At 35.7% G+C, this 144,179-nt stretch overlaps 2 protein-coding genes across 5 annotated transcripts in view; both read left to right on the top strand.

Moving 5' to 3' along the window:
- Window positions 1-24,701: 24,701 nt before the first annotated feature.
- Window positions 24,702-87,574, top strand: nrv3 (sodium/potassium-transporting ATPase subunit nervana 3). Of its 2 annotated transcripts, none has more exons than XM_089093156.1 (7): window positions 24,702-24,898; window positions 40,203-40,343; window positions 49,130-49,249; window positions 59,660-59,835; window positions 70,883-70,993; window positions 76,199-76,367; window positions 86,681-87,574. In XM_089093156.1, the coding sequence occupies exons 1-7, from the start codon at window positions 24,769-24,771 to the stop codon at window positions 86,782-86,784; spliced, it is 951 nt and encodes a 316-aa protein (XP_088949282.1). In that variant the 5' UTR covers window positions 24,702-24,768; the 3' UTR covers window positions 86,785-87,574. The 2 variants fall into 2 exon arrangements, with proteins under 2 accessions (XP_088949282.1, XP_088949281.1); XM_089093155.1 differs by lacking the exon at window positions 24,702-24,898 and adding an exon at window positions 30,227-30,461.
- An 18,631-nt stretch (window positions 87,575-106,205) lies between these two features.
- The window catches only part of LOC148949084 (uncharacterized), a 121,231-nt gene continuing 83,257 nt past the window's right edge, over window positions 106,206-144,179 (top strand). The window contains exons 1-5 of one of the 3 annotated variants that reach the window (XM_089093157.1): window positions 106,214-106,268; window positions 114,049-114,127; window positions 120,957-121,026; window positions 127,708-127,845; window positions 138,211-143,709. In XM_089093157.1, coding sequence (XP_088949283.1) covers window positions 120,985-121,026; window positions 127,708-127,845; window positions 138,211-143,709 — 5,679 coding nt within the window. In that variant the 5' untranslated portion in view covers window positions 106,214-106,268; window positions 114,049-114,127; window positions 120,957-120,984. Of the gene's footprint in view, window positions 106,269-114,048; window positions 114,132-120,956; window positions 121,027-127,707; window positions 127,846-138,210; window positions 143,710-144,179 lie in introns of all 3 variants that reach the window. The other 2 variants (XM_089093159.1, XM_089093158.1) reach the window with 2 other exon arrangements.

A 144,179-nucleotide genomic window follows, 5' to 3' on the forward strand; every position in this document is an offset into this window, starting at 1 on the left:
TATGAAAACAAATGGCCATCGCAAACTTTCTATCAGATACATTTGGGTAAAATACGAGATTTGGGGGGGGGGTATCCACCCTCCGATCACCGAATCTTAAAGAGGGCACTAGAACTTTTGATTGCCAATCGAATAAGCCCTTTTAGAAGTTTCTACGACAACTCCTTCGATACGAAGTGCCCTGGTCTAAATAAAAAAAATAAATATAAACTTATATTAACATACCTTATATGCCCCCAGGGCATAACTTACAACCCTTTCCCTGAGGGCTGTAGGGCGGTGGGGGGGGGGTGTCATCCTCAAAGACATAATTTCTGGACCTTTCAATTACGTTGAACAAAATGGCTATCTAAAAATTTGTATTGGATGTGTTTGGGGAAATGGTGGGCGTGGGAGGGGGTTAGTTGCCCTCCAATCCCTTTCGACTATTAAAAACGGCACTGTTTCTATTAATTTCCAATCGAATGAGCTGTTTTCGAAGTTTCTTTGACAACAAATGACCATCTCAAAATTTCTTTCAGATACATTTCAGGAAAATACGAGGTGTGGGGGTGTATACACCCTCTGATCAATTTGAATCTCCAATCCAATGATTATGCAATATCCAATCCAATCCAATCTGATTACCAATCCAATGAGCCCCCTCTGAAGTTTATATGATCACCCTTTCCATATATATATACCTTAAATGCCCCCAGGGTATAACTTACAACCCTTCCTCTGAGGGCTGTAGGGGGGTTGTTATCCTCCACGACATAATTTATGGGCCTTTCAACTAAGTCCTAGTCAAGTAGATTGGTGCGCTGGATTTGGGATCTTTTGTCCAAGAGGACGAGGGTTCGAATCCTAGTGTACTCAATTATTTGGTTTAGGGGTCAGTGGCGTGACTCTATGCTCAGCCAGAGTTGACCCAGCTTTAAATGGGTACCTGGAGAAATCTGGGGAAGGTAAACAGGAAGGATGTGCGAAAGTATAGGATGGTTGCCCCCCCCCCCCTTGCGCTTCCTGGCTGAAGGGCCAAGAAACGGAAATCAGCACCGCCGGTAGGGACTGTAAAGTCCAATACCGTATTCTTTACTTTTATCTTTTTTCAACTACGTTGAACAAAATGTCTATCTCAAAATTTTGATTGGATGTGTTTGGGGAAATGGTAGGCATGGGAGGGGGGTTAGATTCCCTCCATTCAGTTTAGACTATGAAAAGGAGTACTAGCCATTTCAATGTCTTATTGAATGAGCTCTTTTTAATGTCTTTAGACAATAAAAGGCCATCTCAAAATTTCTATCAGATGCATTTTGAGAAACATGATGTGTGGGGGGGAGGTATCCACCCTCCGATCACTCTGAATCTTAAAAAGGGCTCTAGAATTTCCGATTACTAATCCAAAGAGTCCCCTCCGAAATTTATACGAAGACCCTTTCTACATATACCTTATATGCCCCCATGGCATAACCTACGACCTACAAGGGCTGTAGGGGGGTTGTCATCCTCAAAGACATAATTTACGGACCTTTCGACTACGTTAAACAAAATAGCTATCTCAAAATTTTGATTGGATGTGTTTGGGGAAATTTTGGGCGTGGGTTATTTGCCCTCCAATCCCTTTCGATGATTGAAAAGAGTACTAGCCCTTCAATTTCCAATCGAATAAGCTCTTTTCGAAGTTTTTACGACAACAAATGACCATCTCAAAATTTCTATCAGATGCATTTCGGGAAACCACGCGGTGTATGTGTGTGTGGGGGGGGGGGTTATCCACCCTCCCATCACTCTGAATCTTAAAATGGGCATTAGAACATCTGTTTTCCATTCAAATGAGCCTATTTTGGAGTATTATCGATCACCCTTTCTATATATACCTTATTTGCCCCAGGGTATAACTTATAACTTTTGCCCTTAGGGATGTGGGGGGGGGGTGTCATCCTCAAAGACATAGTTTCTGACCTATGTCCAATTACGTTGAACAAAGTAGCTATCTCAGAATTTTGATTGGATGTGTTTGGAGAAATAGTGGGCTTGGGATGGGGTTTATTTGCCCTCCAATAACTTTTGACGTAAAAAGGGCACTAGCCCTTTCAATTTTCAATCGAATGAGCCTTTTTCGAAGTTTCTTTGACGGCAAATGACCATCTCAAAATTTCTATCAGATGCATTTTGGTAAAATACGAGGTGGGTGGAGGGGGGTATCCACCCTCTGATCACTCTGAATGTCAAAAAGGACACTTAAATTTCTTATTAGTATTTTAACAAGTTCCCTCTACGCTGGTGACCCTGCTGAGCAAGAGCGTTAATTAAGTCAAAGTAAGTCATTTTAACGAGATCCCTCCGAAGTTTATACGATCAGCCTTTCTATATAAATATTAAATGCCCCAGGGTATCTACGATAACTCCTTCGATACGAAATGCCCTGGTCTAAACCGAAAAAAAAAATAATACATTGTGTCCACATCGCTTTTTTTTTTTGGAAAAATTCAGCAAGAAAAACGGGTTTTAATTTTTATAAAGCAGTGAATACAATAAAATAAACACTTAATTAAACAAACATACTCCGTTTTTCTTTGCTTAATTTTTCGTAAATGGAAAAATTTGCAGTGTGGTCTAAGAAATTATTTGCTTTTTATTTAGGCAGCGCTATCGCATTGTCTATGATGTGAGCTCATTGTTACTGATTTATGTTATGGTCTTCTTAGATTTTAGGGTTGTCAAGAAGATGTAGATAACCTTATGTTATATAGACCCTTTTGACAACCTCGATACATAGATCCTCTTTGCATTCAATTCGACATCCTCCTCAACATATCCTCCAATATCCATATCTGTCCCCGGGATATTGTAGATGCGCTCTTTTGATAATCCGCATGCAGACAATTTCGTTTTATTTAGTTCTGCGTCGCCCTTGAAAGTTTCAGTTTAATATCTTTGGCCATCCCTAAGATATTGCACCCCTGAAAGTTTCAATTTAGTACCCATAGCCGTTCCTGAAATATTGCAGATATGATATTTTCACAACCTTGACGCAAGTAGTGCATTTTGATTTCATTCAACATGTCTCTCAACATTCCCACCAAGTTTCAAATTTGTACCCTAAACCACTCCTGGGATATTGCAGATTCATCAATTTGAAAACCTGGATGCAAGATACCCTTCGATACCGTTCCTGAGATATTGCAGATATGCCTTTTAACCTGCATGCATATAGTGTCTTTCGATTCAATTCAATTTGAAAGTTTCAACTTGATTATATTTCAGCATTCCTAAAATATTGGAGATACACTATTTTGAAAACCTTTTAGTTCAACACACCCCTCAACATACCTTTAAGGTTTCGAATAAATAAGGATTTATTCCTGAGATATTGGAGATATGCCCTCTTGAAAGTCTGGACGTACATAGTGCCTTTTGATTCAGTTCAACATCCTCTCAACGTCTCCTGAAATGGTCACCTGAATACCCTTAGCCACTCCTGCGATAATGGTATACCCTTTTCACATCCTGGATGCTTATTTTTTCTTTAGATTTATTTCTATGTGCCCTGAAAATTTCAACTTAAATACCCTTAGCCGTTCCTGAGATATTACAGATACGTCCTTTTGACAACCTCGATGAATATAGTTTTTTTTTTATTTATTCATGTCAGCGCATCTTGAACATTTTCTGAAAGTTTCAACTTAATACTTTGTCTGTTCCTGAGATATTGCACATATATTCCTTTGACAACCTGGATACACCCTGAGACACTGCTGATACGCCCTATTGACAGCTTGGAGGGACATAGTAAAGTAAAGAACGATGTTGCCACAATGTATTATTTATTTATATATTTTTTTTTCCTTAGACCAGGGCACTTCGTATCAAAGGAGTTGTCGTGGAAACTTCGAAAAGGGCTCATTCGGTTGGAAATTTGAGTGGCTTATGCCCTTTCTAATAGAGGAAAGTGATTGGAAGGTAACTAACACCCCTTCCACGCCTACCATTTCCCCAAACACTTCCAATCAAAATTTTGAGATAGCCATTTTTTTCAAAGTAGTTGAAAATTCTAGAAATTAGGTCTTTGAGGATGACAACCCCCCACAGCCCTCAGGGCAAAGGTTGTAAGTTATGCCCTAGGGGCAAATGAGGTTTTTATAGAAGGAGTTATCGTAGAAACTTCAAAAAAGACTCATTTGATTGTAAATTTAAAGGGCTAGTGCCCTTTTTAATAGTCAAAAGTGATTGGAGGGCAAATGACCCCCCTCTCATGTCCACATTTTCCCCAAACACATCCAATCAAAATTTTGAGATAGCTATTTTATTGAACGTAGTTAAAAATTCTGGAAATTAGGTCTTTGAGGGTGACAACCCCCCAGAGCCCTCAGGGCAATGATTGTAATGTATGTCCTGGGGTTTTATAAGGTTTTTATAGAAAGTGTTTTCACAAAAACTTCAAAAAGGACTCATTCGATTGGAAATTGAAAGGGTTAGTGTCCTTTTTAATAGTCAAAAGTGATTATAAGACAGCTAACACCCCTTCCACGCCCACCATTTATCCAAACACATCCAATCAAAATTTAGAAAAAGCCATTTTGTTCAAAGTAGTTGAAAGGTCCGGAAATTATATCTTTGAGGATGACATTCCCCCACAGCCCTCTGGGCAAGCGTTGTAAGTTATGCCCAGGGGGCATATGAAGTTTCTATAGAAGGAGTTGTCGTAGAAACTTCAATAAACATTCATTCGATTGGAAATTCAAAGTGCTGGTGCCCTTTTTAATAGTCGAAAGTAATTGGAGGGCAACTAACCCCCCTCTCACGCCCACCTTTTCCCAAAACACATCCAATCAAAATTTTGAGATAGCCATTTTTTTCAACGTAGTTGAAAGCTCTGGAAACTAGGTCATTGGGGATGACAACCCCCCAAAGCCCTCAGGGCAAGGGTTGTAAGTTATGCCTTGGGGGCATATAAGGTTTTAATAGAAAGTGTTGTCGTAGAAACTTCAAACAGAGTTCATTTGATTGAAAATTGAAATAGCTAGTGCCCTTTTTAATATTCGAAAGTGATTGGAAGGCAACTAACACCCCTTCCACGCCCACCATTTAACCAAACACATCCAATCAAAATTTTGAGATAGCCATTTTGTTCAAAGTCGTTGAAAGGTCCGGAAATTATATCTTTGACGATGACAATCCCCCCAAAGCCCTCAGGATAAGGGTTGTAAGTTATGTCCTGGAGGCATATAAGGCTTTTATCGAAAGCTTTATCGTAGAAACTTGAAAAAGGACTCATTCGATTGGAAATTCAAATGACTAGTGTCCTTTTTAATAGTCGAAAGTGATTCGAGGGCAACCTAACCCCCTCTCACGCCCACCTTTTCCCCAAACACATCCAATAAAAATTTTTAGATAGCCATTTTGTTCAGCGTAGTTAAAAGTTTTAGAAATTAGGTCTTTGATGATGATAACCCTCTCAGACCCCCTGGGGCAAGGATTGTAAGTTATGCCCCGGGGACATGTAAGGTTTTTAAAGATAGTGATGTTGTAGACATTGAAAAAGGGCTCATTCGATTGGAAATTAGAAGGGATTGTGCTCTTTTTAATAGACGAAAGTGATTGGAGGATAACTAACACCCCTCGCACACCTACCATTTCCCCAAACACATCCAATCAAAATTTTGAGATAGCCATTTTGTTTGATTTAGTTAACAAGTCCGTAAATTATGTTTTTGAGGATGACACTTCCCCCACAGCCCTCAAGGCAAGGGTTGTAAGTCATGTCCTGGGGGCATATAAGGTTTTTCTTATAGAAAGCGTTGTCGTAGAAACTTCAAAAAGGAATCATTCTATTGGAAATTGAAATGGCTAGTGCCCTTTTTAATAGCCGAAATTGATTGGATGGCAAGCAGCCCCACTCTCACGCCCACCATTTCTCCAAACATATCCAATCAAATTTTGAGATAACCATTTTGTTCAACGTAGTTGAAAGGTCCAGAAATTATGTCTTTGAGGATGACAACTCCCTCAAAAATATAAAAATATAAATTTTCTTACTTTTATAACTTTAATAAATCAAATAATATTAACATTTTGATTGCTAAATATCAGTATATGTATATTAAACTTACAATGCACATTCATTTGTATTTTTTTCAGTAAAGAGTAAATTATGTGCTTGCCTTGGGAAGGCATAGGGGTTTTGAGCCCAACTTATGTTAATTTCTGCTCGTTTTGAGTTTGACTCGGTTATTTATTGTAATGTCTGTTCGTTTTGGGTTTCATTTATTTATCATTGCTGATTTGCGGTAGTTTCACGGTTCGTAGATTATTTTATTTTATTTTTGCAAATTTTTTGTTTAATGGAGTTCTTTACTTTTCCTTGAAAAACTTATTTTGTGGAAAAAGTTTTTTTAATTAATTTCTGTTCGTTTTATATTGACATGGTCTTTTCAGGGAAGAAGAAAATAACACTTTAAATCTTTTTGTTTTTTTTAGAATTTATAGTTTGGTCTGCTATTTGTATGCTGGAGAAAAAATTTCAGCAATTTTTAACAACATACACCCTTTTAAAAATCTGGACACAAATAGTAGTGTTTAATTTCGTTTCCTACCTCCTCTAGTTGACCTGAAATGGAAAACTTGATACCATTCTCAAAAAAATTTGCTTACTTCCTTTGATAGGTTGGATACACTTACGCTATTTTGACTTGGTTAAATTTTAAGAGCAGAAGTAGCCCCGAAAGTTTGCACATAATACTTTCAGTCGTTCTTGGGATACTCCTGAGATGCCTTATTGGGATTTAGCATTAACACAGTGCATTTTGATTTAATCTTAAGGCAACATTTAGTTTCTAAACATAAAGGCAAATGGGAGGGTGGACGTGGGAGGGGGATTAGTTGCCTTCCATTCACTTTCGACTACTAAAAAGGGAATCAGCCCTTTCTATTTTCAATCAAACGAGCCCTTTTCGAAGTTCCTATACGACAACTCCTTCGATACGAAGAGCCCTGGTCTAAACAACAACAACAACAAACAAAATCATACATTATTCCCACATCGATCTGTACTATAAGAATTTCATGCCTTCCAATCACTTTCGACTATTAAAACGGGCACTAGGCCTTTCGATTTCCCATCAAATGAGCCCTTTTTGAGTTTCTACGACAACACTTTCTATAAGCACCTTATATGCTCCATGGGCATAAATTAAAACCCTTACCCTAAGGGCTGTGAGGGTGGTTGTCATCCTCTAAGACATAATTTCCAGAACTTTCAACTACGTTAAACAAAATGGCTATCTCAAAATTTTGATTTGATGTGCTTGGGAAAATTGTTAGTCGCTCTCCCATCACTTTCAACTATTAGCCATTTCAATTTCCAATCGATTGAGCCCTTTTTGAACTTTCTACGACAACGCTTTCTATAAAAACCTTATATGCCCCCAGGGCATAACTTACAACCCTTTCCCTGAGGGCTGGGGGGGGGGGGGGTTTGTCACCCTCAAAGACCTAATTTCCAGAAATTTTTACTACGTTGAACACAATGGCTATCTGAAAATTTTCACTGGATGTGTCTAGGGGAATGGTGCGCGTGAGAGGGTGGTTAGTTACCCTCCAATCACTTTCGACTTTTAAAAAGGGCACTTTCCCTTGCAATTCCCAATTGAATGAGCCTCCTTTCAAGTTTTTCAGACAACTCTAACTATAAAAACCTTATATGCCCCAGGGCATAACTCACAATCTTTGCCCTGGGGGCTCTGGGGGGTTTGTCATCCTTAAATACATAATTTCCAGAACTTTGAACTACATTGAACAAAATGGCTATCTCTAAACTTTGTTTGAATGTGTTTGGGGAAATGGTGGGCTTGGGAGGGGGGTCAATTACTCTCCACTCACTTTCGACTATTAAAAAGGGCAATTTCAATTTCCAACCAAATGAGACCTTTTTGAAATTTCTACAATAACTCTCTATATAAACTTTATAAGCCCCAGGGCATAACTTACAACCCTTGAACTGAGGGCTCTGGGGGGGGGGGTTATCATCCTAAAAGAACTAATTTCCAGAACTTTTGACTATGTTGAACAAAATGGATATCTGAAAATTTTGATTGGTTGTGTTTGGGAAAATAGTAGGAGGGAGAGGGGGGTTAGTTGCCCTTTAATCACTTTCGACTATTAAAAGGGCACTAGCCCCTTCAATCTCCAATTGAATGAGCCCTTTTTGATGTTTTTACAGCATCGCTTTCTATAACAACCTTACATTTCCCCAGGGCATAACTTACAACCCTTGCTCTGAGGGTTGTGGGGGTAGGGATTGTCATCCTTAAAGACCTAATTTCCAAAACTTTCAACTATGTTGACTAAAATGGCTATCTAAAAACTTTGATTCGATGGGTTTGGAGAAAAGGTGGGCGTGAGAGGGGGGTTAGTTGCCCTCGAATCACTTTCGACTATTAAAAAGGGCACTAGCCCTTTTTGAAGTTTTTACGACAATGCTTTCCATAAAAACCTTATATCCCCCCAGGGCATAACTTACAACCCTTGTCCTGAGGGCTGTAGGGAGAGTTCCCTCCTCAAAAACATAATTTCTATCCGGAAATCAACTACGCTGAACAAAATGGTTATCTAAAAATTTTCATTGGATGTGTTTGGGGAAAAGGTTGGCGTGAGATGAAGGTTAGTTACCCTCTAATCACTTTTGACTATTAAAAAGGGCACTAAACCTTTGAATTTCCAATCGAATGAGCCCTTTTTGAAGTTTCTACAACAAAGATTTCAATAAAAACTTATTTGCCCCCAGGGTATAACTTATAACCCTTGCCCTGAAGACTGTGGGGGGAATGTCCTGCTCAAATGTATAATTTCCTGAACTTTAAACTGCGTGAAACAAAATGGTTATCTCAAAATTTTGATTGGATGTGTTTAGGGAAATGGTGGGCGTGGAAGGGGTGTTTGTTGCCTTCCAATTACTTTCGACTATTAAAAAGGGCACTAGCCATTTCAATTCCCAATCGAATGATCCCTTTTTGAAGTTTCTATGACAACGCGTTCTGTAAAAACCTTATATCCCTCCAGGGCGTAACTTACAACCCTTGCCCTGAGGGCTGTTGAGGGGTTGTCATCCTCAAAGACCTAACTTCCAGAACTTGAAACTACGTTGAATAAAATGGCTATCTCAAAATTATGTTTGGACGTTTTTGGGGAAATGATGGGCTTGTAAGGGGTGTTAGTCGCCTTCAAATCACATTCGACTATTAAAAATGGAACAAGCAACTCCCATTTACAACTGAATGAGCCATTTTCGTAATTTTTACGATAACTTCTTCGATACTAATAATATTCGATACTAATATTTTCTTCGAAAATAATAAATAATACATTGTGCCAATATTGTTCTTATATGCCCTCAGGGCATAACTTAAAACCCTCGCCCTAAGGGTTGTGGGGGAGTGTCCTCAAAAACATATTTTCTATCTGGAAATCAATTAAACTGAACAAAATGGCTATCTCAAAATTTTGATTGGATGTATTTGGGGGAATTATGGGCGTGGGGGGGCTAGTTGCTTTCCAATCAGTTTCGACTATTAAAAAGGGCACTAGCCACTCGAATTTCCAATCGAATGAGTCCTTTTCGAAGTTTCTACGACAACTCCTTCGATACGAAGTGCCCGGGTATGGCAGCAAAAGAAATAAATAATACATTGTGCCAACATCGTTCTTTACTTAGGCAGTGCTATTGCGCTGCCTATGATTTCTGTCAGTTTTGGGTTTCTTTTATTTATCGATGCTGATTTGTGGTATTTTCATGTTTGGTAGATTATTTGGTTTTAGTTTTGCTCATTTTTGTTTAATGGACTTCTTTACTTTTCTTTGAAAAAATTATTTTGTGGAAAAAGTTTTTTTTAATTAATATGTAAACAACGGGAGTAGAGAGGGGGGTCCGACTCCCACGGGGCACCCCTGCTAACACCTACAACTTTTTTACATAATTTATGCATGTTTTTATGTCTGTTCGTTGTCAGTGAGAATGAAAATACAGAATTTTTCTCACTTGAAAAAACATGATTTTTCTCACTTTGATGGATGTTTCTTGGACGGTTATGAGTGTTAGTCAATTTATTTGTTGTTTTTCATGGATGTCAACATCAATCAACATCAATATGTCTGTTTTATGGTTTTTGTCAGTGAGAATGAAAAAACAGCGACGAGTACAGCAATTTATGGATGTTTTATGGTTTTTGTCAGTGAGAATGAAAAAACAGGATTTTTCTCACTTTGATGGATGTTTCATGGATGGTTAGGTGTTTTGGTCAATTTATGGATGTTTTTATGGTTTTTGTCACTGAGAATGAAAAAACAGGATTTTTTTCACTTTGATGGATGTTTCATGGTTTCGATGAAATTGATTTACATAATCGAGGGGAATTATTGATTCACGAAAGGGGAGAGACTTTCTGAGAACTTGATTTACATAATCAATAGGGGAATTATTGATTTACGAAAAGGGGAATAAAGAAACAAGTATGGCTTCTTTGATCAAGAGTTGGAATATTTCAGTAGTGTTTTGTCATGGTTTACCTTGTCACAGTTACATTCTCTTGATTTTCAAAGTTGATTGTGGATTTCTTTCATTGAAATGCAAGAGTTGGAATATTTCAGTAGTGTTTTGTTGTAGTTTACCTTGTCACAGTTACATTTTCTAGATTTTTCAAAGTTCATTTTGAATTTCATTCTTTGAAATGCAAGAGTTGGAATATTTCAGTAGTGTTTTGTTGTAGTTTACCTTGTCACAGTTACATTCTCTTGATTTTTCAAAGTTCATTTTGAATTTGTTTTATTGAAATGCATGAGTTGAAACATTTCAGTAGTGTTTTGTAGTGGTCTACCTTGTCACAGTTACATTCTCATGATTTTTCAAAGTTCATTTTGAATTTCTTTCGTTGAAATGCAAGAGTTGGAATATATCAGTAGTGTTTTGTTGTGGATTATTGTGTCACAATTACATTCTCTTGATTTTCCAAAGTTCATTTTGATGGTTTACCTTGTCACAGTTACATTCTCGTGATTTATCAAAGTTCATTTTGAATTTCTTTCGTTGAAATGCAAGAGTTGGAATATTTCAGTAGGGTTTTGTTGTAGTTTACATTGTCTCAGTTACATTATCTTGATTTTCAAAGTTCATTGTGAATTTCTTTCATTGAAATGCAAGAGTTGGATTATTTCAGTAGTGTTTTGTTGTGGTTTACCTTGTCGCAATTACATTCTCTTGATTTTCAAAGTTCATTTCGGATTTCTTTCATTGAAATGCAAGAGTTGGAATATTTCAGTAGTGTTTTCTTATAGTTTACCTTGTCACAGTTACATTTTCTAGATTTTTCAAAGTTCATTTTGAATTTCATTCGTTGAAATGCAAGAGTTGGAATATTTCAGTAGTGTTTTGTTGTAGTTTACCTTGTCGCAGTTACATTCTCTTGATTTTTCAAAGTTCATTTTGAATTTCTTTCATTGAAATGCAAGAGTTGGATTATTTCAGTTGTGTTTTGTCGTGGTTTACCTTGTCAAGAGTACATTCTCTTGATTTTTCAAAGTTCAGTGTCGATTTCTTTCGTTGAAATGCAAGAGTTGGAATATATCAGTAGTGTTTTGTTGTGGTTTAAGGTGTCACAGTTACATTCTCTTGATTTTCCAAAGTTCATTTTGATGGTTTACCTTGTCACAGTTACATTCTCGTGATTTTTCAAAGCTCATTTTGAATTTCTTTCGTTGAAATGCAAGAGTTGGAATATTTCAGTAGGGTTTTGTTGTAGTTTACATTGTCGCAGTTACATTCTCTTGATTTTCAAAGTTCATTGTGAATTTCTTTCATTGAAATGCAAGAGTTGGATTATTTCAGTAGTGTTTTGTTGTGGTTTACCTTGTCGCAATTACATTCTCTTGATTTTCAAAGTTCATTTCGGATTTCTTTCATTGAAATGCAAGAGTTGGAATATTTCAGTAGTGTTTTGTTGTAGTTTACCTTGTCACAGTTACATTTTCTAGATTTTTCAAAGTTCATTTTGAATTTCATTTGTTGAAATGCAAGAGTTGGAATATTTCAGTAGTGTTTTGTTGTAGTTTACCTTCTCGCAGTTACATTCTCTTGATTTTTCAAAGTTCATTTTGAATTTCATTCATTGAAATGCAAGAGTTGGATTATTTCAGTTGTGTTTTGTCGTGGTTTACCTTGTCACAAGTACATTCTCTTGATTTTTCAAAGTTCAGTGTCGATCTCTTTCATTGAAATGCAAGTGTTGGAGTATTTCAGAAGTGTTTTGACATGATTTACCTTGTCACAGTTACATTTTCATAATTTTTCAAAGTCCATTTTGAATTTCTTTCATTGAAATGCAAGAGTTGAAAAATTTCAGTAGTGTTTTGATATGGTTTACCTTGTCACAGTTACATTCTCTTGATTTTTCAATGTTCATTTTGAATTTCTTTCATTGAAATGCAAGAGTTGGAACATTTCATTAGTATTTTGTCGTGGTTTACCTTGTCACGGGTACATTCTCTTGATTTTTCAAAGTTCATTTTGAATTTCTTTCATTGAAATGCATGAGCTGAAACATTTCAGTAGTGTTTTGTCATGGTTTACCTTGTCATAGTTACATTCTCGTGATTTTTCGAAGTTCATTTTGAATTTATTTCGTTTAAAAGCGAAAGTCGGATCACTTCAGCAGCCATTTGTCGTAGTTTATCGTGTCACAGTTAAAGTCTCTTGATTTTTCGAAGTTCATTTTGTATTTTTTTATTTGAAAATAAAGAGTTGGATTATTTAAGTAGTGTTTTGTCTGGGTTAACATTGTTACAGCTACATTCTTTTGATCTTTAAAAGTTCATTTGAATTTTTTTAATGAAATGTAAGAGTTGGATTATTTCACTAGTGTTTTGTCATGGTTTACCTTGTCACAGTTACATTCTCTTGATTTTTCAAAGTTCAGTGTCGATTTCTTTCATTGAAATGCAAGGGTTGGAATATTTCAGTAGTGTTTTGACATGATTTACCCTGTCACAGCTAAATTCTCTTAATTTTCCAAAGTTCATTTTGAATTTCTATCGTTGAAATGCAAGAGCTGGAATATTTCAGTAGTATTTTGTTGTGGTTTACCTTGTCACAGTTACATTTTCTTGATTTTTCAAAGTTCATTTTGAATTTCTTTCATTGAAATGCAAGAGTTGGAAAATTTCAGTAGTGTTTTGATATGGTTTACCTTGTCACAGTTACATTCTCTTGATTTTTCAAAGTTCATTTTGAATTTCTTTCATTGAAATGCAAGAGTTGGAATATTTCACTAGTGTTTTGTCATGGTTTACCATGTCACAGTTACATTCTCTTCATTTTTTAAAAATCATTTTTAATTTCTTTCGTTGAAATGCAAGAGTTGGAATATTTCAGTAGTGTTTTGTTGTGGTTTACCTTGTCACAGTTACATTCTCTTAATTTTTCAAAGTTCATTTTTAATTTCCATCATTGAAATGCAAGAGTTAGAATATTTCAGTAGTGTTTTGCCATGGTTTACCTTGTCACAGTTATATTCTTTTAATTTCTCAAAGTTCATTTTGAATTTCTTTAGATGAAATAAAAGAGTTGGAATATTTCAATAGTGTTTTATCATGGTTTACTTTGTCAGACTTACATTCTCTTAATTTTTCAACGTTCATTTTGGTTTTATTTCGGTGAAATGCAAGAGTTGGAATATTTCAGTAGTGTTTTGATGTGGTTTACCTTTTCACAGTTACATTCTCGTGATTTTTCAAAGTTCATTTTGGTTTTATTTCGGTGAAATGCAAGAGTTGGAATATTTCAGTAGTGTTTTGTTGGGGTTTATCTTGTCACAGTTACATTCTCTTGATTTTTCAAAGTTCATTTTGGATTTCTTTCGTTGAAAAACAAGAGTTGGATTATTTCAGTAGTGTTTTATCGTGGTTTACCTTGTCACAGCTACATTCTCTTGATTTTTCAAAGTTCATTTGAATTTCTTTCATGAAATGCAAGAGTTGGATTATTTCACTAGTGTTTTGTCATGGTTTACCTTGTCACAGTTACATTCTCTTGATTTTTCAAAGTTCAGTGTCGATTTCTTTCATTAAAATGCAAGGGTTGGAATATTTCAGTAGTGTTTTAACATGATTTACCCTGTCACTGTTACATTCTCTTAATTTTTCAAAGTTCATTTTGAATTTCTATCGTTGAAATGCAAGAGCTGGAATATTTCAGTAGTGTTTTGTTTTGGTTTACCTTGTCACAGTTACATTTTCTAGATTTTTATAAGTTTATTTTTAACTTCTTTCATTGAAATGCAAGATTTAAAAAATTTCAGTAGTGTTTTGACATGGTTTACCTTGTCACAGTTACATTCTCTTGATTTTTCAAAGTTCATTTTGAATTTCTTTCATTGAAATGCAAGAGTTGGAATATTTCACTAGTGTTTTGTCATGGTTCACCATGTCACAGTTACATTCTCTTGATTTTTCAAAGTTCATTTTGAAATTTCTTTCATTAAAATACAAGAGTTGGAATATTTCAGTAGTGTTTTGTTGTGCTTTACCTTGTCACAGTTACATTCTCTTTATTTTTCAAAGTTCATTTTGAATTTCTATCATTGAAATGTAAGAGTTGGAATATTTCAGTAGTGTTTTGTCCTGGTATTCCTTGTCACAGTTACATTCTCGTGATTTTTCAAAAGATCATTTTGAATTTCTTTCGATGAAATGGAAGAGTTGGAATATTTCAGTAGTGTTTTGTCATGGTTTACCTTGTCACATTTACATTCTCGTAACTTTTCAAAGTTCATTTTGGTTTTATTTCGGTGAAATGCAAGAGTTGGAATATTTCAGTAGTGTTTTGTTGTGGTTTACCATGTCACACTTACATTCTCTTAATTTTTAAAAGTTCATTTTGGATTTCTTTCGATGAAATGCAAGAGTTGGAATATTTCAATAGTGTTTTGTCATGGTTTACCTAGTCACAGTTACATTCTCTTAATTTTTCAAAGTTTATTTTGAATTTCTTTCGTTGAAATGCAAGAGTTGGAATATTTCAGTAGTGTTCTGTTGTGGTTCACCTTATCACAGTTACATTTTCATGATTTTTCAAAGTTCATTTTGAATTTCTTTTGTTGAAATGCAAGAGTTGGAATATTTCAGTAGTGTCTTGTCATGGCTTACCTTGTCACAGTTACATTTTCTTGATTTTTCAAAGTTCATTTTGAATTTCCTTCATTGAAATGCAAGAGTTGGAATATTTCAGTAGTTTTTTGTTGTGGTTTACCTTGTCACAGTTACATTTTCTTGATTTTTGAAAGTTCATTTTTGATTTTTTTCATTGAACTGCAAGAGTTGGAATATTTCAGTAGTGTTATGTCGTGGTTTACCTTGTCACAGTTACATTTTCGTAATTTTTCAAATTTAATTTGAATTTCTTTTCGTTGAAATGCAAGAGTTGGAATATTTCAGTAGTGTTATGTCATGGTTTACCTTGTCACAAGATACATTCTCTTGATTTTCCAAAGTTCATTTGAATTTCATTCGTTGAAATGCAAGAGTTGGAATATTTCAGTAGTGTTTTGTCGTGGTTTACCTCGTCACAGTTACATTCTCTTGATTGTTCAAATTCATTTTGGATTTCTTTCGTTGAAATGCAAGAGTTGGAATATTTCAGTAGTGTTTTGTCGTGGTTTACCTTGTCACAGTTACATTCGCTTGATTTTTCAAAGATCATTTTGGATTTCTTTCTTGAAATGCAAGAGTTGGATTATTTCAATAGTGTTTTATCGTGGTTCACTTTGTCACAGCTACATTCTCTTGATTTTTCAAAGTTCATTTGGGATTTCTTTCATTGAAATGCAAGAGTTTGAATAATTCAGTAGTGTTTTGTCTTGGTTTACCCTGTCACACTTTTATTTTTGTTAGGTTAGGTTAGGTTAGGCTAGATCAAGTTATGTTAGGTTAGGTTAAGTTAGGTTAGCTAATTTAGGTTAGGTTAACTAAGTTAGGTTAGGTTAGGTTAGCTAGTATACATTTCTCTATGTTTAAGTTAGGTTAGGTTAGGTTAGGCTAGATTAAGTTATGTTAGGTTAGGTTTAGTTAGGTTAGGTTAGGTTAGACTAGATTAAGTTATGTTAGGTTAAGTTAGGTTAGGTTAGGTTAGCCTACGTACGCGCGCGTACGTAGGCTAACCTAACTTAACCTAACATAACTTAATCTAGTCTAACCTAACCTAACCTAACTAAACCTAACCTAACATAACTTAATCTAGCCTAACCTAACCTAACTTAAACATGGAGAAATGTATACTAGCTAACCTAATCTAATTTAGTTAACCTGACCTAACTCAGCTAACCTAACCTAACCTAACATAACTTGATCTAGCCTAGCCTAACCTAACCTAACAAAAATGAAAGTGTGACAGGGTAAACCACGACAAAACACTACTGAATTATTCCAACTCTTGCATTTCAACGAATGAAATCCAAAATAAACTTTGAAAAATCAAGAGAATGTAGCTGTGACAAGGTGAACCATGATAAAACACTATTGAAATAATCCAACTCTTGCATTTCACGAAAGAAATACAAAATGATCTTTGGAAAATCAAGAGAATGTAACTGTGACATGGTAAACCACGACAAAACACTACTGAAATATTCCAACTCTTGCATTTCAACGAAAGAAATCCAAAATGAATTTGAAAAATCAAGAGAATGTAACTGTGACAAGGTAAACCATGACATAACACTACTGAAATATTCCAATTCTTGCATTTCAACGAAAAGAAATTCAAAATGAACTTTGAAAAATTACGAGAATTTAACTGTGACAAGGTAAACCATGACAAAACACTACTGAAATATTCCAACTCTTGCATTTCAATGAAAGAAATCAAAAATAACCTTTGAAAAATTAAGAAAATGTAACTGTGACAAGGTAAACTCCAACAAAACACTACTGAAATATTCCAACTCTTGCATTTCAACGAAAGAAATTCAAAATGAACTTTGAAAAATCATGAAAATGTAACTTTGATAAGGTGAACCACAACAGAACAATACTGAAATAATCCAACTCTTGCATTACAACGAAAGAAATTCAAAATGAACTTTGAAAAATTAAGAGAATGTAACTGTGACTAGGTAAACCATGACAAAACACTATTGAAATATTCCAACTCTTGTATTTCCTCGAAAGAAATCCAAAATGAACTTTGAAAAATTAAGAGAATGTAGGTGTGACATGGTAAACCACAACAAAACACTACTGAAATATTCTAACTCTTGCATTTTACCGAAATAAAACCAAAATGAACTTTGAAAAATCAAGAGAATGTAACTGTGACAAGGTAAACCACATCAAAACACTACTGAAATATTCAAACTCTTGCATTTTATCGAAATAAAACCAAAATGAACTTTGAAAAATTAAGAGAATGTAAGTCTGACAAGGTAAACCAGGACAAAACACTATTGAAATATTCCAACTCTTTCACTTCATCGAAAGAAATTCAAAATGAACTTTGAAAAATTAAGAGAATGTAACTGTGACAAGGTAAACCACAACAAAACACTACTGAAATATTCCAACTCTTGCATTTCAATGATAGAAATTCAAAATAAACTTTGAAAAATTAAGATGATGTAACTTTGACTAGGTAAACCACAACAAAACACTACTGAAATATTCCAACTCTTACATTTCAACGAAAGAAATTCAAAATGAACTTTGAAAAATCAAGAGAATGTAACTGTGACATGGTAAACCATGACGAAACACTACTGAAATATCCAAATTCTTGCATTTAATTAAAAGAAACTCAAAATAAACTTTGAAAAATCAAGAGAATGTAACTGTGACAAGGTAAACCATATCAAAAACACTACTAAAATATTCCAACCCTTGCATTTTAATGAAAGAAATTCAAAATGAACTTTGAAAAATCAAGAAAATGTAACTTTGCCAAGGTAAACCACAACAAAACACTACTGAAATATTCCAGCTCTTGCATTTCAACGATAGAAATTCAAAATGAACTTTGAAAAATTAAGAGAATGTAGCAGTGACAGGGTAAATCATGTTAAAACACTACTGAAATATTCCAACCCTTGCATTTTAATGAAAGAAATCGACACTGAACTTTGAAAAATCAAGAGAATGTAACTGTGACAAGGTAAACCATGACAAAACACTAGTGAAATAATCCAACTCTTGCATTTCATGAAAGAAATTCAAATGAACTTTGAAAAATCAAGAGAATGTAGCTGTGACAAGGTAAACCACGATAAAACACTACAGAAATAATCCAACTCTTGTTTTTCAACGAAAGAAATTCAAAAAGAACTTTGAAAAATCAAGAGAATGTAACCGTGACAAGGTAAACCACGACAAAACACTACTGAAATGTTCCAACTCTTGCATTTCAATGAAAGAAATTCAAAATGAACTTTGAAAAATCAAGAGAATATAACTGTGACAAGGTAAACCACATCAAAACACTACTGAAATATTCCAACTCTTGCATTTTACCGAAATAAAACCAAAATGAACTTTGAAAAATTAAGAGAATGTAAGTCTGACAAGGTAAACCATGACAAAACTCTATTGAAATTTTCCAACTCTTTCATTTCATCTAACGAAATTCAAAACGATCTTTTTAAACTCTAGAGAATATAACTGTGACAAGGTAAACTATGACGAAACACAACTGAAATATTCCAACTCTTGCATGTTAACGAAAAAAAATAAAAATGACCTTTGAAAAATAAATAGAACGTACCTGCGACAAGGTTAACCGTGACAAGAAACTACTTAAATATTCCAACTCTTGCATTTCAATGAAATAAATTAAAAATGAACATTGAAAAATCAAGAGAATGTAACTGTGACATGGTAAACCATTACAAAACACTAGTGAAATATTCCAACTCTTGCATTTCAATGAAAGAAATTCAAAATGGACTTTGAAAAATTAAGAGAATGTAACTGTGACAGGGTAAATTCATGTCAAAACACTTCTGAAATATTCCAACCCTTGCATTTCAACTAAAGAAATCGACACTGAACTTTGAAAAATCAAGAGAATGTAACTGTGACAAGGTAAACCACGACAAAACACAACTGAAATAATCCAACTCTTGCATTTCAATGAACGAAATTTCAATGAACTTTGAAAAATCAAGGGAATGTAACTGCGACAAGGTAAACTACAACAAAACACTACTTAAATATTCCAACTCTTGCATTTCAATGAAAGAAATTCACAATTAACTTTGAAAATCAAGAGAATGTAACTGCGACAAGGTAAACTACAACAAAACACTACTGAAATATTCCAACTCTTGCATTTCAATGAAATAAATTAAAAATGAACATTGAAAAATCAAGAGAATGTAACTGTGACATGGTAAACCATGACAAAACACTACTGAAATAATCCAACTCTTGAATTTCAACGAAAAAAATCCACAAAGAACTTTGAAAATTAATAGAATGTAACTGTGACAAGGTAAACCATCAAAATGAACTTTGAAAAATCAAGAGAATGCAACTGTGACACCTTAAACAACAACAAAACACTACCTATATAACCCGACTATCTTATTTAAACGAATTAAATCAAATATGAACTTGAAAAAATTAAAAGAATGTAAGTTTGATAAAGTAGATCACTACGAAGCACTACTGAAGAGTTCCAGGAAAGTAATATAATTAAAGTAAATAAACAATTAAGTTTCAAAAAACAAGAGAATTTAACCTAGACAAGGTAAACTACAACAAAACACTACTGAAATATTCCAACTCTTGGATTTCAACGAATGAAATTCAAAATGAACTTTGAAAAATCTAGAAAATGTAACTGCGACAAGGTAAACTACAACAAAAAACTACTGAAATATTCCAACTCTTGCATTTCAATGAAAGAAATCCACAATCAACTTTGAAAAATCAAGAGAATGTAACTGTGACAAGGTAAACCATGACAAAACACTACTGAAATAATCCAACTCTTGCAATTCAATGAAAAAAATCAAAATGAACTTTGAAAAATCAAGAGAATGTAACTGTGACAAGGTAAAGCATGACAAAACACTACTAAAATATTCCAACTCTTGCATTTCAACGAATAAAATTCAAAATGAACTTTGAAAAATCAAGAAAATGTAACTGTGACAGGGTAAACCACGATAAAACACTACTGAATTATTCCAACTCTTGCATTTCAACGAAAAAAATCCAAAATGAACTTTGAAAAATCAAGAGAATGTAGCTGTGATAAGGTAAACCACGATAAAAACACTACTGAAATATTCCAACTCTTGCATTTCAATGAAAAAATCAGAATGAACTTTGAAAATCAAGAGAATGTAACTGTGACACGATAAACCAAAACAAAACACTACTGAAATATTCCAACTCTTGCATTTCAGCGAAAGAAATTCAAAATGAACTTTGAAAAATCAAGAAAATGTAACTGTGACAAGGTAAACCACGACAAAACACTACTGAAATATTTCAACTCATGCATTTCAATGAAAGAAATTCAAAATGAACTTTGAAAAATCAAGAGAATGTAACTGTGACAAGGTAAACCACGACAAAACACAACTGAAATATTCCAACTCTTGCATTTCAACGAATAAAATTCAAAATGAACTTTGAAAAATCAAGAAAATGTAACTGCGACAGGGTAAACTACAACAAAACACTACTGAAATATTCCAACTCTTGCATTTCAATGAAAGAAATCCGCAATGAACGTTGAAAATCAAGAGAATGTAACTGCGACAAGGTAAACCATGACAAAACACTACTGAAATAATCCAACTCTTGCATTTCAATGAAAGAAATCCACAATGAACTTTGAAAATCAAGAGAATGTAACTGTGACAAGGTAAACCATGACAAAACACTAAAGTTGTGAGGGGGAGTCAAAAGTTGAGGGGTGGGCACCCTTTTGTGTCCCAAAATGCACAAATTAAAAAATATTAAAAAATGGGGACCGTGTGGTCCTTTGGGGTGCCAGGGGACCTTTGGTGGCCGGGGGGGGCCTTTGGGGGTCCGGGTGGTCCTTTGGGAGCCCGGTGAACCTTTAGGGGCCGGGGGCTTCCTTCGGGGTTGGGGTAGGGGGATCGGAGCCCTTTGGGGTTGGGTTAGAGGACCTCACGACACTGTTTAAATAGAACTTGTGTATTATAACGACCACTGAGTTTCATCCTCAAATCCTCTTCTAAAACATCTTCTAAAATCATCTTTTAAAATGTCTCTAACTGTTTCGCCGAAATAATTCCCTAAAATGTTTAAAACGGTTTCGCCCAAATAATCCCCTAAAAGTAATTTCTGCGTGTTCCTTTTGTTTTGGCATCCCTGCACTGTCAAATTTGAAATTTCTAGGAAACCCTTTCCTGCGTTAATCTCTTCATCTCATAAATGTTCCTAGCTACACTATTAAGGTTTCGTTAGAATATCAATTTATCTCTCTGACTTATAGATCAGTGAAGCCGTATTTAAAAATAGAATTTCTATCTCTTTAGACTCCCGCATAATTCCAAGATAACAAGTGATGTCATTTCCAATTCCTGACACTAAAGATCAATGAAGCCCTATTTAAAAATAGAATATTAATTTTTTTCTCTGACCTAAAGAAGGTTTATCCCTCAGACCTAAGATCAAAGAAGCCATACTTGTTTCTTTATTCCCCTTTTCGTAAATCAATAATTCCCCTAGCGATTATGTAAATCAAGTTCTCAGAAATTCTCTCCCCTTTCGTGAATCAATAATTTCCCTCTATTATGTAAATCAATTTCATCGAAACCATGAAACATCCATCAAAGTGAGAAAAATTCTATTTTTTCATTCTCACTGACAAAAACCATAAAAACATCCATAAATTCACCAACACTCATAACCATCCATGAAACATCCATCAAAGTGAGAAAAATCCTGTTTTTTCATTCTCACTGACAAAAACCATAAAACAGACATAAATTACTGTTGACATCCGTGAAAAACATCAAATAAATTAACCAACACTCATAACCGCCCATGAAACATCCATAAATGTGAGAAAAATCCTGTTTTTTCAAGTGAGAAAAATTCTGTTTTTTCATTCTCACTGACAACGAACAGAAATAAAAACATGCATAAATTATTTTAAAAAGTTGTAGGTGGCAGCTGGGGTGCCCCGTGGGAGTGGGACCCCCCCCCCCCCCTCTCTACTAACGGGCAACTTACATAACCTACAGCCTCGAACAGGGTCTTTTTGACGTCCTGTCATCCATGGAGGAATACTTTTGGACCCTTTGACTATTTTTAACAATATGGATATCTGTAAATTTTAACCGGATGTCTTTGGGGTTGAGGGGGAGAGAAGCTACAAGGGTGTAGGAGGGGACTGGTTGCGCTACAATCTCTTTTGACTCTTAAAACGGCAACTAGAAGTTTCAATTTCTGTTCAAATCAGCCCCCCCTCCTACTGAAGTTTCTTCGAGGACTCCTTCCATACGAATTGGCCTGGGGGGAATAAATAAATTATACATTGAAGCTATATCGGTCTTTACTTAGGCAGTGCTATTGTCCTGCCTATAATACTATCCAGATAGATGAGGCACTTGATTGATGTTCTTATATTTTCAGATTCTGAAGAATTATGAATTAGGATTCTCCGAAGAATTTTGAGGACTCTGAAAATGTCTAGATTACTTTAAACTGCATTTTTGGTTTATTAAAAGTAAAAAAAATTCTTAATCTGACTTTTGACAAATGTGATAGCATATAAAATGGGTGACGATGTTGCCATTTTAAAAATCAAAGTTTAGTTTTAATTTCAAAGATTCGTTTCCCTACGCGTGGATAAATAATCAAAACTTGCAGATCACGCAAGTGTTTTTTCCGAAACTCTCCCAAATTCTCCAAATTACTAACTCCCAAATTCATCTGGGATTATGCAAACTCTATCTGCTTACCACGTGCCTTTATGTATGGGGTACCCCCCTAACTAAATACTCCGATTAGGATGGATGAAATCCACCCGACGATGGACTTCAATTTACCAAGCTACTTTAGCTTTAACAGATTCTAATTTTCACATGGGCTTAAAGCGCAAAAATTTCAAGGCTGAGCTAAAATAGATTTTTTTTTTTTTACTACTTATCTCCTCCTTCAACTACAGAACTTGAACTCGTGCTGCCCCTCTCCACTTTCAAAACACCCATTCAAAGCTCCAGCAAGATCGCACAAGCTGTTCCCGAGTGAAGGTACTGTCTTTCGAGTTACCTTGCTGCTTCACCATAAAAAAAAAAAAGTTTCAAAGGAGTTCATAGCGCAATTTTTGTATTTAAGTTCTAGAAGAAAATCTTTTGAATAAACATCATCCTCTCCCCCAATCATAAATATTTTGAGTCATCTTAAACCCACCCCAAAATTCCCTGAAAGCTTTAACTAAATCCCCCAAACCATCTCTAAGATATTGTAGATACGCTGTTTCGGTAAACTGGGAATTTCTTTCGATTTATTTCGCTCCTTCACACTATTTAGATTCGAAGCCCACCAAGAGTTCATAATGGAAAAGTCTTAGACAGATTGGAGATCAAAAATTCAGCCCCCCCTCCTATCCCTCTTATCCCTTCCGCCAAGTCATAGCTTTAGGTCAATTTGACCTGCCTAATACTCCTGAAAGTTTAAACTCAATCCCCCAGATTGTTCACAATGTATTGCAAATGCGATATTTTGATATTAACTTTTCCTCGATAATTTCACTTGGGCTTATAGTACAAACACTTTTAGGCAGGCAGAAGACAAAGTTTTTTAGGCTAGCTCAGCTCCTCCTTCCAATATAAGATTTGAATCCCTTGCCCCCTTTTGACGCGCCCTGTAAGTTTCAAGTCGGTCCCGCAAGCTGTTTCTGAAATACGGTAGAAACACTATTTTGAAATTATGGGTACACTCAGTCTCAAACAATTTATTCCCTCGCCACTAAACCTTAAAAATATAATTACTAGTGGATCATTTAGGTCATCCTCCTTCTCTCCCCACAATAAAATGTTTAGGTTGTCGTACTATTCTCCATTAAGTTTCAACTCAATCCCCCAAGCAAGTAACGAGACATTGCAGATACTGTGTTTTGAAAACTCATGTGCATATAACGTATATTAATCTACTCAGCTGTGTGGATTATTTTAAGAATAAAGTTTTGAAAATTTTACAAAATCTTGGCCTTGGTAGTGGCCCCTGAGAGTTCCAAGCTGATAGGAGATCCAAAATCAAATATGCTCACCATTTCTACTAAAACCAATTTGGGTATAGAGGCTAATTTACATAATTTGGGGCCATTGGCCTGGGACTCCAGGGGTAGCGTCGATGTCGGAGCATACATATTAGATCTTTCAACTATTTCGAACAAAGTGGCTATCTCAAAATTTATCTCATACCATGGAGATTACAAGGGTGCCCGAAGGCAAAAAGGAGGGCTGTTTGTCTTTTCACTTTTAGCCCTAGAAAAAGGACGCTAGAAATTTTAATTTCCAATCAAATTAGTCCCCTCCTTATTTTCTACGACCACTCTTTCCATACAAAGTGGCCAAGAAATAAATTATTAAACATACATGGGATGAATAATAATAGAATAATACATAAAATATTCTGGCAGTAATGTCCGTAAAAATCTTTAGCAAGTCCAGCCGAATCTTACAGTCTTTCACTTGTCTTTCAGCTGTTGAAAGACCCTTGTCTTAAGGATTATTTTCATTTAAGACTTTAGTCTTACCCAGTACAATGGCAAATAAAAAAACAGAGGAATTTTTTGGTGGATCAGGTCCTAAGCCAACAAAATGGCAATCAGTTAAGACTTTTATTTGGAATTCAGAAGCAAGCGAATTTATGGGAAGGACAGCTGCTAACTGGGGTAAGATTATATCGGTTTCAAAAACACCTTATTTTTATTTCTTTGTCAAAGTTTGTTCTCCATCCCTGAAAAAATAAGACTGTGAAATTGATAGTTTTAGAATACCGTAGGATGTTATTGTCGCAAGAGTTTAAAGTGAGCCGAATCATAAATTAGGACAAAATTGGCCTACAGGTTGGCTAATTGGAAAAAGGCCCGCGTTTAAAAAGCATTACAATTTATTTCTTTTATTTTTTGCACTGAAAAGGCAATCATAATTATTGAATTGCGTTCAAAAGCACTTATTGAAAACTATCGCAGTGAATATTGCCTTATTTTGCTTCAGAGCTCAATAAGCTACAATTTGTTCTTTTACAAAAAGAAAATTCTTTAAAAAAATCATTTTGATGTTCAAACCGCGTTCAATAAATCGCAAAAATTACTCTTATTTAATAAAATATCTAACAGTTCGTGGTAACGAACTGTAAGTAAGGAGCGACCCGGCTCAATAGTAGCCAAAGCTCTAAAAAACTAAATTTGATACCAATAGATATATCAAAAGAATCAGCTTATTATGCTGATTTTAAATAGATAAGTTTCATTAAATTTAGTTTTACGGATTAAAGGCTGCGAGCCTGAGAAAATTTGTCTGATTTCTGATAAAACGAGAAATAGCCCCTAAAAGTATTACAATCTTAATGAAAATCACACCATCAGATTCAACGTATCATGAAACTCTACTGTGGTGGTTTCAAGCTCCTATATGCAAAATGTAGAATTTTGCATTTTTTGCCAGAAGTATGATCACAAATGCGTGTTTATTTGTTTTTCTTTTTTGTTTTTCCCCCAGGGGTGATCGTATCGACCCATTGGTCCAAGAATATAGAAAGAGGGCTCATTCAAACGGAAATTAAAAGTTCTAGTGCCCTTTTTAAGTGACCAAACAGATTGGAGGGCAACCTGGTCCCTTCCCCCGCCCTTTTCCAAAGTCGTCTGATCAAAATTTTGATGTAGCCATTTTGCTGATCATAGTTGAAAGGCCTAATAACTATGCCTTTGGATATACAATGGCCCCCACAGTCCCAGAGGAAAGGTCTTTAAGTCATACAATTTGCCAATTTTTTACACATAATTAATTTTAAAAAAAACTTTTTTCACAAAACAATTTTTTCAAAGAATAGTAAAGAACTTCATTAAACAAAAAATGAGCAAAAATAAAATCAAATAATCTACCAAGCGTGAAACTACCACAAATCAGCATCGATAAATAAATGAAACGATTTTTTTAAATGAATGATAAATAAACATTTGTTCTTGTGAAGTATGAATACATTTCCGGGTGGGGATGAATTTTTGCTGGGGGTTTTTCCAAGGGGGAATTTTCAACGGGGAGGGAAGTTTCCAGGGGATGAACTTGTCAGGGGAAATTATATACTGGGAGAATGTTCCGAATTCCTATATAAAATTGTTTTTAAATGTCTTGCTTTCTCTTTTGCGTCTCAATCTTAAGCGTGGAGTTGTTAAGGGTACTTGTCCGGATAAAATTTTCACCGGGATTGAATTGTCTAGAGTATATTTCTTTGGGGATGGGGATTTCTCCATGGAGGTAGGGCTAGATTTTCTGGCATTACTTACAAACGATCAGAAATTAAAATAAAATAAAAAGTTCTTTCCAAGCAAAAGTGTGGAGCAGTCCTAAAAATACGGATAAACAGAAACTATGACATGTATAAAGAGAATTACCCTCTTCTCAACACTTCAGTAGTCACGCAACACTTTGAATAATGTCCCAAATCTTTAATAACGACTTCTGAGAAACAAAAGTTTCTTAACTGGAATAATAAGGAGTTTTTATTAAAAGTACTAAACAAAATTGGCGTGAAGAGCGTGGTGTTGAGGAGGGGGCAATCCTATGCATGTAATAATTTCTGTTCGTCCTAAGTTTTAATGTTGCTCCCTACTTTCAGTTGAAAAAACTTGTTTTTTTTTTTGTTTTTTTTTATTTCATTGCAATCAAGTGTTTTCAAGTGGTTTCGAGCAATATTTTGAAGTTCGAATGGAACCTTCCATAAATAAATGACATATACATTCTTTTAACTAGTTTCATTATTTTAGTTGGACATGCACTGTAAAATTTTGAATGGATTTTGCACTACTAGACAAAATTATAATATTTTTATTCGCTGCGAAATGTCTCCTTTGGCACGGTTCTGAGCCTCCGGTGCTTTCTTGGATACCTTATGCGCTCATACATTTTAAAAATACACAAAATATATGTTAAATGTTTTAACTTTTTCAACTTTAAATAAATCAGACTTTAAGGAATATCCATCCACATTTTTCTCAGTAAAGTGCACAGTAAGTCACATTTATGTTCTTGTCTTGAAAAGGCATGGGGGTCGTCATCCCTAATCATCTTAATATCTTCTCGATTTGAGTTTGACTCGGTTATTTATTGTAATTTCTGTTCATTTTGGGTTTCATTTGTTTATTATTGGTGATTTGTGGTGGTTTTAAGCTTGGTAGATTAATTGATTTTATTTCTGCTCATTTGGGTTTAATAGAGCTCTTTACTTTTTTTTTAAACTGAAATTGTGGAAAAAGTTTTTAAACTTAATTCCAAAATAAAGACACGTGGTATTTGACAATATAATCAATAGGCCTTTTTCTAGATTTATAAGTTGAAGCTAAAAACATTAGACCACCGTAACACCAAGTAATCAGGGTGTTCAAATTCAAAAAAATGCGAAAGGGAGGGGCAAGAGTTTCTTGGTGTTTTTAGAAATGTAAAAAAAATGTATATTTGTCGAAATCCAGGGGAGGGGGTAATTTGGTTTTTTCCTTTTTTTATGAAAATGCCACAAAAACATATTTTACAAAACCAAGGGGGGCAATTACTCCCCCCCCCCTCAATTGGCCTCCCCGACATTTAACGGTATTTTTGGCGATTTTCAATTGTATTTGTGGTTTAAACTGGCTCAGCAAACTCGACTCATCATAGTTATTTACAATGTGTTATTGAGTAGTTAAACTTGATGGTGATTGATGGAATTTACCTACCAAACATATACCATTTTACATACTTGAGCTCTGTAAAATATATTAGTATGTAGTAATATGAAAGAACCCATATGCAGATAAAGAAACTCTGTCTGAAAAAATACCCTACAGCCAATCACATTCCTTGGAATGTGAGCCTTGGAGAATCTAACTATGGTAGGTCTCTCGAAGTAATTTTGCCGGCATTGTGGGCTTACTAATGTAACGTCTTCGGCCCAAATCATTGAAATTTGGTTGGTTTACAAGTTCATTGCTCATTGGAAAATATATTAAAACTTAATGCCAAAATAAGTCCATGAGAAAAGTCCTTGAGAGCACATTGGCCCCTTAATATGGAACACAAGAAAATTTACAAATTCAATATTATCTTTCATAAATAATTGTTCAACCAAGAATCAATAAGAAATCTACACACCATCTACTCAAACGAATACAACCCATCTCCCTTCAACAATCAGTAAAATGTAATTCACCATCATTATCCGTTTATTAACATCAAGAAGTGGTGAAAATTAATTAAAAAGATAAATAAAATTAATATTCCATTATAAAAAAAAAACTAGTAAATAATTATCATTTATTTTTCGTACAATATCAATTTCATCCAGTATTCATAATCAAAAATCTCTTAAGGTGCTTCTTAAAGAAACCAAAAGTAAGGGACCCCCTATTCCCAAAAGGAATTGGGGTCCCAGCTACTACCCACAAAAATGCTTAGACTAAACTCTCAGTGCACTGCTAAGATGGATGCTTTTAGGATTGTGAACTCTAAATGAGTTCAAATCACTTAGTCAGTGCAACATCCCAAAAAAAGAAAAATTAGTATGTAAATGAGGACATCGAAAGCCTATGCATATTATTTAGCTTCAAGAGAAGAACAAAAGTGTGTGCTGAGCGGAAAGACTTTTATTATTTTCAGCTGGATACTATGGATGGGGTTAGGTTAAAATGGAGAAATAAGAATCCATGCAGAAGAACTTTAGACCAGCATAGACAAATAGGAAAGACATACAAATTTATGCGAAATAGAAAAAAAAACAAAAAACTTTGTGTTTGATTATATTAATTCTTCACTTCAAATAAAAATTTTGTCTATAAGAATCGCTGGGAATCATACATAAGTGTCAAGTGTGCAGCACATACGACCTCGCTAAGTAGGACGCTCCGTCACTGTAAGACACCTCTCACAAATACTGGAAAAAATAAGAGGGAATGACTTTTGCATATTTAAAGTAAGTAGATCACTGTTAAACAAGCAGTAATTTTTTTCAGTCATTACTCGTAAGTTACAATGAAGGAAAGGTACCCTATCAAAGCCTTTGTAGTGGATACACGAATTCAATCACTTTGTACATTTCACGATTTTGATTGTTGTGTTTTGAAAAGGTGTGGCTGACACAATCCACAACTAAAATTGGCTTGTCGTATTAGAAATTCCATAGATGTCATTTGCACAGACAAAGAATAATGTAAGGACCGAAGATTGAGTCTTTGGGCACTCCATAGCTAACTCAAATTCTATCATCCGCAACTTCAGCTCATTAGCGATATGTAGGCTTGTAAAGTAGGGAATAAGCCATGCCGGCTGCTCCTGATGCAATCCAGAATGACCCATGTTACTAATAAAGGTCGTATAGGTAAGACTGTCGAGAGTTTTCTTTTATATTGAGGAAAATAAATGCAGATGTGAGACCGAAAATCAAAGGCCGCCGAACAAAATTAAAAAAGTCTATCGTAAACACACTCATTGAATTTCTTAAAACCTATTTTGATCCTGATGAAAAGAAATCCTTAGCATAAAGATAAAATTTTAAATGATTTACAATTAGATTTACAAATATTTTGGACAATACAAATAGAAGAGGGACCGGATTATAGTTCCATGGATCGTCAATGTACCCTTCTTTAAATAGAGCTATTACCCTTATTTTTTGTGATCCTGAAGCAATGCTACTAGTTCTAGTTGGTATGACTTATTAACCAAATTGCACAGTGTAATTACAATCAATGGAAGAATAAAACAAGAAATCTTGTCGTCAGTCTTAGACGAGGAGAAAGAAAAAGGAAAAGAGGCTAGATTTTCACTATTTGCCTTAAATAATCGTTCCTCAATCATGGTGACTCCAGGTTAGCAGCAAAATCTGACCGTGAACTTCGCAGAATCTGGCTTTCACTTTTGTTCTGTTTCTATGGTTTTAGACTACAGTTTTCGGGCTTCATCAAATGCTTATATCTTGGTTTGGCAGTGACAATTGTTTCTTTGCAACAGTGTCTGTAAAAATCTTTAGACAGTCCAGCCCAGTCTTACAATCCGTCACTTGTCTTTCATCTCTTGAAAGAATCTTGTATTAAGGATTAGTTTTTATTTAAGACTTTTGATTCTTACCCATTAAAATGGCAGATAAAAAGCCAGATGAACAGTTTGGTGGATCAGGCCCTAAGGAAACAAAATGGCAATCATTTAAGAGTTATCTCTGGAATTCAGAAACTAGCCAATTTATGGGAAGGACATTTGGTAGCTGGGGTAAGATTTTTGCATATTTTGTAAGGTATGCAGCCTTATAAGAGGTAAATTTGTGGATGGGTTGCTTTTTTCTATTCTGGAAAATAGTTGTCAGCCTGTAAGGAGAATGAACCTTTCATATAATTCAGAGTCTATTAAGTCTATAATTCATATAGAGTCTATAATTCAGAGGCTAAGAATTCAGAGTCTGAATTATGTCCTGAAAAAATTTTTCAAGCTCCTACATCTTCCCTATTTTTAAGGTGTAGAATTTGATAAAATTTTACTGTAGCTACTTAGTAAATATTTACCCAATCATATAATTGAGTTACAACTAAAGTGAATAGGCCTATACCACTCAATGCCTTTTTTATGCTCTTTACAAATATAATAATAATTTTTTTCAGAAACGAATTTTAGCCCCCACCCCTATATGTACCAATTCAGGGCATATATTTGTGCATTAGGGGGGTGGGGGTAATTTTTTTTCTGATGTAGGCTAAATGAGAGGTAAGTTTAAACTTCCCCCCACCCCCTTAGTGTGCAAATATATACCCTGAATTGCTAGTCTATATATAGGGTGGGGGCTAAAATTCATTTCTGACAAAAATAGGCCTAATCATTATATTTGTAAAGAGCATAAAAAAGGCATTGAGTGGTATAGGCCTATTCACTTTAGTTGTAACTCAATAATATGATTTGGTAAATATTTACTAGCTACTTTTGGCTAGGCCTATCTTGGAAAGGGGTTAGGTTAGGAAAATATTTTGAAGTACTAATCTCCACTCCTCCCTCTAGAGGGTGCTGACCTTTGATACCTTTTAAAATATGCTCCTTCTCCCTCTAGAGGATCCTGAAATGTGCCTACATGACACCTATTAAAATTTGGTAAATTTCTAGGTGGTGCTATAATTTAGCTAGGATGAAAGGGAAAACATCATTTGATGCCTTTTTTATGCTCTTTCATAATTCAATAATTGATTTTGATGCAAATTCCATATGAGTCCTCAAAGGGGCTACAAGGGCAGGGGCATCCTGAGGCTTATTTTAGTGGGGGGGGGGGGATCTTTGTAAATTTTACCAAATTGCTACCTGATTTATGTCAAATTTTCTGCTGAAATCAAGAATTTAGCAAACTTTCTGCCAAATGCCAAAAACATTGGGGAGGGGGGGGGGCGCCATCCCTGTCCCCTTGGGATGCCCCTGTCAAAAGATATTTCATTTTTGTACCCACACAAAGAAGTTATAACTTAACCTACAAAATACTTGATTTTCAATTCAACTGTTTTTCTACTGTTTGAAGTTTTTCAAATGCCATTGACAAAAATAGTACTGAATTTTTGAAACTTTGCTATCAACAATTCAGGGTATATTCTGATTCAGAGTATAGCTACTTTTTGCTATCCTGAAAGGAGCTAGGTTAAAAAAAATATAAAATTTCAGGGATGGGTTTACAGTCTAAAGCATGTCATGGGAATTTATTTTGAAGTGCCTACACCCACTTCTTCTCCCTCTAGAGGGCAATGACCTTTCACAACTTAAACATATTTGGGTACAAATTGAGCAGTTCATATTAATACCCTAAAAGTAATGTGAACATACCAATAGATGCCATTTTTTATGCTCTTGCTGAATATAATAATTATTTTTCTTGCAAATTCAATTTTAAGCCCTTTTAGAATCCTTGAAAATAATAATGTCATTCTATATTTTTTAGAAAGAAAAGTGTTTTATAATATTTGTCTCAAATTTACTATTTCATTATAGATCCATTTTGTAAAAGTTGTATAATTCACAAACATTAATTTGTCAAAATTGAGATGAATAAAAAAAAAATTCAAAATAAAACTGCCATGTTATCTTCTTATTCTGTTATGCCACTTGAAACTGCCATTTCACCTATATGTCAGAAAATACCAAAGCCAACAGAAGAAACACAGTGGACGAAAAAATGGAAAAATTGTTTTGAATTTTTTTATCCAACTTAATTGTGACAAATCAATGCTTCTGGATTATATAACTTTAACCAAATGGAGTTGAAAATGAAATAGTGAGTTTGAAGCCAGTGTTTTAAGCCTTTTTATACCAAAAAACATTGAAATTATAGTTTTGTTGGTCCTAAACAGGCTTAAAATTGAATTTGCAAGAAAAACAATTATTATGTGGTATTCAGAAAGAGCATACAAAATTACATCTAGTGGTATGTTCACTTTATTTGTAGGTCAATAATATGAACTGCTCAATATTTACCAATTTTTGTCTTATGAAAATGAAACCTTGCGAAACAGATCTCCTGTGGTTTTCAGCTTCACACCTTTACTCAATCCCAATTTATAAGGTTTCAAAGATCTGCAAAAACATTAATTTAGTAAAAAAAAACCATTGATATGGGTTAAAACTCTTTTCAAATGACAGGGCTATTAAAAAGGGCACTAGCATAGCCCCTTCAATTTCCATCAAATGAGCCTTTTTTGGAGTTCCTACAACAACTAACCATCTCAAAATTTCTATTGGATGCATTTTGGGAAAGTACAAGATATTGGGGGGAAGTATCCATCCTCCCATCACTCTGAATCTTAAAAAGGGAACTAAAACTTCTGATTTGTAATCCAATAAGTCCCCTCCAAAGTTTATATGATCAACTTACAGCTCTTGCCCTGAGAGATGTAGGGGGAGGGTGTCATCCTCAAATACATAATTTCTGAACCTTTCAAGTATGTTGAACAAAATGACTATCTCAAGATTTTGATTGGATGTGTTTGGGAAAATGGTGGGCATGGGAGGAATTGCATTTTCAGAACTAAAACCAGAGAAAAAGAAACTGAAAATTAAGGTAAAATCTTATTTTGTCAAAATTTCAATAGGTATAGTCCTGTCAAGTAGGTACATTTCTAAGAGTTAAAAATCAGAAGAGAGTTAACATGGAAGCTTGGCAATACCTTCCCAGAGTATGTTTTTGGCACTGGGCTCATTACTGAAAGTTTCATTTCTCTAACCTAACCCCTTTCCAAGATAGCAAAAAGTAGCTGAACTAGAATTTTAGCCGAAATAATATGCTATAATAACAAAAGAATGACCTAGTACCATTAAATTCCTCATTCAAATTGTAATCTTGCTAAAATGATGATCTACACTACACCCCCCCTGGCTCCTACTAGCATTAGACATAGGCTATGTACAAAAAAGTAAGAGATACTAGTTTAGTGTCTGCCCCTCCAGCAAAAGACATTAAAATTCTGAAAACTACTTAAAAAAGGTGGTTTGACCATTAGAGGTGGGGCAAAGTAAATGACATGGTTTTAAGATTTAAAGAAAGCTTAAAATCATCTTAGAATTTTTTAAAAGTAGTTTTCAGAGTTTTATGCAGAGGGGCTAGCCTGGCAACCACTTAGGCTAGATTGCCTTAGGCTATATATAAATTTCTCAGGTTTGCCATTTTCCATTATAGGAAAATGGCTTGCCATTATAAAAATATATAAACAGAAACGTGGCTAAAAATAGAGACACCAGAGACATTTCTTTAAGCCTTATATATAACAATTTAATACTAAAAGACTCAATTGATATTTGCACTAAGTCAAATTTAAGAGAACCTATTTGCATACCTAATGAAAACCAAATTTGCAGACAAGCAAAAAGTATTGCAAGGCAAAACATTCTTGCTCAATATCTTTGGTAAATATTGTCTTTTATTGGTTTTGTCTTGGTCTTTCATTCAGTGTCTGTTCGTATCTTGTATAGTAAACTTCAAAGGGTTAGATTTCTGTTGTGTTTTTTGCTTTTCTTCTTTTTTGTTAAGCACTGAGGACGACTTGGCGGAGGTCCTTGTCAAAATATTTGCTTGTTTTTCGTTTTCATGTTTTTGCCACTGGCTGACAAAATCCTCGTTTTCTCACCCTTTTTTGGTTTTATTTTTCATCTATTATTTCCTTTCCTCTCTTAGCTTTATTTGTCATTTTCTGTGCCGTCTTTCATTAGTAGCTGGTTTGTAATACTGATTAAAAAAAGATCACCAGTCTTTGTATTTATTGTAACCTAGTGCTATTTCTGGCCCTCCTGAGGAGCTTAGTAAAGGCTCTGTGAAACCATAGAATCCAATGGGAAGGTAAAATAATCCTAGACTTAGATTTTGCAGATGCTTTGAATGTCCTAAATATAAATTTTAACAAAATAAATGATTTTTGGGAAATTCTGAGGGTTCAGGGTGCAAGAATAGGCTTGAAAATTTGTATTAAAATGACTAAGTGACTAGGTTGCTTGACTAAGTTGCTTGGACTAGGAATAAGTAAAGGTGATGTGAAGAAAAAAAGATCATAAAATGGATAGCACCGCTTATGTGGGTAGTAACTAGTAAAGATAGTGGATGCAGTTAAGGTGTTAACAGTAGAACAGCTCACAGTAAAAAAAAAAATTAGAATTACAGGAAGATAATTCTGGGAAACAAGATTAGGATATTGGAAGCTGCAGTGGTCAAGTATGGTTCTGAAAGATGGATTTTTTTATTATTAATTGGAAAAACTTTTTCCACCAAATGAGTTTTTCAAAGAAAAGTAAAGAACTCCATTAAACCAAAAATGAGAAAAAATAAAATCAAATAATTTACCAAGCATGAAACTACCGCAAATCAGCATCGATAAATAAATGAAACCGAAAATGAACAGAAATTACAATACATAACCGAATTATACTCAAAACGAACAGAAATTAACATAAGTTGGGCTCAAAACCCCTTGCCTTCCCAAGGCCAGAACAGAATTTGCACTTTACTGAAAAAAATACAAATGAATGTGTATTGTATTGTAAGTTTAATATACATGTACTGATATTTATTAATCAAAATGTTAATATTATTTGATTTACTATAATTATAAAAGTAAAAACATTTATATTGTTTGGGTTCCATTTCATTTTCTGTAACTAAAATAAGAGAAAAATTTTAAAAGACTAGGATACAATTTGCACATGAAGGATGACCGATTGCCAAAGGTCATCCTTTTTTCCTTATCCATCTAGGATCAAACAAAATTCAGGCTGTCCTCAAGTGGGGTGTGAAAAGGTTGTAAGGACTGATTTAAAGGAAGTCTGAACTTCTCGGGATATTTCTAAAGAGGGAAGCTTTAAATAGACTTTGATGGAGGAGGAGCATGAGCAGCTGTGTTGGCCTCAGGTGCTGCCTGAGTGAGCTACAGTGAGCAACTGAGGTGCTTCAGTGAGCTGTAACTATTGATGAGAAATCCTTACAACTTCCTCGAGGCTAATACAGCCACGCCCCTCCTCCTTCATAAGCCATTCAAAGCTTCTCTCCTCACACCCTACCAAGAAGTTCCCGTTTCTCTTAAATCCTTCTTTACAGCATCCTCCCATTCCAACCAAGGACAACCTGCTTTTCATTTAGCCCTGGACAGTTTGCTAAAAGGACGATTTTGGGCAATCTGTCATGCTTCATTCACAGAACATGCCCTAGCCATCTCTACCTTTCTCTCATTATAGCCTCAGAAAGTGGGATTGAACTACACATTTCATACAGCCTACTGTTTGAAATATGGTCAGTCAGTTGGCGATTTCTCTGGAAAACACCTAGCAAATCCTCCTCCGTTTATTTTTCTTTTTGAGCGCCCATGCTCCAGAACCATATTTGACCTCTGTCATTACTGTAGCTTCCAATATTCTAATGTTGGTTTGCAGCTTTGTTTCCTATGCTTCCAAACTTGTTTTTAACTGTGAAGAAACGCGGTGGGCTTTGACTATTCTACTTTTACCATCTTCACTGTACCCACCATTTTTACTAATAATGCTACTTAGTTAAGTGAAGCTGTCCACTTGATTGATCACCCAATGCCACCTTTTCATCTTCACTTATTCCTAGCCTTAGCAACTTAGTCTTCTTAGCATTAATCTTCAAACACCCTGAACTCGGTGTTTGATTCAGGCACCCTGAACTCGCAAAACTTCTAAAAGTTCATTCATTCATTTTGCTAACACTTTCACATAGGATGCTTCAATCATCATCAAACAGTTCGTGGTAACGAACTGTAAGTAAGGAGCGACCCGGCTCAATGGTAACCGAAACTCTAGAAAACGGGTTTTTGATACCAATAGATACATCAAAAGAATCAGATTTTAATGCTGATTTCAAATATATAACTTTCATTAATTTTAGTGCTACCTATCAAAAGTTACGAGCCTGAGAAAAATTTGGCTGATTTTCAAAAAAAGGGGGAAAGACCCTGTAAAAGTTATAGAATCTTAATGAAAATCACACCATCATATTCAGCGTATTAGATAACCCTACTGTAGGGGTTTCAAGCTCCTATCTACAAAAATGTGGAATTTTGCATTTTTGCCAGAAGAAAGATCACGGATGCGTGTTTATTTGTTTGTTTGTTTGTTTGTTTGTTTGTTTTTTTTTTTTTTTTTCCAGGGGTGATCGTTTAGACCCCGTGGTCCTAGAATATAGTAGGAGGGCTCATTGGAACGGAAATTAAAAGTTCTAGTGCCCTTTTTAAGTGACCAAAAAAAATGGTGGGCAACTAGGCCCCCTCCCACGCTCATTTTTTTCCCAAAGTCACCCGATCAAAATTTTGAGATAGCCATTTTGTTCAGCATGGTCGAAAATATTATAAATATGCCTTTTAGGATGACTTAATCCCTCAAAGCCCCCAGGGGGAGGGCTGAAAGTTAGGAACTTTACTCAATGTTAACATATAGTATTGGTTATTGGGAAGTATACAGACTTTTTCAGAGGAGATTTTTTCTGGTAGGTGGGGGAAGGAGCGGGTCGGGGGCTATATGGAAGGATCTTTCCATGAAGGAAGTTTTCATGGGGGAAGGGACATTACTATGACGGGGGCGCCGGATTTCCCAGCATTATTAAAGAAAAAGATCAGGAATTAAATAAAAAAAAAAATTTTCAACTGATCAACTGATTGTGATTAAGAGGTCATTTTTAAAGAACTGGAAAAAAAATTCGAACTATAGTTTAAAGAGCAGGGTATTGACTAGGGGGCGAACCCCCTAATATACGTGTTAAAAATTTATGAATATAGAAGTTCGTTACGTAAGTTAATTCTAAGTTACGTATATTTATTACTAATAAAAACGTTCGTAAATAAAAATAAACAAGTTTCGAGAAAGCCATTTAACCAAATATAATATACAAATTTTGTTTTAATTGTTCATGTACGGTAAGCCAAAATCAAAACCTGTATTAGTACAAAAACGTTCAAAAAATAAATAAAAAAAACAAGTTATTTTAACTGAAAGTAAGGAACGACGTTAAAACTTACAACGAACAGAAATTATTCCTTATATGAAAGGGGCTGTCCCCTCCTCAACGCCTCGCTCTTTACGCTAAAGTTTGACTTTCTCACAACTCTATTTTTTTAAACAATAAAAAAACTTTAGCGTAAAGAGCGAGGCGTTGAGGAGGGGACAGCCCCCTTCATATACGGAATAATTTCTGTTCGTTTTAAGTTTTAATGTCGCTCCTTACTTTCAGTTTAAAAAACTTGTTTTTTTTATTTAATCATAACCTAGGTCTAGGAGAGTTTTACTTCCCCAATTTGTTATGCTTTCTCCTATTGCCTTTACTGTGCTGCTTATTACAAAGTCCATTTAAATGGGGAATACAACAAAAACCTTCTTCCTTAACTGCAGGAGTGTTATTCCTGTACATTCTACTAATCATTTTAATGTATAACAAGGTTGCATTAAATATGTAAATCATGTGCATAATTTTTGTTGTTAGAAAGTAAGAGCTAGTGTCCCGGATATGCTTTGGAGATTGTATTGTGAGGGGGGATGCATCCTTAAATTCTTTGCTCAGAATTGTAGTAAAAGGGGTTATTGGATCCTAGTTTAAACTTAGAGGGACATTAGAGTTTTTGGTGTCTAAACACTATTTGTTCCCTAGAGAGGTAGAAAGGGCCATAAATTGATGTCATTAGAACATCTTCTAGAAAAGATGGTCTGATCTCAACCAAACGCAGTTGGAAGTATATGTCTTAGCAGCACCTTTTGGAATCTGTTCCCATTTTGAGCTTTGTAGGGGAGAAGGCTTCAAAATTTTTGGTGTCTTGACACTTACCATGAGTGGCTCTCACATCTCCAAGAACCCTCAAACAGGTTTCATGGATCTCAGCCAAACTTAGTTGGAAGTAATATTCTATATGCGGTTTCAACTTATTTGTGATATCAGGGACTAATTTAATGTATGTGTATGTGAGGGGGGAGGGTGCCTCTAATATCTTGTTGAATCAGTGCATCTCATCAAAACTTGGTTCACTGTAAGAATTAGTATCAAATATGTGCCTTGTAGGAGCCTGGTCCTGTTCTGACCTCCGTGGGGGTGGAGGGGTGAAGTGCTCTGTTTCTGATTTTTGGCGAATGGTCGCCCTTTGCAGAAGGAAACCAGGATATATTGTTGGATCTCAGCACAATTTTCTACTGCACTTTCTTGAGTAGCAGGTCCTCAGTTTCTGTAATCATGACATCACCAGAATGATTCGAGTAATGATCTTCCCCAAGACCCTCTTAGTACTTCAATAAAGAAATAAAATAATCAAAGCACCTGTGTCAGCATCCCAATACTGAATCTTTTGGTCTTCGGGCCTAGTTGTTAAATCCCTAAGAAAAACATACTCGCTTTCTGTAGGGCCTTGGCCACTATCCCATATATGGGAGAAACCAAACTAATAAAATATACAGATATTACTTTTGGGGTATAAAAGCTAATGTCCTATTCGTGCCTTTTTGAGGTCCAGCGCTGGTAGGGGACAAATTCTCATAATTGGGACAGGCATTTACTAAGACAGACTGTTAGGTTTCAGCAATATTTGAGGGGAAACGTGGGCAGATTTCCAATTTTTTGCCTCCAAATACTATCCAATACTGAGAGGGGCTCCTTAAATTCTTACCTTCAGGATATCTGCCAGATGAGTTACAAACAAAATAAGAGGTAATAGCTGATGTTGAAGTTTATTATTTTCTATGGCTCAAGACGAACCAGACCCTTTCGAAGGGACATGTAAATCATATTGATCAGAGTGTGTATCAGAAGGGGTTGTTGGACCTCCATTAGTCAGGTGTAATACTTCAGGTTCCATCTATAAAGCATTTGAATCAGAAGGGAACAGCAGATCAAGACCTAACATGGTGGGGACCAAGAACGATATTAATAATTCTGCTTTATTATTGGGTTTGGATCTTTTCGGGCCAAATTAGGAGGCTAGAGGTATTCAGGAACGTCAGGTTGTATGTTGGGGGGGGGAGGGTTGATTCCTAGATTTTTGCCCTCGTCCCCATATTTAAAAAAAAACGAGTTTTGGTAATTTCATTTAAACAGAATCAATCAACAACAAAAAGCTGCTCCTCTAGATTTTGAAAAATGCACGCCTATATATCGTGTTTTCGTAAATGCATCTAAATCTTTTAATCAGATTACTGGGGGGAGGGGGGGGGGTCAGCGATATTGGTCAACATCAACATATATTGTATTTGTTGCCCATGTGCTGTTGGGCCTCTGTGAGGACGGGTTCAATTCTTATTGTCTGCATTAATGAGAATGATGAATGGAATCTCGATTAAATTGGGGTGGGATTCTGTACAGTAGCACTCGTGTGCTACTGTAGGCTTTTACATGGCTTTCAAAGATTCAAATTCATGTCCGACTGACTCCGTTAACAGCCTTAACAAATAATTTTCAACCAACTATATTCAACAATTATCTATTTTGTATGTTTATGTTGTTAATTTATTTTCTAGCCAAGATTACCATTTTTTATGTTATTTTCTACACCCTCCTTGCTGGCTTTTTTGCTGGAATGTTGATGATTTTCTACCAGACGTTAGACTTCAAAATTCCCAAATGGCAGAATAAAGATAGTTTGATAGGAGCCAATCCAGGTGCGTTTCTCTTTTATCTATTGCTTAGTTGTTTATAATATTGAATTTTTTTGTATATTTCTCTTTCCATTTATTAGTGTCTTTTGTTTGTCAGGTTCCTCTTACATGACAACATTCCCGAATGAGATGGATTGTTTTTACTGCAAAAAAAAAATTGCCCAAGAAGCGAAAGCTAACGGGCTTTTAGCGCAGAGCAAATTCGGTTGTAGGGTACACGCAATAACATCAGGGGTCAATTTGGGGGGGGGGGGTACAAATTTCATTCGCTTCAACATTCCCGAATGTTTTCATTGTGATAAAATTTGCCCGTAACGGAAGAAGTGAAAGCTAACTCAGTTAATGTGCTTTTGGAGTAGAGAGAATTCGGTTGTAGGGTATGCGTAGTAGAATTCCTGGGCCAGTTAGGAGGGATTTTACCAACTGAGTGGTAATTCCTTCGCTGTTTACCCAATAATGTCGTGTCAGGTCGTGTAAAGTGCGGCAAGGCCGATTTAGTACACCTAAAAAAAGATGCCGTGCTTCTACCCAAACTATAAAAAATGGTAATAGTAACCCAAGATTACCATTTTTTATATTATTTTCTATAAGGATTTTTCTCTGACTGACTGAACCTACTGAGGGAGAGGCTTGTACTATAATTGATGAAAACTGATTAAAAAACAAATAAAAATGGAAAATAAACAAGGAAATTTGATTCATCGATACTTACAACATGCTATAAAGTAAGAATTCCATCGTGTTTTTTTAGTTGGCTTTTCTTGTATAGGCAATATGAGTTCATTAGAGGAGCTGGGGATGAATGTCACTATAATGAATGTCATTATGCTATGCGGACACTGGTGGCGATGCGCCGCCTAGGTTTTCCAGTGTATCAGCTGAAAACAGCGTACCTCACTTTTATTCGACCCATCCTTGAATATGCGTGTCCCGTCTGGGGCCCACAAGTTCATCACATAGATTATTTAAGTGATGATTTGGAGGGGATCCAGAAACGAGCTGTAAAGATCATTCTTTGCGACAAATATGTAGATTACAGTTCCGCTCTGAAGTCACTTGAAATACCAAGCCTTCGCGATCGCCGTTTTCAGCTGATGATTCGTTTTGGCCAGTTTTTATTGTCTAGTCCTGTACATAGGACAATATTACCACCTAAAATGCCTGTCCGCGCAAATACCAGAAGCAAAAGCAAACTTATGCCCGCCTCGTGCCGCACAAACAGACTTAGTAACTCCTTTGTTCCTTTTTTTTATAAGTGCTTTTAATAAAATGTAGAGAAGTGTTTTCATGTAAAAATGTTTTCATGTAAAAAACAGCGCCTTTTAGTGCATTTTTTTTAAATGTGTCTATGACAGCTGTTTTCATTAAAATGATTCTGATAATGATGAATGAATGTCACACAACAGAACTATGGAAATGAGCATAGAATTAGCAATATAAAAATGTCTCTTTTTGTTGTAGAATGTCTCCTTCTGAAGCGCTACTATTCTTGATCCATACTAAAATTCCAAACGTTCTGTATATTTCCTATGAAATTTTTTTTGTCAAAATTGATAATTTAAAGAATAGATTACTTTTGTCTGAAGACAACATATAAGCTGCTTTCCCAACCACTAGTTACCAGTCAAAGCTGTATCCAGGGTGGGGGTTATAGGGTTCGAATCCCCCTCCCCCGTAAAAATTATGGATACGCCCTTGTTACCAGCCAAATATCCAACACATCAAACGTCATGTTTTTACATCCTTTGATCTGATAGTTCCTGGAAATCAGGGCCGTATCCAGGATTAGTAAGGGGAAACATGTTGTATTTGTCTTTTTCGCCGTTAAATATCTGAAAAGGCTAATTGTAGATTCAATAAAAAAAAGCAAGTTTTTTTTAACTGAAAGTAAGGAGCGACATTAAAACTTAAAACGAACAGAAACTATAGTGTTATGAAAGGGGCTGTCCCCTCCTCAACGCCTCGCTGTTTACGCTAACGTTTGACTCTTTCTCACAAACTCTATTTTTTTTTTAAATAAGAAAACTTTAGCGTAAAGAGCAAGGCGTTGACGAGGGGATAGCCCCTTTCATATACGGAATGATTTCTGTTCGTTTTTAAGTTTTAATGTCACTTTTTACTTTCAGTTAAAAAACTTGTTTTTTTTTATTTAGTTTCTGATCGTTTTTGAATTAATGCAGCTTTGATTTTGGCTCACCGTACATGAATAATTAGAATGAAATTTGCACATTAATTTTACTTGTTTTGGCTAAATGGCTTTCTGGAAATTTTGTTCTGACGTAACTTACAAATTAACTTAAGGAACGAACTTCTATATTTGTATGTTTTTATTACGTATATTAGGGAGTTTACCTCTAGTCAATACCTCGCTCTTTACGCTAAAGTTCGAATCATTAACCCCTGAATTACAAAGGCCGGTTAATTAGAATAGATAGCTCTTTTGAAAGTACTTAATAAACTAGCGTAAAGGGCGAGGTATTGACTTGGGGGCGAATCCCTCATATACATAATAATTTCTGTTTGTTTTAAGTTTTAGTGTTGCTCCTTACTTTCAGTTGCAAAAACTTGTTTTTTAATTCTATTTCTGATCGTTTTTTAAATAATGCTGGGAAATCCGGCGCCCCCTTCATAGAAATGTCCCTTCTCCCAAGGAAGCATTCTCCTTGGAAAGATCCTTCTCCGTAATCCCCACCGCCCACCCCCCCCCCCCCCCACAAGAAAAAAATCCCTCCTGAAACGTCTGTATACTTCCCATTAACCAATGCTATATGTCAACAATGGGCAAAGTTCATAACTTGCAGCCCTTCCTCCGGGAACTGTGGGGGATTAAGTCATCCTCAAAGACAGATTTATTAGATTTTCGACTATGCTAAACAAAATGGCTATCTCAAAATTTTGATTGGGTGACTTCGGGAAAAAAAATGAGCGTGGGGGAGGGGTCAAGTTGCCCTCCAATTTTTTGGTCACTTAAAAAGGGCACTAGAATTTTTTATTTCCGTTCAGATGAGCTCTCTCACGATATTCTAGGACTACCGGATCGATATGATCACCCCTTAAAAAAAAAAAAAAAACAACAAATAAACACGAATCTGTGATCGATCTTCTGGCCAAAAAACAATCAAAAATCCACATTTTTGTAGATATGAGCTTGAAACTTCTATAGTAAGGTTCTCTGATACGCTGAATCTGATGGTGTGATTTTCATTAAAGTTCTATGATTTTTAGGGGTTGTTTTCCCCTTTTTTCAAAAATAAGGCAAATTTTCTCAGGCGCGTAACTTTTGATGGGTAAGACTAAACTTAATGAAACTTATATATGTGAAATTAGCATAAAAATCTGATTGTATTGATGGATCTATTGGTATCAAAATTCCGGTTTTTACAGTTTTCGCTACTATTGAGCCGGGTCGCTCCTTATTTACAGTTCGTACAGTTTACAGTTTGAAAAAGCCAAGGCAGATAGTCCGGGTGAGAGGCAAATCTGACCTAAGGTTTTTTTTTTAGGATTGTATAAAAATGATGTCATTACATTTGTTGCTAGATAAGTGTATCATATGTCCATATATCATTCCTAGTGCAGAACTAAGGTAGATAGATCGTCAGGGATGAAAGATTGGATTGATTTTGGGTTGACACATGAAAATATGCATTGCAATTTTGGTACTGTTCTAATAAACGAGAAAAGCTCGAGAATTTGTCACGAGAAAAACTAGTGAAGCCTCTTCTTTAACAAGACAATTGCTATTGCGCGCTAGTGAGAAGCAGGGGTTTCTTACTCTGTGAATAATATTTCTTTGGAGCCAAGGGGCAAAAAAAGTACCTAGGTTTGGTTACGTATTTAATATATGATATGCTGTACCCCCCCCCCCCTAATGTGAAAATATATAATCCAAACCTGTTTTTAAACTTTTATATTTTCATCATATTTTGTTTTATTTCATTAGCATTAACCAAACTTCAGTTCTCGATTGTTTCTCGTTTATTAGAACTACCGCATTTTTTCCGAAATAACGAGATTTTCATGAATTTTGTCAGTCCTCCCTGTAGTAATTCCTACAACTAGAAAGTCCCATTTTATTTTTTCACCTGCAAATTAAATTTGGCATTTAGCTGCTGTCATTTTCTTAAAAATAAAATTTGAATCCAAACACTTAAAGCCTGGAAGGTATTGCGCAAGGTTTTTACCAGTTTTTTATGTGTTATGCTAATACTTCTTGGCATGCACAACTGGTTTCACTTAATTTATGGTTTATTTTCATGTTTGCAATACCGACTTCGGCTTTTTTTCGGGGGGGGGGGGGGGTTGTATGCTTACGAATTTTAAATGTAACTATGTTGAAAATAAATTAGTTACCCTTGTTGTATCTGACTTATTTTTATCTATTTCTTATGTATTCCAACTTAGATTACACTTATTCGCATATTTTAAAAGACAAAACCTGTGATTTTTCATCTGGAAAAATGAAAGGATCCAAAATCCGAATTTTTGATATATTGCTTTTGTCCATACCGACCATACCTACGCGCAATTATAGTGGGTTCATTAGCATAAGATAATGAACACTCTAAATCTAGGCCAGATTTTCTGTTTTAAAACTGTATCGCCCAGGCTTCCAAAACCAAATCTCTGCACAAAGAGACAGTGTTTTGTCTAAGGTCTATTGGAGAGCACTGAAAAAATCCGAGGAAGTCATATTTTTTTTTCATGGTCTGTCTTTATTTTTTTCTAAAATTCACCTATTTAACGATGTTTTTTATGGCCTTCTCAAGTTGCGCTGATGTTACACAAGCAAAGCAGTAAAAAGAGCTGTCAGTGTTTTGTGTTAATTTTTAACTGCGTCGATCTTTTTCGCCTTTCAAAAGAATATGCTCAAAATTTGATCCTAATTAAGGATATTATTTTGCGATTATTATAGAGATTGGATTTTGGAAATTTTGAAAAGTAGATGTTATTTAGATGTAAATAATATTGGAACGTTCGTCCGGGTAGGTATGAGGCATCGTGAAGCTTTTCTTGAATAATCAGCTTTAGTGTTTTGTCAGTTTACGTTGTGTTGTTGCATATTTTCGCTTGTTTGTTGTGTGTAACTATGACCCAACTTGTCACTTTCACGTGAATAAATCTACATTATTTATTCACGTGAATAAATCTATCCATTTCTCTCTAACTAGTCTTTTTCTTAAAGGGCAAACGGTACTCCTTCTATATACCCACTCTTTTATATATGTCAAAATGGATACGCGATGAAAAACCCGTTTTTACTGAATGATTCAAAACACCGCTGTAGAGAAATACAATGTATAGCGTGATTTTAATTGCGTATACGATATTTAAAGTGTTGTTATTTGTTTTTTTTTTTTGGGGGGAGGGGAGCTACCTAGGTTAGGTTAGGCTACGTATTTAATATATGCCATGCTTTGCCCCCCCCCCCCCCTAATGTGCAAATCTATAGCCCAAATTTGTTTCTAAACTATTATATATTCATCCTATTTTATTTCATTAGTATTAACCAAACTAGCAGTATATAAAAGACTGGATATATCGAAGGAGTCTCGGGCAAACAAGTAAATTTGAGGGGAAAGATATAATAAACACAGCAAAAATTAGTTTAGAAAGTGGGTCATTGAAGGCTCTTGTCTTTAACTTCTCAGAAGTTAGTATGACTGAAGACTTTTATTTTTTTTCGTCACTGATTTTTTTTTTAATGGTTGATTGGCCTGCATTTCTGAAGAGGTATAAACCGACCAAGGCCGTATCCAGGGGGGTACTGGGTATGAACCTGCCTTGAAATTTTTGTCCGGCTCGTAAAAGTAAAAAAACAATGCATGAAACGAATTTTTAATGCGTTTCATACAGTTGTTATTTATCCCCCCCCCGAACAAAAATTCCAGATAAGGTGAGTGGACCATCCTCGTAAATGAAGATAAAATCAATTGCTGATCAGAAACGATCTCAGGATTTAGAGGCAAAAATCTCTCCACAGTACTACCTAATATTCACAACGAGGTTTTGTACCACAATTTTGATCAATCAAAATTGCATATGTAAGTTAGAGGGGTTAGGGGGTTTGAACCCCCCGAAATGTTTGTCTGGCTCGTAAAAACGTAAAAATATGGACATGAACAAATTTTGTATGTGTTTTTGGAGTTTTGTGTGTAAACCCCTCTCCCCCCAAAGAAAAAATAAAGAATTGAGTAAAACCCACTCCAAAAAAAAAATCCTGGGTACGGCCTTGTAAGTACTTTAATTCGCTTCTTCGGAGCTAAATAATGTACGCTATTTTCGGGGGGAGGGCCAAAACCCAATATATTCAATATTTGCTACTTTTGGTGGGAGGGCCGAAACCCACCCCCCAAAAATATTTAAAGCAATATCTTTATACTTAGTTGTCCGCTATGTTTCTCAGCCTTTGGAGTTTTGCATGGAACAATGTGTTGTCTGTTGACAGTATTTGTTTTGAAGTTAATAAATTCGTTTAAGAATTTGTTAAGAGTCAAATAGCCCTTCGACCCTATGCCTGTAGTTACAAGTTTGTTCTATATTTGTATTTTTTTTCTTTTTTTATATAAAACAGAGAAATGAACATTTCCTTTGTTCCTTCTGGATGCTTAGGTAATGAAACAGGAAATTGGATGTTTCATATTTTATTGTTGACATAATGTATTCGTCATATGACCCCTCATGGTTAAATTTGAATTTTTACAAAAAGCTATTGATTAAAAATTTGCATTGCAAAAAATCTCATTTGCTGGGTCATGCAGGGGTATGGTCTATGGGTGTTAATTTTATTCCGTGAATAAAAATTCCACCATTTGTTGAACAGTATACCGGCAATAGCAAATAAAATCATGAGAATAGTTCTAATGAGTAACTTATTTTTGACTGAGGCCAGTTATTTTCGTAAAGTAATATTCATCTGAACATCCCTCCTGATAAATTCAGTAAAGCGGGTTTTAAACTCACAAGAGATGATTAAACTTCTAGACGACTTCTAGGTTAGTTTTAGAGGTTGGAATAAAACCCAGTGGATATTAAATGATGATCAAGCAAAAGCCGTAAAACAATACCAAATTGTAGGTACTGGTGCATTGCATGGGCCTTTCTAAAAAGTCAAGTTCGGTTGATGCTAATGAAATAAAATGAATGTATAATAGTTTATAAACAAATTTGGGCTATGTATTTGCACATTAGGGGGAGGGGGGTAAAGCATAGCATGTATAAAATACGTAGCCTAACCTAGGTACCTTTCCCCCCCTAAAACCCCCAAAAAACAACAGTTTAAATATCGTAAACGCAATGGAAACCACGCTTTGCATTGAATTTCTTGCGGGTTTTTCGTGACTGGTTTCCTTGTAAAATATATAAAAGGGACCATATAACGCACCAGTACCAAATTGTATAAACACGATAATCGAGACGTGGTCCAAATACAAGGGCAACTACCCAATTCCTTCTCTGAATATGACCGTGGTGAGAGACTACATTAAATTTGTGGTAATATGCGTTGCATTATCAAAATATGATGAAAGTTTATAAAAGAAAAAAAAAGTGGAAATTTATATGGTACTTGTTAAGAATCCAGAAAATACGCGAGATATTGTATAGCGAACATAATAAAAGAAACTAGTCAAGCGGGTTCTTTCAACGGAGAATTCCTATGCCGAGCATTGCAAACAGTGGTTTCTCACTCCGTTTACGATATTTAAACTTTAGTTTTTTGGGGTTGAGTTAGTTGAGGGAGCAAAACAGGTACCTAGGTTAGGCTACGTATTTTATGTATGATATGCTTGTATATAGCCCAAATTTGTTTCTAAACTAATATATTTTCATCTTATTTGTTTTATTTCATTAGCATTAACAAAACTTCACTTCTCGCGAGTTTCTGGATTCTTAACAAGTACCAATTATATTTATAGTACACCAAACTGATTGGCTTAAATTAGCGCCAGCTAATTCTTGGTATTAGTAAAATTTCGTTGTGAATGACCTTATTTTAGTAAGACGAGCTAACTTACATTACAGATTTTCTTAATGTTTATAATTTTAGAAAACATACGTATCAGATATGCATCCTTCTGGATAGCTTATACCGGTTTGTCGTTATCTACGTCACATCTACTTAATTTTCATTATTAGATCTGGTTTTCAAAACCCCTAGCCATTTTCAGAACAAAGCCATTGCCGATTTTTCTCCTCATAATGTTGTTTATCGGCTTAACCTACATCACGTGGCTTTTGATGGGTTGCATCATTGGGTTTTGAAATGGTATTCACCTAGTAAATTGTTACTCAGATAGATGGTATTTCCCGATGTTGCATTGACAAGATTTTCATATCATTGTGAAGAGCAAAGGTGCTAACTTCACGGTGGCTTCAATTGGCCCCGAGAGCACTCGTGGGGGCACCTTTAAACGACCCTATATAATCGATGAGTGTTCACCTTTGGTACTTGAAACTCAATATGGTGAGCTCGAAGCCGCTCCAAAATAAGAAAAAAAGTTGCGACCATGACGCAGAGCCTAGAATAAATCAGTGTAGCCTTTTTTGGCCCCCCCCCTAAGAGGCTTGAAGTTTTAAAAAGTAAACTTTTGATTTATGTTTCAGCATATATATATATATATATATATATATATATATATATATATATATATATATATATATATATGTTTGTAATCGTTGATATTATGGTATGATGTATTTGTAATCATACCTGCGTACCCAAAAACATCAAATGATAACCGGAGCACGAATTTTAAAATTTTAGGGCAATACAACTTTTTTCTTCTTAGGTCTTGGATTCAGACCTATGCCACCCGAGGCTCAGGTTGACTCAACATTGATCCAGTTCAAACATGGCATCAAGGGCGATTGGCAATACTGGGTTCAGAGCCTCACAGACTTCCTGAAACGTAAGTCCCCCTCACTTTTATTTGTTTTTAGCCAGTTTTTTAAATACAAAATATACCAGCAGTTGTTTCATGGAACCAAATGCAACAAAGTTACTGTCGAAGCAAGTCTGCACATGTTGTTCCCTGAAAGCAGGATTGTCATGCCTGTACTAAAGTACTTTCGGGATAATTGATTTTGAACTTTAACTCTTTACAGTAATAGCAAATAATTTGGCTCTAAATGGTTTGAATCTAAAAATTCTGATAGCAGAATCGGATTCCATCCACAAAGAAAGAAATGTCTCATCTTTCACTCAATTTCGGCCAGACAACTTCGATAATATTGCTTCGAGGAACAACGTGCACGGCCGATGCGAAACTCAGTAGCTGTATTGATCCCAATTTTAGTGTATTGGGGAGATATTTCGGGAGGTGAATGTGTAAATATGCAATTCAAACCTCAACAGTAGATAGTGTCTACCTGATCTAAAGTATGCATGTAAAAATTTGTAGTAGCTCGAATGCGTTAAGATTAAATATATCTTTTTTATCGAACATTAAAGCATAAAATAGTTAGAGCAAGGGTCTGTTTGATGATTTTTTAATTTCCTAAATTGTGTTTTTGCTATGAGGTCTCTAATACAATTGATTGCCGTTATAGCATATTCATATATTTATAAAATGCATTTTTGGGTTCAATTAGTGTCTTGACAAGAAATAATGTCATTTGACCAAAACCCCTTTGAAAAGGGGTCAATCTTTTGAGTATTACTTCGCGCTTATATGTTAGACATCTTCTAAATTAAAAACAGATCCTATTGTAACAGCTAAAGACTTAAAATTCTGCTGGTAATTATGTAACAAATGAAGCCTGGAATTAGAAATAGAATTAGGCAAGTATATAGCAAGGACTTTTTATTCCGGGGAGCCCCCCGGAATAAAAAAAATAAATATCTAAAAAATATTAATAATAAAAAAAAATCAAATTCTGCTGGGCAGTCGGAATAAAAATGCCCAGAAACTAATGAATTTTTGGACTTTTTTTAGGGGGTCCACCCTTGCCCCTCTGTTGCCCCTAGCACTAGGCCCCTAGATGATGTTACCACTCCGGGGAGGGGGTCCTCCTATCAAAATGTATTCAGAATAAAGAACGGATTCCCAAAAAATTCTATGAAAACGGCAAAAGACATTAAAATGCTTGTTAATTATCAATTGAAGAAAGTTAAGAATAAGAAACAGTACTAGGCGCGTAAAAGCTATTTTAAATTCGGGTGGAGCGCTCTTTCTATGACAAAGGTTTTCGCCGACTGCTTTTTTATCTATTGAATAGCCGAAAAGTACGTTTTTCTGTGTATTTTTCTTCATTTCCAAGTTATTTTTTTTTTATTCCGCCTTATCCTTCCCCCTGGCACGTACGCAGGAATTTGTTTCGGGGGGGGGGCAAATGCTTCAAACCCATTATTCTGTGATAAAAATCAGAAAATTATGGGAAAATGAAAAAAAAAATCGTGAGATTTCGGGGGGGGGGGGCGGGCCCGGAGGCCCCCCTGCGTACGTCCCTGCCTTCCCCCTCCAATGTAGAGGGCCATGGCTGTCCAATATATCAAATGACTGTTATCCCTGAATGATTCAAATAGAATAAAAAATCTATACCATGTTGGTGGATTTCCAAATAATTTGCTATATTTCTTGTCCATCTTAAAACCCCTCCCACCCTTCTACAACAAATCTCTACATACTGGCTTTTGCTATGCTACCAGGATATTTAAAATGTGTGATGTGGTGACGTATCTTAAAGATAATTTTATTTTACCAAATATAGAATCCGGCCATTGTAAAAATAGAATTAAAGACAATGACAAAACAATCGTATTGAACTGAGTAAAAACGTAAATCATTTTAATATTATGATTCCAATACTAGCTCTTATTTTAACATTGAGTTTATTTTATCTATAAATCTTGCCAATCTACGTACGTTTTGCGTTACTGTAGACTGTAGGATCCTTAGACGTATCTTTATCACTTCACAAATCCCGCTTTCTTTTAAACCATGGCAATGTCGAAGCAAATTGACTACCCGCCTCCCCCAATTCTTTGAATCATAGAGAAGTAAATACGACTTCCTTTTATTTCCAAAAGTTCAGGTGGTCCTCATATTGAAATACAGTGACGTTGAAGTTGGGACCATGTTTTTAAGGGACGTATGTATAAGTACCAAGGACACCAAAACAAAAAAATGGCCCCCGCAAGGCCGTACCCTGGGGGGGGGGGGTTGAACCCCCCCCCCCAAATGTTTGACTCGTAAAAACGTAACAAAAATGGATATAAGCCCATTTTGTATGCGTTTTTTTTAGTTTCTTGTGTACCCCCTCCCCCTCGAAAAAAAAATCCTGCATGTCCTTGGCTCCCTGGAACCATCTTATCCATTCGTAAACTCGTAATTTTCTAATATGTTTCTTTTGTTTGTTTCCATATTATGAAGTTTTTGGGCATTACCGCATTTTGTCAGTGTTGCCACGTTGAACCGTGAAAACAAATAAGAATTAGTCAAATTTCGCAGTGTTGTTCAGCCGTAAAAATTCAAACATTAACAATCTGCTTATTCCCACACATTCAAAGACTTAAACTTCAGTATATTCTACTAACTTCCATTTCATCTATTTAAAAAAGTTCATTGATTCAGCTTAAATTAAAATTGTGCAATTTAATATATGAAAATGTTATCGTGTATTGCTAATTAGGCCAAAACTACATGTAATAATACTTGCAATGCAATTCTTATTTTCACAAGTTGTATTTTTAAATTTAAAAGTATCTTTTGTTGGGAGCTGGAAAATAATTCGGCTAAGTAAATTCTCACAAGTGTTGGAAACAAACTCCGGTCGTTGGTAGTAATGCTCTATTTCTGTCTTTATTCCTCGGAGGGAATATCCGTTTGAATTTGTAAAGGACATCTCCTTGTTCTGTTGTAATCTCTAAAAGCATAAACGAAAACATATATGCTAGTTTTATGTATAGTGGCAGTATTTTCAAAGCTGATTTGACCTTTTTTCAATGAGTGAAATTCGCGAGTAGGATTATACAAAAAAGTTGCTGTATGTCCCAGGTCATGAAATTTTGTTTTAGAGCTTTACGCGCCGATGGGATCTTGGAATTTTCTCTCACAGTAAAATTAACTTTCAAACAAATAGAGGTAGCCAAAATCTAAAGGTCAACATGTTTTCATAATCTAGAAATATTCTTACATTTAAAACTTTGGATGGGAGGAAGAATCCCCTGTAATAGGTCGCTAGGGACGTTATTTAAGGTAAAACAGGGCCAGACAGGTACGCTGTTATTGCCCAGAAACTCATTTTCGAGGGGAGGCCTGGGCCCCGAGGACCTCCTTGTGCATGGGCCTGACCAAGGTGATGCTGAAATGATTATCTATAAATTGCAAGGAATGGCAGGGATGCTGTTGGAATGGTTTCTTCAGTAATGATTGGGATTGTTTTGAGCCATTGGATGTGCTTTATCCTCGTTGGCTTCGCTTGGGTTATATACCTGGAATTGGCCTTATTCCCCTCTCCCCAAGAAGCAGAGCTATCCCAAGGTCAAAGAGATGTATCATACCTAGGTACAGGTAGTATGGGGGTCCCTTCCGGTAACTTTTACCTGAAGAACCTCGCCGCTCTGCTACAGGACATGTGGCATACGAATACAATTTTCGTGTCTTTAACCCTCCTCCCTGTGATGAAATATCCACACATCTTTCCCCCCCCCTAACGTTCATAACTACGTATGTTGTGTCGAGGGATCATAGAAACACATCGGGATTTTTTCAGAAGGGGGGGATTTGTCAAAATAGTGATTGCATTAAAAGAAAACAAAAATACTCAGAGGTTTCAGGGGGAGACTCCCATTCCTATCTGGCTACTAGAGATAGAACTGTCTAATTTTTTATCTGGGCAGTACCTCGAATTATTCGAGGGGAGTAGAAGAACTTTGATTTCTTTAGACTGTTGCTAACGTCGATTGATATTGCTTTCATGTTGTAAAAAGGGTAATTTTCAAATGTACAAGTGTGGCAACGCCGACAGTCGCTCCTGAGAGGAATTAAATTTTCTTGTAAAATTTAGACATTCAGGCTAGTTGGTTGAATAAATTACGCATGTACTTAATTGCTAACTTAATTATTATGTGACAGGCAATCCATGACCCAATATTGTATTCAGAGCAATACGCTATCTTTATGCAAGTCAATGTACGATTATCTCCGTGATTTTTATCAACAATCAGAACTAAAAATAGTGGGTGATTTTGTAATTGCTAAAGTTTTCTGTTATTGTTTTTTGAAATTTCTTGGTTTGACAGTAGTATTGAAAATTAAGAAACTTTCAATTTTTTTAATTTTCGAGAATTGAAATTAAATATAGGCTAATCTTGTATTGCTGTTTTTTGATTTTTTTTGTAAGATTGAACCAGTTTTCTTATGTTGAAAAAAGTTATGAGGGAGCGTGTTTCCCAATCTTCGGAAGGCTTTTATTTTGGATTTTTATTTATTTTTTTGGATAGCGGGGTTCAACCAGAGGCGGTGCATCCAAAAATAGTGATGGGGGGGGGGCAAGATTGTCACTAATGCTTGAAGGCTGTCTTTCTAACAGAACCCTTAAAGTACCAAGGGCAGTGACTTACGACATGGCCAATAGTAACCGAAGGAGTTACAGTAGGTACTAGACTTACAATAGTAACTCTTTGAGAAAAACTGCCAAAGCTGGTTCAGGAATGGTAGGTATTGCCTCGATTAAACAAATCGGTCAGATAAGAGTTTGCGAAAAGAAATTCATAATAATTTCGCCAGAGAAAATGACGTAGGATCGAAATGAAAAGTGTACCAATATAGCCAGTTCCCGATATATAGCCACGCAATTTGTCATGGTCTTAAAACCTGAACAAAAGGTTTTGATTCCCCCCCCCCCATCTCGAAAAACAATGTAAAAATGGAATTTTGTGCCGCAAAACATGCATTTTTGAAGTAATGCGTGTTTAAAAAATAAAAACGAGCAAATGTTTTGAAAAATTAGGGTTTTCATGTAGAAATAGGCTACAGAACGAAATTGAAACTTTAAAAATTATTGCTTCGCCGATTGCGCAATAGGCTATAGATCTATGAAGCGAGCTCGAACAAACTGACTCTTGATATTTTCCCATATCCGTACAATTCTAAAAACTAGGGCTTTACTGAAAACTGACACAGTGATAGTTTTTTTTAGAGAAGTATAATTGTAGACTAAAAGTTTTCGATGTCATGGTCGGTTAAAAGCTATTGAGAGACTTATAAGTTAGTCTCTTATTTTCTGCAGGCTACTTATGGGTTATGGATTTTTCTTATCTTAAGAGAACATCCTTTTTTGGGTCGGTTTTGTGTTTTCAGTAAAGCGCTAGTATTTAGAATTCTAAAGATATTGGAATAGTTCAATTTTTAATGTAAAAACCTTCATTTGTAGTTCTTGGTAGTAGCGAACACCAAATTAGAAAAAAAGAAATTCGATGAAAATAAAAAAAATAAGCTAAAAACACATGGTATCAAGTACATTAAGAGGGTCTAGCTTTACTTATGAACGTATAGTTACATTTGGGAACTAATAAATTATTAATATTTGAATTGTTATGGACGAAAAGCATTTGTGAAATCTATGTAATTATTTTGCTTTTTTATTTTCCAGGTTCACCATGGCTATACTAATGAATATGTAATATTGTTCTAAAAACCTCATAGTATGAAATAACCAAAAGAAAAAACTTAAAAAATTAGGGTTTCCAAAGTATTGATAAAATAAGATGGGGCGAAAATGTTCTTTTTTTATGCACTTGGGTCTTTATATATTTATATATTTCTTGGGTCTTTTAATATTTCTACCACCATAAAAAAAAGTCTACTTTTTTGAACCAATCGCCGAGTTGACCTAAAGCAGATTTTGTGAACCTCTCAACCTTTTTACCCTTGTAAAAGCCTTATAAATTTGTTTCATTTCTCAAGAACCTCTGCATCATAAGTATCGATTGGTTGGGAGGGGGGTTACCTCATATTTTGAATAATCCCTTTTTTGAGAAAAGTATATTTGCCCCCCCCCCATATTTTTGTGTATTGACGCCACTCCTTTGCACTCTGTATAAAATATCCTTCAAATTTTTTCTTGGTTGTTCACTTATTTGTGAAATCTTCAAGAAACAACCTGAGAGCTCCTAATCTGAAGACTCAACAGTTTTGAAATACTGATCAACTAAGCGAAAAACTAATATATCTGATCTAATAGAAAAAAAAACAGTAGTCAATTACACACACTTCAACAACAAAAAACTTGCAAATATTCTTTTGAGCATATGCGATGTAAAAACTTCAGTTAAGCTGCATACATGAGGAAAAAATCTATCATAATAAAACAAATCTTGATATTTTTCGTCTTTTGGTTGTTTGTTGTGAATAAAGAGAAATATTCAATATTTTTTTGAATTTGTTGCTATGTCTATGACACTGAAGTATTTTTGTATTATAACAGATCATTTAAGTAGGAATACTTTTTTTAAAACAAAGAATCAAATAGATTTTTAAATGGCCTGGTATTAAATAAATTTTTGCTAGTATGTAGACTATTTTTAGCATAACACATTGCGTGATTAGAAACAAAAGTTTCGAAATTAGCCTATTGTCCTTTTGTTTTGGCTGGTTATTAATCGATTCCTACCTCTTACACCTGCGCACTGTCTCCTTTCTCGGGAACCGTTGCAAGTTCTTTTCATCCATGGAAGAAATGCGCGATATTGATCTGGGAATATTCCTTGGAAATGATTTGTTAGCATTTTGTTGCCAGTGTAACTGTCTTAGACGAGCTATTACATTCTAGTAATTAGACGTAAGTATGAAGAAAGCATTCAATCCTTCAAATGAGTTTTAAGACAATAACTTCAAAAATCAAGTTTATAAGCGAAACGATAAGTGTAACGGGGAGGGGGAGGGCAAAAGAAACTTTGATATTAGTAGTGTCGAGGGTCGCACCGAGATACACATCTGGTGAGAGAAAGTGGATGCCCCCCCCCCGTGTCGTGTAGTCTGCAGGAGGCATTATCGTTCTTTTGCCTTTGCTATCAATTAGAAACTGATCATTTTATGCGAAATTTTTCAAGTTCTTTTGGCGGAATTAAGCTTGCCCTTTAAGCGCTTTGCAAAATTAAGCGCTTGGTGTAAAGAATGTATCCTAATTTTGACATTCTTCTGATTTTGCACCTTGTGTATGTTGAGGACCTGGTCTACTTCATTTACAAACTTATTTCTTATTTCATCAGAACCTAGGATACACTGCATGATTTATGGATTTTGTCTAAAAATTTTCAATTTTATTAAAATTGGATAATCCTTCTCCCCCTCCCCCCCTGTCTTGCGCTATCGAATTTGATTTAGGCCAAAGTGTAACCTAATGAAGTATTTTAACAGTGAACTGCTGTGAGATGTGGGAGATGAATCCCCTGTTTCGAAGGGGCCTTGCGAAATGTTTGTTTTGTAGGATATAAGTATATTTTACAAGTGTAATTGTTATTGTTTTTTTTATTTGTAATCGTATTTTTTATTGCTGAATTTATTCCTATACCTCTTTCCCATTGAGTACACATCGGAAATAAAAAGGTATATGCTGTCAAAAGGTTTGAGACATTTTATGCCATAGAATAAAACCGGAAAATATAATGGAATAGAGGGCCAGGTGAATGTTGCGTGCAATTATTTGCTTCGAGCAACCAAACCGCTACTGTACCCTCTCGTATGCACTTGTGTTGATTGAAACGGTATTGATGAAAAAAGTTGAGACGGTGCAAAGAATTTCATCACTGAGGCTCAGTCTTGGCTTTCGACGGTCTTGTACTGGACACAGGGTTTCGTTCATTGGGTCGAGGGGGTCCAAAAAAGATCTTTCAGGGAGGGGTCACCTGAAGAAGAAACGGTTTACCTTCCGTAGGCTTTGGATAAGGGTCTCAAATAAGGGTAATTTTTATCTGCATTTTAAAGACCACTTTACGAGTTGCGGAATTTTTGTGTTTTAAACCAAAGTAGTTATTTACCTAGATTTTGAAGAGGAACTTAGGAGGCTCAAATTGGGTAGCCTACTTGATCCCTTGATACTTGAACTGGGACTAGATAGTTATTTCCTTGGTACTTTAAATTCTTGTTAACTATGTCTTTTATATTTATGCTTTGTATTTTTTAGCAACCCCTGGAAGTAAGATATTTGATAATAAAGCATGTTTAGCTTCGCTTCTGCAAGGCCTTCATTTCTTCTTTTTTTTTGTATTTGAAGCGCTTCAGACATTATATATTTATTTTATTGTACATGTCTGTATGTAGTGAAATAGTGGTTCATCTTTGTACTCGTTTGCGCAAGCTTTTATCTGTAATTTTTGACAAATATTTACCGTATATATTGATCGAATGAAGAAATTTGCTTATCAAATTGTAATTTCTTGCGGAACATTTTATGAAAATTGTCTGGAAATTTTGTAGTCGTTTGAGTACAAAGGCGTTACATATCGTTTACTCGGCCAAGGAATAAAACTCGGGCTTCACCAGCCGTAGTGAAATGTTTGTTGAATGTATGATGAAATGGGATGCGTCATGTACTCTTGAGCAAGGGCCTTCTTACTCTCCACTACATGGTGTAGATCTTGGAGCGTGGTGGTTCCGTCGCACCGCGCCTCGTTGTGGCTTTCGCAGAACACTTCTGTCGCACGTGGTGCGTGTCACCTTGTACATGCGAATTTTAAAGTGGGTAACCTCTAGTTCTGGAGCTAAGGACCAAGGACTACAGGAAATAAGATGGGAAAGTATATTTCTCTTAATATTAAACACAAGCATTCTAGTAATGTTTTTTGAAACTCTTTTCCAATATTTTTAAATAGAGATGGTATGGTGGCTACCCTGACTAATATCGGGCAGCAGGGATTTGCACAGGAATTTAATCACGGGGGGGTATTCGTCAATCCCTCCTTAAAATGGTGAATTTTTTTATAAGGGAGTCTATGGAAATAGATAAACATACATATCTGAATTGGGGGGGGGGGGGCTGTATGTACCCGCTCAACAAGAGTACAATTTTCTAAGGCATAACCAATTACAGGACAAACAAATTTGGATTTTCGACCAATTACTGATGGAGCTTTCTGAGTTTTTAAATGTGTCGTGCGTTTTTTAAATGTCTACTTTCTGATCACTTCAATTTCGGCCCAAGGAGTACCATTCTCGTATAATTCGCTTGTTTAATTTTATAGCTCTTTAAAGTTATAAATATAATATAGAATATGGGCAATATCTTCCTTATACATAAGACAAAGTTGAGGGCCAGTTTTAACCTAAATATGTTCTCCTAAGATGAAAAGCATTAGGCATAGTACTAAAAGAACTGAATAAGCGTTTGCTAAGTCAGGACAAAATGTTCTTTCAGGTTCTTTACGGCTTCGCTTTGAGTGTCGTGAGTGTTATTGTTTTTTACTTTGTAAGGAGGAAGAGATTTTTTTTGATGATTTCTAGTATGTTATTTTACCCGTATAGTATTAATTTTTAGTAAGAGAGTTAAAAGTAATACGCAATAATTACACCCAAAACACACATTTAAAAATTAAATCAAATGTAAATAAGTAAGTAATGCATTTTTCCCGCTTTGTGATTTTCATAGATCTTTTATTTAGCACACAAACGTATGTAAACGCTATTGAAGGTTCCGCTTTTCACATTCTATTTAAGTAATATAGCACCATTACTGCTGCTACTGATAACTTGTCGCAGTGCCAAGTTACATATACAGTTAATCAAACGATCGTCGAAGGATCATAAAGTTAGAGAATTCCTCTGGAAAAGATTAACTTGCATTTTATCACTGTTGCTAAATTATAATCATTCAGTGCTCACGCCGGGATTTTGTCAAAAATTAAATATTTTCTAAATTCTTCAAAATTATTTTGAAAAAAGGGGAAGTACAGTCTGGACAGTAAATGTTTTTTTTTTAAGTAAATAGTAATAAATTCCAGGCCATTGGTATAAGCCTGCTAGCAACATACCCAAAGAATATATAAACGTAATATGCAAGGCCGTACTCAGGATTTTTTTTTTCGGAGGGGGTTTTACTGAAAAAAATTTTTTTTTTTTGGGGGGGGGGGGGTTACACAAACAAAAAAAAACGTATACAAAATTTGTTTATGTCCATTTTTGTTAAGTTTTTACGAGTCAGACAAACTTTTTTTGGGGGGGGGGGGGCTCAAACCCCCCCCCCCCACTCTCCTGGATACGGCCTTGGTAGTATGAACAAGATCCACTGTCAATTAAAGTATAAATCCTCCCATAACTTGGACGTATTACGGTTATATATGATTGCCTTACGTAATGCAATTAACTCCAATTATTTTACAGCATACGAGACACTAACCAGTTCTGGACAGGAATTTACCAATTGCGATTTTGACAAGCCCCCTCAGGAGGGTAAGGCCTGCAACTTCAACGTCGAGCTCCTCGGAGATCACTGCACCAAGGAAAACAATTTTGGTTATGAATTGGGCAAACCCTGTGTCCTCATTAAGCTTAACAAGGTGCGTAACTGTGTATCTGCAATCTGTGTATTAGTACTGGTACTACTACTATTAACTCGCTGCTGCACCAAGCCGCTTTTCCTTTTAACTTGTCCTTTTGACCTCTTCACACCCTGTTCGATGATGACCTGCTTTTCATTTAGGTTCAGATGCATGGCCTAAGACCGTAATCTTTGTCATCGGAACCAGTTTCATGCATAAACGGGGGTAAAGTTAAATAGGGTTGAATTAAATGGGATTCAGTTGAACGGGTTAGAGTTAGATGGGGGTCAAGTTACACGTACACTGTACAGATTTGTTTAATTTTGTTTCCAAGCAAAACATGCGTTTCTGTAACTTGCGTCTTAAGATCTATCATACTGACCCACTTTTCTGCGAAAAACAAAGCAGAGTGGAAAAGCTGAAAAACGTGTTATCGTGTCTTCGAATGTATTAAGGAACAGCTAACTTAATAATGTTTGATCCAGGATAAGTTTTTTTTTATCCAGGATAAGAAAAAAAATCCATACCAAAAGCTGAAATGTTTTTTTTTTTATCCAGGATAAGAAAAAAATTCTTATCAAAAGCTGCATTTTTCTAACTTTTTATTGTGAGTGAGAAAGAGGGTAAAACGTATTTAAGAAAAAAGCGGGAACTTTCTTCTGAATCAACCACCATAGAAAACTACGGGCTAAGCCACTCGATAGATATTTGCTAGATGAAGGTGGTTGGTCGTAACTCCAATTAAAAAAAAAACAACTCTTTAAGGGAAATGGGAACTTCTTGGGAGGGTGTAAAGAGGGAGGGTTTGAATAGATTTGGATGGAGGAGTGTGCGTGGCTGTGTTCGCCTCAGGTGGCTTGGTGTTACAGTGAGTTGTTGAAGAATACCACTCAAATGGTAGAAATCATTAACTCATTTGGGCAATTTTTTCTTTTTTATAAATTGAGCTGATTTCTGCCTAAATTTTACCAAATTGGGCTTTTTTAAAGGGCTTGATTAGTAAATATTATCTAGAAATTTATATTGTCCTAACTATTAATTCTGGATAGGAGATCATGTTGTCATCAGTGTCATTACACAAAAACTTGGAGGAGGGGCATATGACGTGTTTTAAGACATGAAATTGTTGCTTTATTTCTTAACAGTGTCTGTTCTAAAAGGCTTTTTGGAATCCTTTGGAAGCTAGAACAGGCTTTTGCCGTTGTTTTAGTTAAGTCATTTGATTTTGAATTACAAAATTACGTCCGTTTAGCTATGAAAAAAAAGATGAATAATAATTATGTTGTTGTCGGTGTATATTCTCCTTGCTAATAAGGCTATGAGATGCTTTCAAAAAATCGTAACGGGACTCTTATCGTTTCATTTTTATCAATTATTTTGTGTATTTTGCAAGAAGCAATCAAGTAACCTTAAAAAAGGCAACGCAAATTCTTTGTTTTGGTAAAACTATTAGTAAAATTTTGTTTCACAAGCTGATAGAAGTTATGTATTTATTAAAACAAAACTACACTAAGCCTAGAGCTTATTGATCGGAAAAAATAATATAAAATCACAAAATAATTAATGGAAAGATTATTGCATGATACTCCCTTCCCCAACGCCATATGTGCTTGTCTGGGCAATTTTTGTACAATCAAACAGTTCGTGGTAACGAACTGTAAGTAAGGAGCGACCCGGCTCAATGGTAACCGAAACTCTAAAAAACGGGATTTTGATACCAATAGATACATCAAAAGAATCAGATTTTAATTCTGATTTCAAATATATAAGTTTTATTAAGTTTAATTTTACCCATCAAAAGTTACGTGCCTGAGAAAATTTGGCTGATTTTCGAAAAAAGGGGGAAAGACCCCCTAAAAGTTATAGAACCTTAATGAAAATCACACCATCATATTCAGCGTATCAGAGAACCCTACTGTAGAGGTTTCAAGCGCCTATCTACAAAACTTTGTAATTTTACATTTTTTGCCATAATAAATATCAGGGATGCGTTTTTATTTGTTTGTTTGTTCTTGTTTTTTTTTTTTTTACCAGGGGTGATAGTATCGACCCATTAGTCCTAGAATATCGTAGGAGGGCTGATTGGAACGGAAATTAAAAGTTCTAGTGCCCTTTTTAAGTGACCAAAAAAAATGGAGGGCAACTAGGCCCCCTCCCACGCTCATTTTTTTTTTCCAGTCACCCGATCAAAATTTTGAGATAGCCATTTTGTTCAGCATGGTCGAAAATATGATAAAAATGTCTTTTAGGATGACTTGATCCCCCAAAGTCCCCAGGGGGAGGGCTGAAAGTTATGAACTTTACTCAATGTTAACATATAGTATTGGTTATTGGGAAGTATACAGACTTTTTCCGCGGAGATTGTGGCGGGGCGGGGGGGGCCGGCGCGGGGCGGGCGCTAGCGGGCCGCCTCGGTCCCGGACTGACATGGTCCGGGGGGCCCGCACCGGGCTCTGCCGCCCCGCCCGGATGTCAAAGCATTATGAAAGAAAAAGATCAGGAATTAAATATAAAAAAAAACAAGTTTTTCAACTGATCAACTGATTGTGATTAAGAGGTCATTTTTAAAGAACTGGAAAAAAAATTCGAACTATAGTTTAAAGAGCAGGGTATTGACTAGGGGGCGAACCCCTAATATACGTGTTAAAAATTTATGAATATAGAAGTTCGTTACGTAAGTTAATTCTAAGTTACGTATATTTATTACTAATAAAAACGTTCGTAAATAAAATTAAACAAGTTTCGAGAAAGCCATTTAACCAATTATAATATGCAAATTTTGTTTTAATAATTCATGTACGGTGAGCCAAAATCATAACCTGCCTTAATTCAAAAATGTTCAAAAATTAAATAAAAAAAAAACAAGTTTTTTTTAACTGAAAGTAAGGAACGACGTTAAAACTTAAAACGAACAGAAATTATTCCGTATATGAACGGGGCTGTCCCCTCCTCAACGCCTCGCTCTTTACGCTAAAGTTTGACTTTATCACAACTCTATTTTTTTAAACAATAAAAAAACTTTATCGTAAATAGCGAGGCGTTGAGGAGGGGACAGCCCCCTTCATATACAGAATAATTTATGTTCGTTTTAATTTTTAACGTCGTTCCTTACTTTCAGTTAAAAAAACTTGTTTTTTTTATTTAATTTTTGAAAAAAGGTTATGCCAGGTTTGCCTCTCACTCAGAATTTGTCTTGGCTTTACTCCAATTAGCCATGGCTCTCAAGTTTCATTATTGCCACCAAGCTGATTTTAATTCAAAAATCAACGGACTTGGTCTACATTGCCAAGGTTTTATGTTACACAATTATTATAATATGGGGTACAGTATTATAATGCCCGTGCCACATCATAGTCATATTTATCGATAAAGAAAGTCAAATATCATGAATAACAAGGCAATTTTCTTGATTTTAGCGTCACACTTGTATTTAAAAAGCAAAAAATTAAAAGTTTAAATAGTTTGCACCAACAGTAATTTGTGTCCCACTGTTCTCTACTAATACTAAGTCTTCTTAACTTTTGTCAGATTCCTCTCCCAGATAGAAAATCCGCTGTTATAAGTTTCCATCTTTTCTAGCTTTTTACAGTCAGAATATGTTTGCTAAGCTGATAAGACTGACATATTTTCGAAATAATTCGACTGATTACCGAGTTTTGAGATAAACGCCGACTATTGATCTACTACCACCTTTCACAATGCCTTGTATTTGCATTTTGATTGCATAAGAAATTTTGTTCAACTTTTTGAAAGAGGTCGCCTTGGTGTATTATTAAACTGTCGTGGCCGAGCCGTGTCCACTTATTTATAGTAGAGATCAAATAACAGTGTTGCCACTCGAAAAAAAAACGAACTTTAAAAGTTGTTGGAATGAGCCAAGTTAGAAGAAGATGAAATATGAGTTTGACGCTGGTGGTATAAGAAAATTCTAATAGAGATTAAAAAAAAATTTATCATATAAATGTAAATGACGATCCTTAGTTTGTAATTCCGGTCGTTGGAGACGGAGCAAATTTTAAAATGAGTCGAATAAATTACATTACGGAAGCTAGAGATTATGGGATATTATGTTTTAAGGGCATGCCATTTAATGGTATTAAAGGTACTCAAAAAAGGTATTAAAGGTAGCACCATTTCAAGGTACTGTTGCACTAATTGGTACACTGCGCGATAGACTGTCCAAAGAATGCAGTCATGGAGACCAGTAAAGCGGTAATTGCTATCTAAATTGATCGCAAAGCGGGGTTTCTCTTTGAATTTACAATATTTAAACTGTTGTTTTTGGGGTTTAGGAGGGGAAAAGCTACCAAGGTTAGGTTAGGTTATGTATTTAATATATGCTATGCTTTACCCCCATCCCCCTCATGTGCAAATATATCGGCCAAATTTGTGTCTAAACTATTATATATTCATCCTAATATTTTTGGAATAGCATTAACCAAACTTGACTTCTTTCGTGTTAAGTGATATAAATTTTGATACCCCAAAAATTAGCGAGCTCTGGAATTAGTAAGAAATCTCTTGCTTTGGAGCTTAAACTTTAAGAATAATATTGCCAATGATACTAGTCTAAAAAAAACGCAAATTATTTTGAATTTTTCAGTAATTTTTTGCTTGTCAGCACACAGGTGATAGAACCTAAAGTATCAAGGAGCCGCATCCTGAAATTTCCTATGTGTCATGTACACAGGGGGAGGGCTTTAGACCCATAGCTCCTCAGTCAATTCTCGATATTTATGATATTCCTGTAATTCCTTATGTTATCCATATAATATGCTTATTTTGTTACTTTCTCTAGTAACTTAGCTCTCCACCCCAAATCATTGGGCCACTCAAATACAAAATTATGCTTTTCTGCCTTGGTTAGAGTATACCTCCTCTGACCCGTCCCATAAGTTCTAGGACATAAAAATGTTATAATAAATAAACCTTTTTGAATCAGTTTATAGGTTTTAACTGCTGGTTATAGGTTCTATTCAGTAACAATAATATATTATATTCAATCTTTGTCTTTATCCCAGTTGTTTGTCTTAATTCACTTCTACTATTAACAGCTCACGGCAGCACAAAACCGCGTAAGGCTAACACAGCCACGCACATTCCTCCATCCCGATATATTCAAAGCCTCCCACTTCACATTCTCCCAAGAAACTCGCATTTCACTTAAATCTGCCCTTACGACAACCTCCCACCCCATTTGGGGACGACCTGCTTTTCCTTTGGCACTAGACGGTTTTAACCCACTTTCTTACCTAGTCATCATAGAAGGAATTTTTTTTGTCCCAGCCCAAGGACTTTTTTTCAAGCCTTATGGGGTAGAAACAGTATTTTTTATATTCCCTTGCTCGCTGTTTTGTTTGAACTTCAGAGGAGATTAAGTTATTACTTCTGTCATATCATTCCTGTCATGCGTTCCTTCAACAAATTCTAGATTCTCGGAAAAGAGAAATTTGACGATTTCGAGAAATATAACTTTCTCTGTTTTTGAGTATAGACGGTCTAACTGGAAATTTTCCACCGCACAAAATAGGACAAGTTTAGAGCTCCGTCTGGGATTGCATTCATAAACTATTTTTTTTATTGGGCCAAGGCAGATATTTTAAGGGAGTTAGGGAAACCTTTATGGCCTTATGACCGAAGATATGGATTGATAGCTAGCTCTGGATTTGGTAAGAAACAAAACCAGGTCTAATTAGTGTCAGTGAAGCATTTGGTCCTATTCAAACTCCTAGGAGATATAAATCAATTTACAGAGAAACAGGTGGGCTAACCTCACTATTGTCCATTGGTCACAAAACTTAAACTTTTATATAAAAAAACGATAGTATTTTTTCTTCAGTCTCAACTTCGGTAAGGCCACTCTCAACTATAGATCTGTTGAACTGAAAATATGCAGCATTTCCTAGATTCCATGTAGAATCCAGTAGATTCCAGATTCCTACAAGTTCACTTTTAAAATTGAAGCGCTAATTGTCAAAGCTCGAAATTTATCGTCAGTTTTAGAACTAATGAATTTAAAAGCATCAAAGAAGTAACACAGACCAGTCGAACTAATAATGGCTAATTGTCAGGTTGACTTAACTTGACTGACTTATGTCCCATCCGTCCTTGAAGGTCGTTTTGGGGCCTCTTCTTTAACCAGTTCATTGATATGCCTCCTGTAGGTGCTTCTGTTGTCGGCCAGGCGGCAGAGTTGTGGCAGGTTGTAGGGTGAGAATTTTTCTTTCCATCTCTTCGGAGAGTGACCTCTGGGGCGAGAACCGTGTACTCGTCCATCGAAGGTTATCTTTGGGAGACGAGTGCTAGCCATGCGTTGGGTATGTCCAAGCCGTTTGAGTTGTTTTAATTTTATATTGTACAGTATTGTGAATATGGGTTTTAGAATATGGAGAAATTTGGAGTTGGAGATTTTGCCGTGATAAGTGGTACCAGCGATGTGTCGTAGGGATTTGATTTCAAAGGTAGCTAGGCAGCATTGATCGTCTGTTTTTAGCGTCCAGGATTCACAGGCATAGATGACGATCGGAATAATGAGGGAGTAGAAGTCTCGTTTTGAGAGTTGTTGTTAAGTTCTTATTCCTCCAGATGGGCATCAGTGTTTTAAAACTGGAGTTCGCAAGTGTCAGGTGTCTCTTGATGTCTTTGATGTGGTTGTTATCAGAAGTAAGTAAGCTCCCAAGGTAGGTGAAGCCTTCCACCCACTCAATGGTATCTCCACCAAGTGAGATTTCCCTGTGAATCGAACTTGCGTGAGCAAAGCATGACTTTCGTTTTTGAGGTGTTGATGGCCATCCCGAAGAGGTTGGTAGACGAGTGAACGCTGTTAGCCTGAGATTGTAGATCTTGAAGGGACTCGGCTATTAGGTCTATGTCATCAGCATATGCTACTTTATCTATCGCCACTCATCTGATAAGGGCGCCAGGTGGGTTGTCTGTGAGTGAGAGGGCTGCAGATAGGAGGAGATTGATCAGCTCTGGTGATTTAGGCAACCTTGAAGCGCTCCGGTAGAGGTTTTGAAGCTCTCGGTAAGTCCTTCTCCAGTCATGAAGCGTCTACTGAACTTCTTATACATATCTTTGATCAGCGAGATCAGGTTGGATGGGATGCCAAAGTGAAGAAGGATGTGCCATAGACCTTCTCTCCATATCCGATCGAAAGCTTGTTTAAAGTCTATGAAAAGGTGGTAGATGCTGCGGCCAAGTTCGCTATACTTTTCCATGATCTGCCGAGCAGTGAATATCTGATCAATTGTTGATATATTAGGTCGGAAGCCGGCTTGGTATTCCGGAATGACCATTGAGGAAATAGCTCGTATACGCCCGAGCATGATTCTTGTGAGGATTTTTGCTGCGTGGCTGGTAAGACTTATTGGGCGGTAGCTGTCGCAGACAGCTTTAGAGCCTTTCTTATGCGGGGGGATTATCGTGGCTTCGCACCAGGGTGAGGGGAAGTGACATTTTTCCCAAGCAGCTGTGGCAATTTTGTGGTAAAGGTCAAGGAGTGGTTTGCAGTTTATTTTCATTAGTTCGGGCTGGATTCCATCGGGGCCGACAGCTTTGTTTGTCCTCAAGTCTCTGATAGCTGCTTCTATTTCAGAGTGAAGAGGGAGACGACTTGGACCTGTAGTGGTTATGAGGAAAGTCTAGAGACTTTTTGGATCTGGTTAGATGACCAGATTCAGTTTATTTTGAAAATGGTTTTTCCATCGAGAGTGGATTTCATCTGTGGATTGTATTTGGTTTCCATGTTCGTCGAGAAGGGAACACGCTTTGATGTCCTTCTTTTTGTCCAATTCCCGCATTTATAGAAATGTAGTGGGGGTCTCCTTTCTTGAAGGCCGATTCACATTGATCACACGTTTATTTAATAAAAGCAAGATGAGCACGTCTGATGGTTTTCTCAACAGCTTGTTTGAGCTTCTTGTATCAGTCCCTGCTTTCTTCATCTTACTTGTTCATCAGTTGGTACTTTTCGTCACAGAGGTAGATGATCTCGTATGTTATCCATGGTTTCTGAATGGTTTTTTGGGTACCCAGTGTGGAATGAGCGACATCACATATGATATTTGTGCTGCTAGTCACCAGGTTGTCAATATCTTCCTTAGACAGGATAGGTGGAGAGCTCGACGTGAGCTCCGAAATTTTTCTGATAGAATGGTGATATAGGTCATATGTGGGTTCTCGTCTTTCAGTAGATCTACTCGAAATTTGGGGGCTTTCTTAGACAACTTTGATGCTGTTTTAAGTCTTGTTTTGAACCTAGACATGACAAGCGAGTGGTCGCTGTCAAAGTCACCACCAGCTAGCGTGACTGTGTTTAGGACGGACGTTTTCCAACGTCTAGACACGAGGATGTAGTCGTTAAGTTTTTAGTTTTTCCATCCGGTAAGGTCCAGGATGTCTTACGGCGAGGTCTGTGCTTGAACAGTGTGTTTGTAATGACTAAATCGCTGTCTCTGCAGAATTCGATAAGGCGTTCTCCTTTTCTGTTCATTTTTCCATGTCCAAATTTGCCTATTGCATCTTCGTGTCCTGTGTGGTTGTTTCCAACGATGGCGTTGAAGTCACCAATGACAAAGATTATGTCCTTTTTAGGGACAGAATCAACTAGACTTTGAAGCGGGAGAAAGAAGTTTTCAGACTGTTCATCGTCTCTGCTGGTATCCTGAGCGTATACTTGGATAGTTGTGAGGTTGGTGGTTGAACCTTTCAGGCGGATCATGATGATCCGTTCCGTGAGGGGGGTTAAGGAGATTAAGGATTTTCTGGCTTTATTAGACAGTAGGAAACCTACACCTTGTCGATGTTTCCCATCATTTCGTCTCGAAAGTAGAAGGGTAACATCTTCATGTTTCTCTTCACCAGTGACTGGAAGATGGGTTTCGGCGAGACCGATAACGTCCCAGCTGTACTGTGTTATCTCTCTTATGAGTAGGTCTATTTTTCCTTGTTTAGCGAGGGTTCTAGTGTTGAGGGTACCTATTGACATAGTTATTTTTGGAGAAACAATAGCCTCCAGGGTTGTAGTTGTCAACGTAGATATATTTGCGCGATTTACGGTTGTCGAATTGTTGGCTGCCCCGGACGCGGTAGCTCTTGACGAATTATCGTCGGTTTCCCCGGTCGCGGTATCACTGGTTCTCATATTTAATCTCTTTTTCATATTCATCATTAAAATTAAAGAAGGGGTTTCTTGGCTGGCTTTGGGACAGCGGTAAGCCACTTCTCTCTGTCCCTAGTAGAGGCCTACTGTATCTATTACCGATAGTGCGCCCTTTTGGTGTCCTGCAACACCAGCAATTTAACCCATTGCTGGGGGAAGATTTGTGACTGACGGGACGTATCCATACGCCGATGGGCCCTGCCCAGTGCACATTAGAGGGATCATCCTCCTCCTCCATCTGAATTTATGGCCCCCAGACAAGGGTGCGCCAGCTATGTTTCAAGACCCCCAGAGACTGGGTCCCCCCTTGGTCCGTGCCTCACTACCCATGAGGTACCCTACATATCTGCAGGGCGTTCCCCTATCCGCCACCTGGGGACGCGCTGAGTGGCCTGGGAGAGGCCCCTACTGAGAACTCAGAAGTCCTACTTATCTTTGAGTGTGGATTACCTGATTGTTACCTTAATGCATTTAAATCTTTAAACATGGTACAAAAAAAAGTTGAATTTGAATAAGGCTTGAAAGGCTGGAACAATAGGGGAACTAAATCATTTCGATTAATTTATTCGAATGTCCGATTAATTTGCTAGCCTAAATGTAAACATGCTATTCGATGCGCCATTAAAATTAAAAGCAGTTGTGAATCTTTTGAATTGCCTCTAATGTGGGTTTTTTGGGGCATGATTGATTGGGGGGGGGGGGGAGCTCGGGTATTTTTTTTTCCAATCGGGGCCTATCTCTATTGATGTACGCCGAGTCGGGCGTCGGGCCACTGAAATCTGAATATCTTGAATTTCTGTTTGTTGTTGAGCCTTGTCTTGTAGACTGCATGTGCCCCCTACTTTCTAATAAATAAATAGGTTCCAGCACAAGCAACTTGTGGACAATTCACTAGGGAAATTTTTGTCACTTTTAGCTTATTTTCGATTGCAAACAGTTGAAAGATGCACCCTATTCTTTTGGGTACGGTGATATTTTAATGGAATGGTTAAACAGCTTGTTATTGGTGGTACAGCATAAAGTTTACTGTAAACCCTGAAAATTAGTGACATCTACAAATGAATATTTCTTGGTGGGTAGGGATTTTTTTCTTGTGAATGCACAACTTAATTCGACCAATACAGTTTTAGCTAAACCAAGAGATTTTGATTTTTATTGATCATGCTTACTAGATAATTGGAAGTTTTGATTGGAAGATCGAGAGATAGTTTGGTAATGCTTTTTTTTTGCCTCGGGTTTGCCCGCTTTTATGATTATAATCTTTTGGGGATAATTGGAAATGCTATAATTGGATAACCACAAGCAATACAACTAAGAAAAACATTTATTAAACGTATCACATAAGAAAATAAATCGTCTCACCTTTGGTTTAAAAACAAGAGGATAAAAGAATAGAAAAAAGATTAGGTAACACTGATATCAAACTGATATTATCCCTTGTTTGTTTCACCAGAAAAGTGATAAAAATAAAACCATGAAACCATCGATTCATATCTTAAACCAAGGTACGTCTAAGCGACGCCTAACATCGACTGATCCTTTTTTGTTTTACGTTTGTCACCAATGACAATAAATTCTTGCATACCTGTCCAAAGGAGAAAATTTTTCGGGGAAAAAAGATAGTTTAAAACTTATTTTTGTTCGTACTCTTGGTACCCCGCTTCATAAATGTCGGACCTTGTGTTCCTCTGAATGTGTAGGATTAGGACGGGAAATCGTATTTTTTATGGTTCGGGCCAAAATAAAATGTTGTCCCACCATGGTTGGTAAATGTGCCACAGGCTTCCTGGACCTGGATCCAGGCCTAACATGGAAGCAAATGTTTATATGCTTTTGACATTTTCAAATATACTGCTAAATCCTAAATCTTTTTGCAAATATTTTTATGTTACATGCTTCTAGATTTTTGGATGGAGGCCAGAAGTATACAACAGCAGTGCTGAAGTTCCTGAAAATATGCCAGCAGACTTGAAAGCGTACATCAAAGACATTGAAACAGGCAACAAAACTCACGTAAGTAAAACCAAAATTATGTATTTATTTAGTAGAAGAGTTTTTATTGTTATTATCGGTTTTTGACTAAGTCATCCATGTGTGTTGGTATCCTGGATCCCTTCACAGGTAAAAAAGCTATACTACTCCCTCACGTGCAATAGAAGCTTGGTCATTGAATCAAGATAGGACCAATTCATTTTCATGAGTCTAAACTAGGTATCCGAGTGAGATCTCACATATCCGAGTACGATATCCTTATTTTGCCATTGTCTGTCATTCATCTGTGCACTATTACATGGTGAATTTGAGGTAAATTACGAGTGTTTGTACGTTTACCGTTTCATCTGCCTCACTGCAGATAAGAATGGGTTGGACTAGGACAATATATCTGTACCGTAAGAGCTAGAACAGCTTATTGATTTTGACACCTTGTCTTGTGGTGTTGATACCTATTCTATTGTTTACACATAGTCCTCTTGATTTTGATTACCTAATCTTGATTTGTTTCTCACAGACTGCCAATTTTTTCAGGGTAAGTACTCTTTTCTAGTGACCTTGTGACTATCCTAGCCCGGTGGAGACCGGGCTACGATTATATATGAGATTTGAGTCGCTTACCAAATACCCTTACTTCCAACCATTAGAAAGCCTTCCTTAGAGAATACTATAATAAAGCTGTAGTATAGAACCAGAAGGTCATGGTCGGCTCAATTGAAAGTCGTATTCCATCAAAGCAGACTCGGGTGTGTAGTAGAGACAACCATAGGTATAATTTTCATTAATAATAATAATAATAATAATATATTGGAAACCCGTCGTATACAATAAATGTAAAATGACAGAGATAATTTTCATTGCGAGAAGGCGACCCCATCAGAGCAAAATGCTCATAAACATTGGCTGTTATGAGAGTGAGGAAGACCACACAAATATGTCCCAGCATGTAAGAATGGACCAGAAGCAGATAGGGCTTTTGTCTCAGGGATATAGTGAAAGGCTATTGTCTTTGAGGTTTCAAATATAGTTGGAATTATCATAATTAATTATTTTATGAGGACTGTCATTGATGATTTTATGTCCTGTAACTATCAAGGGAAAGGTCGGGTGGTTTCGGTACGTCGTTTACCCGATAATAGTATTCTATTCTTTTCTTCTTAAATATCAGCAAGGTGGGGACTACATAGAGAACTCTGCACTCCATTTAACGGCGATACTTCGGCCAATTTTGTTGTCTCAAAGAAGGGAAATATCTTCAATTGTAAAGATGAAGTCGGTATGACGGCGCGGGACCTTCGATCTGGAGATAACCAAAACCTTTATTTCTACTATATGAAAGCCGAAAATCCAAGTATGAGACCGTACATCAACCTCTTGGAGATCCGCTTTAAGGACTAATAAAGCACTCAAAGGATTTCAGTTCTTTGAGACAACAAAATTGGCCGAAGTATCGCCGTTAAATGGAGTGCTGAGTTGACGGTATGACGGCGCGGGACCTTCGATCTGGAGATAACCAAAACCTTTATTTTTACTATATGAAAGCTGAAAATCCAAGTATGAGACCGTACATCAACCTCCTGGAGATCCGATTTAAGGACTAATAAAGCACTCAAAGGATTTCAGTTCTTTGAGACAACAAAATTGGCCGAAGTATCGCCGTTAAATGGAGTGCTGAGTTGACGGTATGACGGCGCGGGACCTTCGATCTGGAGATAACCAAAACCTTTATTTTTACTATATGAAAGCTGAAAATCCAAGTATGTGACCGTACAAAGCGGATCTCCAGGAGGTTGATCTTCGGTCTCATACTTGGATTATCAGCTTTCATGTAGTAAAAATAAAGGTTTTGGTTATCTCCAGATCGAATGTTCCGCGCCATCATACCGACTTCATCTTTATAATTGAAGATATCAAAATAGTTGATGAAATCCTTGTTCTGGAAAAGCATCTCATCTGACTTCTCTTGGCGGATTCACTTTGATTGTATTCAACCCTTTGGTGCTAGGCTGGGAATATTTGTTTTCCTTTCCAAACCTTCTTCCATCAAGGTCCTCCCTCTGTACAGAACCTTTTGGGCAGGGTGCAGCCCTTCAAAGACCAACTGCTAATTTTAAAGACAAGGTTGAATAAAGTGGGATTGAGTGTCTTTTACAAGCACATCCAGGCATTGCTTCCTGAGAAACTTTCTCTCCTTGTGCACAAGTGTGTTGAAACGTCAAGATTAAAACCCTGGCGAGAGTACCCGAAAATAGCCTTGTATGGTGTTGCTCACCCATCTAGGACCGGCTCCGATTCCTTCAAAAGAATGTTAAAAAAAATATGTAAAACGTAGTGAGTAAACTACATTTAGGACTACTAATATATGAGGCACTAGGTGTGTTTGGCACTTAGAAGTATGTTATAAAAAAGGAGGATATCGGTTTGGGTGGTGGGCAAACATGTCGCAACAGAAAAATAAGCAAATAATTTCGCTTTTTCACTGGAAAAATTATAAGAATGTTTGGAAGGTTAGGGAGCAAAGAAGGAAATCCCTCCTCCCTTGAGTATGCGCAAGTTTTACCATCATTGTTCAGCGAGCCTAGCTAACGTAAACTAAAATTGTTAGCAATTCGTCTTTGCACTGACTGTGTTTTTACTTGTAAAGTGCAGTTGCTTCAGTAGGAATACTACTACTACAAAGTCGTTGCAGAGCTCAGGAGGCTGAAGCAGATACGCTAAGAGACGCTCCTCCTCAGTCTTATCCTGTTTGTAGCTTCTGCGTTTTCACCTCCTAAGAAATTTCCAAAGATTTGAAGATCTCTTGATATTATTATTACGTCTCTTATCTCCTACGGTAGTGGACCTGTCCTAGGAGTAAGGTCTTAGGTTATCAATTGGACATATCCAACCGAACCGACACAAAATAATCCAAATGTGTTCATATATGTATGAAAGACATATTTATGAATGTTAGACAAAGAAATGAAAGAAAGATGAAATAAAGTAATTTCGTAATAGGAGAATTTTGAAACCGCTGAATTACGCAACTTTCGTGTTGGAAAATTTTCTTGCTAAATCAGCTGATAGCGAGATGACGACAATTAATAATTAAATCTAATAAAAATTCCTTGTAGCGCAAACAGGTAATTAGTATTTCTCTATGCAGTTGCACTTAAGTATTCAATAGGACTCGTACAAGTTGCGGGCTTGCTAGTGTAGGAATTCAGGTGCCTGTTAGAACATGATGTTATTCTGAAAAAGAGCTACTCCAAAAATCTTGTTAAGCTAAGATTTCCTTCCAAAAATTAAGAAAAATGCCTAGTTTTGTTTATGCCCTATTCTCTTCCTTTTTATACAGACAATTTTTTTTACCGACAAAGAACAGAAAAACAAAATGGGGATAGCTGTCAAGATTGGGAAAACTATTTCGATTGTATCCTTGAACTAGTTTTTAGTGGAGATGGAAACCTTTAATTATTGAGATAACACGAACTCAAAAAGTTTTGAATTTTTCATGTTGTATAGTTTGCTGTAATATAACAGAACACGTTCAGAATAGGTTTTAAGGCTTGTGAATGTTTGGGATCCATGGTAATCGTGTTTGACTAATATTTTCATATTTCCATCGTGATTTTATTGGGGTGTACCATTGGGAAAAGCTAGACTTACGCCATTTAAAGGGGGGCGGGCGTAGTGGAATTTTATCTTTTAATCCAAGCTAGTATGTATAAAACGTGTTCTTTTACATTCAAAAGTGTAAGTTCATAATATGTTGTCTAAAAGCTGGGGAAATCGAAGTTTTTTCTTGGTGTTTGGAATTTTTGTATGGCCCGCATTTGGACGGCCCAGTCCAAGGAAAAAAACACTCCATACTGGGAGGGACCAAAAGTAAAGGAAGTCCTATTTTAACCTGATTTTAGCTACCTTTCCTTCTTTTGAGATTTATGTTTCATGCCCCCCCACCCCCCTCTGCAAATGACTTCCCTGCTTTGGCAGCATTTATTAACATCTCTGAGCCTTCAGACACAGCTGATGACAATCGGGTAGCTCGTGAAGCGTATTACAGCTGATCACTGATAGTCTGATCACTGCTAGAAGACCTTTAATGAAAAGACGGTTCAAGTTTCATCAAGACTTTCTCCAAAGCTTCTCAAAAAGTATTATCCCTACCCTCTTGATTATAAGATCTTTTCAATTTGTTTCCTTTTTTACATCTAAAAGGAATAATAAGGGAGCAGTAAGATAATAATATAAAAAACAGTGGTATCAATTAGGGGGGGAATCTCCCCCCCCCCCTCGCACTTCCGAAAAAACTATAGCTTTACGCCATTGTTATTTTCCTATATTTAAAATTGCCACAAGGATTTTGGATAAAGGATTAACTATCTATTGCGAAAAATATTTAAAATATATTGCAAAAAAGCCGAAAAAATACTGTTTAAGGTAAAACTTGGCGAGACAAAGGGTGTGATTTATTTTGAGGATTTGTTCGAAATTTGAAAGTATCCTGGTTGGGTTAAAGTATAGAACTATTATTGAGTAGATACCAGATAAAAGAAAATTATTGTGATGTGCGAGCTGGATTAACAACCCCAATGTATCAGACAAAAATGCTTAGTTCTCCCGTAAAACATGAAATTGTAACGTAAAAACATAATACTTCCTTAAATGTTTTACGTTGATTCTTCAATAAAATATAAAAACAAAAAATAGAGAAATTTTTGGGGAGAGACCTTTGCTAATGGCACTGATGAGAAATCACAATGAGCTCGCAAAAACCCATGCTTCTACTGTCTATTATAGACTTATCTATGTGTTTTAAGCTGAATGGAGTCCCATGTATGGAGCTCCATTCCAGAGAGCATTCGGGTGGCTGAGCATCTTGGGTTATTTAACAGTAATTTGAAAAAAATATTTATTAGGAAAGGTTTCGTAGTTTTATTTATTTATTATTATTACTATTGTTTGTATTATTATTATAGCAGAAGGGTTGATGAGAGATTGGTTATAGTTTTATTTTGGTTATGTAATTTATTTATTTTTTACTTAATTCATTCTTCTTCAATTTGATTAGTTATTTGTTTTTTAAAAATGTAAGTAGCCGCCCTGTCGCAAGTGGCTTTTTGTATTTTTCTTTTTTTTTGGGTGGTTATTAGTAATTTAGTTGGTATCTTTTTGTTTGTAAATAAAAAAAAAATTAAATTGAATTGATAATATTTCTCCTCTGTACTATTTTTATTTTTCTAGATGAATATGGTATGGCTATCTTGTGAAGGTGAGACTGCCAACGACAAAGAGAAGATTGGAACAATAACGTACACCCCATTTAGAGGATTCCCAGCCTATTATTATCCATACCTCAACGTACCTGGCTATCTCACACCTGTCGTTGCTCTCCAATTTGGTTCTCTTCAAAGTAAGGCCCCTTCTCTTTTCCTCTTCTTCCTTAGCTTGTAATAAATTCTGATTTAATCTTATATTTTAATAGTGACAACTGATCGCGGCTCCAGGCCACTTCAGGCCAACATATCATCCTCACGATTCTCCTCCATCCCAATTTGTTCGGGTGTCACCTTTTACTCCCTCCAAGGCCGTACCCAGGATTTTTTTCGGAGGGGGGTTCTACTGAATTAAAAAATTAGTGGGGGGGATTACACAAAAAAAACTCAAAACGCATACAAAAATTGTTCATATACGTTTTTGTTATATTTTTCCGAATCAGACAAGTATTTCGGGGGGGGGGAGGGGGGGCTCAAAACGAGTAACCTCCCTGGATACGGCCCTGACTTCCTCCTATGAAGTTCTTACTCTCTTCAAATTCTGCTTTATTCATTTTTCGGTTCATTGATGACCTACAAGAAGTACTAAGAAGAACATACACTGTGGAATAATAGATGAAAAAAGGAAAAAAATTATCAAGATAAGAAGCAAATAATTTTTAAAATATGAATATAAATGAACAAAATTATTAAATTTGTTTCTTATTAAAATAAAAAAAGCAAGTTATTAATAAAAATACATCAAAAATGAAAGAAATTCGTAGGTTACGTCAACAATTCGACTATAATTTTATAGCACTGCATAAATTAACCCTATAATAATGTTTATATGAATTAAAAAAAAAGAAACTAATTGAATTCGTAAAATTTTCAAAAGTGAAAACAAATTTAAAAACGGTTGGAGTCAACTCTTAAGAAATCGGCTGGTGTCAGGAGTCAACTCTTAAGAAATCGGCTCTTAAAATTTTGTTGTGAAATCACATTTTTTGGTTATATTCAAGTTACTACCAAGACAACACTGCCTTCTCCAATTGCAATGAATGAAGACTTATCAAGACAATGACAATTAACTAATATTTGTGAATTGTGGAATAGATAAAAACTAAATAAAAACCCAATTAAAACCAAGAACTAATATTAAGGGAGCTACCAAAAAAGTCAGTAGTTCCAAAATGGATAACCTTTTTTTTTCAGTATTATCTGAATTTCCGGGTAGGTTAGGTGTTAATCTGATCACACTAACCTTACCTAATATATTTTCTCATAAAAAAGTAAATATGCTTGTGACTTGAGAACTCTATCGATATCAACCGAATTCACTTGAGTATCACTGATATAGTACCACTTTGAACTTGGAATTTTGATTCCCAGATTGTCTTCCCAGATGTGGCATGGCCTTTTACTTCTTCAACGGCTAGCTTTAAGAATTCTATAGAGTAACTCAGAACAGACCAAAATTGCTCTGGAAGTTTCAGTTTCTGTGAGTACATTGTGGATTTCTATACTGGTATATATATATATATATATATATATATATATATATATATATATATATATATATATATATATAAACTGTAATTAAAAAAAAATTACATAATTTTTGTAATGGGTTCAATGCTATTGTCAATTGGTTTAGTAAAATATTTTGTTCGATCATCAAACTTCATTTTTTGGTATTGACAACATAAGGGGAGCTTATTAAGGGAGTTACCAAAAAAGTAAGTAGTTCCAAAATGGATAACCTTTTTTTTTTCAGTATTATCTGAATTTCCGGGTAGTATTGACAACAAAGCTCTTCTATTTAGTTTTAAATTTGGTTTATATTGAGAAGTTATATATTGTAAGTTGTTTTATAGTTATTATATTTTTTCCCGTTGCCCTGAATTTCTGTGAGGTAATCATGTTAAAGCTCTTCCAGCTAGTTTTAAATTTGGTTTATATTAAAACGTTTTAAATTGTGAGTTGTGAGTTGGATGTGGCTATTTTTTTTCAATTTCACCTTTTTCTATTTTCGATTTAAGATGGCTATGGTTTATTAGTAAAGTAGCCGAAACATGCATATTTAATTGTCATTATCTTGAAAAAGTCACAATCTGTTAGAATTGTTTTCTTGTATTTTTATAATTGAGATGGCTCTATGGGTATTTTATAGTTTGTATAATTTGATAAACAAACACAATTTAAAAAGAAGAGGGAAATTTTTCTCAAGACAGTGGAATTCAATTCAGTGAATATTTCGGCCCAATGTCCAAGGGCCGTCTTCAGCATAACATCAAATATATATATATATATATATATATATATATATATATATATATATATATATATATATATATATATATATATATATATATATAACTTATATTAAAATGCGAACTTAAATTTTTAAAAAAAACTTTTAAAAGAGCCCTAGCATTTCGGCTTACTTCAACGAGGTTCAACCAGGACTGATAAATAAAATGATGTGAGATGATAAATTCACTCAAACGAAATAAAATAATTAAATACAAGCTTTCAAATCTAATCTTGCTTTTTTGGTAGCTAGCCTCAAAGGCCTTTTTGTAATGGGTTCAATACTATTGTCAATTGGTTTAGTAAAAAATTTTCTTAGATAATTTTTAATTAAATTCGAGTATAAAGAATTTAGTGAATGTTTTTTTAATGCTCCCTGAAGACGGCCCTTGGACATAGGGCCGAAATTTTCACTGAATTAAATTCCACTGTCTCGAGAAAAATTTTCCTATTGTTTCTAAGTTGTGTTTGTTTGTTACGGAAAGGCAGTGTGGTCTTCGTCAATATTTACTGTATAATTTGTCTACAGGAAAAGTTTTTTTTAAAAAAAACATGATATATTTAAAGAAAGTATATAAATTTCTCTTTTTTTTCAATCTTTAACCTTTACTTTGAAAGAAAACGTAGTGCAATTATGTTTTCATTTGATAAGAAACTATTTCGATGATTGTTTTTGATAAAAGACTCTTAAACTGGTTTTTGTAATTTCCAAGGGAATTCAAAAGTAATTTAAGTCGTTTTCTTAGATTGACTAGATTAAGTAAGTTTACAATTCTCGCAATCGGAGATCAACTTATTAAATAATGCTGATCGTATTACTGAAGGGCCATAAAAATGAAACTTTAAATTGAGAAAAGAAGCTATAAACTGTTTCAGCAGTTAGCTTTTATTCATGCGAATTCAAGTTAGAAATCAAGGTTCTTCTCGAATTTTGATAAAAATTTCATATTGGTGAATCCTATGGAATGATAGATTTCATAAGAGTCTCGATGCTCGTGGGTAGGGCTCCTTGGAACCATATACATAGTCTCAGGAGATGGGCATACTGACTGAATTCCACACTGACTATGGTATTTTTTTCATCTTCCAGAACAATTCGTTCCTACTTTTTTGAATTCTTGACGAAAATATGTTGACGTGTCCCCAGCATTTACTTTTTGGAGGTCTGAAGAGCGATAAATTGTAGTTTTGATGGGTATTTTATCGTGTTGAAACTTAAACATCACCCAAACAGTAGGCTGTACCAAAAGTGTAGTTCAATCCCGCTTTCCAGGGCTATAATGAGATAAAGGTTGAGATGGCTAGGGTACGTTCTGCAAATGAATGATGACAGATTGCCGAAGATTGTCCTTTTGTGCTGTCTAGGGCTAAACGGAAAGCAGGTCGTCTGCGGTTGGAGTGGAAGGATGTCATAAAGAAAGATTTAAAGGAAATGCGAACTTCCTGGGAGGGTGTAAGAGGGAAGCTTTTAATAGATTGGGATGTAGGAGGAGCGTGGGTGGCTGTGTTGGCCTCAGGCGACTTGGTGCTGAGGTGAGTGGTTAGTAGTAGCAGTAGTAGTAGTTAAAGTTCAAATGGAAAATTATTTTATTTTCCGATAACTGGTTTAATGTTCGGTTTTGATTGGGCTATAATCTATTGAATTTTGTGGACTAACCGCATCATTTATAATTTTTGAACGGGGCCCGAATTTTATGCTTCTGGCTATAAAATTGCCAAGACAAGACTATATGACACATATGTTTAAACAAACATTGATTTTCATTTCTTACTTTTTAGCGTTGTCTAAAAAAAGATATTGAGAGTATTAAAAAATAGTGTCAACATCTAAAAATAAATAAATTCTCGCACTTAGGGAACCATGGTACCAGAATGCGCCAGCTTCATTCCCTCCTACGACGCCAGTTCTCAACCGTTATCTTTAATGGTTTGATTGTCGTAACTGTTAACAAGGAATATTTAGTCTTATCCTGGAGAACGCAATTTGTGTTACTTGTCAAGGAAATTTCACCATAAGTAGTCTGTCATAAACTTATTTGAAGTGAAAATAATCACTCTTTGTAGATCTTCGTTTCCTAGATTCACACGAAGAAGACAAAAAATGCAAAGAAAAAAAACGGAAGAAGTCGCATCTCAAAACTTGTTCAGTTGAAGATCGCTAGACCCCCAACAAGCTAAGCTTCTTAGGCTAAACAATCGTTGGAAGTGCTCATTTTCAAGTATACATATATAAATATTGGTTTATTGAAGGGCTCTTCCTCAACCCCCTCCTTCACATGCCATTTCTACTGGAAGCTCATTGAACGCCCTTATTATGTTCACGTTGCATTATGGAGAGTTCATTGCTTGTAAATTATTAGAAAACTTCAAATCTAATGAGTTATCCCTGGGGGAAAATTTTCATTTGTTAATAAATCCTCCACTTACTTGACCATAATCAAGAAAACACGTGGATGTGCTTGCAACTTCATTTACTGCAAAGAACTAAAAGAGATTGAATGACCTTGGTTGAACATTCCTATTGCCTTGAAAATAATGACGTCAGAATGGAAAGTTCAAAAATCGATTGAAGGAAATGGAACTTGCTGTTCTTATGAGATGGAAAATGATAGTAGCAGCTGTATTTTGCTTTCTAATCGGCATTTTGTGTTCCAAGAAAATGTCATAATGTCAAAAATAAACCAGCTTAAGATTTTATATCTTCGATCGGCTGTAGTAACTCCAAAAGCGGTATCTTGTAAAGCAAAAATTTTATTTATAAGAGAATGAGAAAAAAAATGTTTTGGGTTTGTTTACTCTCGTTAAGAACAACAGTAAAATATGTGCTGAGAGATCCGTTTTCAGTCACTTATGATTCTACACATATTATTGTTATCCAAGGCTGTATCCAGGGGGGGGGGGCACCCGGTTGTAACCCCCCCCCCCCCCGAAACTTTTGACCGAGTCGAAAATTAGTAAAACCTTAGTAAAAATTAGTAAAATTAGTCGAAAACCGAGTCGAAAATTAGTACCCCCCCCCCCCGAACAAAAATCCTGGATTCGCTCTTTTTGTTATCCCTAACTATCTAAGGTTTTTTTTTTAAGAAACTGCGGCTTATTTAGTTAGTTTGTTTTCTATATTTAATCTGAATACTATTACTGCTAAAAGCTCATTGCAGTGCCGAGCTGCATGAGGCCGAAACAGCTCAGCATGCCCCCCTTCACCCCAATCTGTTCAAAACTGTATTATTTCCTCCTTCCTGTAGATGTCCAATTTCATTTAAATCCTTCTAATGACCTTTCCCCACCAAATTGAGAACTTCTGTTTGGCGCCTGGTGAATAGCCAGAAAGCCCAAATTTTGGGAATCTGTCATCCTTCAGTTATAGCCCTATATCTTATAACCCTCAATATTGGGTCACATCTTATTTTTCGTACATCTTATTGTTTTATATATGAGCAGTCACACGGGGACTTTAAAGAATACTTTGACAATCCCTTTGGAAAATATCTAGCGAATCTTCCTCAACCTTTCCAGTGTCCCGCATTTCAGAGCCCTACTTGGCCATTCTCAATCTCGCCTCTTACAAATACTCTAAATAACATATTATATTACATTTTATAATAAATATATATGTATTATATATTATATTATATACATATATGTTACTACGAGACAGTAGCATTTGGAGAATAATACTGGCTTCTATATGTGCTTTTTCTTCTCCTTCCCTCCTTTTAACATCTGCTGGCTATTGTTCAGGTTAGAATAATCACTGAACATTTAAAAAAAGGAAAATATATATGACTAATCATCCGTGACGAGTCTAGGGATGAAAGGGGATACCATAGGGTGCCCCCTCTAGGGATGAAAGGGGCACCTTTTTGTAATATATCCTGTAGATAACTTTTCTGTTTCTCACCACTTTAATATTTAACAAATGTTATTGGATCTACTGCCCTATTATTCAGACATAAATTTTCGTATGTTCACTGCTAAGACCTGCTATTGAAAAGGTTCCTGTCGCTCTTATGGGAAAATCGCCCAACCTCAAAATTTTGAAAAGGATATTTTACCCCCCCCCCTCCCCCTCTACTGAATTTTCCTGATTGTATGCACGTGAATATTGGGAATTAAAACAACAATTCTCTCAAGATATTTGGAGGGGCCAAGAGTCAGGGGAGGTTCTGGCTTCTCTTGTCCCGGGACAAAATCTTGATTAGTGTCCCCCCTCCTTGTTGCTCATATAGGAAGTTTAATTTGTATCACATGTCTCATGTGACAACAGTATCAATTTATTGGTGATGAAGCTTGATTGCAAAAGACCGCCTATGTTTCACAGAATCGTTCCTTTGGTACTTGGCATGCCGTTTTATTCTGGTTACCTTGGATTTTATCCGTGTAATCCCCTTGACAGAAAGGGGGAAAGCATTACACCCAGACTATGAAATGAGACCAAATGACACTTAGGGATACCAGGAGAATAAAAAAGCTGGAAAATAATGATTGGTCGACTGCGAACGCTTGATCTTACGGTAGGCTGGTGATGGGGTCTATCCATCCTATGTTGTTCATAGTCCGAAGGGATCTGAATTCCCTCCTGACCATATTAGTATTAGCAATTTTTTATGGCTTAATATTTTTATTATTCTCCTATTTTTAATTGGCGGATTTTTTTGTGGGAAAATAATCTTGGTTGCTCCTCATCCTTATCCTGAAATATTAGTGTAAATATATTTTGTTTAGACGTTAGTTTTTTCAAAACACTTTTGAATTTTTTTGAAATTTGGATATAAAGCTTCAATTATAGATATTTGAGACACCCTTCTACTGGATAAATTATTTGATAACCCCACGAAATTTCTGATTGAGTTTAAATATGTTTTCCTTGAAAAATGAAGTTATGCACTTTCCTGGAAATTAAATAGAGTAAAAAAAAAACTAGCTTGAATACTTACCTGTGTGAAATAATTTTATGAGTACTTAATGTCCTACAGCCATCACGCTCGAGAAGTGAAGTTAGGTTAATCCTAATGAAATATACCTAAATATGATGAAAATAAAATAATTTAGTAACAACGTTATAGAAACTACAACAGAGAATTTCGGAAATCACGCCGCCCAGAACGCATTATTTGAAATTGTATTTAAATGGTAACCTAACTTAACCAAAATACCAACTATTTACAAAACATTTTATTAAAATGTAACTACATTGTAGTTTATCTCTCTCACGCTAAGCTGATTATCACCGAGTATATACTGAAATACAGGAAGACGCCGGTTCTACTCAGACCAAGAACTTGAGTTTGGTGGCTATAAGACATAAGTACCTGTATATGAAATGTATCCTAACTGAGATCAGAAATTAGACTTCTTGTATTCAGATATCGGTTTTTCTTCTTTTTTTTCTATAGCAAATAAAGACCTTTATTGTGTAATTGTTCTTTCGCAATCATCGATTTACTCTGATTACTTTCCTTTTTTTCGCAATATCGCGTATAGGGAAATTTACGAAAATTACGCGTATAGGGGTATATTTGTATAGGGAAATTTACGAAATGATAGCTGTATGTAATTAAGACATGAGTACAGTTTAAAAAAAAAATAATTTAAAATGACTGCTATGGTTTCAACTCGAGACTAGTCAGTTTGGGAAACCAACAAATAGTTTCTTGTTAAATGTAATTCATATAATCAATATCAGGTGTGATAATCCATGAACATATTGAGAAAGGGGGCAAAATTTATTTTCAAAATCTACGGTGGGGTGCTTTGTTGTTTTTGTCGATTTTTTTCCAGTGAAAATACCCAAAAAATGTATTTTTCAATAAAAAATGCAAAAAAAATCATAACGATGGGGCAGGCAAATAATCTAGGGGAAATTTGACCCCCCCCCATACGTTCATACGCCTGATCAACACGAGGAACGAAAAACCAAAATAGATAGAGAAAGCTATGCTCCTAGTAAAAAAACAACTTTTAAACATATTTTGAAGTTTTGTTATTCGAAGAAAAAGTCATTGTAAAAAGTTATATTCTGAGTAAAAAAAATAACTTTTAATGTATTCTGCAGTTTGTTCTATATTGCAAAAAAAAAAAAAAATCAGGCTGAAAAGTGGAGGAAAATGTAAATAATATTGCAAAGAAAAAGACGAACAATCTGACTCAAAAGATGGTGAAAGCGGAAATGATGCATTTTGATTTCAAAAATTGGAACAACGAGGATAAATTAGCTTACAGCCTATGTCAAACACAGAGTTTATTATGTATGAAGAAATGAAGAATGCAACGAAAAGAATTTTCAATGAAAAATAAAGTCAAACTATTAACAAACAGAAATCGCCAATTGCCGTAGTACAGTTATTGTACTGTCCCCGTCAAAGCCCTTAAAATGGCTAGAATATGTAAAGTACTAACTGAAAACTAAATGTGTTGTGTAAAATACTTTTCCTGTGTAGTCAAGGGGAATGGATTTAAAAGAAAAAATCAGTGACGAAAATTAGGGCCTATTTAAATAGCAAAACTAAATTAATTGTCATGTGTTTTATTACAAAAAAGTTTTTCTGTGAGCTTGATTGTTTTTTGGTTTAGTTTTGTCTCGTTTTGTCTCAGCACAATTGACACCTTAGCCTCAAAGGGAGTTTGAGGGGGTGGCAAGCTCACTCGTATCTTTTGGGAACTTTTATTCACTGCGTTGGGAACTCCCTGTGGTGTTGTACATTTCGAATCACTAATTCAAAAAGAAACGCGAAAAAGGTGAATTAGATCGAGAACATTAGCAGGAGCATCAAATGGAGAGGGATTGTTCCCTAGATTATGAAAAATATCTTTTTGGTACCTTCACTGAAAATACCTTCTTTGATATTTTCATAAAAAAAAATGTCTCACCTAAATTTTGAAAAGGACGTTTTGCCCCCCCCCTTGCATTTTCCTGATTTTATGCACCTGAATACTATGAATTAAAACAAGAAGTCTCTCAAGTTATTGTGAGGGGACAAGAACCTGTGTTTACCAGAAATCAGGGGTTACTTGCAAAAATTTGTATTAACCGATGTTCAAGCTTAAATATATGTTAGAACATAGAAGCGAAGCTTCAAAATTCTGACGTTGACTTTCTGCCAGATATGGACGATATGTCTACTCCATTCCCCTGTCAATATCAGTTCAATTACCCTCACTTCATGACACCAGTGTTTAGCTTCCTGCTTGGGATTCGGATAAATGAAACTGTCGGAAGCCAATGTGATCAAGCACAGTTTTTCAGTAAAAAAATGTTTTGCCGTCAAAGCCTTTTATGTGCGTAAATGCGGAGGGAGTTCTCTCCTATAGACCATAGACACAGCTAAATATTTTTGTCTAGGGTGGGAGATGCTGAAAATACTGGTGGGGAGGGTGCAAATTTAGTTTTTAATTAAAAGTTTAGCTTACATTTGTATTTGAGCTTTTGTGGGGGGGGGGGGGCGAGGGATAGGGGTCTAGTTCCCCGCCGCTTGTTATACAATAGTCTAAATGGACCTCGACTTTATAGTGCCTCTTCTTTTTTTTAGTTGAGGAAGTTGCGTGATAAACGTTTTTCCGTCAGTCCATTAGTTGATGGTTTCCTTCCTGTAGAAACTAGAAAAGAGAGAAATAAAATTTCAGGGATACTCGAGGAAATTCTCTGCAATTTATTGATTTCTTATCCTGGGAGAATCAATTGACTTGTTCTCCATTTGGAATACAAATAGTGCGGCTGTGGTTGACAATTATTCTTATTGTTAATATTTAAAAATCTGAAAAAAAATGTTGTTATTCTTATTTGAGATATGGTGTTATTACTTGAAATTTTCATCTAAGTCTATGTCTCTTTTATATGAGATTCAGAATATCCAAGTGTTGGTTAAACCTACCAAATTATTTACAAAAATTACCAAAAAACTTGAAACTTCACAAATTTGGGAGATTGGGATGACTTCGTATGGAATTGTGATTTTGACTAATTTTGTTCTGTGAAATTTTCATTTTTTTGGATAAGTGGTTTGTAACAACTCGGAGGACTAGGGTTCTTTGGGTCAAGTTCATAAATTCAACTTATTAACTTATACAGCGGTCTTTATCTACTGCTAGTTTTAGGTTTAGGTTATAGGTTAGTTATAGGTTTTCCTGTTTGTTTGACCAATTTGTTTTTCTCTTTTAGACGGTCAAGCAGTGAACGTGGAATGTAAGGCGTGGGCCAACAATATTTCACGTGATCGTCAGCGACGTTTAGGCTCAGTGCATTTTGAGATACGCATGGATTAAATTCAAAAATAGACGGAAGTTTTTTGTATAGTGATTATTATTAGTAGTTCAATTTGAAGTTTTGTTAACGTTTCTGGAAATGCCTGTTGTCTGAATGAGAACCACTGCCGTTATCATTTCTTTGATGGCCGAAAAAGGAGTAATTGATTTTTCGCTATTGAGAAGCGTTGTATATGGCAATACTGGTCGCAACTCGTTTCTATTAAGATTATATGATGCATAGAGTGTTATATTTCGTCTCTAGAGTGAATTCACGATTGTTGGGAATTTGAATTTTCTTTTTGCACCTTATAATATTCATGATGATCGTGAAAAATGCTCAAACATTACTGAATTTAACATCAAACAATAGTACATTCTTTTTTCATTCAAATTATATTCCTCTGTTTTTTAATTCTTTTAAATTTTGGGAATGACATTTTCCGCTAAAGATGTAGCGACAAATAGCTCAAATTTCCAATTTGGTTCCAGCAGTCGTGAATCTACCCTATTGATTATAGAGACTACAGTTAAAAACAAGAAATTCATAGAGGATTTGCGCAAAAGACTCCGCCCTAAGATCATACTATGTATATAACATCTCCATCGTTGTTTTTATCGAATCAAGCTGCAATGTAGTTACAATTAGTTTGCAAAAATAATCAGTATTTTAGTGTTTCATTCTCTTGTTTTATATAGGTCGACAAGTAATAAACTTTTTCTTTTAATTTACATGGAGAATTTTTTAATTCCTTCGTCCTGTTTCAAAAGTTTTGTTAAATAGGTTTGACAAATAAACGAAGGAGCCCGATAACTGTGTTTGCGGAAATGAAAAGTGATAAGATATGGTAAAAAGCAACAACGTATCAACCGATTTTGCTGTGTCCTTTGTGGAACAGTCACCCCCCCCCCCCACACCTTTCTTTTAAAGCTAGACACAGATTTACTGTTGTAGTTTCACCTAATATATCGATGGCTGATGAATAATATACTGGTGGAGACAAAATATTTGGCAGTCCTAAGTGGTCCTTTACCGTTAGAGTTGGATTGAGACCTCGTGGGATCCCTAGGATAATAAGATTTTAGTCAGAGAGGATTTTTGTCAAAATATTGAAGCAATACAGGTGAGGGGCCACATATTGAGGCTATTCATCTAACAAGTTTGACTTCTAGTTGAGACCCCCCTTGTCTGTTGGTTTCAAATTAGTCGTTGGAATTACGTTTTTTTCTTCTTTTTTTTTCTTTACTGTAAAAGTTTTGGTTTAAGGCAATTATAGCGAGTATCCAGTAAAGGGTGGGCATATTCGGCCTTAGGTGTCGGATTAGCTAGAAACATTTGTGGATCGTTTCCTAGGCCAAAAAGACTTCATATCTTTGTTATGGAAGGGTAGACGGCCATAAAAAAGGATTTGTAACTTTTAGTCTCTGATTGGTTTAAAACTTACATTTATAAGTTCGTAGGCCAAGGGGCCCTAATGTAGGCTACAAACAAAAAACTTAACGGGCACATTCCCCCGAAAATGGTCCAAAAACTTTTCTGATCGCAATGAAACTTATATCCTTAAGTCATTTGGCTAAGCAAAAAATATTTGTTTGCCCAAAAAAGAGCCAACAAACTGTTTCTTTTCTGTTAGTCCAGCTCGAAAATTTTTCCGGATCGTTTCTCGTACTAGGAGACCTAAAATTTTTGTGGCGGAGTGTTACGGGCCCCAAAATCAGGCAAAAAGCCTTTCTTTTTGGTTGGTTTTGAAATTACAACTCAAAAGTTTTAAGCTGAAAAAATATTGATGTGCTCTATACAAGGATCAAAATAGTTTTTTTCTGAACGGCTTGAAAGTTACATTCGCATGTCCTTCGTTCAAGCAGACCCCTATGCATAAAAAAAGCTTGAAGCAAAACTGTCTCAATTTATCGTATTATCGTCTGTTAAAATTTAATCTTAAACGTTTTAATCGGCTAACCCTATTACAGATTAGGCGGCAGTTGTCATTGTTGGCTAGTAGTACTGTTTTCTTGATGAAGCTATGCAGTTGAATTTATTATTGAAAAGCTAGGAACGGAGATACCACCTTTGGCTTATTCCAGACATCTAGAGCCATCTATTATAGGCGAAGAAAAATGATAGCTTGTTGCCCTCCCAAGTCTCAAATAGCCTAGAAAACACTACTGCCTCAATATATTGGTCTACTCTAATATAATAATATAACATGTCAACAAGGAAAATATAATGCTATGTAAAAATCTGAGTTACACACTGTCTTGCTCCTAATTCCAGTGCTCAGACATTATATAGCCTCCATATATTCAGAGTACCAATGGGATAATTTCTGTCTAAAACCCTTACCCCAGAAAAGCAAAATTAATAGCATATACAGAGGGAAATAGGGGACAAATCCTAGTTGATGAATCACACTTCTATCCCCCCCCCCCAAGAGCTAAAAATTAAATTCAAAGTCATTAGAATTAAATACTTAGAAAAACCGGTAATGTCATACAAGGGGACGTCATAGAGTCTCCATGTATGCAGGGTACCAATGAGATAATTTCTTTCTGAAACCCTTACCCAAGAAAAGCAAAAATAATAGCCTATACAGAGGGAAGTAGGGGACAAATCCTCGTTGACAAATCACACCTCAACCCCCCCCCCCTCACGAGCTGAAAATTAAATTGAAAGTCATTAGAATTAAAAACTCAGAAAACCGGTAATGTCATGCAAGAGGACGTGATAGAGTCTCCATGTATGAAGGGTACCAATGAGATAATTAATTTCTAAAACCCTTACCCTAGAAAAGCAAAAATAATAGTATATACAGAGGGAAATAGGAGACAAATCCTGGTTGACGAATCACACCTCAATTCCCCCCCCCCCAAAGAGCTAAAAATTAAATTGAAAGTCATTAGAATTAAATACTTAGAAAAACCGGCAATGTCATGCATAAGGACGTCATAGAGTCTCTATGTATGAAGGGTACCAATGAGATAATTTCTTTCTAAAACCCTTACCCCAGAAAAGCAAAAATAATAGTATATACAGAGGGAAATAGGCGACAAATCCTGGTTGACGAATCACACCTCAATCTCCCCCCCCCCCCCAAGGGCTAACAATTAAATTCAAAGTCATAAGAATTAAATACTCAGAAAAACCGATAATGTCATGCAAGAGGACGTGATAGAGTCTCTGTATTACAGGGTGATTATGGAATGATTACTTTCTAAAACCCTTACCCTAGGAAAACCGAAATAATACTATATGTAGAGGACAAATTCCTATTTTATTCTAAAATAAATTTCGCATTCCTAGCTCTCATAGTTTGGTTGTTTATTTAGGACTCACCTGAAAACGTCAAGAAAGCTTAGCTTTTCTTCCCTCTATTTTTTTGCATAAATATTTTGATAACCCAAATCTCTTTGTTTTGGCAAAAATCGAGCTTCGAAGGCTTTTTGTAGCCTTGCTTCGATTATTCAGGTGGGCAATAGACAAGTAATAAGGGTATATGGATACTATGGTATAGGTTATTAGGTTATAGGGTACTATGCTTGAAGTGTAAAAAATATAATAATGATCTACAAATGAATAAACTTTAGCTCCAAACCCTAATTTTTAGCTTATAACGCACAAATTCATTGCACAAAGGCAAGGTTGATGGAAATTTTGCCAAAATTTCAGATAATCTTTTTCAGATTTAGTGCTTCTTATTTAGATTATTCAGATATAGTACTTTTTATTCTTATTCAAATTGATTACTTTTAAAAAAAAGTTTCTTATTGTTCTAATTAAGCAAACATAGTGTTTCAGGAGGCGTTTTTAAAGAACTGGGACAGAATTCAAATTTAGAGCAAAGAGCGAGGTGTTGAGGAAGATCAACCCCCCTCATATACGTAATAATTTCTGTTCGTTTCAGGTTTTAATGTTGCTCCTTACTTTCAGTTGAAAAACTTGTTTTTTATTTAATTTCTGATCGTTTTTTAAATAGTTAACCGAAAATCTGGCTACATCTCCAAGGAAAATCCCTCCTCCGCACGGATTTAGTCTCTGGATAATTCAATCCTGATGAAAACTTACTCCGGACAATTACCCTTAATATCTCTATATGTAAAATTGAGTCGGCAAAGAGAAAGCAAGACATATGACGAATTTCGTATAGGAATTCTTGTAAATTTCCCCACAAAGATTCACTCTCTGGAAACTTCCCTCTCCATGAAAAATTATCCCCGTGGAAAATCCCACCAGCAGAAAATCGCCCCCACCCGAAAATCGTATCACTCCTTCCCAATAACAAATGCTATACGTAGTGGAGTTTGATTAATGCTAATAAAATAAAACAAAATAGGATAAAAATATAACAGTTTAGAAACAAATTTCAGCTATATATTTGCACAACCGGGGGTCGGGGGGGGGATACAGTAATAGCATATATTAAGTACGTAACCTAACCTAGGTACCTTTTTTGCCCTTAAAGCCCCCAAAAAAAAGGTTTAAATATTATAAACGCAGTGATAAATCACTGTTTACACTGCTCAGCATAGGAATAGTCCCTTGAAAGAAACCTGATGGACTAGTTTCTTTAGCATATTCGCTGTACAATATCGTGCGTGTGTTACAGATAATGCAACAGTAGGCTACCAATCCGAGAAACGTGTCGTTGAAATCCAGATAAACAGGCGAGTCAGTTAAAGCCATTTAGAACTACTGGGGTATGTACTACATAATGACACACGTAAATTCAAGGAAGACACGACACAGGCAACAACACTGAAAAAATGTAGGATCTACGTTTTATTTCAGACTTTTAATCTCCTGATATTCAATAAACAGTTGCGTTCGCTTCCCTCCGTGTCTGTGATTTCATGAAACCTGTTGTTGTACTAAGTGAAACCCAGTAATCACAATGTCCTTTTAAGCCAGTGTGTGTCACAACAGTGAAGTAGTTTTTTTGTGCTTCGTTAGCAAAAGCATGCGGAAGAAGCTAAGGACTCAGTTCGTTTGGGGAGGAGAAAGAAAAATAAACAACAATATCTGGAAAATACATTATAGTATTTAAAATAGACCCAGCTTGGAGGCCTTATCTAGGACAAAATTTGAACAATGGAAGCCGCAATGTATGTAAAAGCAAGTGTATGCTGTTTTCTATCCTCTTTCTAGTGGATAGGGGTGTCGCAACGGTAAGGGGGCAGCACTACAAACTTTTTTAGGTTCGGCAAAATTTGGACAAAAAGTTTAAAATTATATTGAATCCGAAAAAAACGGAGTAGTTACAACAAAATCTCAGAGAATTCAAATTTTCAATCTGATTTCGATACCAATGCCAAGATCCAATAGTGAAGGTCCAAAATTCGGTAGTACAATTTATAAATTTTGAGAAAGAAGTCTTTTAATGATATCCTGGGTTATGAAATGTAGTTAAAGCCGAATCAAAATCCAAAATTGTTCCATAAATTAAAACAAATGTTAAAGATTTGTTTGAATTTCACGTAAGATTTTAATCTTATTCTTTTTTTTCATGTGATTATTTGCCCCCAGCCACGCCTTGCATTCCCGGCCGAAGGCAGAGAATTAGTAGATCTGCACCTGCGCTACGCAGACCATTGGTCAGCATGTGAAAAAGTTTTATAAGTCTCTTCTTTGTGAAATCCAAATGAATTTCCTAGAATGGATACGTTAAAATGTGCAATTTGCTAACTTTGCATTTTTGTAGTTTCCCCAAATCAGCCCAATTTAAGCTAAGAAAGTAATTTGAGCTAAGTTATTCGCATACCGAATTTACTACTTTTCCATTGGTTTTACCTAATCTGTTTTTACCTTTTTTTTCGCCAATGTTGGACAGTGAGTCATAACAAAAAATAAGCAAAATATGATCTTGGTGGCAAGAGTTCAGACTCATTGCTGTTTTACAGGTAATTACTTGGTCAAAATAAAAAAAAACATTCAAATCACGGCCTCTTTGAAATATTCTCATTTTAGAATCGTTCATCTGAGCTAAAGTTTATATTTGCATTTTAAGCAAAAATAACAACTGAAGATATTATGTGGTAACGTGGTTCTTATGGTTTTTTAAGTGTTGTTGTAGTGGTAGATGCCTTTATTCTCCCTTTATAGGGGAGATAAACTATGGCCCTAAGGTAATTAAACTTTGGTAGTATGCCTTAGGCTATGACTGGACTAACGAAGCGTACCAGCTGGGTATATTCGAGAGACTAAATGTAGATTGTAGAGAGGTTGGCTATAACACAATATTTTTATTCACTTAACATATACTAATACGTGGTTTAATATATATATATATATATATATATATATATATATATATATATATATATATATATATATATATATATATATATATATATATATATATATATATATATATATATATATATATATATATTCTACTGGTTCTGGTTGTCCCAAGTGGACCACAAGTCTCAGAAAACTACAATAATATATAATAAGATACTTAGACACTTTCAACAATCCGACAATATTCCAAGGTATTTCTAAATCAACGGACCAAAGGTTAGTCCGGTATAAAATTAGTATCAGTCTACCCCTTCCCATAAAATGTATCTTTTATATATTTTTATCAACCACACCTTCCTGGACCCAACCGACGCAAATAGCTAGGTGGGACGAAAATAGCTAGGAAGTGGTAATTTCTCAACTTCCTGTTAAGCAGAAACTTTCCAGGACATGTTCCTTATTTTAATAAAAAATGGCATTTGTAAACTGTTGTATTTGCGTCATAATATTTTTACTAAATTCCAAATTCACTTAATTAGAAGGCTTCACCCCAATACTCCCCATTTAAAGAAGAGTTGCCCACAACTCTCAATACTTACTTTTAAAAACACCTTAATTTGGTTTACAGCTATTATGCTGCCATCTTTGGGTCATTATGTGCATATACCCTCAATGGGTTTCCTTAGGGTCATGTTTCTGGTCAAATATAGGACATGTCATTTTTTGTCCAAGGATTTCAATTTTGAAGTTCATCCTTGTTTCGCTTTTTCTCGGTCTCTAGGACTGGAAAATACTCTTTTACCCTTTTCATATGCATCTTCTTTTTTAGCTTGACCCCAAGTGGCTTAAGCATTATATTAGTGGTTCTGCTTAAATTAGATTTAAAGTTATATCCAAAACGTTTATAAATTATTTGATTAAAAATCAGTTCCCATTAATAATTTAACTTATCTGGGTGATGTAGTTGATATACCGTTGATTTTTCGGGTTTAAAAATGCCTTGGATAAATTACACATAACAATTTTTGGTTTTTAAATTTTCACTTAATTTTCCAGCACAAGGCATGTTCACATGTTTCAATAATATGAAGCCTTTGAGGCTATTTAGCACAATTTCTAGGCCTAAATTAAGTACTGATTTTATCTCACTTTATGATGAACTTGTAGTGAAGTCCGTAATACTGCATACAGTTACATAAATACTAGTTGGCCAGTTATGTTTTGGCTCTGATGATATGAGCTGTTAGTATCTGGATCCAATTGAACTGGTTTCGAAATTAGTTACTTTCCAAAAATGGCTAAAAAAATAATTGGAAAATAGATCCGAAAGGATGTCACAAAAGATTTGATTTCCAAAAAAAACTAAGGCTGTATCTAAAATAAATATTCACGTTAGAATACACATAAAGCATAATTTGTTACCTATATATAGTAAAAAGTAACACTCAATTTTGTAAAGTTGAATTACTTTCAATTACTTTTCTGTCTTTTTATTCTAAACATAATATGCCACTTAAATAGAAACATTTTTCTTGCTGGACTTTCCTTTTCAAACTTAATACTTAATGGATTATTTCACAATAAAGACACTTATATGTTCAATCAAAGTCAAACATTTATATATAACATTAAATCATTAGTTAAAACTTAAAGTAAATTAAAACATAGCATGTACATATATATATATATATATATATATATATATATATATATATATATATATATATATATATATATATATATATATATATATATATATATATACAAGCATTGTGTAATAACTTACACAAGTATTTTTTAAGTCGCAAAACTAGATAGGATATATAACTACTGGTTAAAACTTAAAACATTTAAAAAAATAAAACACGGTATAGACTAGCATTGAAATTAATTCTAATTAGCGTTTTGTTAATTACTTATAAAGTATTAATGTAGAATACTTCTTGTATGATATAAAAAGCAAAATCAAAAACAAAAATACTCAACATATCAATTCACTATATTTACATGGATAGTTTAGGTCTATATATATATATATATATATATATATATATATATATATATATATATATATATATATATATATATATATATATATATATATATATATATATATATATATACATATATATATATATATATATATATATATATATATATATATATATATATATATATATATATATATATATATATATATATATATATATATATATATATATATATATATATATATATATATATATATATATATATATATATATATATATATATATATATATATATATATATATATATATATATATATATATATATATATATATATATATATATATATATATATATATATATATATATATATATATATATATATATATATATTAACAGAAGCTATGTTGATACATAACTTAATTGTTAAAAACAAACCATAATTATGTGCCCTAATAATTTATTTAATCATTGCAATATTTGTTCTTTGTACAAATTTTAAATAAGTCCGTCGAGACTTTTATCTGATAATTCTTAACTGCAATTAAAATATTTACAAAAAAAAAATCAACCCTAACAAATAGATTTATACACTATAATTAAGAACTGTGATTAGCCTCTGTATAAGGGCTTGGCAATAGTTCATATAACATGACTTTGCTATTAAAACTTACTTATTTACAACATTTTTTTTTTACGATAGCAATTCCATATTTAGTAAAGGTTTTCAAAATACCACTATAAATGTATATATTCTCAATCACATTTGTTACCACTATATATAATTTACATATACGACTATATACATTTTCTTATCTGTTTTTTACAAGTTTGGTTCTATTTCGAACCACTTGTGTCATTAACTGTTTTTAGCTTACTATATGCCTGTTTTTTTATTCAAACTTTTGAGCTTTTTCATTCTTTTTGAATTTTCAGGTGATTGAGACAGTTAAAAAAATGTATTAGTCTGTAATCTCTTTTTTTCAGCCTTAATGTCCTTTTGGGACAAGGCTCCGTTTACAGCTTGATTTTATAAGCTAAAAATTTAGCTATTCGTCTTTGTACCTGTTATGGCACTATCAATTGACTCGTGCCTGCACCCTGAAGGTTTGCTTACCAGGGCTGCCTTCTTGTAGCTCGTTACAACGTTGTTAGGTTCTCTGTCGTCAGCTAAAGCTAAAAGGACTATTATGAACCTGCACACACAATAATTAATTATTTATATTATAGCCACACTTTTTGATTTATGGCCACAGTTTTCTCTTGGGCTATTCTGTTTTCAAACAAAGTGGCCCTTCTGCAGAAAAAATGCCTTGACTTCATCACTCACGGTAATTTATTTTTAGACATACAAGTGATAATGACTATTTTCACTTTAACTTCTCAACTTTTAATGGTCTTGTCTTAAGTTTCAACTTACACTTAGGTCCTTTAGGCTATTAATGCGCCTTTTTTTAAAATTGTTTATGACATGCTAGTCGTTTTTCTGACAACGACTCCCACATAAGAGAGCATAATTTTTCCTGTCTACTCTGAGCATAACTCCAATATTTCTATTAATCTTGGTCAGAGTTAAATATTGTAACGATGACTCGACGATACTAATGCTACTAATTTTGTTCTTTTTTATGGCAAATATTTTGTACTAATTTTTGTCGGTCGATTCAACACGTACGTATACCAAAGTTGCACTGACTCCTTTCAAGTTCTTTTCCTTGCATTTTGTCTGGCTATATTTTCAACTTGAACCAATCTCTTTTTCCTTCTTGTTTTATTATTTACTTCAATGAAGCCTAAAGGTTTTTTAAAAGTCTTTTTGAGCTTTTTCAGTATTATAGGTCTCTTCCAAGCCTATATTTATGTGTTTCATGTTTTATTCAATAACTTTTACATGTTTTATGCTGATTGCCATTCTATGGTCAAATTCATTATCTCCTTATTTTTAAGGCGGGGGGGGGGGGGTCTATTTTCGCAACCTGTATTTTATTTGAAATTATTTAAATGTTTCCATCCGAAAGTGTTTGTGTTAGAAAAGTACTGTATCTTTCAGCTGGTTTTTAGAACACTTTTAATTAATTTTTTACCCGCATTTGCTAGTTCTAATTTCTTCATAAGCATGAAAGTTTTTATGATATCCTCATTTCCGCAAAATTGTGTGGTTTTCATTGCAAACACATATTCTTTGTCTATGGTACTTCACAAAAAAAAATAATGCCTAGTTCGTGCCAAATTCTGTATTGCGATAGAGGTTATCAATGCCCACTGCGGTTTCCCTATAATCTCTTATATTATTCGCGACTGACGTTTTATCCTCAGTTTAATTTTTGCCTTAGTTTTATATAGTATTTGAGTGTAATTTGTCCCTTTCGTGATATTTTGACTATCCACCTCTTCTAAAGGTTTATGGGTTTCTTGCCCGGTTAACGTGACAACATCCTATTTATTTTTTTTCTAGGAGGTTGAACTCTACCCGAACATTCAGCCCAAACCTCCTTCAAAATTTGACCTTTATTTCTGATATCCATTTGGTTAGCTTGGTGGATCCCCCCAGTGACAAGACGTTTAGCAGTTTTCATTTTTAAATGGCAATGGGCTTGTCATTGGTGTCTTTTGCCTGCAATGTCCTCGCCCTGGTTATTTCTATTTGTGGTGTGCTGTGAATTTATTTAATGTATGGAATTATTTATACCCGTAAAAAAATTTTTTATCCAAGAAAAAACTATTATTTATACCCGAGAAAAAACTTTTTAAATTGTGACCGTTTTTATCTAAGGATCTTATTTATGTTTACTGTCCTTATTTGGTAAGTATTCATTTGTTATCTTCCACTATTTATAATAAGATTACAGCTAGCTTATACATGTGGTGGCCATTTAATGTATACTCTTGCTGCATTATCCTATTATTACTTTTTTTAATTACCGTCAAAAACAAACATTTTTTTTTCAAGCACCCCAAAACAAATATTATTTTCAATATACATATCAAAAGAATTGCCTTTTAATACTGATTCTAAATATGTATAATTCAATTAGTTTCACTACACCCATTAAAATTTACGAGTCAACTATTAATAACTTTAACTGTAACGCCACTGTGTAATTGTTCCCGTGATAAAGTTTCTATTGGCTTCCTAGACACAATCTATTTGTAGACTAATTGGGATATAAAGGACTATTGGCTTCACTCTATTTGATTTCTACTATCAGTCCGTATTCATCTGATATACTCTCTGTCTGATATTCGACTAAACTGTACTGATTTCTAATTGGACTAGACTTGAGAATGGTTCGTCATTTAGTAACTGTAAGAGCGGACCAGAATTATCAATATTAGCTATCCCAAAAGGATGCATTGCCTTCTCTGTTTGTCCTAATGTGGGCTTATATTTTATGTAAGCAAGCATAACAGTTTCCAAACATTGGCTTGTTTTACATCTACATGACTCAAAAGTAGCCACGGTTTAAAATTCAAATTTGAACTTTCTGCTGACGCATTTTGTATAGCTAATTTAGAATTTGAACTTTTTCTAACACCATTATTCAGATGAAGGTCCTCTATGTAGGGAAAGGCGGCCCTTTTAAGACCTATCCCCGTGCCTCCATATTCTGTGATTATCGGTTTCTTTTACCGAATTTCCTGTCTTATGCAGACTTCCCATCACAGCTGGGTAGCAATTCTTTTTTTTGCTTCCTTTGGCGACTTTTACTAAGCTTCCACATTTTCTTTTTTAGTTATTAGGTTACTTTTTTCTTTTTTTTGTTCATCCCTTTTCTCAAGTGCTTTAATTACAAATTTATGTACATTTTCCTTCCCTTTGCTTGTGAAACTACAAAACTAACCTAGTATTCGGGGTAGCTTTAACAAAGGTAATTGTACTGCTTATCACATCATAAAATGCCATATATTTGGAGCGTCTCTACTCCTAAAACACTCGGAAATGGCAGCTTCTAACCTATAATTGTTCGGACCACAATTTATGTGTTTCATTTGCTAAATTATAGCAGTGTTGTCCTTGAACAATAAATCTATAGCCTGTAACTGTAGTAAAGCTGAATTAGGACCATATTTGCTGCTATTCTGCCTCAAATTCTCCTGTTTCTACCAACGTTTTATAGGTTCAGATAGATTTCTTTTTCTTTACGTATTATCATTTATTTTATTCTTTTAATTCGCGGTACAAATACTTTAATAATAATAATAATAATATAAAGCAAAACAAATAGGCCACAGGGCCTCTATAAAAATCTTTTAAATTAAAAAAAATTGTAGGCACTTTCACTGTAGTATTTGTCCAGTTCCTGCTTGAACGAGTTTAATGAGTTGGCATTGATGACTTCAAAGGGGATTTTGTTCCAGTCTTGTGTTACTTAGTTCTTGAATGCCCAACAGCTAATATTCTTTTGGAACCTCTCTTCTTGAAGCTTGAGGTTGTGACCACGGAGGTTCGTGTGGCTGAGAACATTGGTAGCCTGGATGTTTTCGTAGGCGGCGTAGCAAAGCTTGTATACCTCAATGAGGTCTCCTTGGTGCAGTCGATAAGCTAGTAAAGGAAGTTTGAGCTTGCAGAGCCTATCTTCATAAGGTAAATTTCTCAAAGTTGGACAGAACTTTGGTATTCGTCTTTGAACTTTTTCGAGAGATTTAATGTCTTTGCTGTAAAAGGGACAGGTAATGCAATGACTATATTCAAGAATTGGTTGAACTAATTCTTCGTAGAGATGGTAAAGCGTCTTATCATTTTCGAAAGTAAAGTTGCACCTTAAAACTCCTATGATATGATTTGCCGTCCCAATAATGCTGTAGTAGTGGGTCTGGAAGTCGAGGTTGCTGTCAATGACAACTCCCAAGTCGCGCTCCTCCTGGCATAACGTGATCGGTAAGTCTCCTAATCTATATTCATATTGGATAGTAGGTTTCCCTATCGTTAGCTTGTGGCTTTCGTCGATATTGATTTCCATCAGCCAGTTGGAAATCCAATCATTGAGCTTGTCAACGTTCTCTTGGAGAGATTGTGTAACGGCAGCTGTTTTGATTACTTTATGTAGCTTTCTGTTGTCTGCATACTGTAGAATCTCTGAGTTTCTGCGTTTTACTTGATCATTGAGATACAGGTTAAATAAGAGAGGGCCAAAGACTGAGCCCTGGGGAACACCGCTGATTACCTCTACTTCAAGTGTGCTCGAAACTCCGTCTACTGATACTGTTTGAGACCTTCCGATAAGAAACTGTTCAATCCAATCAACTATGGTTCCCAAACCAAGGTTGCGGAGTCTGTATAAAAGGCGACGATGAGGTACATTGTCAAAGGCTTTTTTAAGGTCTATGTAAATGACATCAACTTGATAACCCTTATCTGCGTGCATTTTCCTGTTTTCCACCGCCATAAGAAGCTGTGACTCTGCAGACCTTCTCTTCAAGAACCCAAATTACTTGCTAGTGATTATCTTTCTTTTGCTCATGTGCTCAAGGATGTGGTCAGATATGATAGATTCCAGTATTTTGCAGGTTAGACTGATTGGGCGGTAATTTAGAGGATCTTGGCGGATTCCCTTTTTATGCAATGGTATCACTGTTGCCTTTTTACAGATACTAGGAAGTTCATTCGACTGTAAGGATTTTTGAAAAGTCATCAGTAGGGGCTTTGTAATTAGATCTGCGGTTTCTTTTAACACTCTGGGATGAAATCCGTCCGGACCTGGCGATTTGCTTATCCTTAGCTCTTTGAGTTTCTTCAGAACCACCTGTAGGTCTATCTCGACCCTGGGTGTTTGGTCAAAGACTATGGTTTGCAGGGTTGGTAGTGATGACTGAATAGGTTCCTGGGTGAAAACGGTAGTGAAATATGTGTTTAGTAAATCTGCTTTTTCGGCAGATCTTTCAATAAGGAGTCCAGTTATAGGTTTTTTTAAGCCTGGAATGTCTGGCTTTGCAATGTGTTTAGTATGTATGTGTTTTCAAAACATCCTGGGGTTTGTCTTGATAGATTCTGTAAGGTTTTGTTCTTAAATGTTAGCTGCTTGTCTGGTTTGTCACCTCACTTAATTGTGTAGCTTTTGGTAAGCTCTTGCTTTGAGGGGGCTCGACTTGTCAGCTAAATAATTTTTCCAACAGGCTCGCTTTTTCTTGATGAGGTCCAAAACCGCGTGTGGTAGGGTTGGTCTTTTATAATGTTTGGTAACTGATACGTGTTTCTCCCCAGCCTGAGACATGACGGAGAGGAATTTGGAGTACATTTCCTTACAGCTTTCAGTCGCACTGAACCCTTTTCCCCAATCCACTGTGCTGAAGTCATTGCGCATCGCAGCCAAGTCTGCTCTGTTGTAATTTTTTCTTGATGTTTTTTGTCTTTTCTGCCATTAGCCAAAACCTGGAGGCCTACTATACAGTGATCAGACTTTCCCACCGGTGCTAGTAGGCGGATGTCCCCTATCAGTTCTGAATCGTTTGTCAGTAGCAGATCCAGTATACTCGGTCTATCCGTACCTCTGGTTCGGGTGGGCTCTAAGATCAATTGGTTCAGATGACAGTTATTCCCCACTTCTAAGAATTTTGCCTCGGGTGATGTTGGGTTGTGCGATTGCATGTGCTGTCTAGTCCAGTTGATTTTCGGTAGGTTGAAATTGCCCACGATGACTACATTTGATAAATTTTCACTGCAAATCTCAGTAATTTCTGTAGGCAAGTGCGAGTCATTTTCAAGACTGCTATTGGGACTTCTGTAGTAGACTCCGAGTTTGATATTTACTCTATCAGCTTTTGTTATTTTTAACCAGATACTTTCTTGGGATAATTCATTTCCTCTGGGACTTACTGGGGTAGCTTGGATGTCCTGTCTGTAATAGCAGAGAATTCCCCTTCCAGTTTGCTGTTCAATTTTTCTCTCTTGGACCTTGTAATTTGGAACCTGTAGCTCTGGGTGCTTAGGCAGATATTTGCTATTTTTTGGTTTCACCTCGGCTAATCTAACTATATACGGATTTTCAGCGCTGTTAATATGTCTAACTTCGTCCGTTTTGTTTAGCAGAGAATCAGAATTAAAATAAAGACATTTAATTCCAGTCAGGGCCTTTTTCTGGAACCTGCGGCCTACACCATGTCACTGACACCGTGGGCTGGGATAGCGTTGCCCAGCAACTAAAGAGCCTGCATCTGTCGGTTGTCAGAGGACTGTGATCTCTTTGCATGGCCTGTAGCAGCTTATTCAGTTCTTTGCATTGGCGCGAGATCTGGATTCACATAGACGTTTTGTCGGACATGGTTGTCAGTGGATCTTTGGAGTTTTGGTACACCCTTTAAGATTTTTGATTGCTTTCTTTAGGTCACTTCACAGTCCTTGCACAGCTTCACGAGTAGGCACGTTCGGCCTTGCACGTTATCTGAGTCCGAGAGGGGGTGGCCCAGTCTGGCTGTTTCTAGGATGTCGGTCAGTTGTAGTTGAGCACCAAGGTCATTGCCAGAGACCAGCCGAATAGCTTTCTCAGCATCGGACTCTTTATCAGATTCTAGAATGACAGATATAACAATGTTCATACTTTTCTTCTCTCGTACTTTCCTCTCTTTTTTGGTTTGCAGTAGGACGCTAACTGTGACGGTACTTGAGTTTGGAATCCTGTTAGTTGCTGGTGACTGAGATGGGACGATGTTGATGTCGGTAGTTGGTTGTCCTTCTGGCTGTTGTTGTTGCTGCCGTAAAGGTGCCATGCTTCGGTTAGTTTTTGTCATTTGAAGTACTTCCAATTGAAGTTTGGAAACGCTTCGCTTACTACAGCATACACATTCGTATTTGAGTAGTAGTGAGCTCTTATCATGGGCTTTCAGTGCTAGGAATAAGTCCAGGTGCATCCCTCGGCAAGAAACATGTTCATACTCGCTGCAGAAGAAGCACTTGAGTGCAATTGAGTCTTCAGCTGCCAGGTGGCAGTAGCTGCATAAGCTACCGGTAGATCCTTCTTGTGATCTGGATGATCCAGAAGTCTCTGAAGACTGGAATTTTTCAGGATCCAGAGCTTGCTGATAGGGAGACTGTTCTAACTCCTGTGAGCTGCTCGCGATGGTCTTCTTCGAGCCACCTTTCAATCTTGATTGTGGTAGTGGTAGTGGAGAGGAGGAAGAACAGCTCCCGCATTTACAGTTTGCTGCAATTATTTTGGCATCATATGCTGTTATCTTGAGGATTTCAGGTGTGACTGCTTGTTGCAAATCTTGCAGCAAAGAGCGTCATTTGGCTATGGAGTCTGTTTACAAATGTTACAGTTCATTCTGGTTTGACGTGTGACGTAGTTAGGTTTGTGGATATAACTAGGGAAGTGTAAAGCCCTGTTTGCTTGTCTCCTGCACTTTAAGAGATTGCTCTTGGCATATACAGGTACTTTCCCCTCTTCTGCTAGCTTTTCCTCTTCTGGCGCTCAAATGAAAGTATTGTATCTTGTCGATGGTCAGAACGCTAAATTTATTGCCTTGACAATTCTCAAGGTAGACAGAATGTGGGAAGTGCAATACTCAAATCACCTATTCCCAGCAGTTTAAGGATTAAAATCCCGCTGGTACCAATTCGGCCTCTTGCTTGTTTGCTATTGCTCCCTTCAGACTCATATTTTAAATATTTCTAAATAAAATTTTCTATTTAAAGTCTAAACCAATTATACTCTATTATTTAATGATATACGGCACTACTACATTGCATTTATTACCAACACCAGGAAAACTACTAATTATACACTTCCTTCTACTTGCAAAAAACTAGATACTGTATTTTTTTTCTATTTTGCAATGCTTGATTGAGCCTTTTTTCCATTTTATCTACTGTACCCAAATCTTTGAGGGGATACACATCGATTTCTAATAGCCAAAGTTCGAGCAAAGCTGCTCGAAATTTTACTAATTCGAGCGCCGCTAAAAGCAAAGTCAATTTGCTTACCCCTTCTGATAAGATCATTTCGACTTTTTTTATTTTGCAACCTTATTTAGTCTCCTTCACCCAGTTTTTCCGCAATGCCACCAGTTGTGGTAACGTGTTCTTATGGTATTTAAGTGATGTTGTAGTGGTTGATGCCTTTATTCTCCCTTTATAGGGGAGATAAACTATGGCCCTAAGGTAATTAAACTTTGGTAGCGTGCCTTAGGCTATGACCTGACTAATGAGCCATACCAGCTGGGTATATTCGAGAGACTAAATGTAGATTGTAGAGAGGTTGGCTATAACACAATATTTTATTCATTTAACATATAATAATACCAGATCTAGATATTCTACTGGGACTGGCTGTCCCAAGTAGACCATTTCGATTTTTTTTATTTTGCAACCTTATTTAGTCTCCTTGACCCAGTTTTTCCGCAATGCCACCAGTTGTGGTAACGTGGTTCTTATGGTATTTAAGTGATGTTGTAGTGGTTGATGCCTTTATATTCCCTTTATAGGGGAGATAAACTATGGCCCTAAGGTAATTAAACTTTGGTAGCATGCCTTAGGCTATGACCAGACTAATGAGGCGTACCAGCTGGGTATCTTCGAGAGACTAAATGTAGATTTTAGAGATGTTGGCTATAACACAATATTTTATTCATTTAACATATACTAATACATGGTTTAATAATATATATATATATATATATATATATATATATATATATATATTCTACTGGGACTGGTTGTCCAAGTAGACCACAAGTCTCAGAAAACTACAGTAATATTTAATAAGATACTTAGACACTTACAATAGTCCGACAATATTTCAAGGTATTTCTTAATCAACGGACCAGAGGTCAGTCCGGCATAAAGTTAGTATCAGTCTAGCCCTTCCCATATAATGTATCTTTTATACATTTTTATCAACCACGCCTTCCTGGACCCAACCAACGCATTTAGATAGGAAGTGGTAATTTCTCAATTTCCTGTTAAGCAAAAACTTGCCAGGGTATGTTCATTATCTTAATAAATAATGGTATTTCTAAACTTTTGTATATGCGTCTAAATATTTTTACTAAATTCCAAATTGACTTAATTAGAAGGCTTCACCACAATTATCTCCCCTAGTTTTCAGTATACAAAATTCGAAACAAATGAAAACTGTTGTGGCTTTTTCAATACTATCATAGATTCAAACAATTTAACTCTCTTGTTAATACATAACATTGTGAGGTGATCTTACGGAGGAAAAAAAAATTTTGCGGAAAAGGACACTTTGTAATCCTAGAAATTTAAAAATTCTGACACTTCGTGACATGCTGAGTCATTCGAAAGATGGAAACTGATAATCCTTAATCCCAAGATTTAAAAAAAAAAGAAGTTTTGCAATGAAATACGCTGAAAACTAGACCACAGGGACGAAGAGACTGAGGGAATGACAAATTGCGGCTGTTGACTTGAGATAGATCTTAAAAGTGTGAGCCACTTCAAATAAACTATCAAACTATGCTGCAAGAAATCAAAAGGACCATTGCCAGCGAGTGAATAAGCTCTAATAAGAAAATCGTGTGAAATTTCCGGAGATTCACGTCCTCTTAAGTATGCCACTGTCAACTGTGTCTCTAAGTTCTTGTTCCTATTTTCTAGTTAGGAATTAATATCGATAAACTTTTACAAAGTAACTTAGCACGTTAGCTTACTTACTACGCCAAAATCAACATATTACTGCAAAAACATGGCTTGATATAGATAAACCGACAACGCGCCGCGAAGCCGATGGCAACGGTGACACATCGACGTGCCGTCAAAATTTTGCTCCGCGCCGGCCCATCTTTCATCGGCGGTCCCACCAATAAATTGGCCCGGTGCTGGGGTCCAAGGCCGGATCCAGAGGTGGGGGGATGGTTTAACCCCCCCCCCCGAAATGTTTGTTTGACTCGTAAAAACGTAACAAAAATGGAAATGAACAAATTTCATATGCGTTTTTTTTAGGTATTTTTGTGTACCACCCCCCACCCCCGAAAAAAATCTTTTAGTAAAACCCCCTCCCTCCAAAAAAATCCTGGATACGGCCTTGCTGGGGTCTAGTACCAAGGGTATATCCCCGATTTCATTTGGTGTTACAAAGATATAACAGCACTAATCCATAAAAAAGATAAACACGATCTTGATGGAACAATTTTTCATTTGCTGATTTACTTTCTGTTCATGAACGGCTGAATAAAATCTGGGCCTAAGGTTTTTGCAGCTGCATAATCGACTTTACAAACGTACGCTAAATTGTGATACTAGAAGAAAGGAACAAGTTTTAAACGTAAAAAAGCATGGTTTTATGTTTTTGATAAAAAATAAGCCTAGTTATCTGGTAAAGTAAGTTTCAACTTCTGTGCTTTTATATTTACTCATAGATTTGAGCCAAAATTAGCTAAAATGTAGCCTAAACTGCCTTGTTTGATTATGAAAATGGGCTATATAAAGCCATAGTCTGTTCTTAGCCTACTTAGAATTTGGCATGACCCTAACTTCTCCTCACTATCAAATTGATGTGAAGGTCCGGTAAAATTCTACTTTAGCTATTTTTGGCTATTTTGCAAAGGGGTTAGGTTAGGAAAATTAAACTTTCAGAGATGAGTCTACAGGCTAAAGTGTGTCCTAGGAAGGTATTTTGAAGTAGGCTACCTACCTCCACTCCTTCTCCCTTTAGAGGGTCCTGACCTTTGATGACTTTTAAATATCTGTGAGTTATAGAAGTGAAACCTTGCAAAATAGATCTTCTGATTAAATGAAGCATAACAAAATTGTTTTCAGCTGCACAACTTTGCTGTGCAGCAAATTTATAAGGTTTTAAAGATATGCAAATACTTTTCCTAAATTTTGGAATGAAAACATTGATATGGCTTAAAATTCTGCTCAAATAACTAAAATTGCATTTTCAGAGCTAAAGCCAGAGAGAAAGAAACTGATAACTGAAAATTAAGGTAAAATGTTGTTTTGTCAAAATTTCAATGGGTATAGACCTATCATGTAGGTAAATTTCAGGACCCTCTAGAGGGAGAAGGAGTGGAGGTAGGTACTTCAAAATACCTTCCCAGGACATTCTTTGGCCTGTAGACCCATACCTGAAAGTTTCATTTTCCTAACCTAAACCCATTCCAAGATGGCCAAAAGTAGCTAAAGTAGAATTTTACCGAAGGTCCTTGAGAGTGTTGAAAGAAGGGCTCTCGCATTGCAAGACAAATTGGTAAATTTTTGGCAGTTCATATTATTGACTCAGGCTACAAATAAAGTGAACATAGCCTACTACTTGATGCCTTTTTTAATACTCTTTATTCAACTTACCTCTCATGTGCATCAGGAATAAACATTACCCCCCCCCCTAATGTGCAAATATACACCCTGAATTGGTATATAGGCTATAGGGGTGGGGTTAAAATTCATTTCTGACCAAAATTAGCCTAGGCTATTGTTATATTTTGAAATAGCGTTAAAAAAGGCATTGAGTAGTATGCTTACTATATTTGTCAGTCAATAACATGAACAGTAAAATTCTACTTCAACTACTTTTGACTATCCTGGAAATGGGTTGGGTTAGGAAAATTAAACTTTCATGGATGGGTCTACAGGCTAAAGTAGGCTATGGGTAAAGTTCTACCAAATCATATTATTGAGTTAGGACAAAAGTGAATACACCATTTGATGCCTTTTTTTATTCTTATTACAAATTTAATAATCATTTATATCAGAAATTAATTTCATCCCCCCCCCCTCCTATAGGCGATAAACCTAACCCGGAATTAGTTTATAGGGGGGGGGGCGGAGATTAAATTCTGTTAGAAACGATCCTTATATGGTTAATCAGCATAAAAAAAGGTATCAAATGGTTTATTAACTTTAGTACTAACTCAATAATATGATATGGTAGAACTTAACCAAAGTATGTCCCAGAAAGATATTTTGAAACACCTACCTCTACTCCTTCTCTTTCTAGAGGGTCCTGACCTTTGATGACCTTTAAAAATCTGTGTGTTATAAAAGTGAAAACTTGCAAAATAGATCTTTTGCTTAAATTAAGTGCAACAAAATTGTTTTCAGCTTCACAGCTTTGCTCAGTCAAATTTATAAGGTTTTAAAAATCTGCAAATACATTTCCTAAATTTAGAAAAAAAAAACTTGATATGGCTTAAATTCTGCTCAAATATCAAGAATTGCAGTAAAATTCTACTTTAGCTACTTTTAGCTATCTTGGAAAGGGGTGGTAAATTTCTACCAAATTATATTATTGAGTTAGGAATAAAGTGAATACACCATTTGATGTCTTTTTTATGCTGATTACAAATATAATAATCATTTCTATCGGAAATGAATTTCAGCCCCCCTATATATGCCAATTCAGGGTTAGGTTGTATAAATAAATACCCTGAATTGGCATATATAGGGGGGGGGGGATGAAAATAATTTCCAATAGAAATGATTAATAGCCTATATTTATAATCAGCATAAAAAAAGGCATTAGGTGGTATATTCACTTTATGTGTAAGTAAATAATATGATTTGGTAGAAATTTCCCAAAGGGGTTAGGTTAGGAAAATGGAACTTCCAGGTATGGGTCTACAGGCTAAAGTGTGTCCTGGGAAGGTATTTTGGAGGGTAAATGTTTACCAAATCATATTATCGACTTACAAATAAAGTAAACATACCACTTGATGCCTTTTTTTGCTCATTCCAAATATAATAATAATTTTTGTTGTAAATGAATTCTACCCCCACCCCTATTTATACCAATTCAGGGTATATATTTGCACATTAGGGGGGTAGGGGGAATGTTTAATCTTACCTCTCATTTACATCAGAAGTAAAATTTACCCCCACCCCCCTATTGTGCAAATATTTACCCTGAATTAGTATAAATAGGGATGGGGGTAAAATTCATTTCCAATAAAAATGATTATTTTATTTTGAAAGAACATAAAAAAGGCATCGAGTGGTATGTTTACTCTATTTGTAAGTCAATAATATGATTGGGTTAATATTTACCTTTTGGAGTACCTACTTCCACTCCTTCTCCCTATAGAGGGTCCTGAAATTTGCCTATATGACAGATATAATTTTGACAGATCAAATATATAACCTATTGAAATTTTGACAAAACAACGTTTTACCTTAATTTTCAGTTATCAGTTTCTTTTTCTCTGGCTTTAGTTCTGAAAATGCAATTCCTTTTATTTGAGTAAAATTTGAAGCCAAATCAATATTTTTTTCAAAATTTTGGAAATGTATTTGCATATCTTTAAAACCTTATAAATTGGGATTAAGCAAAGTTGTGAAGCTGAAAACAATGTTTTTATGCTTCATTTAAGCAGAAGATCTATTTTGCAAGGTTTCACTTTTAAAACACAGATTTTTAGTGAATGAAACTGAAACACTAAAAGGATATATACATCATAGGCTAATATGTTAATTGGCATTCCCAAAAAGAGGTCCTTGTAGGTAAGTCAATAAACTAATAATTTCAAATGTTTGATCTTAAATAATTTTTATAATAACCATATTGATGTATATTTATTTATTTATTAGTACCACAATACAGTAAGCTTTATCAAGATTGTCACACTAAACAATTATAAAAATGTCTATGACAATGTTGATGACATAACATAAACATACAGTAACTGAAACATACAGTAAACATAATAACTGAAACATACACTAGCATACCAAACTAACTGAAACATACCTAATAATAATTGAAACATACCGTAATGTAAGACTACAAAATAACTGAAAAACATACTGGTCACAAATTAGCTAATACAAAAGTAAAAATATTCTCAAAATGGATTGTGATAAGACCTAGTATAGAAATCTGTAGAGGCTAAACTACTTTTGAAAGACTAGACTGTGGTATTTGCAATTATTACTAATAGAAGTGAATTCCAAGTCTTCCACACTTGGTTAGACAAAGAGTTTTGGCCTAATCTTTTCTGTGAACATGGTGGGTAAATTTTATTTTGGTGTTGACAGGTACTACTGTATTCTGTAAAAGTGAGTTGGATTGGTATTATCAATGTTCCTAACAATGCATAATATATTTATTAGGTCAGCTCTATCATGTTGGAACTGAAGACTAGGGAACTGTAGTCTGCATTCTCTGGTAGTAAGGTAGATGTCTCAGGTAAGGTATGAGTTTGGTGGCCCTATGTTGCACTCTCTCTATCTCTTCTTAAGGGGATACCATACTGATGAGCAATACTCAAGTATTGGATGTAAAGTGGATACATAAAGTGAAATCAATGAATGAAGATTAAACTTAGAAAATGTACACTTTAAAAGTTGTAATTGGTAATTTGCCTTGTGGGTGATATCTTATACATGTTTATCAAATTTGAGACTTGAATCAAAGCAAACCCAAAGGTCTCAAACTTATTCCACACTTGAAATTGATGTACCATCAACAAAGTAATGGTAATGTTGAGGGAGTCTACACAAATAGTGCAAAACATTGCACTTGTTTCATTAATGAACATAGAGTTTGCAGTACACCAGCAGCCCAGGGCAACCAAATCCTCTTGAAGTAAAGAAATCTCATGTTCACTCATGACTGACCTGTAGACTTTCACATCATCTGCAAACATTTTTAAGGTCAAATTCCTAACAACACCTGGCAAATCATTGATAAAAGGCAGAAGAGTACTGGCCCAAGACAGCTGCCTTGGTGAACTCCACTTATGATAGACATAGGTGCTGACAGAGCATCACCTACTGCAACCTCTTGGGTTCTATTTGTAAGATAATCTGTTATCCATGCTTTAGTTTGTGGGCCAATACCATATAGTTGACATTTATTTATCAGAAGTGGGATGGAAATTTTGTCAAATGCTTTGGAAAAGTCAATATAAATACAATCAAACAAAATATTATTGTAATGCTGAAGTTTTTAGCTTTTCTCTGATATACAATTCTTCTCAATTCCTCTTTGGTAACAAGATGTGAGGGTTTTAGTTTTACATAATTTTGCTTAATTGGATACTAGTTTTTTACCCTAGGCCTAATATATACCTACTGCAGGAAGAGGGGGACATAATAATAACAGTAAATATTTTGCTGTTCATACTATTGACTTACAAATAAAGTGAACATACTACTTGTTGGCTTTTTTATGCTCTGTCCAAATATAATAATCATTTCTGCTGAAAATGAATTTCATCCCTACCCCTATTTATACCAATTCAGGGTACATATATGCAGATTGGGGGGGGGGTGGGTTAAAGTTCATTTCTGATACAAATGAAAGGTAAGTTTAAAAATTGCAGGTACTTTTCAATTAGCTGGTACCCATGCAATATATTGTATAGGGAAGATGCTAAAGGAAACTAATCAAATGGGTATCTGTCAATAGAACATTGGATTGTAAACCATGGTTTGTCATTGCATTTACAATATTGAAACTATTGTTTTTTGGGGTTTAGGGAAAAAAAGGTACCTAGGTTAGGTTATATATTTAATATATGTATTTTTTAGGCCCTGGATTGTATTTTTTAGGCCCTGGATTATATTTTTTGGCCCTGGATTTATTACTGAAAGTTTTATTTTCCTAACCTTATTGGCTTTCCAAGATAAAAAAAAGTAACTAAACTAGAATTTTACACATGTTTTTCCCCATCCTTTTCTGCCACCACAAGCACACCAGGAAGCCACAGGCCACCCATTGCATCAAGCAAGAGTGCAAATAGTTTTTCTCAGTCTGTTCTGTCCCACTCTAGAAAAGTCTATCTGAAGCCACCATCTAGTCTCAACCCCGAGAAGCCTTCAAAAAAGGAGTCAGTCAAGACAGGAACTATGCTGAATAGAGACTGAACTTGGATGTCAGATCCAACCCTTGGTAAATATTTAGTGGTTGACTTTGTCTGTCTACAGGAAACATGGGTAAATATTTACACAGCCTTGTCTGGTGAACAAATTGTTGATCTGCAGTTGTGGATCAACAATAATTTTTCTGAGGAGACAATTTTCTATTAGACTATTGTTGAAAATAAATGTTAATACTTTCAAAATTGATTGAACATTGTTTTGCTATTTCAATCAGCCTAAACTCATGTTTACTCCCATAGTTTTTACTTTGTTTATAGCCTGCAGCTTTTCACTATCTGATCAAATTTTGAAATTTCTAGTTAAATAGGCTACAACAAAATTTAGTATACTTCTAGACAAGCTACATTTCACTATCATGGAAAGGGATTAGTTTATGAAAATGAAACTTCCAGTAATGAATCCAGGACTAAAAATACACTCCAGCAAGGTATTGCCAAGCTACTACTACTTGACCTATTGGAATTTTGACAAAACAACATTATGCCTTAATTTTTAGTTGCTTTTTCTCAGGTTATAGTTCTGAAAATGCAATGTTATTGAGTAAAATTTTAAGCCATATCAATAGGTTTTTTCTAAATAAGAGAAATGTCTTTGCAGATTTTTGAAACCTCTTAATTTGGGATTAAGCAATATTGTTAAACAAAAAATACTTTTCTTGTATTTCATTTAAGCAGAAGATCTTGCAAGGTACACCTTTTATAACATAATGATTTTTAAAGGTCATCAAAGGCCTGTGCCCTCTAGAGAGAGAAGGAGTAGAAACAGGTACTTCAAAATACCTTCCAAGGTCATACTCTAGTTTGTTGATTCATCCCTGAAAGTTTGATTTTCCTAATCTAACCCTTTCCAAGATAGCAAGAAGTTGCTTGTCTAGATATTTATCAAACATTTCTTTGATGCTCTTTTGGGAGGAAGAGGGTGAGGAATTCAAAAGACATTCTCATCCATTATTTTGGGGGAGAGATCAAGCTATCCTTATAATAAATATAACAACCTTTATGGTAAAGTAACCGTTTTTTGTCTTCTAAAATTGTAAGAACAGAAACAGTTTTTCCCCTTGAAATTTGGTGAATTTATAGTTGACAACATAATTTTGCTAGGATGATTCGTTATTCAATAATCACTTCTTGGGGAAATTACATTTTGAGCCCTTAATGGGGCCCCAAAAGGTAAGACAGTCCATACTAACCAACAGTTTAAAAACATGTTTCAAAAAAATTCGCTAGTGAGAAAACATTACCATTATAAACATAAACACAAGATTATATGAGATTATAAATAAGATTATAACCATAAGATAATAAACATTATAAATATTGTAAAAGATTATCAAACATTATTGTAAGCTTAAAATTATTATAAACATCATATAAGATCAAAAATATTTGTCTTGAGACAAAATAGTCACTGGCCAAGAATTATATTCCTTGCTGTTTTGTCCTTTGGTATCTCAGTTCTTTCGTCTTTGTTTTTGTCTGTCATGTATAGCCAGAAAAGTGTTAGAACCTATTTACATTCACAAGCTAAAAGTGAAAAATGATGAGAGTGGAGCATCCTTTTCTTTCATTCAACTTTCTACTTTTAAACCCTTTTTGGATTCAAACGAAATCTGTTTCATCACCATAGTGTAGTACATTTCCTTTCCTTTTCTTTTATTTCCTTTTTATACTTCTTTCCTTTTTTCATCACTATGTTATGTTTCAATATTTCATTTTTATGTCATTCTTCTTTCCTTTTTTTTGCAAAGCACTATATTTCTTAGCTGATTCAGTATTAAGCTGATTCAGTAATGGTAGTTGTTATTTTCCTTAGTCTTAATAATAAAATGTTGTCTTGAAACAAATTTGCAGTAATTTTTAAAAAGAGCCTGAAACCCCTCTAAAATGGTATCACAGTGAAACTGAAGTCATTTTGAGGGATTTCTGGATCTTTTTAGAAATTCCTGCAAATTGTTTTCACACTAACATTTTAATATTATGATTAATGCAAATAACAATTACCATTCCTGAATCAGCTACAAATGGCAGTTTTTGTTCACTAGCCAGTTTTTTTTAGGAACACAGTTTAAAAATTTTGGTCACTATAGGCTGTTTTTAGCTGTTTAAGGGCTCAAACTATATTTCGCCCCAGAAGAGATAATTGAATTATGAATATGCATACAAAAAGGCATCAAGTGAAGTATTCATTTTCATCCTAGCTAAATAAGCCTATGTTTTCAACTACAAATTTACCAAAATTTCTCCCTTATTTTGGCCAATAAGTTTGACAATTTCTATTGCAGGTCATTTTTATCCACAATGTTGGTAACAAAACCTTTGATGGTTGCTAGAACAGGTTGTTGATCAAGCATTTTCTGAGTGGTTGGTATTGTAGTTTATAATTTATTTATTTTTTAATGTTTTTGGTCTTCCTTATTTGCTCACTTTTCACTGTTTGCTCATAATGTCTTGTCTGTTTGCAAAGTTGATCCATCAAGAAAGCATACCCTTCATTATGAAGAAAGGAATTAAATGGCAGTACCTAAAAATTTTTAATTGTTAAGTTTGTTGGTTTTGATCGTAAAAAATCAATGCCTGTTGAATAGCCTATTTAACTTAGAAAAAGCTGGTCTACAATTGTTTGGTTATGTTTTTAACCACTTATCTTAACCAATTTTTTGCGTCAAAAATAAGAACTTAGGTTTTACTTTAGGGTCTATTTAAGGATTTTAAATTGGATTTGTGATTCAAACAGTTATTATATTTAGAAATAGCATAAAACAGTCATCAAGTAGCCTAGTGGGTATTGGTACTGCATTGTCACTCTCCAGAAGGAAACACTATAAAATTATGTAAACCACTTTAATTGATTTACCAATAAGCTTTAACCCCCCCCCCCTAATGGTCAAATATGTACCCCAAATTGTATATATACAATGAAATTTCCTTATACTGAATTTGCTATTGTATTGCTTGTTTACCATTAAGTAAATTTGAATAAAATATCCTTGTATAAAAAATTCATTGGGTGTATACAATTTGAATATATACATATTGACTCAGGAATTCAGATGGTTCAAATTTACTTACAGCAACATGAACAAATAGACAGGGTTGCTGATAAAAAATATGGTATCTTAATTAGATTTTAATCTCCAGGCTGGTAGAAACAAGGATAGATGGTATCCTAGCCTAGGTAATTTTGGTGTAGGAAAAGAAAACATTAATGGCTATGGACTGCTGCAATTTTGCAGGTATGACAATCTAGTTGTAACAAAAAAAAAATTGGTCATAAAATGGTCCATATGTTAACATGGTATTCTCATGATTGTAAGACAGCTAACCTTTTTGATTATTTTATTTTAAACCAAAGACTGGCAGGATGAATACAAGATACTAAGGTATATAAGAGTACTGTTATTGATATTAAAGGTAATGATCACCATCTAGTAGTGTTTAGGGTTAATCTAAAGCTAAAATTTAGCAACAATAAGTACCTTCTGGGAAGCTATGATGTTGGTAGGCTCCTGGATGAGAATCTGAGAGAAACTCTCAAAGAGCAGTTGAATACTAAATTGGAGAGTTAAAAGAAACTGGAGAGTTTCTTTTTTGCTGCTTTGAACTAGCAGCAAAAAAGAGAGACATGGGTAGCCTGTTTAAGCACCTCCGTGATCTCACAGAAAATAAAACACCAGCATTGGGACCCGTCCTATCTAGGGATGGGACACTTCTCTCTGATGAGGGTTCTTGTCTCGAGCAGTGGAAGGATCACTTCTGCTCACTCCTGAACAACACTAGCCCGTCTATGCCTCTTACTGATAGTCCCAGCCAACCTGGCAGTCCAAGACCCAAAGCAGATGCTCCTCCAGATGAGCCTTTCAGCCCCTCAGAAATTGGAAATGCAGTAAAAAGGCTCAAGAACAATAAAGCTGCTGGTATCTGTGGCCTGAGTTTGGAGCTGCTAAAATATGCAGGTCCTATTATACTGCTGTTTCTCCACACCCGGTTCTCTACAATCTGGCAAACCGAGATAATTCCCGAAGATTGGAGGAAGGGTGTCATCATCCCTTTATGGAAAAGGAAAGGCTCTAGAAGCGACTGCTCAAACTACCGTGGAATAACCCTACTGTCTGTCCCAGGAAAACTTTTCTCAATGGTCCTGCTAGATCAATGTCAAAATATCATTTGTAAAATCTGGCGACCGGAGCAAGCTGGTTTCATGTCAAACCATTCAACCATCGAGCAGATTTTTACGATCCGACAAATCATAAAAAAAGCCACGGAGTTCCGACAAAAAGCTTTTTTTTTACCTTTGTCAACTTCCGTGCTGCGTTCGACTCAGTGGACCAAGAAACTCTTTGGCAGATTCTAGAATCGACAGGCCTCCCTGAGAAATACTGCAGACTCTTCAAAGCTCTACACCATGGGACGGAGAGCTGTGTTCAAGTGAACGGCTGGCACAGCCCATTCTTCCAAATCACGACAGGAGTGCGCCCAGGATGTGCAGTGGCCCCAGAGCTCTTCAATGTCATCATAGACTACGTTATAACAAGGACTACTTCACGTCTCAGCTTTGGACTCAAGTTTGGAGATCGTGTCATTACAGATGCTGATTTTGCCGATGACTTGGCCATTCTGGCAGACTCCATGGAGCAGTTGCAGGAAGCGCTTCAAATCCTACAAGAAGAGGCTGCAAAAGTAGGACTGCAGATAAACTGGACTAAAACGAAAATTATGGCCATAGACCCATTCTCCCCTGCTGCCAATCCTTCAGTTAGCTTGGATAGCACAACTAGTATCAAAGTTGTCCAAAGGTTCACCTACCTGGGCTCCATAATTTCTTCAGATGGCTCGCTTCTTTCTGAACTACAAGCGAGAATATCCAAAGCGTCTTCTGCCATGGGCAGACTGAACCCCCACCTCTGGCTAAAAGCAAACATCAGTTGTACAATGAAGCTGCGGATTTTCAATGCCCTCGTCGGCTCTGTGATGCTCTATGGAGCTGAAACATGGCAAGCTTCAGCCGCAACCCTCAAGGCAATTGATGTCTTTCAGTCGAAGAGCCTGAGGAGGATCGAAGGTCTACGATGGCTCGACTTCGTCTGCAATGAAAAGCTGCTGCAGCTCACCAAGCAGTCTTGGTTTTCGACCCAAGCAGCCGAGCGAACATTACGACGGTTCGGACACCTACTTTGAATGCCTCCCCACATACCTGCGAAAACGATCCATGACTTCGACCCTGTCAAAGCCGGTTGGAAGCGACCTCGCGGCCGACCGAAAAAATGATGGTCTGATAGCTTTTCCAAGTTCCTGACGATGGCAAATATCAGGTTGAGTGATGATCAAATGCTTGCCATGGACTAAAGTGGATGGAGGGAATAGACGCAACTCTCTACGCCGAGCAGTGCCCGGCGGGTCACATAAGTCAAAGTAAGTCAAGTTAAAAAATTTAACAATGTAGAACATGGATGGAATAATATTTGGAGAATAGTTTGTAAAGTTGCTGATGGTGTCTTTGGGAAGAAAGTTAGAAACACAGCTAGGAACATTATGAAAAGGTTTATGTTTAATAGAGAGGAGGGGCTTGTACAAGAATTATTTGAGTTATAGATCATATAAAGATAAGAGGAATGTAGAGAAAGTAGAGAAAACATTAAAGTATGAATTAAGGAGGTATGGAGTAGAGATCATGGATAAAATTGCTGTATATCGGGAAGATGCAGGCAGATGGCGTAATAGTAAAATATTTTACTAGCATAGTAATAAATTGAGAGGGAGTAGTCAATCTGGGTGTGGTTGCTTAGTGAGGGAATCCACTGAGAAGTTGGAAGCTAACTGTTTAACATATTTGCAATGCCTTCTGGATCTTACAACTTTATGCCTTCAGAGTTGAGTAGGAATGGTATAGTCCATCTACTCTTGTCTTTGGCAGACCAATATTAAGCATCTCGACCAGCAGACCTTTGTAAAGCTGTACAAAGGGTTAGTAAGACCTACTATTGAGTATGGTAATGTTGTATGGGGGTCTCACTATAAAACAGACTAAGCCGAGATAGAAAAAGTTCAAAGACGACCCAAAAAGCTTCTTCCAGGCTTCAAAGAGATGAGTTACGAAGAGAGGTTACAGAAACTGCAACTTCCAACACTCGAGTACAGAAGAAAAAGAAGAGACCAAATCCAGATGTACAAAATGAAAAACAAGTTGGAAAAACTTGGCTTTGAAAATTACTTTCAGCTCCCCAAAACCCAGACTACACGAGGTCACTTGGTAAAGGTGTTCAAGCCCCATGTCCTAAATAAATAAAGAGCCAATTTCTGTAATGTAAGAGTTGTAGACAACTGTAACAGTCTCAAAAAAAGTGTTGTGTCAGAAAACACCATAAACACATTAAAAAATGGATTTAACCGATTCTGGAAAGAACATATGTACACATACAACTCTTAAACATCTGACTTTATTGACTTAAAACTGTTAACACACAGGAAGCCAAAACATACACCACACTTCACTCACAAACACTTATCAAGGAAACCTGCAGAATTTCAGATAGCCAAGTATCAGAGAAACAAGACTTGACGAACCAACTGACAGCCATCTAGAGAGTGCTGTAACAGGGATGTTTCCCTAAAGGCACTAAGGATCCTGTAAGTTAGTCCTGTAAGTTAATATTTCCAGAATCTTTTTTGGGTTATCTTTGATTTTGGATGCCAAATTGTCTTCATAATCTGCAGTGAGGTATGTAGTCAGCTTCCTTAGCTTATTTCTTGTTTGACAAATTGCTCCCAGTGGCATGTACAGTTGCATTTTTATTACTTTGAGATAGCATTCTTCTTCTGTTTCATGCCCCTTTTGACAGGTCAGTTTAGATGAGGCAGTGTTTGAGTTACCTTCATAAATGAACTTGAAGTGCATATCTTCTAAGCTTGGAGTAGATTATTCTTAAAAGTTCGCCAAGGTAACTTGATATCATCCTTACAATCATCTGGTCCCATGCAACTGCTGCTAACAACTCCCTACACCTCCTGTAATCTGCAAGTGTTCATTTGGAGCAGTTGTTTGTTTGTTGACTTAACATCAAATCATGGCAGATACAAATGTTGTCTCTGGGACTAATAGGAGATAGGTGCTCAGTGCTCACTGACAACACTGTGTTGTTAATGATTGTCAGATTTAGTAGGGATGGGGTCTGGTTATTCTTACATTGGTTTTGTTGGTCAATTATTTAATACAGGCTATTATTCCCCCTAGTATTCAACAAACAAATTACTGACAAAAGTTGCCACAAACTGTTTGATAATTATTAACAGTGAAAAAGACTGGGGGACTGGTGTTGATGTGTTTGTATTCATGCCATTGGGAAAACGTTTTAGGCAATACAACTAATATTGATGGAGTGTCGAATTGCCAGATAGTTGGTAATATGTTGACAATCATCAGCTGGAGTAGAATACTATAAGTAATCAAGTTTCAGTTGTCTCTCAGTGTATCTTGCTTCTGCCTAGTTATTGTGAATGTTTCTGTGTCAAGGTGAGAAACAACCACTTTCTTTCCAAGTTTCTTCACTCAGATTCCATACCTACTTGTATTTTCTTCACTTTTGTTATGGCAGAGTCAAGTATAATCTGTTTGTTATCCTTGAAATCACTGAACATGCTACACATTTGTTTGTATGGGATGCAAGTGTCATTTTCACTATGCATTGCTGTTCTGTTTGTGGCAACAGCTTAATACATTAGACATGTCTGAGCACTTGCTAGTCTTTCATCTGTCTTATAAAAAATATTTCTTCTGTGCCATATTCATGGTTAGGAAGATCACATAAAGCCATCAATCACATTCATAACATGGAAAGGTAAATGATGTTTTAGCTAAGGTACAATCAGACGCAGCCTGCTTATAAACATCTTTTTGATATGTTGTATGTTTTAAACTTTTGCGCCCATGTTCTGTGGCTGGGGGACGAATTTTGGGCCGTCACTGCAGTTAGACAACAAAAATAATCCTGGTTTTCAATGTTTTAATTATTCATTGAAATAACACTGCCTGCTTTGCAGAAATAAAGGAATTTAGAACTAGAATTGCACTATCATCAATCAAAGAAAGTGTAAAAGCAGTAAGAAAATTAACTCATGGGGAGGGAGGGGGAGAACTTCACTGGTAAAAGTTTTTAAATTGGGGGTGGCAATTCTGTGCACCTAATAATCTATCACCAATACTGGTAAAAAACCTTGTCATGCCTGTAATTTTTCAGAAAATAAGAAAAATTTTAGTTTTTTTGTACAAGAACTACTTCCACTCCACTAGATTGTTTTTTTGCTGTGAAAAGTAGCATTATATCATAGTTTTGACTATTTCTTTACAACACTGCATTACGTAAAATATATTTTATGCAATATATTTAAAAATATGTTTTTTGAGCTTAAAGCCTCTTTGATTAGTTATCAATTTGGAAGGTACACCTTCCCTAAAATACAAGCTATGATTATTCTGTGTCAAAAATATTTTTTCCATTTCATGATCTAAAAGCAAGTAGCACCTTTGCTTGAGTAACTTGATTTGGGAGTTTACATGTGTATATACAAATATTTTATATCTTGATCTCCACTCTGTAGGGCTATAATGAGAGAAAGGTTGAGTTGGCATGTTTTGCAGATGAAGGTTGGTAGATTGCCAAAGATTGTCCTTTTTGGTCAACCGTCTAGGGCTAAACAGGAAGCAGGTTGTCCATGGTTGGGGTGGAAGGACGTCATAAAGAAAGATTTAAGGGAAAAGGGAACTTCCTGGGAGGGTGTATAGAGTGATGGCCTGAAGAGATTGGGATGAAGGAGGAGTGTGCATAGTTGTGTTGGCCTCAAGCAGATTGGTGCTGCAGTCAGTTGTTAGTTGTACTAGGAGTAGTAGTAGTATATCTTGAGGTTTATTTGATTTCCTGCATTAGTGTTAGAGAAGAACCCAAAATACCCAAAAAGTCTCAAAATTTAGCTGTTCCTGAAAATGTTGTTCACAATGTTGTTCATTACTACTTCCCTGTTAGCAAAAATCTGCTTTTCTAAACTTTTGCCACAATGTCCTTATTTACCACATTATATTCAAAATTTGTCAACACAGTCCGACTGTTTCACTTAACTACCATGGAATGCTGTAGAATGTTTTTAGCAGAAAAAGTACATATTATCTTTTATTTATGTTTTAAATACTCTGTAATTTCAGACTCTGTCCATAATTCAGGAAGATAAGCATGGCAAAGAAGCTTAAGAAAAAGGATAAAGAGACAAAAAAGGTATTTCTATTTTGAAATAAGTTATTTTTTAGCTAAACATTATAAAAACAATACTAAAGAAAATATTGCAATAATGCAACTCATAATTGAAAGATGATCCCTGTTCCCTGTACCACACCTACACTCAGGGTAGAAGAAGAGAAATCCATTCTCCAATGGTTGTAGAAACTTGCTATCAAAATTAATGAACATCCATACATATGATGTAAGATTAATGATTAATGGATGAATTAATGAACAAGAAACACAAAATTAATGAACAACAGTGCATATGATGTCATGGACTGGGACATGGGACTAAACCCTGCTATATTATGTATTATATTTATATAATAATTATATATGTGTCAATAATACAACTCATAATTGAAAGACGATCCCTGTTCCCTGTACCACACCTACACTCAGGGTAGAAGAAGAGAAATCCATTCTCCAATGGTTGTAGAAACTTGCTATCAAAATTAATGAACATCCATACATATGATGTAAGATTAATGATTAATGGATGAATTAATGAACAAGAAACACAAAATTAATGAACAACAGTGCATATGATGTCATGGACTGGGACATGGGACTAAACCCTGCTATATTATGTATTATATTTATATAATAATTATATATGTGTCAATAATACAACTCATAATTGAAAGACGATCCCAGTTCCCTGTACCATACCTGCACTCAGGGTAGAAGAAGAGAAATCTGTTCCCCTAGGGTTTGTAGAAATTTGCTTTCAAATTTAATGAACATCCTGTACATATGATGCAACAACAGTACATATGATGCCTTGGATTTAGACATAAAAGTAAACCATACAAAATTATTTACTATAAATTCTATATTATGTTTATGTATACAATAATTATATATGTGAATTAAATATAATTATGTAAACTATGCTAACTAATTTTGCCAATATGTTTCCATAATCCTATTGCTCTGTAAATTTCTGTACCCTCTTAGAAATCACTTGTGGTGCCAGTTCTTCTAATTTAAGGTGTGATATCCATGTTAAAATTGACACCCACAAAGCTAATGTGTTTTATCACCCACCTTAAGCTTGTAAATAAATTGGTTGTAACTCTTCTATTCTTGAGGATTTATTTTTTTATTCATCTGCCTTCATATTGTATATGCTTGTCCAGACTGGCACCCAAGTATTTCCTGGGAAGAGTAAGATAAAGTTGAATCTATCCTATAGGAGTGCTCTTATTGATGTTAAAAATAAAGATCATCATCTAGTAGTGTCCAGGGTTAGTTTAAAGCTGAAATTTCGGAAGGATAATTACCTCCTTTAGGGTTAGATAAAGGGCGATTGGACCCAATCTGGCCCAACCTTTGAAAGGGCCCTGCGCTGGCATCAAGATGAACAATTTTTTTTTGACATTGTGAAATAGCCTATTCTTGACAATTCCAGTAAGCATTACTTTTGGAGAAAGATCATTTTCCAGGCTAAAACCAAAATAACAAAACAATCTGATATCAACAATGAATCAGGATAGAGTGATTGGTTTAGCAATTATATCAATTGAAAGTGAAGACTCAAGGAAATCAGATTTTCAATCCTTTTTAAAAAGATTTATAGAACAAAAATTTAGTAATATGTTAATTTCTGTATTCATAATCGGTGATGTAAATTTCAAAAGGCATTTTCAGCAGCTTCATAATGTCTAGAGGACAACAGATAATTAAAATAATCTCAAATGAGAACAAAAGAGGACAAAAACGTAAGCTCAAAATGAACAAACTGGACCATCAAATAACACAAGATCAAGGGAACGACCTGAAAAATGTAAATGTATGGGTGAAAATGAACAACCAAGACCATCAAAAGTGACAAGACCAATCCAAGCAGCTAAGGCAAAGGACATTTGAAAACGTCTAAAGCAATGATAAACAAAAATAAAGAACAAAGAAATATGTGATTAGAATTATTGTGAAAATAAAAAAGAAATATGAGGTTAAAAGATAAGTGGCTGCAAGAATTACACAACTGAAAACGAAATTGAAGAAAAAAAAAAACATGTGGTTATTAGACGCGTGACAATGAGGATCAGAACGAATCAAATATGAAAATAAAGATCAAAGAAATATGATGAAATATATATATATATATATATATATATATATATATATATATATATATATATATATATATATATATATATATATATATATATATATATATATATATATATATATATATATATATATATATATATATATATATATATATATATATATATATATATATATATATATATATATATATATATATATATATATATATATATATATATATATATATATATATATATATATATATATATATATATATATATATATATATGTATATATATATATATATATATATATATATATATATATATATATATATATATATATATATATATATATATATATATATATATATATATATATATATATATATATATATATATATATATATATATATATATATATATATATATATATATATATATATATATATATATATATATATATATATATATATATATATATATATATATATATATATATATATATATATATATATATATATATATATGTATATACATATTCTTTATGATATTTATTCTTTAAAATGTTAATAATATTTATTTATTAAGGTTATAAAAGTGAAAATGTTAAAAAAATGCAGTAAAGTGCAAATTATGCTTTGGCCATGGGAAGCTGTAGGGGTTTTGAGCCCTACTCATGTTAAATTCTGCTCGTTTTGAGTTTGACTCGGTTATTTATTGTAATTTCTGTTCGTTTTGGGTTTCCCTTAATAATTCATGCTGATTTGTGGTCAATTGATTTTCCCCTTTAAGTATTCTCCGAGGGCTCAAACTTAATACACAAATCAATTCTCAAGAAGCGCTGTCTTGACAATCTAAATGCACATAGTGTCCTTTGTTAGGTCAAAATTGCCATCAATATTTTCTCCAGTTTTACCTTCATAGACTTAGCCTTAATAGTACTATTATCACAGTAGTTTCAGTGGTAGTACAATTAGTTGCAGTGTTGTGTTAGTAGTAGTAATAGCAGTTGTAGCAGCAGTATTAATAGCGGTTATAGCATGTGCATATTGCCTTTTTGTCGGTTGAAAATCGCTTTCATGATACCTCGAAAGCTTCACTTGACGTGTTACGCCATTCCAAAAACATTGTTGATAAGCGCGTTAGACACCCTTTTGATGCCCTTTTCACCTTAATACTCTAAAATTTAAAAGTTGTTGCAATTAAAGTAGTAGTTGGAGTAGTTTAGTAGCAGTAGTAGCATAGGGAAAAGTAACATTGGTATTAGTGTTAGTAGTGACGTGTATATATTACCTTTTCGTCAATTGATCTTACCCTTTAAGTATTCTCCGAAAGTTTCAACCTAATAACCAAATCAATTCTTGAGATACGCCCTTACGACAATATGCATGCGCATAACGTGTTCTGATTTAGTTAAAATTCCCCCTCAATATTTTGTCAAATTTTCACCTTCTTATGTGTAGTCTTAATTGTGCTAGTATCATAGTAGTAGTGGTATGTAGCAGTAATAGTGTATAATTATTAGTAGTAACAGTAGTAGCAGCAGTATTAATAGCAGTAGTAACAGGTACATTTTGCCTCCTGGTCAACTGAATATCCCACTCATGATACCCTTGAAGTTCCTCTTGATATGATAATCCGTTCGAGAAATATTGCTGATGCACCCGTACGAGCAATCTGTATACACATATTATGTTTTGATTTAGTTCAAATTTCCCCTCTACGTTTCCTCATATATTTTTTTCAATATCTCTGAGCCTTAGTAGTAATCGCTGCGGAAGTAGTAGTTTTAGTGATAGTAGTGGTAGTAGTAGTAGTTCTTGTGGAAGAAGTAGAAACAGCAGTAGTTGTAGTATTAATAGCGTACAAATATCTTTTTGGTCAATTGTTCATCTCCCTTATCATTTCCTGAAAATCCCAAATTAATATACTCATTTATTCCAGAGTTAATAACCGTTTTGACAACCCATATACACATAACATGTTATGATTTAGTTCAACACTCCCCTCAACATTCCCTGAAAGACTCATCTTAATGCCCTTCGTATTTTGGGAAAGTAGAAGTCAAACATACATAACTTTTCTCAATAACATATGCTATATGTAAACAACGAACAAATTGCACAACTTGCAGCCCATTCCCTGATGCCGGGGGGGGGGGGGGTGACATCTTCAAACCCATAATTACTGAACCTTTCAACAATGCTTAAGAAAATTGATGTTTCAAAACTTTGTTTGGAAGTTTGCTATGGAAAATAATGGGCGTGGATAGGGGTCTCTCAAATCACTTTGACTATTAAAAAAGGCGCTATAACTCCCAATTTAAAAGCAAATGAGACCCATCTGAATTTAATACGACCACCCATTCCATAAAAACCTTATATGCTCGAAGGGCATAACTTAATGCCCTTGCCCCTAGGGCTTTGGGCTTTGGGGGTTGTGCCAACTCTGGAGGCATTGTTGTATGTTCTCTGGGCTATTTTAAACAAAATTGCCGTCGCACAATTTCAATCAGATACATTTGGTGAAAAGAGGGGTAGTTGGGGAGGAGAGGGGCTAGTTGACATCCATCACTATTGACTTTTAAAGGGGAACTAGAACTTCCAATTTCAACCAAAGAGTCACCTCTAATGCTTATATAGCCATGCCTTTCAAATGAACCTTAAATGCCTCAAGGGTATAACTTACAACCCTCACCCTCAGGCTCTGGTGCTTTGTATTAACCTCAAAAGCCTTGTTATAAGATCTTTCGACTATTTTGAATAAAAAGACTGCTAAAATATCTATAGGGTGCATCTCGGGAAAACACGACGTGTTTGTGTGTGTGTGTGTGGGGGGGGGGGGGGGGTGCAGCCGCGCTCTGATCACTGACTCTTAGAAAGGGCACTAGAACTTCTAATTACCAATCCAATGAGTCCCCTCCGAAGCGTATACGACCATCCTTTCTATGAGAAAATTTTATGCCCCCAGGACATAACTTACAACCCTTGCCTGAAAGCTGTAGGAGAGGGGGGGGGGGATCTGTCTTCCTCACAGACATAATTTCCGGACCCTTCGACTACGATGAATAAAATTGTTGTTTCTAAATTTTTATTGGAGGTGCTAAGGGAAATGATGAGCGTGGGGGGGGGGGCTGGTTGCTCTTAAATCACGTTGACCCTTAAAAAGGGCACTATAACTTCCAATTTAAAATCAATTTATCCCCATCTGAGTTTATACGACCGCCCATTCCATAAAAACCTTATATGCCCTCATGGCCTCACCCAAACCTATCCCTAGAGCGCTGGGAGTTGTGTCAACCCTAGAGGCATTATTATATGTTCTTTGGACTATTTTGAACAAGATCGCTATCTCATAATTTCAATCAGATGAGTTTGGTGAAAAGAAGGGTTGTCGGGGGGGGGGGGGGCTAAATGCCCTACATCACTTTTGACACTTAAAAAGGGACTTGAACTTCCAATTTTCAACCAAATGAGCCTCTTCTAAAGTTAAACAACCATCTCTTCCATAAAAACCTTAAATACCCCGCCGCATAAATTACAACCCTCGCCCTCTGGCTCTGGTGTTTTATCAACCCCAAAAGCCTTGTTATATGATCTTTGGACTATTTCGAATAAAATGACTGTCTCAATGATTTTATTTGATCGGGAAAACACGGCGTGTTGGGGGGGGGGGTGGGTTTAGCCGCCCTCACCAATCCAATGAGTCCCCTCTGAAGTATATATGACCACCCTTTCTATAATAACCTTGTATGCCCCCGGGACATAACCTACGACCCTTGCTCTGAGAGCTGTGGGGGCGAATGTATCTTTCTCAAAGACAAAATATCCGAACCCTTCAACTACACTGAACAAAATTACTATCTCCAGATTTTGATTGGATGTCTTGGGGAAATGATGAGCGTGGGAGGGGGCTGGTTGCTTTCAAATTACTTTTGACTCTTAAAACGGCCACTATAACTTCCAATTTTAAATCAAATGAACCACATCTGAAGTTTATACGACCACCCAATCCGTAAAAACCTTATATGCTCCCAGGGCATGACTTACAACCCTATCCCCTGGGCACTTGGGGGTTGTGTCAACCCTAGAGGCATTGTTATGTTCTCTGGACTATTTTGAGCAAAATCGCTGTCTACTAATTTCAATCAGATGCGTTTGGTGAAAAGTGAGGTAGTCGGGGGGGGGGGGTACTGCCCGCCAACACTTTTTACTATTAAAAGGGAAGTAGAAATTCCTATTTTCAACCAAATAAGCATCCTCTAAAGTTTTTACAACCAAACCTTAAATGCCCCCGGGCATAACTTGCAACTCATGCCCCCAGGCTCTAGGGGTAAATTAAAGCTTTCAGAGGGGTAGTTTGGGAGGGCAAGGGGACTTCCAATATAAAAGTGAGAAAGGTTTTTGTGTCCTAAATATTCCCCCTTCGCCCAAAAAGGACTGGCATTTTTTCTTAAAAGTCTAGAACTTTCGTCCGTAGATTATTTTGGTAAAGAGGACCCTTATATCCAGAAAGAAACTTGAAACAAATACTTTTCGCCCAAAGCTGGGTACAAAACTTTTTTGTAGCCAGCTTTCCAATCACCTGTTTTTTTTTTCAATCAGCTCTCTTACAGATACGAAAACGTTGTGGTCAGTGTGTGGGCTGTATGAAAAAAGACAATTGCGGAGAATGTGTCCACTGTAAAAATGATAAAAGTCACCAAATCTGTAAGATGAGACGATGTGCCAAATTAACAGAAAAGAAGCCAAAGGTATGTACTTTTTCATCTATTACTTAATTCGCATCTCTTAGTGTGGTTCAATCCCGCTTTCTGGGTCTATAACGAAAGAAAGGAAGAGATGGCTGGGGCACGTTCTGGGGATGAATGATGAAAGATTGTCTAGTTGCCCTCGGATCATTTTTGACTCTTAAAAACGGAATTAGAACTGTCAATTTCTAGTCACTTGAGCCCCCTCCCAAGTTTATACCACCACCTCTTCCATAAAAACCCTATATGCCCCGCACCTAGTCGATCCGGTTCTGACCGCCTGGGAAGTCATGATATCGGTAGACTCCAGGATGAGAATTTGAGAGAAACTTTCACAGGAACAGTGAAATTCTAAAATGGAGAGTTTAACATTTGATAATGTGGGAGATGGATTTTTTTATTACAGACTTCACGGCTCCATCACAAATGATGATTTTCCGCTAGTCCTGGTAGTTACCTCATTTTCTACTGAGGTACTTGTTATACCTTCTCTTGAACGTGTCAAGGGAAAGATTTTTCGGGATTACCTCTGGCGGCAATCTATTCCATGCGGCAACCGATCGCCGGGCGAAACTCGTTTTCAGATATTCTTGGCGGGGAGTACCCTGCTCAAGGTAGTCATGACGAGCTGTATTTCGGCAAGTTGATTGCAAGGGCTTTGTTTTATCAGAAACGAGCTTCGATAGCTTCTCTGATGGAGGGTTATACAAGTACTTGTAGAAAACCGACATGGACGCCACATCGAAGCGTTCCTGGATCAGCTTTGGGGTTTTAGCTTTCGTGCTGCCAGATGTTGCTGCACGCACTGCTCTATTTTGAATATGTTGGAGTAGAGTGATGTGGCTTTTTTATGCACCAACGAAGAGAGGACATGCATGTTCCATGACAGGTCTGGTGCACGAATTGAAAAGTGGCAGAATAGAATCATCAGGGAGAAGACTTTTGCATCTCAGGATAACTCCTAATTTCTTGTTGCAAGAGGATCTAATTTTGCTGAGATGCTCAGTCCATGAGAGATCCGAAGGGAAATTAACTTTAACTGGATGGATGGAAAATTTTTTAGAAATACAATTTGTGAAGTTAGGAATATGCAGCTAGGAATATTACTGAAAAAGCTTTATGTTTAATAGAGAGGAGGAGGGGCTTGTACAAGAATTATCTGAGTGAAAAATCATATGAAAACGAAAGGAATGTAAATAAAGCGAAGAAAGTATTAAAATATGAACTAAGGAGGTGTGAAGTGGATGCCATGGATAAAATTGCCAAGGATCTGGAAGATGCAGCTAGACCGCATAATAGTAAAACATTGTACTGACTTGTTAATAAATTGAAAGGGAGTAGCCAATCTGGACTTTTCTCACTTAAATATAGGAACTGGGCCACAATTAGTGATAAGGAAAAAGTAAGAGAGATGGACAGAACATTTTGAGAATGTGCTAAACCGAGATGGAGTTGCAGGCAAAGATATAGAGGAAAATGAAAAAGTTTGTGATACCTTGAATGTGAAGGAAGATTTGTTTTTTTGAGGAAAAATTAGTGGCGGCACTTAAAGTTAAAAATAATAAGGCTCCAGGTACTGATTGGGTGGTAAATGACTTTGTTAAATATGGTGGCTCTGAGGTTAGAAATAAGTTACTGAAGATTATGAATATGATTATTGAAAAAGGGAAAGTACCTAACGACTTTAATAAAACGTTAATTAAACCGCTGTATATGAAAGGAGATGAGAGTGAGTGTGGTAATTATCGAGGCATTAGTTTGGGCTCTGTAGGTAGCAAATTACTTAGTAATATGATTGATAATTTTTAGACAGAGAGATGCTGTAGACAAAGTTATAAGAGAAGAACAGTGTGGTTTTAGAAAAGGTAGAGGATGTATCGACCAAAATTTCCCTCTTGGGTTATTGATTGAGAAGTGCCTGAGTTATCAAACACTTTTATTCCTCAGTTTTATAGATTATGAGCAAGCGTTAGATTCTGTTTATAGAAGAGCTTTAGTGATGGTCTTATCCTTGTATGGTATACCCGAAAAATACATTGAAGTGATTAGTGTACAAGAATAACACTACTGTGGTTATGGTAGGAAATGTGGTTAGCAGCTGGTTTCGTATTAAGTCAGGAGTCAGGCAGGGTTGTGTTCTATCCCCCTTTATATTGATCATTTTGATAGACTTTATTTTAAGGAGGTTACGAAAGGCAATGGGAGACCACAGAATCAAATGGGGACAAAAAACTCTCCTGGACTTATATTATGATGATGATTTAAGTATCCTAAATGAAAGTTTGAGTAAAATGAATGAACTTCTAGACGTTTTGGGAATTCAAGGGGGTAGAATAGGTTAGGAAATTAATGTTAAGAAGACTTAAGCCACTAAATCTAGAAATAAGTGAAGATGAAAAGTGACGTTGGGCAACGAAAAGATTGATCAGGTGGCCAGCTTCACTTACCTTGGTAGCAGTATTAGTAAAGACAGTGGGAGCAGTAAAGATGTTAAAGTAGAATAGCCAAGGGTGTAGGCTCAGGGTGTTTTTCCACAGTTAGATAAAGTTCGGAAGAATAGGATGATAAGTATGCAAACCGAGATTAGAATATTGGAAGTTACAGTGAAGACAGTGGTCAAATATGGTTCTGAAGCATGGGCGCTCCTAAAAACAGACGACGATTTGCTAGATGTTTTCCAGAGAAATTGCCTACGGATTGTATTGAGTACCCAGCTGACTAACCGTATCTCAAACAGAGGGCTGTACGAAAAGTGTGGTTCAATCCCGCTTTCTAGGGCTATAACGAGAGAGATATTGACATGGCTAGGGCACGTTCTGCAGATGAAGGATGACAGATTGCCGAAGATATTCTTTTTCGGTCAACCGTTTAGGGCTAAACAGAAAGCAGGTCGTCCGCGGTTGAGGTGGGAGGATGTCATAAAGAAATGTTGAAAGGAAATGGAACTTCCTGGGAGGGTGCTAAGAGGGAGGCTTTGAATAGATTGGGGTGGATGAGAAGCGTGCGTAGCTGTTTGGGCCTCAGGTGGCTTGGTGCTGCGGTGAGTTGTTAATAGTAGTAGTAGTAGAATATATCCAAAAAAGAACCCTGTAAATAGCTTAAAATAAGGTTAAGATCCGTACCCTCTTCTTCTAAAACAAATCTAGGCTAGGACGCTTGAGTTCACGAGAGTTGTATTGTGCCTCTGTTTTTCAAAAATTACAATTCCAAACCCTCAAATAGAAAATAGTTTCCTCAAAAAACACTCTGCCCAGATTCTACCCTTTGGGGTTGTTTCTCAGCCTTTGGTCTCTGTTTTGTGTTTTACCTCCAGTTACGACAAAGCTGTTGTCCCCATTAATTACCAAAATAATTTATGAAACAACCTAATAGTTTTCTGCTTTTATTACTTGAACCAATTAATTTTTTTCTCCCTTTTTACCCCTTTAATTTCTTTATAAATTTTTACTAGTTTTAATTTTTTTTTTTAGTATTTTCAACATGTTATGATTTTTTCTCTTTTTGTGCTGATTTTATTACATGACGCCTTGGCCTAATTTATTCAAAATATGATGTTCCGTGTTATTATATGCTATTGTATTCTCTCGCCAGTTTTATACGAACTAATTTACATAAAATACACAAAAAAAAATTCCCAAAGAAAAGTAAAGAGCTACATTATACCAAAGATGAGTAGAAATAAAGTCATATAATGATTCGCGCTTAAAACAAACATGAATCACTGTCAATAAACAAAACCCAAAACGAGCAGAAATTACAATAAATAATCAAGTCTAAGCTAAAATGAGCAGAAACTACGAGAAATAGGAGTAGGACTAATGCACCCTTGGGCCTTTAAAGAGCAGAACGTCATTTGCGGTTTAGTAGGCTAAAATCAGTTTTTTTTTCAAGCTGTGTTTTATTTGTCATAAAATCGAACAAAAAAAAGAAGGAAAATCTACATAATTACAAAGATTGCTGAAAAGCACTTGTCAATGTAGATGGACAGTTTAACATATCTTGATATTCATTCTAGAAAGTTTTAGCAATTTTGAGGCTCCAGTGTTGCCTTTAGTAAAAATCCATAAGGCTTCAATGTTTTATTTATTTGTTTTTTCTTAAAATAAATTTTACGAGAAAGAACTTCTCTAAGAAACTAATGACCCGTTTTAAATCCTAATATGAACATAAATATATTTATATTGTAATTGGGTCTCAAAATGAACAGAAATTAGAAATAAATAATTTCATCAATCATAAAGATAACAGATAATGATACAGATTAATAAGTGTATTCTAAACGAGAAAAAAGTTAAAAAAAAATACTCAAGTCGAACATAAAACCAAAAGAAATTGCTACAAACGGGAGTTTGGCTACTGAAGTTAGAGATAAGGAAGTTAAACATAGGTTACTGAAGGTTATGAATATGATGTTTTAAAAGGGGGAAGTACCTAGCGACTTCTCCCTATTAGTCTGGTTTCTTTAGGAAGCACATTAATTAGTATGATGATATTTTTTTAGACTTGGAGATGCTGTAAATGAGGTGGTTTAAGAGAAGAATAATGTGGTTTTAGGAAGGAGAGAGGATATGTTGACCAAATCTTTACTCTTAGATTAATAATTGTGAAGTGACTGTGCCATAGTCCATAGTTTTATAGATTATGGGCAACCATTTGATTCAGCCGATAGAAGAGTTTTAGTGAAGGCCCTATCCTCGTATGGTATACCGGATAAATACATTAAGTGATTAACATTGCTGCGGCTAAGGTAGGAAATGAGGCTAGTTGCTGGTTTTGTGCTGAATCAGAAGGTAAACAAGGTTGCCTTCTATCTCCTATTTTGAGGAATTTTATCCTAAGGAACACAGCAAAGGCTATAGGAGGTATAGAATCAACTGGTAAAGTAAAACTCTCCTACACTTAGATTATGCTCATGATTTGTGCATCCTAGATGAAAATATTAGCAAAATGAATGATTTTTGGAGGTTTGAGAGCCCAGGGCGAAAGAATAGGCTTACCAATTAACGATAAATTAGTTGTTTATGTACAAACTGTTTATATACATGTAAGTCAAGTGTTTATATACAAGGTTGGCTATTGGGGAAAAAGTGGCATATTTGAGTGTCCAAAAAGGCTGAGGATATTAAGGTAAAACATTTAGAAATGTTTAGGGAAGTGTGAGACAAAATCAAAGCACACTTCAGGAAACTTTTCAAAAGGACAAAACAGCAATATCTAAGGTTAGGCTAAGGGTCTTCACTTGAAACATTAAAGGCGTGTGGAAAAATGAACGAAGGGTAGTAGGGTAATTTTATAGCACTACTTACAACGCATGCAAAATTTCAACTTAGCTGGGAAATTTATAAGGTATTACCAAAGAAGTACTGAGGAGTCGCCGAATTTCGGAAATCACGAACAACAGGTGGTGGGTACCAAGCGTGGCCAAAGTGGTGCCGAACCTTGTAGGGACTATGCCACACATGGCAAAACTGTATCACACGTGGCACTCCAAGATGTACACCAATTGGGTAATCCCTTGATAAGTACAAGTTCTTAAGTTGTAAGGTAATTAATGGTGTATACATTTTCATTTCCATGTCTATACAGTGAAAAGCTATTAGGCTTATGTTCTTCCATAATTTGGGCTGGTCTACCATTGCTTTGTCACCCTACTTGTGCTTATTGAAGGGTTGCCGAATTTTTTGCACGCATCGAGGAGTCTCCAACTGTCTGCCACCTGGTGTGCATATGTGGGTGCTATGTGTGCCGCGCAGTTCCGCCACGTCTGCCATAGTCTCTGTAATGACAGGGACAGCTCTATCACTCTTTCCACCCTTCCACTATGCTTGGGACACCCCACCTTGTGTAAGTGTTATCTGAAATTCGGCGATCCTTCGGTAAATATTTGGTAACAACTTTACAACATCTGTGATTGCTAAGTTGCAATTTTGCATGTTTTTTAAGCTTGCACCAATCAGCAGCATTTGTTTTTTCAAAATTCTACAATTGTATCTTTTGGTACTTATTTAGTAGCCGGTAAACACGCGAGACAGCCACTCGAGAAAAGCAAAGAACAAATAGACATTACCCGGTAATTCCTATGAGAAGCTGAATAAACAAGTGGTTTCTCACTCCGGGAATTATGTTTAAACTTTAGTTTTTTGGGGGTTTAGGGGGGAAAAGGTACCTAGGTTAGGTTAGGTTACGTATTTAATACATGCTATGCTTTACCCCCTCCCCCCCCCTATGTGCAAATATATAGCCCAAATTTGTTTCTAAACTATTATATTTTTATCATATTTTTTTTTAATTCATTATCTTTAACCAAACTTCACTTCTCATGTGTTTACCGGCTACTAAATAAGTATCTATATTTTCTTTAAGTTGCTACAAAAAACTTTTTTTGGGCAAACAATTTATATTTCCGAAAGTACTTGTGTTGCGTATAAAATTTATTACCAAGGACAGTAAAAATGAAATCTAGTTCTTTAAATTGGTTTAGTGGAAGCTTACACAGTCATATTAACGGGCGCCAAGTTTGAAAATGAGGAACGTGTGTGAACAATCAGCAGAAAATGAAAGACAAAAATATCATCATGGAGCTTTTGAAGATGTAATTATCCTGACTGTTGTAGCAAAAGACAAACACTATCATTAATTGGCAGAAATCTGGGTGAAAAAAAAACAAACAAAAAAATAGGGATTAAATGAGTAAAACAATTTAAGAATATAACCTTAACATCTTGTTATGAAATAGGAATTGAGAAGAATAATACATATTATTGAATAGCTAAATCAGTATCAATAAATAAATGAAACCCCAAAACGAACAGAAATTAAAATAAATAACAGAGTCAAACTCAAAACGAGCAGAAAATAATATGAGTAGTGTTCAAAACCCCTATGCTTTCTTAAAGCCAGAATATAATTTGTTCTTTACTGAAAAAAATTCAAATGAATGTGCATTTTCAGTTTAATTAACATATGCTGATATTTATTCCTTAAAATATTAATTAACTTTTGATCTCTGAAGGTTATAAAAGTGAAAACATTTAAAAGAATTTTTTCAGTAAAGTACAAATTATATTCTGGCTTTTAGAAAGCATATGGGTTTTGAACCCTACTCGTATTAATTTCTGCTCGTTTTGAGTTTGACTGTTATTTATTTTAATTTCTGTTCGTTTTGGGTTTCATTCTTAGGACTATTTTGAAAAAATTGCTCTCTCATAATTTCAATCAGATGCGTTTGGTGAAAGGAGGGGTTGTAGGAGAGGAGGGGGGGGGGGGGGCTAAATGCCGTCCGTCACTTTTGACGCTTAAACGGGAACTAGAACTTCCAATTTTCAACCAAATGAGCTTCTTATAAAGTTAAACAACCATCCCTTCCATAAAAACCTTAAATACCCCCCTGGACATAACTTACAACCCTTGGTCCTAATCTCTGGGGTTTGTTCCAACCCCAAAATCCTTGTTATATGATATTTAAACTATTTTGAATAGAATGGCTATCTCAAAATTTCTATTAGATGCATTTCGGGACAATACGAAGTGTGTGTGTGTGTGTGTATGTGGGGGGGTGTGTTAGCTGCCCTCCGATCACTTTGACTCTTAAAAAGAGTACTAGAGTGTCTGATTACCAATCCTATGATCCCCCTCCGAAGTTTATATGATCACGCTTTCTATAAAAACCTTATAAGCCCCCAGGGCATATCTTATAACCCTTGCCTTGAGGGCTTGAGGGATTTTTTATCTTCTAAGCCATAATTTCCAGACCTTTCAAACACGTTGAACAAAATGACTATCTCAAAATTTTAATTGGAAGTGTTTGGAGAAATTATGGGCGTGGGGGGGGGTCATTTCTGATCACTGTCGACTAATAAAGAAAGGCACTTGTCCTCTCAATTTCTAATCGAATAAGCCCTTTTTGAAGCTTCTACGACAAAACTTTCTGTAAAAACCTTATATGCTCCGAGGACATAACTTACTACCCTTGTCCTGAGGGCTAAGGGGGAAGGGGGGTTGTCATCTTCAAAGACATAATTTCCAGACCTTTCAACTACGTTGAACAAAATGGCCATATCAAAATGGTGATTGGAAAAGATGGGCATAGGGAACGGGGAGGGGGGTGATTCTTCCTCCGAGTACTTTCGACTATTAAAAAGGGTAATAGCCCTCTCAAATTCCAATCGAATTCCGAATTCAAATTCCAACACTTTTTGAAATTTTTACAACGCTTTCTATAAAAACCTTATATTCCCCAGGGCATAGCTTACAACCTTAAGCCTCAGGGATGTGGGGGAGGGGGGTTTTCATATTCAAAGACATAATTTCCGGACCCTTCAATTAGGTTCAACAAAGGGGCAATATCAAAATACTGATCGGAAATGTTTGGGGGAATAATGGGCAGGGGGGACATTCGCCCCCAGATCACTCTTATTAATAAGAGCACTAGCCCTCTCAATTCCCAATTGAATGAGCACTTTAAAGTTTCTATGACAAAACTTTCTATAAAAACCTTATATGCCCCCAGGGCACAGCTTACAACCCTTACCCTGAGGTCTGTGGGGGGTTTGCCATCCTCAAAGACATAATTTCCGGACCTTTTAACTACGGTGAACAAAATACCTATCTCAAAATTTTGATTGGATGTGTTTGAGGAAATGGTGAGCGAGTGAGGGGGGTTAGTTGCCCTCCAATCGCTTTTAACTATAAAACATGGCACTAGCCCTTTCAATTTCCAATTGAATGAGCCCTTTTTGAAGTTTCTAAGACAACGCTTTCTATAAAAAGCCTTATATGCCCCCAGGGCATAACTTACAACCCTTGCCCTGAAGGCTCTGGGAGGGTTGTCATGCTCAAAGACATAATTTCCGGATCTTTCAACTGCGTTGAACAAAATGGCTATATCAAAATTTTAATTGGATGTGTTTGGGGAAATGGTGGGCGTGGAAGGGGTGTTATTTGCCTTCGAGTCTCTTTTGGCTATTAAAAAGGGCACAAACCCTTCCAATTTCCAATCAAATGAGCCCTTTTAGAAGTTTCTACGACAACTCCTTCGACACGAAGTGCCCTGGTCTAAAATAAACAAAAAAAAAAATCAAAAAAAGAAGAAAATAATACCTTGTGCCAAAATCGTCTTTACTTAGGCAGCGCTATTGCACTGCCTATGATTACTCAATATTAAACACTTCAAAGTATTAATTAATTGATGTATCTAATACAAGAAAATATTTTAGACAGACGAATTAGGTTGTCCGATTTTGTTTTATTTATTCCTTCAGTTGAGTTCATCCACATATCAGTAGAATCCCCATTTTCTTTTAATTCTGAAAGCATCACTTTTATTATTATTTTTTTTTTTTACATATTCCCACTATTTGTTTAATTGCGAATGGTTGTAAAAAACTATTGATGCTGGCAATGCTCTATGGTAAGATGCAGATAAATTAGGTGTTACAATGGTCCAGTTAGTCTTGTTATGTAGAAAGGAAAAGTATCATAAAAGTATTGAATTAGTTTCTGTCTATTTTTCTTTCATAGTTCAGTGTAGCAGCAAAGGAGAACTTTTCACGACGCAAAACATGTCAAAAATTTTGCAACAACCAAAAGAAAAATCCTGGAAAATTCTTACTTTTGGGTATGAATCGAGCTAAGGTAGAACCAGAGGCAGAAATGTTTTAATTTTGACGTCCTTCGCACATTAAAATTTAATAAAAAAGCTGGAATGTAAGACAAATATTTATGTCTCTATTCAAATTGAGACTAAGATACTCTGTTTGAAGATAATAATATTTACTGAAATCAACGTCTTTTTAAACTTACTATTTTATACCTCATAAGCTACATGAGACAAAATTCTGAAACTTTGTAAATAAACTAATTTCATAGCCATAGAGGACAAAATTTTGTAATGTTCTGAAAATGTCAGGCTATAAAACAGATTTAGTATGTTGATACTGCTTTCAAACATATCCATTGATTAGAATTTTTTTTTATCTAAGGCTCATTTCTCTTTCTCGTTTAAAAGATCTAAAGCCGAACTGGCCAGCCATGACAAAAAACAGAAAGAACTGAATATAAAGACGACAAACTGGTCTATGGCCAATAAATGAAAACGAAGAAAAACAACAAAAATCAAACGATTATTTCACCCGTATCTAACAAGGCGTCTTCAGTGTAGAGAAAAACTAAAACTAAAAAAAATATATGAAACTAAAATAATCTAACCTAAAATATATAATATACAATTACTTAACATTTACAATTTGTAGCTACCTTCATCAAACCACAAAAGTAACTGAAAAGTTAAATTTGGGTCAAAATTTAAAACATAGTAAAGTCCTGATTCTAAGATTTTCACTTTTGTACTTAAAAATATTTTTTTTCTAGAAGCACCAAAAGAGTTTGAAGCCAGTCAGCGCTTCAAACATAAAGAAGAAAAAGTTGGTTTCTTCAAGAACACCATGTGCCAAGTTTAAAGGGAAGTCCAAGATGATTCGCGTGGAATTCATAAAAAAGAACCTACCCAATAGTGCCAAAAAGCTATCAGTCTCAGCCATTACATCTGTGGCTGGTAGTTCGAGTTCCAGTGCATCACCAACTAAAAAAATCGCTAATAAATGTGGTGAAAGGTCTAGTAGGGTTTTGGAAAAGTCTTCGATAGTCAAATCAGGAAAAGTCCAGGGTAAACCAGAAAGAAACCCAAATATCTCAGGAAAAAGTCCAATTGCTTCGGCAAAAAACTTAGTAACGCCAGGGGAAAGCCAGGTTTCACTGGAGAGAGGCCAGGGTCGTTCCTCTGTGGATCCAGGTTTTCTGTCTAAAACAGGATCTGCTGATACATCAGGGGAAACCCCCAACGTCTCAAGAGGTAGCGCAACTTATGTTTGGGGTGGTAAAAACAATTTCAAGACTTCTTCAATTGTTTCTGTGATGATCCCAAAGCCTCGCTGTAGATCAAGCTTGGTACAAATCAGTCAGAGCTCTTCCAGTGATGATTTTGAAAAGGGCAGTGTTTCAAATCAGCCCCAAAAGACAACCAAAAAAAAAACTATAAATGATCAGTCTGGTGATATTACTAATAGTATTGCAGAAGAAAGAGTTGATTCTGACAAAACCAATAAAGATGGTGAATCTGATGCTTCTGAATTTGAAGATTTTTTTAAAAACATCGAAAGTATGCCCAAAAGGTGCAGCAATCAGTTAAGTACTCCTATTGGCTCACCCAATGCTAGTTCAGGAAGCATTACTAATTCAGAAAAAGTTGATTTTCTGAAAACAACGGAATTTGAAGAAGAACCAGGTACAGAAAATAAAAATACTAGGAAAAACAGCAAGTCCGAGTGCGAGACCATTACAACTTTGCATAGTAGAAGCTCTAAGTATCAGAGCGTAACTGCTGTAAATCAGGAACAAAATAACCCCAAAGAAACGGAAGCGTCTTGTAGAAGTACATTGGAAACATTGCCAAAACTTGTTACTGCCACAAAACCTGATAGGTTAGATGGAATGAAGGATAATGAGATAAATAGGCCTTTGAAGAGAGGGCGTGGTAGACCAAGATCAAGACTATCATTACCTTTGCAAAAAAACAATGGAGCAGACGAGTCGAAAGGGCAGATTAGTGATGAGCTTTCAAATGGCAGGCGGAGCAGATCAAGATCTAGAAGTTCAAAAGACTCATTGATAAAAACTGGCAAGGAAGAAACGAATTCTCTTGAATCTAGTCAAAGACAAAGTATATTAATATCTACACTGCCGTCTTCGACAACCGAAATATCTCCTGCTTCTAGTTCTTCTATCCATGCAAAGGAGTGTTGCAATGAAGACGACTTGAAAGATGCTGTATCCGAAAGAAATACAAGACGATCATCATCTTTGCAAAAAAACATTGGAGCAGACGAGTCGAAATGGCAGATTAGTGATGAGCTTTCAAATAACAAGCGGAGCAGGTCAAGATCTAGAAGTTCAAGGGACTCATTGATAAAAACTGGAAAGGAACAAAAGGATTCTCTTGAATCTAGTCAACGACAAAGTATATTAATATCTAGACTGTCCTCTTCGACGACCGAAATAACTCCTGCTTCTAGTTCTTCTACCCATGCAAAGGAGTGTTCCAATGAAGACGACTTGAGAGACGCTGTATCCGAAAGAAATACAAGACGATTAAGAGCTATAAGTACAACAAAAGAAGAGCAATCTCGTTCACAACCACCTATTCCTCCAAGAAAGAACTCTCGAACTTCAGAGTGTATTGAGGAGAAGGAGTTCCTGGCAGGGATTGATCAGTTAAGTGAGTTAGAGGCAGTCTTTGATGAAGGACAGAACAAGTCTGAAGAAAATGAGAACTCTCTATGTTCTGCTGAGTTAAAACAAGTGAATACTTTGAATTTACCTAATCAGAAAGAAAAAACAAGGGTAGACCAATGTCCTGAACCTGCTAACAGCTGCGAAAACATTACTGAAGTACTGTCAAAAAGGTCAACATGTTTGAACGTTCGAATGGGTCCTAGTCTAGTTCCAGCAAATAATTGTGATCAAGTCACTAACTCCCTTGGTGATTTAAGAGACATACAAGAAACAGATCTTGATGCTCCAATCCAAAAAGAAAAACTTTCAAACGAATGCAGCTTTCTTTCTGTTGAAGTACCGGGCCTTAAACAAGTGGGTAACTCCTTCAACGTCTTATCTCAAAAGAGAAGAGACAACGAATCTCCAAGTCCTGTTAGAATACGTGTTAATACAGGCTCAAGGCTAAGCAGACGGGAAGAATTTTTTCTTAAAAAACAAATAAATCATTCTTTTAAAGCTTATGTAAAGCTAGAGCCGCTACGCTTAGACCGTGGATTATTGTCAGTGTCTTGCTTGTCTAAAGCTTCATTGGATGAAAGTATCCTTGCTGAATTTTCCTCAATGGCTGAATTAAAAAAAAACAAAAACGAAAATATAAATAACCTTAAGTTAGACACATCTGTACCAGAAAGAACCAAACTTGCTGACGATGAAAGCTTGGTTGGCAAACGTGGCACCAACAATACAGAAGACAAAAATGAATTCCAGGATTTGTGTGTGTCAGAAAGTGAAGAATGTGACCTAAGCTCACAAACATCCTCCCCGATTCCTGAGGGAAGCAAGATAGATTCTGGTAGCGCGTTTCCTACGCGTTTCAGGGCTAATGATGAAGCTCAGCTGAAATCCATTCTGACGCCGTTTCCTCGCAAGAAGTCAAAATCCGTGTCCTTTCATCCACATTTGGAATTATTTCCCGAAGAAAGTGCTTTGCTTTTAGCTTCTTCTGAAGTAGTTGATTTAAGCTCTGATCTTGGCGAGGAAGAGACGTCTGAGCCTGAGGTGGAAGATCATAAGTGTCTTATAGAAATAGAAGCTATTTGTTGTTCGGAGCTGGAGGATAGCTCTAGTAAAATAGAAAAAATAAAGGAGGTTATCAAGGAAGCTCCGAAATCTGCAAAATATTCGAAGGCTTTTATTGTTATTGGCAACTCCACAGAGCTCGACCTGCCCTCTGATATTATTGTTAATGTGACCCACCTTATTTTGAAAAATCTTCTAAGAGTGAAAGAAAATGTAGATGGCTCTGTTTCAAAATGTGAAACCACTGAAGCCGGTGCCCCTCTAAAAGACTCTAACAAACATTCTGAAAGTACAGTAACAGTCAAAGTTCCAAGAGAAAAAGTGCGAAATTCTACAACTACAAGTACCTCTCATGACAGCACTCCACTTTCAAGTCCCCCGAAACAACGGTTATGGCTCGATAATATTCGTAGTCCGGAAGAGAAAGTCACTGTTTCCATGAACGAGACTCCTGAAAATGTGTTGCTCAGTCAAATTGAAACAAGGCTATATAGAAATTCAATAGCAAGTGTTTGCCAGAATTCACCTGGTTCAAGTTTAGAAGGTATAACTCCTCTTTCAGAATACAAATTGTTGCGCGTGGATTCTAACTTGAATTCTCGTACTGGTAACGCATCCGTTGATGACTCTGCTAACTCCGGAAGCACTGAACAACCTGGCAGTTTGACTAAGAAGGAAGCGGAGGTTATCAAGAAACTCGGTATCAAGGCTCCATCACGAGTGGAAGCTGAAAGTTTAAGTGAGAAAGAGCGAAAGGACAGAGGAATTGAAAAAAAGGCAGTAAACCCTCAAGAACCTCATATTCATACTATAAAAGAAGCAGCTACTAAACAAAAGAAATCCATAGAATTAGAATCTAAGGGATTAGTTGAAATTGAGGGAAAAGAATCATATGACAGGGAGTTTTACCTTCAAATTCTAAGGAAGATTCAGAAAAAGAAATCAAATAGTAAAAGTGAAGGTATAATTACAGTAGAGGGAAAATCTAAAAAAAAAATGAATATAGATAAGCCGTGCTATACCGTGCACGGCCCCCGAAAGATACTCGACGATTCAATTCCTTTAGAGTCGATTTCTTTAACATCATTGGATCGGTTTGACCTCTCTGAGAAACACAAAGACAAGCTTCTAAAGAAACACAAAGAATGGTCAATTTTGCCAAATGCAGACGTTGCAGTTGGGTCTCATGAACACCCAAAGAGTCTTCAATTGGATGAAAAGAGTGAACGAAGAAAAGGAAGCCATGAAAGACAAGACAAGTCAAAAGATGTTTTAAATAAAAAAGTGGTAAATCAGGAAAGCCAAGAAATGCAAAAAAAGAAGCATAAAAGTAGAGAAAGAGAATTGAAACGAAAACAAGAAACGTCTGACTCCCAAGACAATAAACTGAAGAAAGAGAAAACTGTATCACGGTTTCTAGAAGAAGGCACTCAAAAAAGAGATGAATCTTGCTCGAACAAGAGGAAGTATGCAAAAGATGCTGATAGAAAGAAAAGCAGATCTCGAGACAAAGAACAAAAATCAAACAAAAGGCAGAAAATAGTTGAGATGAAATTAGTAAAAGACAAAAAAGGAAACATGGTTGCCGGTACCTTAAGCACTAACATATTTCTATCACCCGAAAGGCCCAAATCTGGAAAAGAGTTCTGGAAAGAAAGTCAAGCTAAGAAAGTGAATTCTACTGATATATCTGGTAGTCCAACTATCAGCTCACCTAGGACTCCTGATTTTACTAAAAATTCAGAGAACAAGTCAGCTACTTTGTTTTTATCACCAACTAAGGTCTCACCAAAAATGTCACCTATAGTCTCAAAAACTGCTTTAAAAATCATGCATGAAAAGAAACTTGCTGAAGCTGAACGGGCGAGTAAGTCAGAGTCACCCACAGAAGTATCATCAGGTTTTCTTGATCTTGCTCCCTTAACGGTATCTGGGAGCCCGGGTCATAAAGATACACTGATCATCGTTCCCCACCCAGAAACTGTAACCCCTCCTAAGTTTCAAGATTTATTTTTAGAGCATCAATCTGAAAGTATTGAGAAATCATCGAAGGGCGAAACAACCGCCGCCGAGATTGTTCCGAAAATGACTGATGTTGTTTTTGGACAAGCCACGGTAGCGATTGATATAAGAGATACAACAGAATTTCAAGAAGAAAAATCAGCTTCTCCTGTCGTAGAAGATACGGTAGTTGCCCCGAAAGATGATGGTTCGATGATTGCAGAAACTGCAGAGGATGTGACTTTACAGGGTCAGCATAGAACAGTGCATACAGATGAAGAAGAAAGTAGTGCTGATTTGCCTGAGACGAGTGATGATTCAAATTTTGATTTAAACGCTGCTGCACCCACTAGAACCTCCACAGAAGCTGTACAACATCCAGCAACAGAAATAAGCCCTGAAGGGCAGTCAACCGCTTCAGAAGATGAGCTATTATCTTCTCCTAAGCAGCTGCTTGGTGAAGAAAAAGAAGAGATTATTGCGGAGGGAAATATGTGCTCTGAAGATGCAGGCAAGGTGTGTTTAGTTCTTTTTCTTTCAAATCTTCCGTTTTTTTAAATTTTCTTTCTCTTTTTCTTTTCCTTCTTTCTATATATTTTGAGGTTTCACTATTAAAATCTGGAAATATCATATTTTCTAGTGTTCAGAGGGCTGTTCAATAAGTAACAGGGCCAATCGCGCTAGCTCAAGCACGGTTTATTTAATCATTTCAAAACTTAAGCTACTTTTCAGCGCAGTCTCCGGCAACAAACTTGTCCCGTCGTTGTTCATTTTTTTGTGCCTCTGGCATCAGATTCTTTGGGCTCTATGGTGTATAAATGGTCATAGATGTAGAAGTGTTGCAGGGTACTGTGTTGAAAAGCAGCTAAAGTTATTGCTTAAATAAATCGTTTTTTTACTTACAGTATTTTGTCTCGTTACTTATTGAATGGCCCTCGTATTTTATATTGTCAAACAATAAGATTTTTACGGAAAGTAAGAAAGAA

This window comes from Artemia sp. Qi Xiang Cuo, chromosome 8 (genome assembly GCF_049724085.1).
Source record: "Artemia sp. Qi Xiang Cuo chromosome 8, ASM4972408v1, whole genome shotgun sequence".
NCBI classification, from domain to species: domain Eukaryota; kingdom Metazoa; phylum Arthropoda; class Branchiopoda; order Anostraca; family Artemiidae; genus Artemia; species Artemia sp. Qi Xiang Cuo.

Coding starts and splice junctions, on each gene's coding strand:
- nrv3 (XM_089093156.1), top strand. CDS start 24,769: ATGGCAAATAAAAAAACAGAGGAATTTTTTGGTGGATCAGGTCCTAAG. Junction 59,836..70,882: donor TCCTCATTAAGCTTAACAAG/GTGCGTAACTGT, acceptor ACATGCTTCTAG/ATTTTTGGATGGAGGCCAGA. Junction 70,994..76,198: donor AAACAGGCAACAAAACTCAC/GTAAGTAAAACC, acceptor TTATTTTTCTAG/ATGAATATGGTATGGCTATC.